Source organism: Anser cygnoides, chromosome 1, assembly GCF_040182565.1.
Source record: "Anser cygnoides isolate HZ-2024a breed goose chromosome 1, Taihu_goose_T2T_genome, whole genome shotgun sequence".
NCBI classification, from domain to species: Eukaryota; Metazoa; Chordata; class Aves; order Anseriformes; family Anatidae; genus Anser; species Anser cygnoides.
The window spans coordinates 193,565,879-193,680,820 of NC_089873.1; the positions used below are offsets into that span (position 1 = coordinate 193,565,879).

At 38.2% G+C, this 114,942-nt stretch overlaps 1 protein-coding gene and 1 long non-coding RNA gene across 14 annotated transcripts; one reads left to right on the forward strand and one right to left on the reverse strand.

Annotated features, from left to right (window-relative positions):
- Nucleotides 1-1,558: 1,558 nt before the first annotated feature.
- ZMYM2 (zinc finger MYM-type containing 2) lies at nt 1,559-93,756 on the reverse strand. 13 transcript variants are annotated; one of them, XM_066989789.1, is made up of 26 exons: nt 93,624-93,756; nt 92,570-92,628; nt 92,139-92,171; nt 73,857-73,948; nt 71,676-72,535; nt 65,648-65,933; nt 61,670-61,835; nt 60,656-60,868; nt 47,418-47,568; nt 46,513-46,628; nt 40,588-40,704; nt 40,080-40,230; nt 28,059-28,231; nt 22,105-22,270; nt 21,103-21,137; nt 19,237-19,366; nt 18,961-19,076; nt 17,954-18,125; nt 15,972-16,079; nt 13,589-13,683; nt 12,292-12,460; nt 11,212-11,363; nt 6,925-7,039; nt 5,563-5,814; nt 5,034-5,154; nt 1,559-2,864 (listed from the first exon to the last, which is right to left on the reverse strand). In XM_066989789.1, exons 5-26 carry the CDS (start codon nt 72,523-72,525, stop codon nt 2,672-2,674), a joined length of 4,047 nt encoding a protein of 1,348 aa, XP_066845890.1. In that variant the 5' UTR covers nt 72,526-72,535; nt 73,857-73,948; nt 92,139-92,171; nt 92,570-92,628; nt 93,624-93,756; the 3' UTR covers nt 1,559-2,671. The 13 variants fall into 13 exon arrangements, with proteins under 13 accessions (XP_066845890.1, XP_047902962.1, XP_066845891.1 ...); XM_048047005.2 differs by having other exon boundaries at nt 71,676-72,532; nt 92,069-92,171; XM_066989790.1 differs by having other exon boundaries at nt 92,069-92,171.
- Nucleotides 93,757-93,955: 199 nt separating this feature from the next.
- Nucleotides 93,956-98,109, forward strand: LOC125179892 (uncharacterized). The gene is made up of 2 exons (XR_010828375.1): nt 93,956-95,368; nt 96,424-98,109. It is a non-coding gene; the product is annotated as an uncharacterized lncRNA (long non-coding RNA).
- Nucleotides 98,110-114,942: the final 16,833 nt, after the last annotated feature.

Below are 114,942 nucleotides of genomic sequence, written 5' to 3' on the forward strand. Positions count from 1 at the left end.
GAGCTCTGTGTAGGACAGAGCATTGCACATTTTGCTGCACAACAATCATTAACACTCGAATTTAGGAAGAGCACATTTACATTGAGCCTTGATGCATTCTTGACCACTGTATCTCAGAAGTTTACAATGTTTGGCCTTGACATGCTAAACCCATGGAAAACATTATGGTTGACGATGGAATAGCTCCATCTTCTGGAATATAACTTACTTTTTTGTCAAACCTTTTTGTTTCCAACATGGATCTGTATGTAAAAGTTATTTCAAATCCTAACTTTAATATTTTTACTGATGAAAGGTGAATCCTGTGTAGTAAATGTGATGAATTCAGGATAATATGATTTCTGATACAATTAAGAGAGCATTCCTTGTTTTCTAATGACATTGAAAATGTACATGCGTTGTTCAGCATACCATGTTTCAAACTAACCTTATTATTTAAGAAATAGACAATCTGATTTTGATAATAACAATTCAGATTCTGTTTGAGACTAAACACTCAACATACACACACTGAACTTTAGTCCTGATTCAGGGTACTTCAGGTTTCATGATAAAAGTCTGTAGTTTTACAAGTGTGTTTGTGGTTAAACACTGTCTGAAACAGGGCGAGATTGAAGCCCATGCTGAAGTAACTGAAGTCTGAAATTACACAGAAGAGGATACAAGTGATTCTTATTACCGTTTCTCAAAACATTTAAATGAATGTTTAAAAGAAATATTCCATGTTAAGCACATGATACATTTTAGGTAGGTAAATAGTAGTGAATGCTCCCATACTTAAAATTTAAGATGGTCAAGTGAGATGTTCAACCAGAGTGGTCAGAACAAAACTATGATTACGATGCTCAACTTCATTTCTTTTACGTATCACGGATACACTGTATTGCTGTTGCTTGAAAAACAAACAAAACAACAAAAAACTTATTAAAGAACTAAGTTCTTGTGCATTCACAAAGGGAAAAGAGCATTGTAGCTATAAGTTATCTACTGAGTGTTGCTGTGTATTATTTCTTGATTTCACAGGAAGGTTAGAGTCAAGAGAAAAAAATGAAAAAATATATAAGTATATACACATCTACTTTTGAAATAGTGATATCTAAAGTTAATATGTATTCATGGACACACAAGAATAGCAGAAGTTTAAATAAACTTGCTTACCAAAACAAAGCAACTGAAGCTTTATTTCTCTACATAGAAAGATAAGTCCTTATGTGCATTCTTTTAATCTAAGGAAAATGAAAAAGCCATGCAGCCCTTGCAAGAAATGAGTCCTAAGGTGGTGTATATATATGCATACACAAAGTTTCCCCTTTAACAGATGATTCCTCTCAACATAATTCAAGTTACTTAAGAAAGCAAAAGTCATGACTACTACTTTATAGTAGAATATTCTACTACAATGTTTTCAGTACAATAGCAAAGTCATTGTATCAGCCACCATATTGCTCACATCAGTTAAACAAGAGCAAGGAACAAAACTTGAGCAGATAAACATGTATCTGGAAATCAGACTCCTTATGCAAAATAAGCACAATGAAAAGATACAGAACACATGAAAGGAGTTTTCTTCAAAAAAATGATCTTTCAGCTTTCTCTGCAACATCACATATCATATGGCTTTTGAATGGAGGCATTAGTTAAAAGAATTTTCCCACCCATAGTCAAGTATTCACTGTATTTAAGTACAGCAATGCAAGGACAAAGAAGTTCAAATTTAGTACACTGTATTACTTTATGTAATACAGCATTAAAATTCCTTTCGCTAAGGCTACAAAGACAGATTTACAGTAATATGAGGTACCAGCATTTATGGCAGGAAAAGTAATGGAAAAGAATTATACAGCACTGTCATCAGACATTTTTTTTAATCTTTCCCTTTTCTTTGTTTTTGCCTTTTTTGCCTTTTTTTTAAACAAAATACATGTCTTGATGATCACATGCTTTAAGCTTATGCTCATTTATTTATATATATACATATATTATTTGTAGGGGCAATTGAGAGAGAGTCACAAATAAGGAAAGGACACTAAGGTTTTAATAAGGGCAACAAAAGAAATGTTTTCACCAGAATAGATTCACATTACAGTACACCAATATTGACAGCATTCTCTTTTGTCTATTTTTGGTACATAAGATGGAATCTCTCTACATAACCTTATAAGGCTTCAGTAACTAAAAAGTAAAAAACCTATTAGTTTACAATTTATTTAAAAATTCTGAAAGACACAGCAAGTTCTAAACTTTAGTAGTGCTACCCATACACAACCATCCGGTTTAAGAACCCATTAAAAGAGTGTCCTTTCAAGGAAGTTTGCAACAGCAGAGTTGTGCAATATGGTTGTCTCTTACTACAAGAAAAAAAAAATTACACATGGCACATTCTCATTCATATTTTGCAATGTAAAAAGTTACAAACATACCTAATCAAATAAATAATAAAATAAAAAAAAAGAATCTGAAATGTGTTTGTTATGTGTCCTAAAATCACTACGCAGAATAATGGAAACTTTCACTCACAGATTATTTACATGGTAATACCCAGGTGAGGGTACACACTGCTACAAAACTCATAAAACAAAGGGTAAACTTGAAATGTTCTCCATAATAAAGGTCTAGCAGCATGACTATATCTAATGCTGTTTGTTTTCTTGAATGTTTTTGGAAGTTTGTTTTAATCTATGTCCTCATCCAGTTCATAATTGTCTTTTTCATAAATATCTTTTACTAAAAGAACCCGTACGAGCATATTTTCCAAAGTGTTGCGGTCCAGTGAGGTGGAAGTGTACCAGATAGGACTATCCGAGGAGACAGAGCATTCTGGTTGCAAATAGAACATGTCCGTCCTCTGATTCAGATTCTGTGGGCTACAAGGTGGAAAACAAGGGGAGTTAGAATAACATTTTCACAGAATGTATTAATACATTAATATTTCTGACACTGTGTTAATGAAATTCTACATGTATTTAGGCAAGTTACGAAATGAAGATTAATGTGGAAAAATACTAAAATTCCTTCTATTTCACTCAGAGGGTTGGTCACTAAGCCTTAAAATACCCTAACACCTGACCTGTTATATTTTAGAATTCATATACATTCTTGATCCAACTCAGACATATCCTCTAAATCACTAGGAAATTCTAGTATTTTGCCCATTTAAGCAAGTCTCAGGAAATAATTTTCAATCCTGCATATACAAGTGCTCATTCACGCTCTATCCTTCATAAAAGGATGCTCCACTTCTGGAGGTGTTCAAGACCAGGCTGGATGGGGACTTGGCCCACCTGATCTAGTGGGTAACATCCCTGTCTATGGCAGGGGGGTTGGAGTTAGATGATCTTTAAGGTCCCTTCCAACCCAAGCTATTCTATGACTATATGATAAATACTACAGACTTCAGGAGCCAACTGTATTTCACAGTTTTTAGCAAAAATATCAAGCCCATCTTCCCAAACTGGCTGATAAAATTTCATGTGTTACTTTCATCTGATAGGGTGAATGTTGATTTTTTCAGTTCTCACATCAATCAGATTGCCAGATTAGACGCCAAAAATACGATGGTTTAAAATATTCTAATAATATAAATATTTTAACCCCCCTTCCCACTTTTTGGAAAAGCCAGTATTTTTACAGGAACAAGCAACGGTATATTGCTCACAACTGTGAATGAGAAGATCCCTCAGATATCAGTTGCAATTGTCAACTGTTTGGCAAGTATATTTCAACCACAGTTTGGCAAGTATATTTCAAAAAGCTAACATTACCTAAAATTTTTACAATATTTCACACACAATAGATTTTAAAGTGTTAAATATGTTAATTACATGATTTCATCAAAGATGCAAAGTACATGTTGTTAGAATTGGAACCAGAAAAAGCAGTCTGCTGCTCTAGACGGCAGTGGTGACCAATATCTCAATATCTGCAAGACAGTGGGACCCTAAACAATGCTCCAAATGGACTTACATGTGTTCTTTTTCACAAACTTGAGATGTTTCTAAAGAAAAGTGATTTGATCTCCTCCCCACTACCGGATGTGAGTATCAGTTAAAAAAAAAAAAAAAAACACCTTCAACAGCGTAATAATATACCCTCGTCAGATCATGACAGTAGATAGTGGAAAGGTGAAAAAACAACAATCCACCCCCCCAACACCCATAAATGAATTAATGAAAAATGAGGTGCTTGCATTAACAGACAACCATAAGTTTCTCTTTATAACATCATATACTTGCACTTCTGTCTACATCTTTCTTCAGTTTTAAGAGTAAAACATTGTTTCCTAACACATACCATGTGTTGTTTCCTTTGATCTACTGTGTAATTTTTCTTCTCCTGTATCACTTGCCTATATTCCACTTACAGTTACGTAAAAACTCCACTAAAATCAGTTGCTGTGGTGGCTGTTCCAATTAATGAAAAATACTTCCCACAAAATCCCCTTTTCAAACACTTCCAAAACATGTAGCTGCTAATTTTTATTTTTTTTTTAATTTTCCCTAAGTTTTTTTTTTTCCTTTTTAATGTATTAATTTCTGAGCAGACTGGAAGGAAACAAACTATTTCTAAATGCTGGGTCACTGTCAGTAATATTTTTTCTACTACAAAAATATTTTAACTTACTTTGAGATACCTCAAAAGTATCTACATTTCAAATTCCTGATGACTTAACGTGAAGTAAATCCATTGTCTTGGCCAGCTTCTTACTGAAGAGACGCTGACCTCACGAACACCCTCAGTAGCAAAACCTACCAGATTCCTTGTTGATATTTCTCTGCAGAGATGTTTGATGTTGCTTGGTTAAGAAAATTGAATCATATTGTCATTCCCAGATGGAGCCCTTGACAACCAATACTGAAGTACTCCACTGCTCCCACACTTTTCAGGTATTGCCCATTTACAGGACTGGAAATTTCCATGCTTTCGTTTCATATTTTTTAGAAGAATTCAATTCATTCTTTTGCTTGAGCATATTTCATCATCAAAACGTACCCCTTTTGTATCAGGTCTACTCTGTATTACCACTTCATACGTACCTTTTAGACAAATAGCATTCAAACATTTTCACAGGGCACCTAGCTGGATCAGATGTGTTTTCAATTTGTTCAAATATTGGTTCATCGTCTTCATGTTTCCTTTTTCCAGTAGTAATTTTATCTTTAAGAAGAAAACCAAGAACATCTAAGCCATAACTTGAAGTTATTGCACATTTTTCAATAAACGCCCCAGAGTGGGCTCACTAAAATTCAACCCACCAGGTACTGCAATTCAGTCACCACAGCTATGTATATCTGCACACTGGAAATGCAACCCATAGCCACAACAAAGTCCCAGATGTATCATGGAGACCAGTGAGCTGAAAGGGATCATTTACTGCAGACTATTACTGTAGTCTCCACAGACAACATACTCCCATTAAAGATCCAGGAGCCAAGGGCTGCTAAACTTTACGCAACAGCAGAACTCTGGCTCCTGGCAAGGTGCCCAGATGTCCCTCAGATGAGTGAAATGTGGATGCAATACTTATATGCTCCTGCAATACTTATTTTGGAACTGTCATACTACCTTCACTATCAGCTCTGCATAGGGAAGACACTTGATATCGAAGACAAGCTTTACTTTCCATCGTTAGAGGATTTTTCTTCCACTGTCTAAAAACAGTGCCAAAAGAAAGTCTTAAGTGCTGCTCCACTGTTTTCAGACCAAAATACTTGGTGTTAAAGTAGAACAGCGTATTCAGAAGAGCAGCTGGTGAATGTGATCCTAGCTGTTTAATCCTCCATAGATAATCTTCTTCAACTCGAGAGAATATCGACCCTTCAGGAAAAAAAAAAAAAGAGAAAATGGATTAGCCCATAAACTGTCGAGATGTAAAAGAATAAAGTTCTTGCTTGATGTAAAATGTAGTAAAATGCTTATGAGAGAAGCCTCTCATATTTTATTATACATCCATGCCCCCAAAAAACACCCAGTAAAGACACCAGCACCCACTGTTTCAGGAAGAGATGGTTGATGAGGAATATATCAGTATATGCAATTTTACACAGAATACATTTCTTTAATTATTGCAACAGTATTTCTTACATGTCACTCCCTCACTTTATTACATAAAAGCAAATGTTCAAGGGGCTAATCTTAGTCCCTTCATAAAAGCATATTTTTGAGTTTTCTTTAATCTGCTCATGAAAGACTTCTGGATAGCCACACCTTCATTCTTATTGCTCATGGATATCTCACTTGGAAATTACTTCCAGGGAATTTGTTTGTATAGGGAGGGCCAGAAACAAAGCCCTCCAAAGCTATACAGAAAAAAAAGACAATATCAAGTAGAGAGAGGAAAGGGGCTGGTGAGAAGGAGCCCTCACTCACAAGAAGATTGTGGCACAGATGGAAGAAGAATGGATTCTGCAATTTAGTACCAAAATTGATCTGCTGGGAAAAATTTCCTAGAATACCACACTTCCGTTTTCTCCATGAACCAACAATATTCCTGAGGAAAAGGCTCAAAACTGAGAGTTCTCCCAGTCCAGTTAAGGCTTAATACATAGCTCATTAGCCCAGTGCCCACCTGCCTGTTTCCCATTTGAGAACTCACTTGGGCAAAAATTAATCCTGCTCAGGTAAAAAGTTGAAAACAAGCTGCTTTTTCTGGTTTCTCTCTCCTGAAAATGGTTATAGTCAATTTAAAACTAACAGGTGGTGGCAAAATCAATTCTTGCAACATGGATTACCAAGAAAAAGATAAGAATTACAGGTACAATCTTAATTGAAGTCTTAGATGAAATCTTTGTGATTTTTGATCAGTTACTATCTATATATTTTGATCAGTTACTATCACAATACATAAAATGTTTCTATATAACTACATGTTTAAGAACACGGAGCTATTAAGAGATGAAAAACATACATGACCAAAAAGAAAATTACCATCTGGAAGTATGCTTGGTTGCCAACTTCTAAGGATTTTACTTAATTCCTGTTCAAACGTCTGGTAGACTGGATCAATAAATATGTTGTCTTTTCGATTACTTCCATATAAATACTACAGAGAAGAGAGTAACAGACAATATTTACAATGTCAGATTAGACCAAATCCTGTGCACTACAGGGTTGTTTGTCAGTACAATACTTGCACTCTCAAAAAAAACAGTATCTGAAAATAAAATGAAAACCTACTAAATACTGGAAAAGTTTTAAAACTCCAATGCAATGTATATTGTAAATTTTTAACTAGATATGAATCATAGATTAATTACAACTCTAACATTTTTCTCTAAAATGTTCTTGTATCCAACATTGTATCAGTGAACGGTGAGTCACTGAAAAAAAATAATACTAATTCATCTTTTCTTCCAGCTATTTCTTCAAAGAAAAAATACATTTAGCAAGAAACTGCCATTTTATTCGTGAAGTCTGGTCAATGACAAAAGCATCTACAACACAGAAGTCAGAGAAAAAAAAAGCAGTACAAGAAAAATGATAGGTTGATGCAAGGCACCTGCCTATTCTGCTGTCTATCTTCTTCACCCTCTTGACCTTACAAACAGAAACTCTTCTGAACCTTTACCAAGAACTCATGGCTGAAGGCTATACTAGTGTTTGATGTTATCCTCTCTGGAGACATTTCTAAGAAACGGAGGATTGGATTCTTAAAATTTCCACTCCAGTGTTATCTTTGTGTGAACAAGCCTGTTAGTGAATACAATAAATGTGACAGACACAAAAAATGTACCCAGTTCTGGAAATGGTATCTATTTCTGTACACCTACTTGAAATAACATTAAACTGCACTCATTTTTACTAAACAGTTCAGCATATCTTGATTTGCTTATCTTTGCAGTTTACTTTTATAATAAGGAAAAATGAATTAACACACTTCCTAGAAGCTTCCAGCACATCTTCCTTCAGGTAGGTATTCTTCAAAGTACAATATTCCCCGAAATGTGATTGTTTCTATAGACATTGGTTTTGATTTTACAAAGCAATTCCAAACCAGACAATACTGCTTACTATAAGCATCATAGGGTTTGCTTCTCTCTCCCTTGAACATTTTTCCTCATTGAGTTTTCCTTTTCTCTGTATTAAACACTCCCATAGGTCTCTATCAAACACTGGCAGCAATACTGAAATCAGAGCGAAAACTCATTTGAAACCAATTCCCACCCAAGCCTGTGACAATTCAACGAAAAACATTACGGTTTTCTGGTTCAGAATATGTTTGGCTAAACCCTGACATCCCCTGTAAAAATCTGTGAGGCTCACAGACCATTAATGCTGCAGGGTCTACATGATAATGCCACATTAGGGTCTTCCCTGCTACACAACTACCAAATGCATGTCAGCAAACCTTCATTTCTATATCATAGTGCTATGCTCTGCTACACTACAAGCTCTGGAGGGGGCAGGATTAGCATTAGCAGCTTCCAAGTGAGATGGTGGTAGGGTGATGGTTGGACCAGATGATCTTGAAGGTCTTTTCCAACCTTAATGGTTCTATGAGCTCTAAGGAAACCAGAGCCACCAGGAAGGCACCATTGGGCACGCTGCTTTCTGCAATGGAAAACAGCCTGAATTACGGCCCAAAGCACATTTAAACACCTGCTTAGCAATAACAGCCTGAATTTTGCCCAAACCACCCCGTTATTAGACTTACTATTAGATTATGCACTCTTGTTTCATTAGCATTTTGCTAAGAGTATGCAGACAGATTTATCAAGGGCTGAAGGAAAAGGTGACCAACTGAACTGGCTTTAATTCCACCTCTCCCAGTGCACCAAGATCACTTTTTCTGCCACTGCTGCGAACACCTCAGTGCCCCTCTTCCCCTCAGTGCCACATGTGCAAAAAGTCATCTTATACTGGGACAAAGTCTGAGAGCCATGATGCAGCAGGAGTGCAAGGCAGGCTAACACCTTTTTCCACAGGACCCCTTTCTGCTAGATGGCCACCCCATCATGCGACAACCTTTACTTTGAAGTGTGGTATTTTCAAGAACTGTACTTCAAAGATGCCAAAATCATTATCGAACCAATTCTGGCCAGAGGTAGAACAATTTCAGTTGCAAGTGAAACTGAACGGAGAAAAGGTACTGCTTTGAATCAAGGACTAGTATTCTGTAACAGATTTTTCAAGTGCTTCCTTTAAGGAAAAAAAACAAATTACAGTCAGAAAGACAGCTGAAGACTTGATGGACTCCTGAGTACTTCCACTGTGCTCTAGCCATGCTACAGCCAGGAAGAAAAGCTCCAGCCTGAGCCAGTGCTTCACCATAGTGAGTTTGGTAACTTTGATGGAGGGGGAGAGTGCTCTATTTCTAACTCACATCTTCCCCACTCTCTTTCTTTGATGTATTACTCCAAGTTAGTAAAATATTGCTGATCTTTGGCATAATTTTATCCTTATCTGGCATCATTTAATGTTCTCTGAGCCCCTTCTGAGTTAAACAGAGCCAATACCCTTTACACAGTAACAGACAATTTATCCTGTCTTTCAGGAGTACCCATATGGGGGTTGTCAGATGGAAAGAAGTAGCAAGAAAATACTGGAAGGCAATGGAGTTTGTTTGCATTTTGTGGTAACTACATTGTGTTTAGAGTACCAATAATGTGTTTAAACCTCTTTCTTCGAAAGGGTAATGCACACAATTTGCCATTAGCACACAGAAGTTTGCCGCAACCCTTGCCAGATTTGTGCTCCTCTTGCCTCTGTGAAACACAAACTCTTCAGAAAAAGGGCAAAAATTCCTATAAATCTGAGTACCAGTGGTGCAACTGGGCCAGACAATGAAGTGGGGCTGTTAACACCACCTGTATTAAATACTGGATGCTAAATATAAGCAATAATTACATAATCGTATAAATAGTAGTTATTCCTTTAATGTTTCGGCATTGTAGATGTGTTAGAGCTCCTGATATTTGTGTTGTACAACACAAACACTGGTTCTGATGAGCTAAAAAAATCTTATTCTCTGTATAATTAGCTTTCACAATAGACAAAATAAACAATGTCAATGGCACAAAGAAAAATTGAAAAAGAGAAAAGTTATTAGTCAAGTTCCATTTTATAAACACATAGCTCCTCTATGTTTATCAGCTCAATATGAATATTTTCTATTCAACAGAAAGATACAGAGAGACAGCAGATCATGCAAGTGCAGTGGCAGAAAGCTAGCTGAATTTGAAACATGCTTTGTAGCAATATTGACTAAAATGCCAATGAAGGCTCACTTCTGAAATTTCAACCATGAGGGAACGATACCAACTAACTCTTTAATTTTGTATACTCTTAATACGGAAAAGTTATTAGAAGCACTATTTCTTTTTAAAATATTTTGGTTAAAATATTTATTTGATTTAAAGATTTGCTGAATATTTGTCATTCAAGTACTTTGCCTTATACATTAAAAAAGTTTAAGCAGGATGACAAAGTTTGTGAACATCTTGCTTTCCACATCATATGCATTTTTATTGCCTTTTAACTTAAATGAAATTTTCTGTGTTCTCAGCTCTGAACATGGTTTATTTTATCTATGATTTGCCTTATGTACCAAAAAATAAGACATTCTCTGCTTAAAAGATAAGCTGTGGAATAGCTTTTTTTCCATATTTAGTGATGTGTTATTGCCTTCACATAAAATACATCTAAACTGCCTCCCTTTTGCTTTGAAATATAATTGCAATTTGGGGTGGAAGGCAAAAAATACAACACAGTTTCTTGCATTCCAGAGAGAGAACTGACTGTCCCCATCTTCAATATTTGATAAATTACGCTCTCCCAAAACAACACTTCAAATAGCTTGTTTCCACTATCTGCTAAGTAACTGAATTAGTAAAATCTTTACAGCTCATTCCTAATTTCATTCTTCTTTTACATTAAGCCATCTCTAGCAATCAAATGAAGCACAGCATTTGGAAAAATTGTGTCATTTTAGATTACAAATTCCTTGCTTTAACCCAGCAAAAAGCTTAAAATTATAATATACCAGCTTACATTTGAGTTTTCTGCATGGGTCTGCAAACTCATTTTCTCTACAGACAGCTTTCTATAATATGATATATACAACAGCCTCTCTGTGTTCCAGATCATAGCCATTATATTAAGAATAGCTCCTAGCCTCTTCTCAGCCAATAAATCCACATTATCTCCATTCTCCCACTGAAATGGATTAGAGTCAAATCAACAGCTCAATTTCCCATCTCTACAGCCTCTACTAACCTCCTGAATCCCAAGACACAGATAATAGATGCTGTCAGGTGCATAGTTCTCTCCATTTGGCCTTCGAATTTCATTGACAAAATGTGCCAACCCATAGTTTAACTCAGCTGAAGTATGTGATAATAGATCTTCCTTTAATTTCACAGACTTTGCTGTAAAATAAAGAAAAAACGCTACATTATACAACAGTATTATTACATGCTGCGGGTGGGATGGGGTATTTTTGGACTAAAGGGGGAAAAACTGGCTTGATGTCCTCTACACTAACCAATGAATGAGTCTAAATGTAACAAGTAGTTCAAATGTTAGGTCTATATTAAAATAGGCGAGGCTACCAGAGCAAAGTCTAATTAATTAACCAAGTGCAGCGTCACCCACTGAAGAATTACTGTCATGTACAGCTGAGGATGACACAGAGGCAGGAAGTAGCCCAAGATGCCGAAGTGAACACAGTGTTGTAGAGGGAGACCTTCAGGGGAAATGACAGTTTCCAAAGATCCAACAGCATAACACAACAATGCTAAGATGCATGTGGGAACTGAAGAACAGCAAGAGTACCAGCAGTCCCTTCTTTTCCCCTCAGTGTAAATACATGTCCATACAGCAGAGCTTTGCAGAAAGAGCAGCAGCGCTCCACAGGAGTGAAGGCCACACCATGTCAGAACTCCAAAGCCTTGTAATGCCAGCCTTTGCTGAAGATCTCTTCATCCTACAAGAAGTAGGATGCCCCTCCCTTGCAATTCAGAAGAAGCCCAAAAAAGGTGCAAACTCTAAGGCAAGTTAGAATACAAGGAAAATCAGGATGCAAACAAAAAACCTAAATGGTCATGAAGAAGAGCTAGAAAGGTTCTGTCCTGACTTCACTAGAAGTGTAAGTCCTGGAATGTTGAGCCAAGTAGGGAAAATTTCTTTAGGAAAAAAAGAGTGTGGCAACTCTGTGGTAAAATAATCACAGTTTTTGTAGGAACACTAGGGACATGTGAAAATTTCTACTAAAAATTCCAGCTGAAAAATCAGACAATATCAGCAATTCTCACTACCGAATTAAAATCTGGATGCCAGACTTTTGGATATACTTACTTGATTTCAGTTCCTCTAATTCTGGCAGCTCTTCGTTTAAGTGCCGAGACTTCACCCAGTGCTTCCACGCGTTTACACCATATGCATATTTAAATGGAAAACTACACTCTGAGTTTTCAGAGCTATCATCATGAGACTGGTACTCTGACACCGCTTTCCTCTTCACTCCCTGCCATTGAAACAAAGTGGTTAATGCTACTAATAGCTTCTAACAGGAATAACAGAAGCTGGGCAGAATAAGCAAGCTGCAGGCCAAATTACAAACTAAAGGTTCAGTATAAAGGAACATACGTTTCCTTCAGCTAGAGCCAGCAGGTAGTTTCTGTGTTGAATATACTTCTAAGAGGAGTGTTTACTTAAGCTGACAGTCATTTCTAATTCACCTTTCAAACTGATTTCTAAAACAGACAAAAGATTTTTGATAATGGAGTTGCTGCATTGGTTATATCATATTAAGCAATGAACATAAGGCACCCAATAATTCAGTGTGTTTTCAGGATTTCATTTTGTCAATGCATAGGATGTTAAAGATGCTAGCAATCTGTCAGGTCAACTTTTAGGCTTAGCTGAACCCATCAATGGGAAAGCCAACACTGGTCCAAAATTAAAGCATGCCTAGCAGTGTAATTAAAGGGATAGTACCAATAGTACAGACTCCAAATTTAAAACCAGACCCATTCATTCTTAGTAAGTTTTATTATCAGCTTTGTGCCAGGCATCAGAAACTCTATTGCCTGTTAGTTTCCTTCTAAATAAAAGAATAGGGCTAATTTGTTTGCAATGTCTAAACTAGGATTTTAACTGAAAATAAAATCTAGGAAAATTACAAGCAAATAAAGTAACTTCTTTTAACCATTTTATACAGTACGTGCTATTGTCTCACTATAAGCCATGGTAATACCAACATTCTTCTATTTTACTATAAAATTAAATCATGAGAGTTTTGTTTAAATTGAAGGCAGAAAAACATTATTGAAAATACAGTAAGTATATAAAACAGGTGAAGCACTGACACACTACATCCACAAATCTATCAACGTGAATCTTTTATAGCAAGAATGGGATCAGAATTTAGAAACTGCTATCATCCTATTAAATCTAACAGTTTACTGTTAACAGTCAGAGGACTAAAATAAAGTCCTTATTTTATGTATCAATTTACATCAAAAAGATAGGGTACTATATACCCTAGGTACATAGGCAATACGAGCCTATGAGCAGTATGAAAATTGAAAAAATCATGGCATATTTTTGCCCACTAAAATGTTGTGCCTTTTTAATAGAATTATGTGATTACCTTCTTTTTGGAGCGAGGCCTTGGCTGTTCCTCATATTCTTCCCCAAAAACGGGAGGCAATAAAAACTCATTTTCTGTATCAAGCTCCTCAGTTGCTGAAAATACATTAACAGAAACTTAATTTTTAACTCCTTTTGGATAATACTGATTTGAAAAGACAATGAACTATATCAGCATGCATATAGGGTCTACAAAAGCACACATGAAACGTTAACGAGGACTGGATTTTACTAAGATGGAATAAGCCTATTCTTACTTTAAAGGTAAGGCAAAACTACCAAAATGCTTTTTTGAAATAAATTGCAAGGTATGCAATGCTGAACATTTTCAAAAACTATCTCACATCACTACGACAGCATTTCTTACTCTGGACCTTCACACAATTTTTCCTGCCTAGACAGTCTTTGGTATCAAGAAGTTTAAGTTATGATGAAAATGAGCAACTATGAATGGAAAAATACAAATTAACTTAATACAAGCACTATGCTCATTGACTGTTCTCTTTTGTAGTCATGTTTTGCATTTTATATAGCTACTGTATGTGATTAAAAATGCGTCAAGAATGTCAGTTCTTTCAGAGAAACTGCTTTTAGTCTATACTTACAAGGTGGAGGCCTAGCTTGTGACGGATGTTATGGTAATACAGGTAAACAGATAAAAATGCATTACGACAAAGTACTATTTATTTAACATTTCTGGGTTAGGATGAAGGTCTATTACATCAGGCAACACAGCAGAATGACAGAATATATGAATAGATTTAATGGTATAAGTTCCAAATTTATTTACTTTACTGAAGATGGTTCATCTCTCATGCAACTATCAAACAATGACTTCATTCAAAACAATGCTCTTCTGAAGATTATTCCAATTTTACCACCTTACTACTCAAGAACTTATTCAAACTATCACCAAGTGTAATCACCACAAGTAGGAAAACTGGTCCAAATAAAATATCCTTTGCATTCAAAGATTTAAGAACTCTACCCCAGACTAAACACCAGCCTTTCTCCTGCTATCACAAAGAATCTAATACCAGAAGCACTCCAACACAATTAACATCTACTATAAACTGCTACTGTTTACTATTCCACTTAGGCTTTTTACATAAGGAAGGAAAAAAAAAGCATGGAAGAAAAAAACATTCTTATTAAGAGGGTTAAAAAAAAAAGAGGGTACATATTGCTAATAATACTTCCTCAGATTAATGTCAATCTGTTTTCCTAATTCCAAGACTTGATCTTCAAATTAGACATGCAGCAAACTGAGAAACTCAGTTTGGGCAAGTAGTGTGGATATCTACAGCACAAGGCAAAAGGAGACTTTCAACAGCAGATATAGAAATTACCCAGGGAAGGTATGAGTTATACGTCCAAAAGAAGCTACATCTAAGGAGTTCTACCTATAGCCAGGAGCTTTCTTGTATTGATTAGGACACAGCGTAAGGAAATAAAGACTTTTTGCCTGCATTTTGTAGAGAACAGTAGAAATTGTAAAATTTAAAACCAAGACCTTCTTTCAAGAAAGGTCTCAAACTAGTGATTTTCCTGTTAATTCAAATATTAACTTTTTCAAATACATGTATGGACATGAATAAGATACTAAAAGGTAACACAAGTGAAGTGCAGTAGTCTAGTCTGCTACTTCCTAATAAACTTCAGTGGGAAATTTGTCCTTTTTTCTTAGAATCATAGAATGGCCTGGATTGGAAGGGACCTCAAGGATCATCTAGTTCCAAACCCCCTGCTGTAGGCATGGACACCACCCACTAGATCAGGTTGCTCAGGGCCTCAGCTAACCTGGCCTTGAACATCTCCAGGGACAGGGCATCCACAACCTCTCTGGGCAATCTGTTTCTGTGCCTCACCACTCTCTGAGTGAAAAACTTTCTCCTAACCTCTAATCTAAATGTCCCCTTTTAATTTAAAACCATTCCCCCTTGTCCTATCGTTATCTGTCCGAGTAAAGTATCTACTTGTCATCTCCACTCTAAACCATCATTTCACTTCACATGTAAATATCTGGTGATTCAGGATGAATTCATTATTGTTTTCCATGATACGTCTGAAACGTCAAGCCTCCAAAATATCCTTCCTAAATCCATGTCCAAAAAACAAAGATACATCCATATAAGCCATAACCTTATGAAAGATTAACTCCTTCCTTATCTTTCCATGCTGTTTAAAATACCGTGTTTAGAAAGATGGAGAAACTCCTTTGGAAGTCCCCAGTACTGCAACAGCATGGCAAAGTTTCACTAAGAGAGTCAGCCAAGTAGATTTTGCAATCATATTAAGCTCCCGTGAAAGGATGATGAAATAAAGTATAATGGCTGTCCATAATGTCTGTTTTACAATATATATTAATATTATAGAAAAAATACCTCTTGGAAAGTCTATTTCAATATCAAGGTCTCGTTCATATGGAACATCTGGCAAGCTTCTCTGTGCTTCTGTTTCTGAGTTCAGTAGATTTGACTCAACTATCACACCTGTAAATAAAATAAACAAAGAAAAATGAAAAAAACTTATATTTTAACTAATGTGGATTAGTCAAATCGGACAGACTTAGACTGTTATAACCTGATTGGTTCTAAAACTGTTTTTTCTGCTCATCACCATGCTAGATTTTGTTGTTTTGGGGATCTCAGATTTACTTCTTCAATCTGATTTCCTTTAAACAGAAAAGATACTTATGATCCCATCTGTCCTTCTTCATTAAGATGAGTCTCTTAGTGTACAGAATACCAGATACTGGGGAATCTGGATCATATCAACCTATCACAGAACACAAATAGGCTTGAAATATATAACTACTTTTCTACATAATTTGGCCAGCAAACAGAACAGACTTTCAAGTCAGTGAAAGATATCCTTCAAAAGCAAACAAGGAAGGCAGGCTGAGAGAAACAAAAGCTTGACACAGAAGTGCTGCCTGGTGCTCAGAGGGAGCCTCCTGGGTGCCCGGCTGTGCCCACGGCCTCCTGTCCTGGCACTGGGCACCGCTGAGCAGAGCCTGGCTCCAGCCTCTACGCACCCTCCCTTCAGGGATTGAGGGACACGGATGAGATCCCCCTGAGCCTCCTCTTCTCCAGGCTGAGCAGCCCCTCCTCACAGCAGAGATGCTCCAGTGCCTTCATCGTCTTGGTGGCCCTGCGCTGGGCTCTCTCCAGTGTGCCCAGGTCCCTCTGGTACTGGGGAGCCCAGAACTGGACACGGTACTCCAGAACCTTGCAGTGCTACCAGAAATGTCCAGCTTTAGTGAGAGAATGGCAACATTTTAAGGAACAATATGCCTCCTGGGACTGGCAACTTCTCTATCACCGTTGGCTTCCTATATACCAGGCCCAAGTCATTAGTTCATGTCCTTTATCAACACCCTTGATACACTTGTTGAAAGAGCTTGAAAAAAAAATCTTCACCTGAGTCATGGAAAAACCTTAAAGTCTAATTTTTTGAAAGAGACAGCAAATTCTCTTGAAAAGTTACAGAAGAGACTTGAGGATTTTGGAAAGCAGAGCTAGGAAAGAGGGACATAGATATGTGCATTGGAAAAAAAACAGCATTACAAGATATGCAGGATTTTTTGATCTTCAGATGTAAAGTGATCCCAGAGAGAATTCTCTCCTTTTAGGTGCCCTGCTGGGATGACAAGCCATCTGAGCATCACAACCGCAATGATGTATCAGCTGATGTGTTACTATCTTCAGAGAGATGATACTTGCATGTGAGAATCAATCAAGAGCCAATGCATCATTAGGTAATCTGGTTTTGTTGACCGCAGTTCCACTTGTGAGATGTATGTTTCTCTAAGTTTTAGCAGACCCCTGCTTCCGCACACACAACGTAAAATGTGCATAGTAAAGTATCACCACAAAGAGAATGGGCCCCTGCTGTCTCCCACCATGTTCAGAGGAAGCTGTTCACACCCATGTGAGGTGTGAACCTCAAGGACACAGCTGTGGAGAACGCTTCCCCTAAAGTTTTGACCTGAGCATGTCTGGAAGGAAGAGTGGTCTGGTTATGACTTGTTTTGAGTTACACTGAGAAGAAAACCTGTGGGTACAAACACAGATGACTGCTTGCTATCAGCCAGGATGCTGGCACAAGTAAAGAAATGTTTATATTTTTAAAGACAAAGATAAGACAAATGACTTTGCCCACCAAAGTCATGCAAGAGACTTCAGAAAGTTTTTTTTACTTCAAATGTGCTAAAATGTTCTAAAATATTTAAATAATTAAGATTTCAACTTAATATAAGTACTCAATAATAGCACTGTTGCACTGACAGAACCATCAAAAAAAACTTCTTTATTTACATACACCCCAGCACTCCAAAGAGTCTAATACATGGTAACTAACTCACTGGCCATGTCAGAAACTTCTGCTTTTCCATCATGTTCAGGCAACATCCCCGACAAAGTCAGTAGCTCAGATTCCAGAGGATTTGAGGGCACTTTTCCCCTCAGCTCTTCTATTGCTGCAAGGATTTTCTCTGTGCTATCCAGAGTAGTGGGCAAGAAAACTGGAACTGGCACCTGTGTAGACAGGGAGGAAGAGACGATTAAAAAAAATGCTGCAACAAAGCAACAACAGCGACCAACACAGGAATGCCAACTCTACACCCTTCTAGAAGACCGAATTAAAACAGATTAGAAAAATATCACTTCAGTGTGGGCTAAAAAAATTGCTGACAGGTTAAAAAAATCAATACAAATGATTCAGAATGGAAGGGAGAAAAGGAAAGGACACAAAAAAAGATGCAACGAACTATAGTGTGTCAAAATCAGAACAGAAGGAATTTTGGAGCTCTACACCTCATTCTGACTATAACTTCAGACTAACAGTTTGGACAAATCAACATCCTCTTTTAGTGACTTGTTTGTGAAAGATGGAATTTCAGGAATTCATTTTTTTCTTTTTTTAACCACTGTTTGGATGAGATTTGGTACGTAAATGATAACAAATTTAACTTACTTTCTTTTCCCAGTACAAGATTCTTTTATTTGCCTTTCTTTGTTCTTGTTTATCCTGCTCTGCCATCCCTCCCTAACACAATCTTTCAGTTTCTCCATCACAAACAAGAACAAATCTAGTTGTTTAATGGTTATTCAGCAAACAAAAAAATCACTCAGAATTGTTTCTAAAATGTTCAGCAGTGCAAGATTTTCACACAAGCAAGCAGATGGGTCCTAAAGAACAATCAGGAAATTATATGCCACTGTCAGATTTCTGATCCCAAGTCAATAAATTGTGCAGCAGTATCCTGCAGTCATTTAGGTGGAGCAGAATGAGAACAGTCAGCAGTACAAAGTGGTCCCTTGCATTCAAGTGAATGGATGCCAATTTAAACATAAAGCTGGTCTGACTTACCGGAACAGGAACTGTTGTAGGAACAGGAACATTTTGACTATACATGTTCATAGGCACCGGAACATAGACAGGTACAGGAATAGGCACTGGGACATACTCTTTTTTCCAATCATCTTCTATTAAAAGAAAAAAGAAAAAGGCAAACACTGCCAGGTACTTAAATATATTTTACACCTGCAGGTTAGGGAAAAAAATCAAAATATTTGCCATATGTTCCAAGAGAATAACGGTTTAAAAAAAAGCCTGTAACAAAGTAAAGAGTGGTTCAAGAGTTACCTGTCTGACAAGATTTTGTCTGCATATGAGGTTTACAGTATGTGGCTTTCGTCATCGTCAAAGGTTTGCAAAGAACTGCCTTGTTCTTCATTTCTCTGTTAGGTGTTGGAGAAGGTGGTGGTGCTGAGCCCTACAGGCAAGCAAATAAAAGAAAACGTATTGAAGTCAACGTAGTGCAACAACACAAGGTTTTTTGATGTAATGTGTCAGTTGATACTTTCCATGCACAAGATACTGAAGAGAAAGCTCAAGCACACAACAGCACTAACTATTATTCTTTAACTGTGTGCTATTCTGCATTTCTAGTAGTGAGCTGCTACTAAAATGAATGTAACATAGTAGTGTTTCGCTCATTCTGGGCTAGCACTTCAATCAACAACTTTTTTTTTTCTTTCTTGTATACATGGAAGTAAAATCTAAGCTATTTTATAACTTTAAAATAATTTTAGCTGTTAAAAAGAATCCAAGATGAATAGCAAAACTATTTTTTGGCTCAAAGTCTGATCTTCTTGAAGTATGCTATAATCCAAAAATCACTTTAAAAAAATGATCATTTCTAGATAAAACACTCTCTAAACAATTTTAATACTTAAAGTATAAACTTTGAGCTCCCCCTGCTGGCTCTACAATAGCGTCAACAAATACTTGGGAATATCACAATGCTCAAACTGCATTCTTACAGTCAACAGGTTAAAAAAAAATCTTGCTCCTAACATGTTTTTTTGTCCCCTGGCAGCTGTTTTAGAACCTGATTTAAGAATCAGAGACTGTCACTTTTACTTGGTCGTATGTTGTAAGACTAGCCCCACGTGTCCTTTTAAATACGGAAAGAACGTAAAATCATAACAGAAGACTAACAGGCAGAACACCTTCTAAAGTGTAAAAAATAATTGTATCACATTTATTTATTATTATCATAGCTTTTATATGATCTTTTAAAAAGTTATAGACCATATTAATATCTTTGGAAGCTATTAAACATAAAATACCAGATGTTTTTAATGTGACGGTTTAGCTTGCTGGTATCTCCAGTTACCCAAGTTCCAGTCAATTATTCCTATTATTATTACCCAGGTATCCAGTTATTTTCTGTGTTTTTCATTAATGTGTTTTATAATGCCATCAAAGTACTTTCACTTAAAACTAAGAATTGCCTTACAGAACCATATTTTCATTAAGAAGTTGAGATACTTCTTTCACAGAAAAGTGAGATCTTGTGACAAAGCAAAACCAAGTTTCAAACCAAATTCACTAAGTTCAATGAAAAAAATATTATTAATAATGGTATTTATGACTAGTTGACTAAAACTGATAAACTCAAAGTGAAGGCTACTGCTCCGCTCATGATGTCCACCCTCACAGACAGCAATCCTGCAGAAGGTGGTGCTTCCATACTCTGCCACTTGCAGCAAAGTCAGTCAGGCCTTGTGTTCCAATTATTCTACTCTTAGCACTTAGAATTTAAGAACTGATGCTTTGTTTTCAGCCCTTCAAAGCTGAAACACAACCTCAATATTCTAACTGATCAAGGAAATTCTCTTCCCCTTCTATACTTAATAATACACCTAATCAGTCTAAACACAAAAAAACAGACAGACTCCATGGAGTAACTACACTTTCGTGCAGCACAGATGTAAAATAAAAGGCTTCAATGTCAGAAGACATTGAAAAGATAAAATATGAACATTTAAAAGTTAATTTCAACTACTGACGTGACAAAGACTAAAAAATACCCACAAATTTAGTTTAGTATCATTCAAAGACATTGGTTTGTGGTATTTTTAACAGTGTCATCTTTAGCCACCAGGATCTCACATTTTAAATGCCTCCAATTAGGTTATATGTATGTTAAAAATATGTACTTACTGTTATTTTTGTTCGAGGAGTTTGACAGCCCTGATCTAAAAAATGCAAGAAAACATTTTTAGATTTTTTCCCCCTTTTTCATGATCGTAATAGATTTCAGTAAGCAACTCTGCCAACACGTATCATCAGGGTAATGTCAAATTAACAGCACTGTTTAGCGCTGTACCACAGGTGAGAACTGTACTCAACACTGCTCATCACAAACACCTCACTACCCTGGCATCAGACCTTACACAAAGCCAAAAGCCAAATCAATGCTGCAGACAGATGTGACTATAACCTCATTCATAAAAGTATATATCGGAAAGTTCAAATATGAAAATAGCCATACAAAGAAGCTGTGTTGATATAATTATATTCATTGAAAAGGTGATTCACTTGCATGCTGACGAGCAATTTAGATCACTGTAAACCATGTGAACATGCATTCTGGCCCCATCAGAAAACATATAAGGTACCTATTGCCAATAGGAAAAAAAAAAAAAGCAATGCATTGCTCACATCTAGATAATTCTCATTTTCTCATTTTCTTTGAGTTTGTTTCATTTGTTTCCTTTTAATTCAATTTCTTCATTTCCTTTTAATTCTGAGTGCATTTATCTGGTCTCTTTGACCAAAACATGTTTTGAAAAGAAATGCTTCCACAGAGCAAGTAACAAAACATTGGAGCACAATGAAAGAGGAAGCCACTTTCTATCCCCATGAAGGTAAAACACTAAAATTACGCTTAACCTAAAAAGATCTAGTTTTTGAAAAAAGTGATTACAAAAGCATTTGATTAGCTGAAAATGTTTCCACTCTCAAAAGAGCATTAAAATACAGAGTTAAGATAAAAAAATATCTAGCAACTCAATAAATAATGCATCTGGTGACAAAACAAAAATGGGCAGTCTCTAACACAAGCAAGTTTATTACAACAAATAAATAATTCAAGCAGCTTTGAATTTTTCACTTAGAAGAAGCATTTTGTTTGCCATTTAGCAAGGGTAAGGCAGCACGTACCGTATTGTAAGTTCTCAGGTCCTTTTTGGGTTGCCAGATTTGGTTCATTTTGTTGACAGTAGAAACGGAGCAAACAGTGCTGATCACAGAAGTGTTTCATTTCTCCACGCCACTGCACCTTCTCTTTGAGATTTCCTTGAGACTTACAACAGTCACATCGTGCAGCCTTAATGCAAAGAAAGATTGTGACATTTTAAATAAGCCTTGGAAAAAAAATACTTTTACATTTTAAAAGGTTACGTTTTTGAAAGTACTGAAGAATCGTTACTGCTACACAGTTAAGTCTCACTCATGTAGGCTCTATATTTATACAACCCTCTAACCCACATTTATACACATTAGTCACTTTACTTTCAAGTGTTTGCTGAGGGTTAATACCCATAATTAATATAATTAACATGCTGTGTTTCAATTAAACACTAAGTCTTAAAATTTGCTCATTTTTGCACATCAATTTTCATTAATTCTACTAAAACCTTCTGCAAACAAGAGACAAAAGTGAGATTCCTTAATGACTTGCTTGAACCCAGGACAAGTAGGATACTCTCCCCCAAGACTGGTTTGTGGTTTTTTTTTGTTTGTTTGTTTTTCCCCCATTTGTGACTTAAAGAAAACAAAATCACTTCTCTAGGTGTCAGATCAGGGCCCTTCGGTGTAAATAACTTTTCTATTTCCATTATTTTGGTAGTTTGACAACAATTTTAGATTCCAATTATTAATTAGTTCCTTCAAATTTATTCTCTCACAATGATTTAAAAGCAACAAAAATAGCTCTCAACCTAAAGAGGATTCCAGTTAGCACACAACTTGAAACTCAAAACTTTGTTATTCACCAGCCTACAGGATAACTTCATGAGGCATCACTAATAAAGACATTTTTCTACTAAATTGGTTCCACAGAATTTAATTAGCCATGCTATAAAATATCATCTGAAGAGTACTAGTCCCAGTTTCAGATCTTCAGTAAGTGAAGAACTGTTTGCAGTGTTGTTCCCCTTGATATTTTCTTGCAATCTCCATCCCAAAGTGGTCTTTAAAAATAAGCCACCCCCCAAAAAAAACACTTTATGGATGCTTAGGAATCCCAAATAACTCAATCTAATAGTATAGCCAGAAAAGGAGGAGGGAAATTATGATAGTATGCAACATAAAACATTAATATGCAAAACCATACACAACACTGCAGTTATGCACAAGGCTCTGATGGCTGAAAAAAATGGTCCAACTGTAGTTCTTACAATTCCAAAAAATGTATCAAAAGGCCAATTAGTTCAAATGTAAAAGGTAATTAAATGTTAAGTCCCTTCACTGTACTTGACCAGTCCAGCACCATTCTCTGGCAATGCAGGAAATTCAGCTTTTAGCTGTAGTTTTCAAATATTATGAATGATATATTGAGAGACTTGATTCTAACAGTATAACCAGCTTCAAGTATATATATGTATGCACGTATTTCCTTTAAATAAACATGTTGCAACCTGCCTGGGAGCAATCAAAGCAAATAAAGCAATTAAGGGTGCCACAGAAAGGGCAGGTATTCTCCCCTTCCCTGGGGCAGGTGCCAGCAGTAGTGCTCATGCACCTGCCTGGCACACAAGGTTAGGAGCCTTGCAGCACCACGTTGCCTCCCCATCCCTTACTTTTGGTTACATTTGTCACTTTGACTTTCTGCCGATGCTGGTCCACAATTCATTTTGCAACATAGATGTTCTCAGAGGGACAAAAGAGCAAGTAAATTGTATTCTTGGAAGTGGGGAAGCAGACGAAGCATGGAGTGTTATCAAAATAGCCTAGGTGTTATCAGTTTAGGGAAACTGAATTCACAACTTCAGTGCAAATGCATCTTTACAAAACCACCAGAAGGCTGAAATACCAGTAGGAAAAAAATAAAATAAAATTGTATAATTCACTCTAATTTTAAATCTCAAGCCCCTCTAACAATGATCATTAAGAGTGACAGCTGACCCCCGTACAGAAAAGCCCACCTATTCTCACCTACTGCACACAGCTTGACTACCAAAGTGCCATTTTCTTCTCAGTTTTCTCTGTCCTTCAAAGCAAGAAGGTGCTAAATCTTGTAAAATGCAGCAACTACAGTCTTCGGGCTACTAATTGCTTTCTCCCTCTATTTTCTGCTCTTTCATTTAAGCCTTTGAATAAGTGAATTAATGTCTCCCCTGGACTGCTACTATGGTATTTAGCTGGAAAAAAAAACAATCAGTTTCCTTAGACATGGTAAACCACCACTCCTTAGCAAACCCAATATTCCCCTGTATGGATGCTACAGTTCTCATCTCCACGTTTACTACATTAATTCTAAATATTTCCATAACCATAACTGCAGTCAATTCTATAAACCTTCCCATGCACTGAAGCTTCCTACTACCTGCTTACTCTCCCACTTCCCTGACCTTGAAATTAGTGAAAGGAAAAACCCGAAATCATGGTTTTCTGCTTTTTCCTTCCTTCCCATTTGTTTTTATTTAAGGTACTGGAACTACTCATGAACTGAATCTCCAAAATTCTTGCCTTTGAGTCTGTTCTAACACTGTATGTCTAAAAGATCCACCTATACCCTCTGTGCTCCATTTTCACCTAACTCCTATTCCACTCACGACTGCTTTTTGGTCCAATTCCTTCCCCACACTTCAACATGCTCAAATCGCTTGTGTCCAACTAAAAATGTAAGAATCGATTCTGTTTGCCCCAAAGTTGGTTTAAAGTATAAGTTTTCACATGTGGGGCTTTTTATTTACATTTTTAATCCTCCATTGACCTGTTTCCAATGTTCTCCAAAGATCTGGGCTGACGTTAATTTCACCTTATCTTGGCTGTCTATTCCAAGCTACTTTGGTTCCATCTGCAAAAGTAGAAAGCAAGAGATGTTTCCCGAGAGTGCCTTATTATACAAGAAAGGGTAACTGCTTGAAATTGAGATGTCTATACAATGGCTAAATTTGGACAAGAGAAATTTCATAAGGGTGTCTTGCTGCCTTTACCTTCTAGATTAATGTTGGCTCCATCATTCAAATTTTACCATGGCTGACAATCATTGTTATTTGCTTATGCCTCAGACTGCAGCTCCTCACCTCCAACTTAGTTTTGGCTGTAGACATCTGACCTCCACTGAATACGCAATTATTACCATACATGTTCAATCCAATCACTATTCCACTGCAGACTGGAATGACCTATATTTGCACTTGAGCTGTGGTATTTTCAGCAATGTTTCACAATGTGTATTTTAAGAAACCAATTTCTGTACTGTTCTCAAAACTGTATAATCTTTGTCAAGATACTTTCAGTTCTCTTGTATGAGAAACATCAAATGATTGAAACTGTCATCAAACAGGCTACTAAAATATTTATATTGAAATCTGAAAAATGACTGTGAAATTATGATCCAAACCACAGCATGCAATTAAAGTTTACAAGGAGGAGCACTAATAACATAGGGAGCTGGCCTCAAGACACCGAATTTTTTGCTTCTCTTCTCAGAAGTGCATTGGACACCATACTACAAAACATCCTCAGAACTTGGTACCAACCAATTTCAGCTGTCATTCACCAGATGATGATGACCTAACTATTCTTTTACATTTCAATCGCTTGCATTAGGTTTGAGGAATACTTCTAGATAAGCCTGATGTGCTTCTACCTCTGCTATCTTTTTCTAGCTTTCTGTGAAGAGAACTTTTGCACTCAGGGAAGCCCTCCCATAAATAATTATTTTGTAAATGTTAAGATGTTTTCCAGATAAAACTACATGAGAAAAATGTGTCCATAAAAGAAAGTAGACAAAGAAAATGGAGACAAACACTTGTTTAATGAGCACAATGCTGACGTTAAAACATTACTAGGTTATTACTACTTATTTCTCTTTATGTATACATTCAATTGAAACTCCAAAATAGCACTGGACACTGCATAAATGAGACAAAGCTCATACATATGTATCTATTCTTTCAAGAAGCTAACAGACAAAACAGGAAATGAAGTACAAATCGAGGGAGGGGCCTATATCTATTCTGTCTTTCTCTATTTTGATCATTACCTACTTATGACTAGGTAAGAATGTTCACTAACAATATGCTACCAAACCTAGGATACCTGGAATGACTTTTATAAAAAGAGGGAGGAGTTACCAGCAAGAATGTAAAGGGAAAAAAAAAAGTCAGTTTTAGCAAAATACACACACCCCAAACCTAACCTAGTACTTGTCTTCTCTATGCAATAAATCCCAAGCTTCTATAACCAGAACTTTAAAAAATGCCAGCTTCTTTAACCTGAACTTTAGGCAAAGGCTTTAAGAAGTATTTGGAAAAAAATGACAATCAACAATTCAACATCATGTAACACTAGTTCCACTAGCAAGGACAAGATTCAGAAAGTAAAAATATCTAACAGTTCAGTGTCATCAAAAGTATCAAAAGTCACTAGTTGCCAGTAAGTCTGCTTGAATTACTTTTTCATGGCATCATATCTTATTTTCCCGTACCACGGTACCAACACCATTTCTTAAGCAGACTTAATGGGCTAATTCAGTTATTGCTTTATCCCACAGATCAGAAGGATAAACTAACGCCAGAGTTTTCAAGTGTTTCCCAAATCTGAATCACAGTACAAACTTCCATAGAAGTTTATGATATGACACTAGTTTGGTACACACATCCCCAGACTGTATTATTCGCTGAATCACCAAGAGGTTTCTAAAGCACACCAAAGCTTTATTGAATTCTCTATTAGGAGGCATTTTTTAATAAGGGATAAACTTCATCCCATACCTCAAGTTTTAAGGCATATTGATATAATATTATTGTATGAAATAACATTTTAAGTCTAAGAACTCTGCAGCCAAGCTTCATCACCCTATTATCACAAGAGACATAAGAAACTGATACTGGTCTTCAGTAGTTTTTTTTCAGAAAATTCTAAAAGGACCCTATGTACATTATTCAAAATAAAGACTTTACAGTGTTGGGCAGTAACACTTCTGGAACCTGCCATTCCAAAATATCAGATATGTCTTCAGATTCAGGTCTTTTACGGTAGGTAGATCATCTTGAATTACAGGACTTTTATCTAGACCTCTAACATTTCAAGCTTTTTATTGCCTTCCAGGCTCTGAACAGAGTTTTGGTAAGGTGACAAATTTTGTATTGTCTTTTTTTTCAATTGTATCCACAAGTATAGCTCTTGTTTTGATATTATCAGTGTAGCTTTCCAGGATGTTCCATGGTACTAATCGCAGGTTAAACCCAGTCCAATTTCACCTTTACTTCTTTCAAAAAAAATGAAAACAAAAAAAAAACCTCTTAACGTGAACTCTTTGCTGGTTGTGCTTCACAAGGTAGTTAAGCTTCCAGAGATTTAGAAACAGATGCCATCACATTTGTTTTAAACTTTTATTAGAAATCCATTTGGTCTTGCTTTTCCCTTTGGCATCCTTTCCACTGGGAAATAATCAACAGTGAAAGCCTCTGCAGTTCAAACTGTGGGAGAAGGGAAAAGGCAAAAAAGGAGGCAAAAGCAGGAACAGGATAAACTCTGCCAACCTAGTTTATCATCAGTAAGCTTAAGGTATCATACAGCTGCTAACTAACAGTGTTTTCAACATTCTGAATACATATGTAAGTAATTTTGACAAGAAAAATATAGTATCAATTGAGGGGGGAAAACTGGAATTGTAAAGTAACAAATACATAGTAGTTTTTTTCTTTTTTCTTCTGTAACTCAAGACTGCTTTGCCAAATGAATTAATAAATCAGATCATAGAAATGCTGCTCTATGTTCTAAGAAAATTCAAATGATGAAATTAATACATTTGCTTTTTGTGCAGCAAATGCTTTGCTGAAGTAAGCCGTATTTGCTGCACAGTCCTTGAGATATCCTCACATGTGCATTTTTGTTTTGTTAAACTCTGGAGCTCTTGTCAAAAATTCTGAGTTACTTGCCTTGTAGTACCAGTCCTGAAATTTTTTACAGCACTCTTCACTGCAGAAATCTCTCACTACACCATCAAGTTCCTTAGTTGCTCCCTTTTTGCACAGCTGCGAGCAGTAATTACAAGTAACACATCTCAGTCCTAACCGTCTTGCAAAGTCTTGTTTATATAGCAGCTTGCAGCCTGGAAACAGATTTTAAATATTAGGAACAAAGTAATTTTTACAGAGAGATATCACAATTAAGAGTTAAATATTGAAAACTAAATGAATACAACAACAGCTAACAATCGGGGCTTCAGACAAATTCAGGTTGCATAATACACTATATTTCAAGACATTTTTACCTGAATACCTTTCCTTCACAACCCTATGGTTTATGTGGTGTCTGCATTCTCTCAAAACACTATGCTTAAATCTGTACTTATCAAATCCCTGAAGAAACAGACAAAAAAATTGCATAATTTGTTTTTCATATAGATCCCTGCAGAAGCATTGACTTGGAATTACATATCCTCAGAATGCTAGATATCCAGATAATGACAAGCAGAAATTGTAAGCCAGGCAGCACTGTTCTCTAAAACGATAGCTATCTTCAAGGATCAACCTACTTCTATTACTACTTCCATTCATTTAAGTACAACAAACCACTTAGACAACTCTTTCATTTTTAAGAACACTAATAGGTACAAGATCTAAGAACTGAAGAGTTTCCTAAAAAAAACCAAAAACAAAAAAAAACTACAAAGTAAGCAATGAAGCGAGCAGTTCTGAGAATGATTATGCAATGATAGGAGCTTACATATGAAATTTGTGTAAGATCTCTATCTTAGATCTGTATCGTATTTTTTTCCCATTCACATTAGGTGGGTTATTTTTTAATTTGTATTCTCTACGCAGTCGTAACACCAAGGTCATCATAATGAGAGCTATATTCTTCAATAATCTGATCTTCCCTCAAGCAAACTACAGAAGATATTCTAAAGCATTAAATGCATTAAAAGATGAATACTCTAGCTATTACATAGGCTATTTTGAGAATATAATGTATTTAAACTATCTCAAATCCAGTGTCTATTCAAGCTGATGCCTAAATCATATTCCGTGCATCTTTATAATTTTGTTAATTTTACAGAAAAGAACAGTATGAGAAGATGAAGCAACTGTCCATATAAAACACTGAAGGGACAAGATAACATCTACGCAGACCACTAATCTAAGATACTGCATGTGTTTTTACGATTTCCCAAATACCATAGTAGCACCATGACCAGAACTCAAGTCTTCCTAGTACTTGCTCTGCTTGGGCATATTGCCTAGTACACGCAGACTTCTGTACTTCTGGTAAGTTAGGAAAATCAGTATGCAATATATACTTCCTCTGGAATACACAATATAGAAATAATGTAATTGTAATAGACCCAGTAATTTCAATTAACTGTCTTGTGCTGTTGTCTATTAGGGAAGAATTTGGTATTCTGAATTTCAGTTAAACAGACTCTAATTTTAAAACCACTAAAAGCACACAAATACAAGTGGAAGCTACAGCAGATGGCGTCTTCCAAAAACAAAAGGTTATTAAGAAATTTTAACTTGCAACATTGCAAGTTCTGCTAAGAAATTAAATTTCCTAACAAAGTCAAAACAATACAATTACAGGATATCATACAAATAAAATACACTGTAGGTAATAACTGCTTTCAACTGTTTTTTTTTTTTTTTAAGTCATATCTCTCTGATTCTTTAACAAGAGAATAAAGAAAATTACTAACACAAAGCACAGAGTGCAAAAGGTAAGGGCCGAATGAAGCAAACGTCCTTAGAGTGCAACTAATTTGGATGCAAAATATATTGCTATGCAGGAAATAATAATCCCGAAGGTACCAGTGCGTGCAAGATTCAAAGTACTGCTTAAAGCACTGAAAATTTCTTGCCAGTATTTTTTCGGACAGCCATATTTCTCATTATTGTATGTGGCATTGGATTCTTTTGACTTCGTCACAGTTCCAGAGACAGGTCAGCACCACAACGTATCCTCCTCTCGAGCTGTGCCTTAGAAGAGCCATTCACAGCTGTGTCCATCTTTTAAGACCAAAGCTAGTAAAAGTAGTCTATCACCAATCAGGTAAGCTAACTGGCTAAATAGCCTACAAAATGAACGGCAAAAATTTACATTTTTCTTGGCTGCTAAAAGACAGAAAGTAAAATTGAAGAAGATACTGCTGTTACATTAAAAAAAAATCAACTAAGAATTTTTCCATTCTACAGTCAAACATCTCCCACATCTCTGTGACTCACAGAAAATAATGAGCAGTGAAAAATAAGCTGGGAGAGAAAAAGTCCAAAATTCAGAATCCAGAATCCAGCCCTTGAGAATAAGTGCCTGAAAAACATATTTGTTTGTATTTTATAAATCACTGACTGCAGAACTTCTTGCTGAAGGATGCCACTACAGAGGATTGAGAATCCCATCTTCATAAAACTTCAGATGTTGATAGAAGACTTATATCCCTGAAGACTTTTGTAATGGAAATACAGGCTATTCTTTCTGCATCATCATGAGAAAGAATCTTCAGAAATAGATGTCTGATGCTTTTTAATGCCTTTTTTTTTTTTTAATGTCTTTGTAATATGTAACATAATCCACTTGACCAGGGAACCTTTGGTTGCTTCAAGATCTTGTTTCAGACAAAGGGAAACAGAATGCCTTTTTATAGGGCTATAAATACTTTTTACAGGATATATTTTAATTAGGTCCTTGGTACTGTGTACATACCTAGGATATAACTTTATGGTAAGAAGTTATGGTTTTGATTGGAATGGTAAGACTTTCTTTAAAGCACAGAGAAAGGTGTTCACTTTTGGCAAAACAGACTGAGTTCATTTAAACAACTTGGTCTTCACAGTACACAATGCAAATCCCAATCAACAAAGCAGTAGCTCCCTTGCTAGCCTTGTGGATGTGACCAAGAAGCGGGCTCTAACTGACAGAACACTGTAGATGAGTTAATACAAAAAGCACTGGTTTTCTGATCATTTCAATATCAACACTAGAAACCTAAAGGCTTGGCCAACATACCTGCCCTACGAACTTGGGCTTCATGAATAAGCATTGCCCGACACCAACAGCTGCCAGCCCCATAATTTTGAATGAAGATACATGAGTAATTCCTAAACTCTTCATAATTTTTGCTATTTACAACATATACACCAGCTAAAGTGTGACCAGATAGAAGCCTCTACTGCTTTAAGTGATTCTAAGAGATTAGCTGCTAGTCATTTTAAATAAAAATGTACGTGTAAGTCATTTGGTTCCAGCTATACAGGTAACTGAATATATTCTTTAGCGAGGTTTTAACACAGGACCACCCTGTGAGTCCATTACCTCAAAGAGATCACTAAGAAGCATTTTAAGATGAGATCTTTCCAATGCAAAATTTGAACCAGGCAAAAAAAGAAGTTGCCAATATCTGCTAAATCAACCTAACACATCCTCAACTAGGCTATTGAAATTCTGGCTTCCAAACAAAATCCATTCCAAAACTCATCCCTTCTTGCAACCCTAGACCTTCCCACATAACTAGAGAGAGAATAAGCCTCTGAACACATGCAACACAGACTTACTGACAGGATGACACAGAAGCAGTTCCTCCAAACCTTCACTTCAAACAAGCTAAAGGTCAAGAGAGTTTCCTCTCTTTCAGCAGTCTCTAGAACTGCCAGATTCAGCCCTGCAGAGCTATCCGTGACAGAAAACATGTTTCACTTGATGTCTGTAAACTAATGCAAGCAAGCTAGCAAGAACCTGGTCCTATTCTACCAGCAGCACCTACCTGAATTACTGGAAGTTCAGTACATTCACACATGCAAAAAGCCATGAAAAAGAAATGCTGAACTACAAACGCTTCCTGAGTCATTACCAGTCTCTTGTTATCACAGGGAATAACATTTGTTATACAACACAATTATTCCACCCTAAAAGCAATTTTTTTTTTTAATTGCTGAAAGGCTGTATTTATTAGATTATCTTTCTCCTTCTTCAAGCTACATACCCAGACTCACTGTTCTCTCATCTTGTAGTAACTTCAACAGTTATCTGTAACAACTTCATCTAGAGAAGAATAGCAACAGGCCTGTAACATCACAAACCTGTAAAATCAATAGGTCTGCAACATCACAAGCTAGGTCTTGATGAATTCTGGAATTATGTTCCAATCCACATCATTCTGTTGTCGTCTTCTATCTCTCTGTATTGATTCAAATATAATATCCACCTCTTCCATACCCTTGCTCCTACAGTTCTCTCTGTCTCTGGCTTCACAATAAACGTCACTATCCTAATGAAAACAGATGCAAAGCATCCTATGTTGGGTCCTGGTTGGATTACCTTTAAAGTAGGTCCCATTTTCTCTGTGTAATAGGGAGGTCGTGTAACCCACTTCCTTCCTTGTCTTCTGCTGAGGAATCTTTTATTACTTTACTATGCCAATTCAACTCACCTTCTTACACATCCTAAGTTTATCCTGATAAAAATTTCAGATCTCTAGGTACTAGCTCTTTCCCTTCTCTTCTCTTACCTACCCCCAATCCAGTTACCCAGTTTCTTCTTGTTCTTATTCTCCAGTTGATTATTCTCTTGGGTTAATAAGAAGCATCTTTATAAGATTTCTTCCTCTTGTGATCATAATTTCAGCACCTTAAGTCGTCATCACCCCTTATCTGCAACAGCCAATGCGGTCTTTGCATAAAGAACTGGTTCAAACCTCTTCAAAGACATAGAAGGAGAATTAACACTGAAGAAAGCAAATTTAATGAAGACTGCTGTAGTCAACCAATGGATAGGGTTTCAGGTTTCACTTCTATTTTCTTTGCCATTTTAGAAATTAACTCTACACGATCTAAAAATTTCAGATTCAGCACAACCTGTACTCAAAATTCAAATGGCTCTAACGGTATCAATGTTCTCTCTCTATAGAGGGACAGAAGATTACAGAATCATAAACGTTGGAAAAGACCTCCAAGATGATCTGGTCCAACCACCCCCTGTAGTGGGTTTACGTGGCACAGTTTTGGTAGCAGAGGGCCATAGGGGTGGCTTCTGTAAGAAGAATATAGAAGCTGCCCCATGTTAGATAAGGGCCCCACTGCTGGCCAGAGCCGAGCCAATAAGTAATGTTGTTTGCAACTCTGGGAGAGCAGATTTAAAAAAGGAAAAAACAAAAACAAAAACCTGCTGCTATACAGCAGCTGGGAGCGTGAGAGGAGACACAGCCTTGCAGGCGCCAAGGTGAGTGCAGCCGGAGGGGGAGAGGTGCTCCAGGTGCTGGAGCAGCAGTTCGCCTGCGGCCCGTGGAGAGGCCCCTGGTGGAGCAGGCTGTCCCCCTGCAGCCCACGGGTCCCACACGGAGCAGATCTCCACGCTGCAGCCCGTGGAGGAGCCCCCGGTGGAGCAGGTGGATGTGGCCTGGAGGAGGCTGCGGCCCATGGAGAGCCCCCGCAGGAGCAGGCCCCGGGCCGGAGCTGCAGCCCGTGGAGAGGAGCCCACGCAGGAGCAGGGGGTCTGGGGGGAGCTGGGCCCGTGGGGGACCCGTGCTGGAGCAGTTTGCTCCTGGGGGATGGACCCCGTGGTACGGAGCCGTGTGGGAGCAGTTCTGGAAGAGCTGCGGCCTGTGGGCAGCCCCCCAGGCTCAGTTCGGGAAGGACGGCATCCCGTGGGAGGGACCCCACGGGGAGCGGGGGCAGAGAGGGACCGTGAAGGAGCAGCGGAGAGGAAGCGTCAGGCACTGACCGCAGCCCCCATTCCCCGTTCCCCTGCGCTGCTTGGGGGGAGTGGGTGGAAGAGGGTGGTTGGGGGGTGTCCTGGTTCCAGTTAGGACAGAGTTAATTTTTCCTCATAGTAGCTGGTAGGGTGCTATGTTTTGGATTAGGATGAGAAGAGCGCTGATAACATGCTGATGTTTTAATTGTTGCAGAGCAGTGTTTACACCAGGCCAAGGACTTTTCGGCTTCTTGCTCTGTCCTGCCAGCGAGCAGGCTGGGGGTGCAGCAGGAGCTGGGAGGGGACAGACCCAGGACAGCTGACCCAAACTGGCCAAAGGGGTATTCCATACCATCTGACGTCATGCTAAACAATATATAGGGGTGGCTGGCCGGGGTGGGGGGCCGGCTGCTCGGGGATAGGCTGGGCATCGGTCAGCGGGTGGTGAGCAATTGCATTGTGCATCACTTGTTTTCTTACACATTATTATCATTAATACTATTATCATTATCACTATTATTATTATTATTGTTATTATTATATTCCTGTCTTAATAAACTGTCTTTATCTCAACTCACCGGCTTCACTTTCCCGTTTCTCTCCCCCATCCCAGAGAGGGAGGGCGGAGGGTGAGCGAACGGCTGTGTGGTGTTTAGCTGCCAGCCGGCATTTTTGGTTTCTTTCCTTTGTTTCTCACTTTTCTAGCTTGTTAGTAATAGGCAACAAATCTTACTATCTTCCTACTCTGTTACAGTAATTGTTGAGCAATCTCCTCATCCTTATCTCAATCCTTGAGCCCTTTGTGTTGTATTTTCTCCCCCTTTCCCTTTGAGGAGGGGGAGTGAGAGAGCGGCTGTGGTGGAACTCGGCTGCCCACCTGAGTAAAACCACCGCACCCCCCTACCACCAACATCACCCTAAACCATGTCCAAGATAACCATAATAATCTCCTCCTCAACATATCTCTAGCATTCAACATTTTTGACTATAAGAATGCTGTCAGAACAATCAAAATCCACAATAATGTGTTAAAATTGTCAAGTCATTCCAGAAGATACGCATACAGCCAAGCACTAATTGGAAACTACATCTACATGACCAGACTCTCCCACTTGTGGCATACCACAAGAAACGAGCCTTCAGCTTTTCTGCATGCATTTGTCTAGAATGTGCAGGTCTGCTTTCCTTCAACACAGCCTAGAGCCTTTACCTGCTGCTTCTGCAGTGAGAGCACCTCTTAAATATTTCATAAGGGACTTCTCTGATTTGAATATGCTCTCTTTCCTATCTTAACTCTTTTTATTATTATTATGTCAATCAGCTGAATAGTATCTTTGAGCTTTTACAGTAATAAAATCTGTTTGTAATAGTTGTCTGCAACTTAAACATATATTACCTACCAGACTACTAAATAAGACAACATGGCCTGAACAACCGCATTGTGCCAATCTTAGCTCTGTAACAAAAACTGCTATGACTCAATTTGATGTTAGGGATGTTCCATTACAACTTATGTCCAGAACTGTCAAAGCACATTGTATTCTCTCAGGATAAATCAGGCACCTCAAAATCTGTCTGAAGTGGCCTCCACTTTTCTATTAACCTGATTTGTAGGAAAGAAACACCTTCCCTCATTAACAACACGATTCGTACAATTGCGAAAGGGGATTTTTGTGCATCATATTTTTTACAGCATTTAAGACGTTAAGCTTTTCATTTGTTCCATTTTGCCACGATATTCCAAATCGTCACTGAAGAAATCCTCAAAAGAAAGCCACAAGGAAACCAATATTTCAGGTTAGAATTTATCTTAGAGGGGTACATTGTACATTGTCAAAGGAAGCAGCCAAAAGCAAAAGCAAACTAACGTGGCTGGCTAAAGATGAAAAGGCACCACACTGAGCACAAGTTATTTCGGTATGGTAGGACACTGTCAGAGCTGCAGAGAGGGAGATAACAGCTCTGTGAAGCACAAACCTGAGAGCTTGCAAAAGAAAATTTTTATTATACAAAGTAGTTATAACTGTGATATAAAATTTTACGTATGCTAAATAAATATCACTTTTTTCTGTCACTACAATGTATACTACTCACCGATGCTTGATAACTTTATGAGGTCCTATTGCAAAATAGCATGCAATTAGGAAGTAACAACTGTCATAAAATTTTGTCATTAAAACGTGTGCTTTACTACCGCTTTAAGAATTTTCTATACATTAGCCCAAATTCTGTACATTGTACCTTGTAAGAGGTGTATCTATATCTCTAAAAATAGATAGCTGATAACATAAGCTATAAAAAAATCCTTTTAAATAGTTTCTGTATGTTTAAGAACGAAAGCAAACATCAGCAATGAAAGGGGCACAAGCAGGCTTGACACACCTAGGGTATGATGCTCTGCTGCACAAGAGCATCATACCAACTGCTACTCAGTGCAGCTCCCCACCTACTGGGGAAGCCCAGCAACTCTAAGCAAGTCTCAGTGATATTTCATATCACTTAACATTTTGGAAATCTGTTAATGTTTCCAGTAATAACAGCAATCTCTGTAATTTCAGGTTGATTTCTAAATTGGTTGTGAAACATTTGTAAGCACTTGGAAGTAGTTTAAAACACTTGTGTTTAGGCTGTTCCCAGTATCTGCAATGTTTTCATATAAATCTAAAAATCAGCTAAGCATTTAACAGTATACTTTATCTAACGATCTACTGTCCAGAAATGATTGAAAAGATGTCAATCTAAAATACGCAATGCTTCAACTAAATACTTATCTTTCCTAGACATACTAAGATTGGAACTCATGTAATTTCCTAAATTCTTTTATTACTTGTCAGCTCTATAATATTTCAAAAGGCGTTAGACTCTACTTAGATGAAATATCAGAACTGTTTAAATTTAATTTCCAGAATCGTGTACTTAGACCCATATTTCTAGAAACATGTAAGCATCCTGTCAAGATTATAATATAGTTGCTGTTTTCATAGTTGAATTTTCTGTATTATCCATTTGAAAGGAACTTCCAAGTTACTTCCAAGTATCAGATAACTGAGTTACTCCGCAGCTTACCGACCTTCTTCCAAGAAGCAGACTACTGCATATGAATCAATGTTACTAAAATTCACATCACAAAATTATTACAATGCCTATATTATTTAAATTATAGCACTTACTTCTATTGGAAAAGATTAATTATATGCCAAATGAAGAAAAAAAGTGATGGAGATACTATTCTAAAACAGTTCCATTGCTGAATTCCCAAAGACTGACTGCTTTTGTACATGAGACTTGAAAAATCCCAAACTCAAGATCTCAGGAATAACAGCTTGCACAGCCTATCCTCAGTTGTCATTCATGTGACTACATATATATAAAATTTCACAAGCAACTCTGATTATCTTTTAGCATACATGACATACATTTCATTTAATTTAGATATTGTTATTTTGGTATGCCTCCCTAGTCATAAAATGCCAGCACAGTTTAATTTCCTAAATCTCAGCACCAGGGGGACAGATTAACTAGTCAGTTCAGGTTGCTCATCCTCCACATAGCATCTGAGTTTTGGACAAAAACAGAAAAAGCATACTGTATCCCATGAAATAATTAATAGCCACCTTTAGCATGAATCATTTCTAATTATACATTATTGCAACAGAAATTTCAGCTGCTCACTGCACATATTTTCAAATATCTCAATAGACATACTAAGAAACTGAGTTGGAATGAAACTGCACAGAAATACTAATCCCAGAGACTTTAATGTGGGTGTCAGGGTTTGTCAATTTTATGTGTGTATAAATTTAGAAGTGTGTGCATGTGTAAAAAACCAAAACTGAAACAACAAAAAAAACTCAGGTCTGAAAAATGTGAGTAGAGGAATGATGGCATCTTCATTACTCCAGCTAGGTCGGCATAAGTAGTCAAGGGGTATTTGTGGTTGATCTTATGTATGTTTCCCGTAAGTTTGCTTGAAGATGAACAAATAAGCATTCTTTCTGAAATTTCAACACCTGTTTAATTTCTATTGATTTTTACTCAGGAGCCTTCCTTTATAAATAGACACCTGAAATTTGCCAGTATTTTCCACGAAGAGTTTTATTTCTTCCAGAAATGACAGTATCTTTTGTAACTGAGTACCTTAGGTATTTCTTCTTAAATCATAATATATTGTCCTCTGGTGAAGAAAAACTACATCCTCACCAAAATGGTCTATGTTGGTAGAATTTATCGAAGAATAGTTTGCAATATCAAAACCAGCATGACCTCCATATCAAATGAGTTTCTTTCCTACATCTACTAGCTTTTCTACTTTATAAACAGTTGGGCATGTATTTCTGGAAAAAGCCTATGAGATCAAAGAAAAATTAGGGTTGTTTGGGTGCCTGGAAAGTGCGGAAGAGGAATTTATCACCTCTGATGACAGAACTTTCATTTGTTTACCTCCACACTCAGTCCACCTATCGATCTTGACCCCTCTCACCCACATCATATCCCCACTTTTAACTCCTGAATTCCAAAATTTCTGCAGCAATCTATATCACTACATCTCCTTTAAAAAACTGACCTAGGTTGTTTCTACAGAGCTTCTGTGCAGATCAGCAAGTCATTTTCATCAGGTAACACAGGTTTTTTTTTCATATGCATCACAAAGCAGACCTAAGCTTCTGCTAGCAGATGTGTGCCATACTTATTCAAGCTACGTCTTATTTAATGGTGCTTTTCACTACCTTCTCTCTGTTATTCAATGGTTCAGATCATCACACCAAGACAATAAAATTCATTTTAACAGTAAAATTTGATGTATTCACCCTCAAAGATCACCTCTGCTCTCAAACTGGAATTCCAACACATGCAAACCTGGGACCCACACTAAAACTTTCAGTAATGGATTTCCCCCATTCAGTAACTGTATTTATGCACGAAAGAATATTTCTTTCCTTCCTCAAATTTTCCAATAGGAAATACAAACCCTCTCACTCCAAGCCTCATAAAGAAATGTCTCTACAGGAGTAATAATATGGTATAGTTTGCATTATGAATCTTATTGATTTCATTGTGACAGCTGCCAGGGTTTGAAATGAGGAAGTCCAAGGTATCCACAATAATACTGGCATACACTGCAATCTCCAGGTTCAAAGAAGTTTGCTCTTGTCTTTGAACACATCCTGTGGAATTGTTTATTCACAGAAACAATATCTAGCTAGATGTTACTGAGTGTTGCAACATACTGTAAAACTCTCCACCTATCACTTTGCAGTCCAGAACACAAGAAAGTAATGATGGTGGAGAAATCTATGCCACCACACTCCATTCATCAGAAACAAGAAATTCCAAAGACCAGAGCTATAAAGGAATATTGTGGAAGAAAAGATGCCTCCAGCCACACACTCCACTCCTCTCCAAGCTAACAGGACCCTGATTCAAGTAAATTGTTACATTTGCTGTTTAATCTGCTTGAAAGGAGAGAGCCTTCAGCAAGGTTTATCAAATGATAGTGAAAGCATTATCATATGAACTACTAAAGAAAAAATATATATATATATTCAGTACATCCTCCAAATATAGGTCATCCAAACTTGTAGTTAAATTTCTAAGACTGGGATTAAATATCAAAGGATAGTTCACCAGAAGTGGAAGACAAGACCGTATTTTTCTGTTTCTATTAAGATGTTCAATATTTTAATGCAACTTAAAAGAATACTGTGCCAATATACCTCTTTGCATAGCTTGTTTTTTTTTTTTGTTTTGAAAATTCTAATCATTGATCAGGAAAATTACGATGACTTTAATCAACATATACCAACAGGCATCACTGGAGCTATTCCTTGAATGACCTTTCTAAGCTAACATAGAAAGATTTTCCATTGTTGTATTAAATTTTGAAAATACGAATCAAACAGAAAGCTTGGTATTCCTCAATGCAGGTAGTGTAGGGATAGGCTTTGCTGCATAAATTTTTTTTGAAAGAAGAAAATATGTAAAAAAAATTTGTGCATATGCATACACATGTGTATGTATTTACACACACACATTGAAGAGAGATGTCCAGTCTTCCTAACCTGAAGTAAGTGGTCAAAAACTCAACAGAAGACCAGAAAAGCAACTCTGATGAATTAACAGGCATATGCATTAATGATGAAGAAACTTGTGTTTCAGCATCAAATACAACAGAATGAATGGGTACCTTAAACTTTAACATGAAATATGAACACAGTATGTCAGCTGCAGTAAAACTACAATGACCAATACCTCAGAAAAAACAAACACATACATACCTTCACTACAAAACGGTCTTTTGATGCCAGAGAAATTCACCGTCTCATGCAGCGTTTTTTCCTCTTGACAGTATTCACAGTACGTAACTATGCAGTGCAGTTTCTTATAATCATCAGAACATGCTCTGCTGCAGAACTGATACACTTTGTTCTAAATGCAAAATTGCAAAGCATCACGAAGAGGGTTAACATTAAATTTTAAGATCTGGGAAGTGCAACTTTAAATAATAGTTTGCCTTTAGGACACAACTGTTACATGCCATGTAAACAGATGAGCAAGCACACAATTAGAGTATGACTTCTGGTGCTAAAAACAAGCAACTCTTTCTCAGGCTCATAGCGAGTCCAACAAATAGTCAACATTTCATATGAAAATGTGAAATAGGAAAATATGCCAATCGAGTTATCCAGAAAACTTATATTGCAGTTACAGGTTTAAACTTTTGTAAACACTTCACCATTCTAAAAATAATGGGGGAAAAACAAAACAGAACCAAAAAAAACTTACCTCCCATTCCAGTACTTCTGGCTTTGAACAAAAAGAACTTTTGCAATAATTGCATTTCAACTGAATATCAGTGGGAGAGATAAACTGACCATTTGTTGAAGACTGCACACTGAGAGTCTGAAAAACAAAAATATATACATATACATCACAAAAAATAGTTACCTTTAAAATGTGGGGTTTTTTTCATTTAACCCACATCGTTTGAAAATCTAGGAGTTTATTTATAAAGTCAGCAGCATTTCTAGGCAAAAGCACAGCAGGTTAGTCTTTTCCCTTGACATCTTAGATTCTCTAGTCTTGAATCTTCACCCTCTCTTTCTCAGTATTTCTTTTATCTTACCTTTCTAATGTCTGCCATTTGCAACTATAATGTATAAACGGAAAAAAAAAGTCTCCTAAAACTGAACACCTGTTAATCACAAAACATGTATTTTCAGAAAACTATAATTCACAGCTTGCCTTACTTTGGTCACAGAATTTCAAACAAAAACCTACAAAAGTATTTTCAAATCCAAACCTGACCAAAGCAGATTATCACCACCTTATCTAATCATATCACTTCAAAATACAAATACTAAAGTAAAAGGCCTTCAGCAATAATCTGAGTAAATGCAGGGTTTAAGATTAAGAAAAAACTAGCTAATAGTCCTAGCTGGCCTCAATCATTGTGGCTGGAAGATGCAACCATTCAAATAGCCAAGTCCTAAACAAAGGTTTTCATATCAAGAAAAATAATATTGATTTCATGCAGGAATGAGAATTTAATTATGTAACTGAATAATTCACTTAATGCATTTCTGGAGTAATCAATAGAGAACTCAATTTTACAGCATTTGTAGTCTCCCAGTAGGTTGTTTATAAGCCTCCAAGACAATCTTTTGCGTATCCTTAGATCAACCAACTACTGGCATGTTACCCATGAACCGTTCAAGACAAGGTATGAATAAGTAGCAATCATGGACACCCAAAGAATCCAGAATATAAATTTCTTACGGCCATCTTCTCTGCAAGCTTTGCAACAAGACATATTTTTAAAGACACTCTCTTTACATGAGATGAAGACGTAGTAACAAATCTACATTAGTGAAAATATAAAACATTTCTGTTACAGGATACTTTGCTTCAGGCTGCCATGTTACTAAATCTTCATCTACACTAAACAAATAAATTGTGTTAAGACTGGTTATTGATGTAAACTTTCACATAAGCAGGCCAATACTGCTGAGTGTTAGCCAGCAGAGCCAACAGTATTAGTTTATGCAGATGCACTACTTCTGCACCAGTTTGCAGACATTAAGTAGTCATACACATTTCCCGATCATGGACAGAACCTTAGAACCAAACAACAGAAAAGACATCACCTTTATCCCAATGGTCCATTGTCCTATAACAGCTTGAAGTCTGATGCCTACATACAGTATTTACTGGTTTTATCCCTCTATATCCTGCAAACCTCTCTTCTGTTGAGATTTACTAGATTTTGGCTGCTCTAAATAGGTTGCCGAAGAGTTGTACTAATATAGGAGCCACAAAGGCATTTTGACATCTGTCCTGGTTTCAACCACAACAACATCAAGGTCCAACCTCTGTATTTCTGCATTTGCAGGTTTCCTCAAAAAGCAAACACCATTCTCAACACGTGCTGCCATATGGATTATGTAATTGCAATGAAAGCCCTAGAAGCTCTGGTTGAAAACAAAGGGAAATCAATAAGCAAGTATACTCATCACATCAGTTTAGAAACGAAGGAAATGTTGAAAAACTAGCAGCTGTGACGACCCGTAGAACACTGAAGATAAAGGGAAGAATGAAGATGAAACACATCAAGTGCTCACAAAAAGAAAAGCAACTGTATATTTTCCATGTCTACAGTTGCCATTAAATGTGGTACTGCAAAACCCTATCTTGAGGGTTACAGCACAAAATACTAGGTTTTGCTGTTTTCTAATGTATGGCACTTTCAACTTCTTTTCCCATTTGCTGTGGTAGAAATGTACGCCCTACCAAGTCTAGGGGACTGGTAATTGAAGAAAAACAAAAGCTGAAGATATGAGAACAATGGAATTTTAGACTGTTAAAAATTCAAACTTGTTTTAAAGAATATTTGCACCTAACTGTAGATAAAAGTTATCTGAGTGATTAAGCATTATTGCTTCTAAAACAAAACCAGTGTTGCTGGTTGTTGCTTTTTTTAATCATAAAGTTCTATGGTCAAGTAAACATTTTCTACAGAAATCAGTAAAGAACTGAATTCACATTACTGATAGCTCTAAAACAAGCAAAAAATAGTTGTTAAACCAAGAGTTAATCACAACATGATTTAGTTGCCTACTTAAAGTTCCCATTATGCTGCAATTAAAGGCTGCTTCTGCATAGTATTTTAATGAGTCAAGATGTCATGCATGTAGCATCATCCTGTCTTGCCTCTAAATTACAATATGCTTAGAATAAGAGAATATCTTTAGGAATTATCTGGAAGCATTCTTACACAAAAGAATCGATAAGATCACAAATTTGTTAAAGTGTTTCTCAGGTCACCTTGAACATCAAGGATTTATTGATGTTATGCTTTACCAAAGATATATTTGAAATCATGTGTGCGTGTATGTGCACATATGTACGTACACCCTTAAATGGAATCTTAAATTCAATCCCCAAATAGTTATCTTTAATTTGGCTTTTCCTGAGCCTGAACAACAAGAGCATGGAAAGTGCCAAGCAAGATTAAATATCATTGTAAAGCCATTTTCAGGCTTCAATGCAACCACCACAAACTGCTCTAAGCTGTCAAATTACAACTGAACGATAGACAGACACAGCCCAGGAGTCTTCTGATAGGACCAGTGTAGAAGCACAGATTCTGGCCTGCCCCTGTCATTACCTGCAGCAATAAGTGATAGAGGTGGTATCCTTGCTCATAGCAATACAAAATCAAGTTGTGGAAACATTTCTGCATGTAAATGTGTATGTGGAAGGTGTAATAGGCAGCCAAACATTTTTCTTTCACTAGTTCAGGAAAAAGAATTTTGAAAGAATTAAATTGTTCTCTGTTAACATGAAGAAGAAGCAAATATATATGAGGCAGGCACCCATATGGACTGTACAGGCACCCATATGGCATCATACGAACTGTGCCACAAGGAAAGTTAGGGGCAATTAATTAAATAAGGAACTAAACACTCCCCTTGCCCTCACACACACAGAACTTCAACCATCGCACAGAACCCTCAAATATTTGTTATTATGATCAGATCTGAAACACTATTTCTCCAAAAAGCATGCCAAGCATCCCCCACATGCTTCCCATTTCAGAGAGAGAGTGAGACAGAGATGTAAGGAATATGAGAAAGAACACTTACAGACATCATAATAATGGTTAAGGGAGAGATCAACACAACCATGGAAAAACAGAGTATCCTGCTTAAAAATGTACTTTTAATTCTTACACAAACTGGTTCTAAAACTCTTCAGATCTATCCATAAATTGAAAAATAAAAGCTTTAGCAATAATATTCTGAAAACTTTGTATAGACTTCTGGTTTGGCAAGATAGCTTGTGTTTTAAGACATTTATACTTGTACTTTTGCTAACTTGGGTAAGACACTTGTACTACAGCCTCCATGTTCACAAGAAATAAATTAGCAGTTTTATTTTTCCTTAAGAGACAAGTTCAGTGCAAGATCTTCAACTGACCCAGTAAAGTTACTGACAGCAAAACTGGATTTAAACAATACAGCTTCGGAGCAGTTCTGTCCTTTAATCTCCAACAACGTCCTCCAACATGAGCATGAAAGAAGACAAGATACAGTCCCACTATTCTAATACCAACTATCCAACATCAATCATATTGGGCAGGCTATTTTCTTTTTTACCCTCTTTATTACAGGGATGAATGCTCTTGCAAGTTGTTTGCACGAAGAGGAATACAGATATAGATGTAAGTTGCACAACAAGTAGCTCAGCTGAATCTCTCAAGCATTTGAATAGATTAAAGCAACAATTATCTAGAAACATAAGGTTATGCATAAGGTAAAACAACAACCAACCCTAAAACACTGCAACCAAAATTAGGAACTTAAACATTCCAATCCATCTGTAAACCAAAAGCAAGCTTTTGCAGAAGGGAGACACAGACCTTGAACAGCAATTATTCCGTTGTGAGAAAGGCAACTTCTAACAAAGAAAAAAGTACAGGAAAAACAGGCACAGTAAGAGAAAGGGATGAATACAATGCCTGAAAAAGTACAAGAAAAATTATCTTCATCCGTAAAAAGTGAAAAATATGGAGAATCATGATAAAGCAGTTTGGTTTTTTTTCAAAAGATCATTGGAGAAAGCATTCCAATGTGACTGAATGCAATAAACTCTGTTCTCAATTTAGGTCCAGTTCCTACGTGTCACTCAGGTATAAGCCCCCCCATGGGAACACAGAGTCCAAAGCACACGTTGCGGTATACTGTCCTCTCCATCTAAATACTAAACAAACAGAAGAAGCAGTTCTTATATTACCAACTTTTATCTAATGGTGAATATAATTTTATTCTTCTAGACAGTGAATACATGAAAACTATCAAAAATCAGAATCGAATAGAGAAGATTATCCAAACTACCTGTAAGCAAACGACCACCTAGCTGTCCTTGGTGCTGCTGAGGACTCACAGATTGTACACTACAACTTTGAGGAGAGACTTCCGTGTCGTACTGAAACTATAAAAGAAGTATTAGCGAGGTCTCAATAAGATCAAGAACCCACGAGGACATCACTGATCTGCAGTTATATTCCACAGTGTTGCTAAATATTGATTTCTCTGCAAATCCAAGAAGGCCCAGGTTGTACTTGTCATTCACTACCTTTATTTTTCTGCCTCAAATAGCAGAAAGTTTTCATTCTGAGCACTCTTGGGGCTGCAATCAATCGTAAGACCACGTAGAACGAAGTAGATGCTGAATGAGTTTGCAAGAAGTCCAACAGATTTGTCATTACATACTAACAATCCACATCTATTTTGTTAATCAGTTCCATTTAGACTGCACTAACAGACATCTACTAAGTTGGTTAGGATGAAAGCACAAAAACAGGGCAACATGTTGGAGGTCCCATCCAGGGAATGTTAAGGAAGCAATTAAGAGACTGATTTGCTTTCCAGTAGACAGAAAACTTAAACGTTTCATGACAAATGGGTTAACCCTATATGGGTGTAACTGCCTCCTCACATGGTGTTGAACAATTATCAATCAAACAGCACACATTTGGGGAAGCTCTTTTTACATACACAAATTGAAACAGTGTCTTTGAAACGTTCTTTGATCATCTAGACATTAATCACCACAACGCATTTTACATATGCTTTAACTGAGTCATATTAAAGAGATGACATTTTCAAAAAGCATATCAGCCTCTTACAGTGTGCCTACCATCAGGCTTGCAACAATCCAATTTCTGGACGTAATTTAAACAGCTAGTTTCATCCGTAAAAGTTGTAATGACTTAGAACCTAACTTTGTGTTTCTATTCCCCATGTCACAAACCTTTTTTTCAGCACAATATCCTACATGAGAATGTTGTTACTGTATTTAGCATAAAAGAGATGAAAATTGTTGGTTATCAATGCACAGCAGCAAAACCCATCTCCATACAGAGGCTGGCATGGGAAAAATAAGATGAGTAGTGGCATTACTTTGTGTTCACTTACAGCATCAAGGAGAAATGGGTTATTATTATCCTGTAAGTTTAAGATAGTAACTAGTGTTATTATTATGAAACAGTACTTTAAAAAGAAATGGTTACGAGCCAGAAGCATCTGCTGTGTTAATTGTAAGTCATAAGCACGTATATAAATGCAAGCTTGCTTAATATGCAAATATTTAACACAAACACGGGTAAACAAATATTTAGGGAGGAAAATATTTAACACAACAGCTAACCTGAAATTTAGCTACACAACTGGAACTGCAAAAGTTGTACAGTTTTCCATCAGGCATTGTGGCTTGATACTGAGGTAAAGAGTTTCGTTTACAAAAGTGGCAAATAATTTCCATACCTAAAAGAAAAACGTAGTTTACAAACAAAGTAAGTACAAAATAGTAACGCAAAAAATACTGGGTTACAGGTCAGCTTTTCAATGTAAAAAGCTAAAATTTGTCTGTTTTCCAGCCAGCTTCAGTAAGTCACATAAAACAAAAGAAATTGCCTTTTTTTTTTTTAATTCTGCCATTAAAGCTAAGCACCACATGTGAAACAGCACCTTCTAACAACATTCAGTAGAGCGTTTTGATCTTAAGTTTGATGAATTGAGATCTATGTCTGCTTTGCATACTGAAGTACATAAGTTTTGATTTGATTTACTCATTCCTTTCACCCAGATTAAACAGTTTACCTAGAGAATGTTTATATACAGTATAACTACCTCTATCCTTCTGCAAAAGAAAAAAATTATCAATTATTGCTTGAGGAGATAAAATGGGGTGGCGCCAAGACAAGAAAATATTAATTCACGTGTGTGGAAGTTGCACTGCCATTCTGTGGCAGAGAGCACTTTATGTTGCAACATTCCCTCCCCCCCCCCCCCGGAGACCTTAAGACAGATGAACTGTTTCAGAAATCAAGCAAAAATACTAGTGGGGAAAATGACCCCTCATGGGTCCATCTACTAGTGTTCAATATAAGATGATCTTTTTAAAATCTACATTTAAAAACCTATTAAGACACTAAAAATCTGCAGAGATTCATTCTAAAACAAGATAACCCACCCCCACTGTTCAAACTTGGGGAAAAAAAAAATCAGGTCTACTCTTATCAGTGACGAAAATCCATCATCCTTGTCACTTACTTTGTGATTTTGGATATTTTGATTTGTGTGTGTTCATGCATGCAGTTGAGCAGTATGGCTCCATATATCCATTAGGTCCTATGCACTGAGTCATGTCAAAAAACCTGCACTGAGCTCTGCAGCCAGTACAAGATGTTAATTTGCCATATTTCTAAAACATAAAACAAAGCAAAACAATGCATTAGTTAAAACCATGTTCAGCTTTTGTTTTTAAATTATAATATAATAAATAGAGGAAAGCTTATTTATTTCTGCAGTTCTCTCCCCCATCAGAACCTTCCTATACTGACTGACTCTCATAATCATTTTCTCAAGTGCAGTCAGCACTTTTTGTTTCTCTCTCCTGGGATCTGGCTAAAACTAAATTTCTATGTAAAACAAAAAATAAATATAAAAATTACACACCCTGAAAATAAGGATATTAAAAAACCACCCACTACCTACAAACTGTGATTAGAGTATACAACAAGTTCTGCTGAGTTGGAGCGTTTGAAACGACGTTGTTTCTCTCTCCTTGATGGTTATATGGACAATGGTTTTATGACAAGAAATGGGAGTTTGGCATGATGAAGGATAAATAACGGTGCTAAACTTGGAAGAAAAAAAGTTATACTCTTCCCCCAAATAATATCCTTAATGTTATCAAGTATGAGTTAGTTGTAGCAGTTTCTTGGTAACAGCACCATTTGGAGAACTTCTCTAGCTTTTAAAGTCTCCTAGTTCCAGTCCACCAGGCAGGAGAAATACCCTGCAGAGTTCCTAAACTCCTCATTTGACCCAGCGAGGAACTGTGACTCCCATTAACCTGAAAACAGACTCAGTTCTGACATCTCAACACAGCAGTCTGCCAGTCAACAGTGTCCCACAAAACAGAATAAATGTTATATAAAAAGCATGGAAAAGTTGCACTGAGCAGAAATACCAGTGACAAAGTAAGTAGACAAAAATCAGTAGTTTTGACCTGCCACACCTATTATTTACCTAACAGTGAAGTATGTAGCCTATGCAACATAAAGCGAGTTTCAGTAAAAAACGTCTAAACACCTTCCCTGGCCACAGAAATTTATAAAGGCTTGGATAGCAATCACAATAATTCTTGAATTTGAACAATCACGAGTCTCAGATCAGACAATCTCTGCTTACTGGGTATTAGAAAATACCCTTCTGACACTTCGGCATGTAAGATTTCTTCCCGCCTTCTGTTCAGGAATGATTTTGGCATTGCCTCTCCTCTTTTTCAAGGCTTAAGGGGAAAAGAAATACAACGAATCTTTCATGTCTGCTCCACCTTGATCAAAGTAACAGAAGCTTAAGTGGATATCTTTGGTCTTCCCATCTCTAGTTAGTTACATTTGAGAACTAGCTAAATCCAGTCTCACAAACACAGAAGAAACTTAGGGCAGCATAAGATGATATCTTCCCTATATTAAAAATGAGTACGTGTAAACATACAAACATACAAGCTTCTACCACAGATTGGGTGTAGCATCTTGCACAGACTAGCAAACTTTAAAGATACTTCAACAACTTCAAAATTTGCACAACACTTTGATGGAATCTTTGCTGTGGATTTCCTCCAAAAAGGAATCTGTGCCAAGATAGCAAGCTTCTACCTAAAGTAAAATATTTTATATAGGTCCAGGATCCTTCTTTCCCATCTGACTTTTTTTTTTTTCCCTTTAAAAATGTTCCCCAGTACCTGCTAATCAGTCCTTCTAATGAGCCACAATACTGAAAAAATTCACACTAAGTACCACGAGCTAAATGCAAGCATTGTACTGTTCTATGAGCTGCAGCTATTCTGCCAATATTCACTCATCTCCTCCGGCACGCTGAGAAGAGGAAAGTAGAAAACTGAGAATCCTTCAAGTTATACCATCGAGAACATAGGAGGTCACTCTTTAAATAAGACTTTACTTCTTGAAAAAATTTCAGTGAACAACGACCATCAAAAAATCTGCACACACATATAGCCTTGGTAACTCTAGAACAAAATGAAATATAAATCTAGAAGCACTGGTGCAAATATGCTGACATAGCTTAACAAAGTGCATTAAGGAATATAATCAGAAAACAACGTACAGGCAGGTGGAGCTCTCACAAGTTCTTGGTCTGAAATAAAAATCAAACAAAACCATAACAACTTTATATCAAGATGAAAATATAATATATTATAAAAGAATTTATAGTAAGCTGATGAAGGCATAACTGGACATGATTCACTGTATCAAAGGACTTCATGTTTGGACAAAACCCCTTGGACATAGAAAAAGCATTTGCTAACCAGTATCTCAATATGTCAAAATTTAACTGGTGTCAAGGAAGGCTCATGCACATCAAGTACAGTGCACCACCATGTCCGTTATTTCTGAATTTCATATATCCTTATAATACTGGAGTTGTTTACTGATTTGACACTAGATCTTTCAGACTTAAAAGCAACAAGAAGCATCTTTTTTTACTATCTGTTAAAGCTACCAAATCCAGAACCGAAGTATCAATTTGCTTATAAATATTCCAAAATTAGAAAGGACAGGTTTTTTACCTTTTTTTTTTTTTTTTTTTTATATCTGCCGAGTTTCCCTAGAACCTTAAACTACACTAGCAGTACAAAGACCATGAATTCCCCCAAAAGAAATCAAGGATGCAGAAGATTCTCTCACAATTATTGTCACAGCACTTAAGAGAATTTAAGCATTTCTGTATTACTGGCAATTTCAACATATGTTGTTACAGGAGTGAAGGGGGGACAGCGGTGAAGGAAAAAATTAAACTTAAAAAGCTCCAAACCTCTTCAAATTTATCACTCCCAAGGACTCATCATTGTGTCCTTCAAGCTGAACTTCTGGTGTATTTTTATTATTCTTTTCAGCATTCCCCGAACTTCTAAGTTTGAATATTAAAACCATTCAAAAACTAAAAAGTACAACACTGCTATAAAAGAAATTAAAGTGCTGATAAAATACCTGAAAGTACTAATCAATCACCATTATACAGCTGCATTGCACCTTTTTTTTTTTTTAATAGTCCCACAGAAAGGCTTTCCCCATTGACAATATCAACAGGCATCCTTGTATTGTCCCATGTTTTTAGACAGCCATAATGCAAAACACGAATTTTCTCTTGTTCTCAAGTGCGAAAAGTCAAGATGAGACTCTCACAGTTTTGTACTCTCACATTCATCTCAATAGAATCACAGAATGGCTTGGGTTAGAAGGGACCTCAAAGATCACCTAGCTCCAACCCCCCTGCCACGGGCAGGGACACCTCCCACCAGACCAGGTTGCCCAAAGCCCCATCCAGCCTGGCCTTGAACACCTCCAGGGATGGGGCATCCACAGCTTCTCTGGGCAACCTGTGCCATGGCCTCAGCACCCTCTGAGTGCCTCCTAACCTCTAATCTAAATCTCCCCTCTTTTGGTTTAAAACCATTACTCCTCATCCTGTCATCATCTGACAGACGTAAGTTGTCTTCCATCTCTAAGAATTTGCAGTATTAGTTTCAACCCATAGAAAAAGTAAAATTTGAGAATCCTTTCTCTAGAAGTATTCTTGAAGCTGGACTAAAGCAAACAGAAGACTGATAGAAACTAAGTAGAACTACATTAACACATTGGGCATAAGACCAATCACGAGGCATGGATTTATGGCCTGGATGCAAGACAAATTATGGTAACAGCAGATCCACAGAACCAAGAATGGTATGAGGGTCACTATGGTTCAACTGTTGTCTTGTCCAAGATGAGAACTACAGGAAGTCATATGACGCTCAACAGAAAAATGGTAAAAACAAACAGCAGGAGGTGGTTCTTCACCTAACAAGGTCAGCAGAACTTCTTACTGAAGAGCGTCATGGATGTTAACATTGTATGTGTGTTAACTGCAGAAGTACTTGAAGAGACTAATTTTAAAATGTGAATGGAAAGTTATACGAGTTTTAACGGATCCCTCGATCTAGAATCAGAAGTAAAAAAAAAAAAATACTTAGGACAAAATATCATAAATATACCCATCCTGTTCTTACTGTTCCCTGTATGTCCACCTACATACACTGCAGGCATTGCAATTCCTGCTCTGAACCAGTAGTTGTTCTCATTCTCTTACTACGTAAGATTTTTCTTTTTAGTTCAACTTGAATATTTTAACTATCCACAAGGAAAAATGTGTTCAGAAAAAAAAAAGGAAATGAAGAAAAATGTAAAGCTGTGTCAGTGCTGTTAATGTATCGTGGTCATGAGACCAAAAAACTTTACTGGTAGAAAGAAAAATTAAACAAGGAATGCCAAAATCTTCATTATTGACTAAGAGGGAAGGAAACAGAAAATACAAGACTTTATGACTTTATTTTAAACATAACTGCTTCATTCCTCATTCCAGAAACACAGAATCATGCAGGGGCCTCCAAAGGTCAAAGTCCAACCTCCATCTCAATGCAGGTCCAGAGCTAGCTGCTCAGTTCTTGTCAAATTTGAGTATGTCCAAGGACGGGCATTCCAAAACCTCTCTGGACAACCTCTCAGTATTTCACCACTGCCATAAATTAAAGAAAAAAAAATCCTTACATGTAATCAAATCCTTTGTGTTTTCAAATTGTGTCTGTTGCCTTTCAACCTCCCACTGCGCACTTCCATAAATGTTCCAACTCCGACCTCCATATAATCCCCTAGATCTCCCTTTAGCCTTCCCAAGGCTAAACAAACTAATCTTACCCAAGCCTGTCCTCCCATGTCATGTGCTCCAGCCTTTCTAAACATCTTGGTAGCTCTCCACCAGACTTACTTTACTCTGTCAATCTTTTTCATCCAGGTTGATCCAAAACCGCATACCTTGCTCCACCATCAGTCTCTGGAGTACAGAACAGAGGGGAAAAAACACCTCCCTTGACCTGCTGACTACCCTCTTGCTAATACAGCAACAGGTTGTCTAGAGAGGCTTGTGGAGTCTTCATCCTTCAAGATACTGAAATCCCAAATGGATATGGTCTTTGACAAGCTGGCTCCAAGTGGCCCTGCTTGAGCAGGGGAGTGGACACAACAAGAGGTGCCCTCGAACTTAGACATCTTTGCTGCAAGGGCACACTGCTAACTCCTGTTCATCTTGTCATCCATCAGGACACCCAAGTCTTTTTTTCCATAGCTGCTTGTTTGGCAGTCATCCTTCCATTCCAGATGAAAGACTGACTTGCACTCTCCATGATACTTGTACTCTCCATGATACTTCAGGAGTAGACAAGAATGATTATAGACAAAAGCTTGCACATTTTAAACTAGTCTCTGCTTCAGTTCCAAAGCTTCAAAGATGGAATGAGCTCAGAATCAACTAGCAAGAGAAAATATCCGACATTTTCCTTCCATGCACCTCTTCTTGAAAATTCAAAAACCTCCATCTCCAAGCTATCCCTAAGAGATTTTGCAGAGTCCTATGACACTATGAGTATATTTATGGCCTGCAATTTTAAGAAAATTTCAAGAAGAATACTGCTATAGAATTAGCAAATAGCATCAATTAGGTTACTAATAAAAAGAGTTAATCTACGGGCAAAAATTATAGAAAACAACAGCATAATACCCTCTGATGAGGGGAAGCTTAATGTCTGACTACATCTCTCCCTCATTCCTCCACCTAGATTCTGCATTGAGATGACCTAATTTTAGTTAGAACACATTCATATTTGATTTCTTCCAAGGCATAAACTCCAAAGCAAAAGTGGAAGCCTGAACATTCTTGTCTTCTTCCATTTGATTGTAAAATCACTCACTCTTTCATGACATTTGTAAACTCTATAATAGGCTTAATCCTAGAAACCAGGTCTACTTCTCATGGTAAACAACTAACAAAAGAAATACGGTAAAACACTTCACGCAAATTCTTAGGAGTCATTAATTCTGTATACATTTCAAGTCTTCATTCTGTCAGCTAGGATAGTGTTAAACTCCAACTGCTAACTACAGAAATGGCTATCAAGACACAAGATAGAACAGAAGAATTGGATATATTCCAGGAATAACGGTACTGTGGCAACAGAAATCCAAATTCCGAGAAATAAGAGGAAATTCATTTGGAGGCTTTCTGAGGAATTTTTGCTCGTGTCATTATCAGCAAAGGTGTCTACCTTTGCATCTTACTAAAGGGATGATGAAAGCTGAAGTCTGGAGCTGTTCTTGTACATACCGTAACTAAGAATAAAGATCAAGCCCAAAAATAAGTATCAGACCAATACTATAACTTCATGGTACTTTAGAAATAATGTTCACTTCTGCTTGCAAACTAGAACTAATTACAGTCTCCCTTCTTGAACCTTTCAGTTGCAGGAGTATTGCAGGAGTATCTTAATAAAGCTATTAGTGCCTAAGATCTTGGCACCTGCATTACAAGCTTTTATTCTCCATTGAGAAGAGCAGTATGGTCTCTCTCATGTTCCTTCAGAAGAATGAAGGACACATCTGCAGCCTAAGAGCATTCTTGCTACAATCTCTCCCACGCAAAGACCAGTTGACTAAGAACATTAGACCAGCTGATTGCTACAATGCCATACAGCAGCCCAAAGATGTGTTTAGAACTGGAGGAAGTGCCTTGCAATTCTGTTTATACAGTCCACATAAGAGACCTGTACATACTTCTCAATCCAGGCAAAAGCTTCTCTCCACTATCTTTACAGAGTAACAGTTTAGAATTAGAAATAAGATAAAAATAGGAAAAACTTCAGGAAAATATTCAGTGACAGACACACAGACAACCTGTGTTCAAATAGAAAAGTAAATGAGAAAGAAAATGGAAAATTTCTGGAAGTAGAAAAGCAGAGATATTCACTACATGGAATTCTACAATAACAGAGATGCACTAGAAAGGCAATCAAGAAAGAAGCAGCTAAACTGCTTCAGATTCATTTGAAAGAAGGATGGTCCAGATGGATCCAGAAGCAATACACGTCTAAGAAAAGAAGCAGATGTCAGCAGAATCTGTAACAGCAAAGAAAAAAGAAACCATATTATTTATTGAGCCTTTTGAAATACCACACCCATACCATCTCTACCCCAAAGAATAAACTCTTCCCTGCTCCAACTTAAGGTTAAGATTAGTAACACGTCAAAAGCATTTGCCCATGTCTTAAGAGCAAAGGCTCTTACACAGTTGCTTTTGTGGTTCTTGAACACCAAGTAATTGGTGTTTCAGCTGAACTACACAAACAACCAAATCATTAACATGTCCAGTAACTTTCCTCTGGCATCTCCCACTTCCAGTGCTCCCTCTTCTTGCCAGTTTCATTCCCACTCCCCAGACATTTATCTTCATTAATTTAAGGAAATAAGAGCTGAAAAATCCCTTCTTCCCTTACCTCAAAAATTTTACTTTTACATTAACTATATGAAAGCTTTTCCTTCTGTTTCATGTTTATTTTGCCTCTTCTCTTTTCCCCTCTACCTCCAATCATTCGAGGTGTAACCACATCAGTGCACTGCTGCATCTACCCTAACTCCAATACCTAGTCATATCCCCTCCTTGCTTCCTCTTCATAACAACTTCCTGTGCTCCCATACAGATTACACCTCACAATTATGCCTTGAGTACTTTTCTTCAGAAGTACGTGGCTGTTTTAACATTTCCGATTAACCTATCTCATTCTATCTACTAAAATAGGGGTGAGACAGAATGGGAATATCCTGAACAGTTACTAACAACTCTGGTGCTTCAGTAGCCTGGTTATATAGTTGTGAGGATTTGTTTATTTTTTAATTAGAGAGCAACAGGTTCTACATGTGGGAAAAAAACATTTAAAGCAGAAATGGTCAAATAAGTGGTTCCACAAACTCAAGTACATAAGACATAAGAGGTACAAATATATATATATATATATAAAATTTCTAGAGGGATTTCGTTTACATCTGAGACACAAGAAACTGGAGGTATAAAAATTAAGAGGCCTCAAAAACAAAGAAACCTCACCCCATACAGATCAAGAAGGAAAGGAAGTGGACTGTCTTGATCGGTAAAGATTTATTTCATCTTGACCATGAGAGATAAATGGAAATAGCTAGATGCTTTTTACTTTGCGGAAGTGTACACAGTATTAATATCAGTATTGTAAGACACGACTTAGTACCAGACTAGGTATTACCTGAAGTAAGACAGAAGTAGTTTACTACATGAGGAAGAGGTTCCATTATCAAATCACAGTTCAGTTGAACTGGCTGAAACCCCAACACTGTCTCTTTGGAGAGACCAGAAATATTTTTATTTTTTTAAAAAGTCAGTATTTCTAATATTTCAATTTAAAGAGGCTGCTCAGACCTCACAGTTACTGCTTTTATCAGCTGTATTTATTGAAACACAGACACTTGCCAAGAGTTTAAAAAGCAGTAACTACTGCAGGAAGCAGGAGACTTCATAGCTAATTGCACTACCAAGAAAAAAAAATAGGACAGATTCATCTTAATAACAAGAGCACAGAGAAAGAACAGACACTGCATGGGACAAGTTAAAAACCCTGAACACTTCCACCGAAGCACCATGCAATAAGACGTTCTAGCATAGCATTCCATAGAAATTTATACTAGTAGATTTGATACTTTCTGTGAGAGTAAATACAAGCTCTGTGTAAATAGTAATCCTAAACTGCAGAACTGACATGCATGTCATTGTATACAACAAAGGTTCCTAAACCTCTGCACACAGGTAAAAACACAATTTCACAAAAGAAATTGCTAGGCAAGGAGTAGAATGCAAAACGTCACATTTGAGTTGCAGCTGCCTAGGTTAGGCTTTTTCTATTGCCTGTCTGTGAGCGAAGAGCTGGTAGGGATGGCATAGCCTTGTTAGTCTTGAAGCACATTTAAGAAGTCTTCATCTAATCAAAGACGACAACCAAATGGCCTTTTTCGTAGAATCATTAGAATCACAGAATCATTAAGGTTTGAAGAAACCTCCAAGATCACCTGGTCAAACCATCCCCCTACCACCAATGTCACCCACTAAACCATGTCCCTAAGCACCACGTCCAACCTTTCCTTGAACACCCCCAGGGACGGTGACGCCACCACCTTTTTGAAGTGCTGAAGGAAAATTTTCACAAGATGAAAAGACACTGCAGCATCCTCTCCAGCCAGGAAAATACCCATTTGGTTTGCATTCACCTGGTATTCAACTTCATCCCAAAACTATTAAGAAATCATGAAGGGCAAGGAGCTCTAGCCGTTTCTTTTTTGACAGCACATGAAGACCATTGCTTTTAAGAAGAACCCGAAGCAATCAAGGTCAAGGACATTCTAGCAAGAATTTAGTTGAGGAATCAAGAAAGACAAAAAAGGTGAAGCATAAAAAAAAAGTAACATTGTTAAACTAGTAAAGCGTTAAACACGTTTCATGCCAGAATTGAGAACACTGTGGATTGATCAGGCCAGTAAGCAAAACAGTTCAAAGACTTATCTATAGAAGAAGACACAATCAGACTCAGCCTTATCTTAGTTGAAGAGCAGAAAATTAGAATGTATGGCTGGTAGCACAAGTCAAGTCACAGACTTCACTTGATCCTTCAAACAAGGTTGTCAGGCCTGTACCCAGCTCGGGCCAACCAGGGTACAACAAACATCATAACTGCCTTGAAAAGGAAATCGGCTAATTTTGTGGATACGGAGAATATCCAATAGTATCTGGAGGAAAAACATTGTAATGATGTATGTGGCTGCTTTGGATAATATCTTCATGGCAGGCATACCTGGGGTTTCTTTCAATTTGTTGCATACTGATTTTTTTTGTGTGTAAATTCTCATTTTAATTATGAGATGCCTACACAAAGGAATCAAAATATTTTACGATTTCCAAAATTACATAGGCAATATAGTATCTGACAAAGACATGACTACCTCATTCACCTCTAGAGTTGTGTTTTCTTTACTTCTTTTGTTCAGCATCATTCTTCAAGTCCTTCTTGCCCCCCTAGATGTGAAGAGTTTGAAAATTCTTTATCTATTGCACTGCAGTTCAATCTAGAAGTAGTAGTCACCTTCAGGTTTAAAAACACCTGCTTCTGGTACGAATTTTCTTCTGACATCATTTTATCTAAACTGTCACAATGATTTTGGTTTTGGAGCAAGGTTTTAATATTATTTTCTCTCTATTATTTTTTAAGAGCTTAGCTGTCTTGATGAATGGCTGTTGTACTATCAGGGTAACTAATATTTTCTTCATAGGCTTCATAGGCTATGCATATGTAGATTATTTTCTTAAGTCCTAACAAATTATTAGTCTATTTATCTTTCATAAATTTGTCATTGTAAAAGAAACTTAAGCTCTGTAATTGTATCAGTTGTAGATAAAGAACAACCAGTAGGAAAGCAGAACACAGGACGTAATATTCAAGATCATTTGTCTCAGTTTTAAAGCAGGTTCTGAAAATAGTCCATAGAAAGCTATGTGCATCCATCACTTTCAAGTGTGACTTAGGCACTTCAGAAGACGACCTACTCCCCACGAATAACAGTTCCTTATTTCCCTGCCTCCCACCAACGCAGTCTAAAGCAGAGGAAAGAAACCCTTCATCAACAGTGGATTATTTGCGCTCGGTGGCCATTCCAAGAGCCACAGTAATTTTTATTATGCACAATTTTCATTTCTCATTCCAGGAAGAATAAATGTCCATGATAAGTTAATGAAAATTAATTGTTCAAATCAGTGTAATATTTATTTAAAAAAATATGAAGTATATAGATAGGTACAAGTAATGAAAATCAGTTTTCATTTATTACTTACTACTACAAATGTATAGTGATAAGCTTATGACATTTACAAAATAAACTGCTTAATACAAAGCTCGTACCAATAAGACCTATTTATTTTACAATTTTTTGTAAGAAAACATTTGCTAAAACTGTTATGTCACACATGGTAATCAGTTGCACAACACAATGTTGTAATCAAATGACACATCAACTTTTCCTGTATTATTGGCTCCAATGTGTTTATTTCAACATGTAAAGTCTCCCGTATTGTCTCCTTCACTAGTTCTCCTTTAACAGCCAGATCTGAATCAAAGATTTCCAAGAAAACATTGTTACTACTGAATTAAGCAACCTGTAATTTACCAATTGTGGCCCAATGATTTACCAGTGACATTTTCCAAAGTCTAAACTTGTTTTCAAAAATAGAACTCCTTGAATACATTCAGTTCAAAAACCTTAATGAAAATGCAAGTTCAAATCTAAATAAATCTTGCTAGACAACTAGTTACTCTGAAATAACTGTACCCTGAGCAACTTTGACACCTACAACAACATACACTAAGAAAAGCTCCTAATTTTATAGTTCTAGTTTCTCTTAATATCAAAAATACCCCCAAAACCCACACAACTCCAGGAACATTTGAAATCTGCCAGCTATGAATTACATTTAATCACCAGTCCAAACTAGATGTCCATGAGCACTAGAGTTAAGCTTCTCATAGCCTATTACAGTTCCCCAGTACCAAATATTTCCACCAAAAAAAAACTAAGAACTTGTTTGAATAAAACCTGCTGTCAGAACTGAGTACACCAAAACAACACATTTCTCAATTTGAAAGGTTCTCTTAAGGATCCGCACAATAACGCACAATACCCACTTACTATTAGCGAAGATTTCCTGGTACTGCAAACTGCTCCTCTTCCCCAAATCAAACTAGCATATACAACTTGCTACCCATATCTTTCTCAAGTACATATCTAAACACAAAATACAGAAATATCTAAACAAAGAGTACAGTCTGTAATGAGAGTTAAGTACAGATTTATCATTCAACCTCTCAAAATTCCACGTTCATTTCTTAATTCCATATGCAGTGCATGTTATACTGGTTGTGTGGGAATGTCTCAAGTTCAAAGTTAATCTCATGCCTTTTTGTTTCTTCGAGAGACAGTATTCAACGTTTCTTCAAGTCTTTCCATGGCTTCTGGGCATGCCTATGTTTTTAGTATCTTGGAAACCTATCCTGTCCCTTTTGGTTTCGCTGTGACAAAAGAACAACGCTTAAGTTACGTTTTCAGTTACGCTATTTACATATGCACGTTTCCAGAATTGCTGTATGCACATTGCATATACACAAGAACAGCCAACCCCAAAAGTAGTAAAACTGAATGTCCAAAGAGAAAATACAAACAAAAATAATGTTAACATTAAGAAACTTATCATATATACATTCAGTGCAGGGCTCCCTTTTCTCTTAGGTCATTGGTTTCTCAAAAATGGAAAGAGATGAAGAAAGAACCCAAAGCAATATTCAGCACTGGGGCCACTCACATATTCAAGAGTTAACTTCAAAAAAAAAAAAAGCACAGAAATTCCTTGCTAGTAAAATAGCGATTTTGCATTTCATAACACTATCCCTAAAAACTCAAAGCAGTATGGATCAAACAATAAAATTAACAAAATCCCCAAATTATTTAACATTTCACAACTATGAAATAGTTATCATAGCATAAATAGTGTGATTAATGTTTAAACCTTCCAACCAGCATTAGCAATGAACAGTTCAGAGTGAAGTTGGCTCTGTAACATATAAAGTGCATCGCTACTTAGCTCTGTAATATGTGAAGTGCATCACTACTCGCCATCCGATTTCTTGATTTGGTACCATTTTGAACCACAAGTATTGCTATCTTAACAGTTTTAAGAATAAATAAAACCCAAACCAAGTAAAGAAAATAAAAACACAAAATTTAAGACATGGAAGAATGAAAGTAACTATCATTTTCAAAATCGTATGCTGTACAGTGAAGAAGAGACATAGTACAGGTACATAGCCAACGTGTAAGCATATTCTCACAGCAATGTCCAACCTACACATCCTGTGTATTTTTGAATGTTTTAATAGCTTAAAAGCTATTAATAGCTTAAAAGCTAAATCCAAAAAAGAGTTATCACTTATGAACCAGTAAGCTTGTGTCAGCCTTGCTTTTAACATACTCCTAAATGATGTACCCATTACAAATGATACACCCATTAGAAAAAAAGAAATTATTAACAGAAAGGTTAATTGCAATGATATTTGGTTCATAACAAATAAGTATTGTTATTACAGTAACATCAAAAAAACAATAGTAGAAGGCCCATTTAGGTTAGTTTGCCCACACTTGCATTAACGTCATATTTTTAGTCTTTGTTACTTAAGACTCCTAATAAAGAATAAAACCACATTATGAGTAAGAGGATAAATTTAAGGGGTATTAATGCTTATTTTAATTTTAATTTATAGATTAAGAAATAATTACCTGCTTGTATTCACCAACGCAGTTCTGACAGCAGAATCTTTTCTGCTGACCATCAATAGTAAGAATATTGTTTCCAGCTCCTTTACTGGGTAAATACTCCCCACAATGCTCACAGCAATTCATTATTAAACCATTTGCCATCCTGTATCTATTGAAGCAGTGGTCACTGCACAGCTTATGAGTCATATTTTTAAAGCTAACTTCATGACGAATCTGAAAAATAAGAATTAAAAGTATTCCGTCACCACAAAAGTACCAAGTTGCCTAAGACTACAAGAGAAGTCAAAAATCTTGCATTCAAGCACAAAACTATATTAAAAAACCCACAGATTTTACTAGCTGAGTAATTCAAGGACTGATCACATAGTATAGAAATTTCTTTTGTTTCCAAAGTTATAAGCAAAATCTTGGACCCATTTGCTCTTGTAGCCTAAAAGCCAAGATCACAGGGAGGGATGTAATAATTGGATATTGATTATCAATTTATGTAATTTTACAAAATAAACATGCAAAGATTGGCCAGACACATATGCACTGAAAACTGTATACATTAGCCTGAACTACAGTGCCCCCAGTAATGGCATCAAGAGAAAATACATTAATGAGAATTTAGAATGAAGTATACGGTATGTATCTCAAAACGTTTGTGTAGTATCTCAATACATACAGTAAAAACTAATTCTGTAAATCGTGACTTTTTAATGACAATTCTGCTAGGGAGATCCATGTTATAATTACAAGAGGCAATGCTCAATAAAATTGTTGACAGTAGGTACAAAAATATCAGCAAAGGCACTTTCTTAAAAGTCCAATAAAGTCAACAAGAGTAATTTTTCTCTCAAATTATTTCTTTATTTGCTCTTCATGTATATTAAGCCTATCTCAGTGTATATAAAATGCTGAATCGTTTCAAGTTTCCTTTTTTTCCAGTTCTCTTAGAATATTTGTAAACCAAGATTATTCTGGCTATTTTCATTACTGAGAACAAGACGGGAACAACAAAATCAACCAGACCTCAGTTAGTTTACCACAGATAGTGCATCTTGATTTATTCAAAGCTCCTTTCGAGGGATTTTGTTTATCTTCATAGAATGATAGACAGGATGTACTGCAAAACTCCTGGAAAGACTCACTTGAATCAACTTGAGCAACAATGGTACCTTTCATTGTTGTTATATCTCTGAAATAGAAAAAAACGTCTAGAATGTATGTGTATAATTATATGTATTTAAACAAGAACACTTTACAGCTTGTAACATGCATTCTTCCTTCAAATGCTTGTATTTCATATTTCAAAACAGCTTTGTGGGTGTATAATTGTTAGTCACATGTCAAACACTAAGTTTAATAAATTTTTCTATGACTAATGTCAGCACTCCAAATACAATGTTTCCTATGTAAAAACATATTCCCCTCCACCCCCCACCGGGTGTTATTTTTTTCCTTATTACGTTATTCTAGAACTAGGTAACTAATGCATCACTGAGCTTGCCACAACTGGTACCTAATCTTAAACCAAAAATGAATATGGTGAATTTAAACTAGCTCTTTGGCAACTTCACGCAAAAGCTATTCTTAAATTTCATACAAGAAATTCAGAGCTACAGTAAAAGATGAGAAATGGTCTTTATTTGCATATGAGAACTTCACCATTGCCTGTATTAATCTCAGCATAGAATGAAGGGAATAGAGAAGGTTGTTTTCTCATACTTACATTTATAAATGTAATCAAAATTATTAAAACTATACCACTATAAAACCTAGTTTTATCATTATTTTTAAATGTTAACACCATTAAAGTTCCAAAGCACCTTAACAGTTAACACAGCTGCCCACGAAGCTGCACCAACCTAATGCATAAAACCAGAGAAGTAACAACCAATAAAATTAATCTGAAGTAGAACAAATCCTCTTCTAGCTGCACTTTTTCCACTAAAGTTAATTCTAAACTTCTTTGATCTTCAACTGTGTGCTGCGCACAGAGCAAACTGAAGGTAGCTAACACCACATTCAGTCAGCCCTTGATTCAGGTCTCCCAAATCTGAAGACAATCTCACTGGTAGCTTTGCTCAATCCCAAACTATCGTAGGCCATAAATTAAAAGCAGGAAGGAGAAGAAACAGAAGAAGTCTACCCATCTGCCTATTAAGTAAATAAATAAATAGTCAACATCCAGGAAGTGCTATTAGACAGAATAAATGTAAAACTGTTTGGTCAAGTCTAGCTCTTCACTGATATTATGATTGATCATCAACTGGAAAAGACATCTCCCAGACACTCATACATAGGAACTCTGAAACTAGGATGAGTGGAAATATGCTGTATGGTCCCTAGACAGATCCCCTTGAAAGCGGGCCTACAGGAAAGCTGGGGAGGGACTCTTTGTCAGGGAGTGTGGTGATAGGAAATGGAGAATGGTTTTAAACTAAAAGAGGGGAGTTAGATTAGAGGTTAGGAGGAAATTCTTCACTCAGAGGGTGCTGAGGCCCTGGCACAGGCTGCCCAGAGAAGCTGTGGATGCCCCATGCCTGGAGGTGTTCAAGGCCAGGCTGGATGGGGCTTTGGGCAACCTGGGCTGCTGGGAGGTGTCCCTGCCCATGGCAGGGGGTTGGAACTGGGTGGTCTTTAAGGTTCCTTCCAAACCAAATCATTTGATGGCTCTACAAAAATAAACTTGTACCACCCCTGTATATTATTAACATTTGCAAGCCTGCCTCCCATCAAAGGAAAGTCAGCAGATTTTGGCTTGCCTTTTGGCAAGATAGAAGGGATTTAGGTTTGGGACTGCTATCACTTCTGATCTGCAAACCAAAGCCAGAGCTCCTGCCCCGAGCAGCTTTCAGTTTCTGGCTGGATTCCATAAGGACTTACAAACACTTGTAACTTTCAAAGCGTAGGAGTCTGAGGTCAAAAAGAAGTAACAAAGTCAATAAAATTTGAGTTTTATAAACACTAAGGAGAATGCATTTCTTACACTTTTCTTCTTACTAACATTCCTACGCTATTTATCTAGTTTCAAAGGTTTTATTTCTGTAGTGTTATTTAAAAAGATTTACAATAAAAGATGTAGAAGTTTTATTTCTGATGAGGGTGCGTATCTATATATCTATTTTTTCTTCAAGTTATCTTAAGCTTCACCTTCTCCACTTAATCTATGTATTTGAAGATAAAATTGAGCATTACCTCTGAAAGTCACCTGTGACATATCAACTACTATCATTGCTCCAGTCTACATTCAACATCTCCTACATTTTGCTAGAGTTCCATATTCTTTCACTAAACTGCAACCTGACAATACCATTTCTGCATTAGTAGGAAAAGAACATAAATGCAAATTCAGAACAGAGTACCTGGTTTGCTACAATGAGGTAGCAAAAACTCAGCAATAAAGCAAAAAAGCTGGATAAGATTGGCCTTCATAATAAAGCCATACTACTGAGGAACCATTTAGTTCATGTTCCATCTTCCATCTAAGTGTGATTGAATGAGCAGCTGAATGCTAATGGAAGAGTGAAGATCAACATCACCTCTAAAATTGTCTGAAGATGACTTCACAGATGTTGTCTAGAAATCAAACACTATACAAACTAATTTAAATGCAAAGAAGCTAGAAATAAGATACTTTCTCATCATTTTCATTTGTACGTATCCACTAACAAGTACATCCGAAGAATCAGTTGCAAGAGAGCATTAATTTAGCCATGAGCTTTCAAGATTTCAGTCAGGAAAAAAAATATTAATCTTCATCTTTATATATGATACAGCTAGTGGAATATTTACCATGCCAGATCACTTCTAAAAAAAGAAATAGGTGTACAAACATGTACAAACCAACAGAAAGAGTACAGAGTGCTCTTAACTAGCACTGTAGAGGTAAGGGTTGAGAGAATTTGAGCTTTTGTGTGTGTTTTAAAAGAGCTAAAATGTTAAATCTGAGGTATTTACAGTGTACCAAGATAAGAAGATGCAGGATATAAATACTTTCTATAGTTTAATTTTACTGATCTCAAGAGAAAGAAAAAAAGAGGGAGATCTGGATACAAGCCATTCAACCAATTCATTGCATATTAATGTAAAACTTTTACTAGTTTAAATCTGTGATTAAGCAGAAATAATCCTCTCTAAAACATATATTAATAAAGGCATAAAGGCATTCTTTAGTGCAAGCCTTTTTTAAGTTCAGTAAGAATTCACCATTTAATCAGTGTCAGTGCAGGGTATACTAGACTGAGGGACTTTTCTGAAAGAAAAAAATACACAAGAAAGTACAAATACCTCAGTTATCAGTACACTGAAAGAACAAGATAGCACGGCTAGTTTGTACACCTAACATTACAAGAGTAAAATTATGGAGATATTTCTTTGGCAATTTTAAGTTTTGGAAATAATGAAAAATTGCAAGTCAAACCTATCCAATAATTTAGAGTAACCCTCCTAAAAGTATGCTTGTCACTCTTCTACTACCTGCTCAAGTTATTTTCAACTTCAAATGTTGCCATAGTTGCACCTATTCTATGGGACAAGCCCAAAGCACCTCTTCCCTACACACTACAAACAGTGGAAGAACTCCCATAAGCTCCAGCTGCTTTTAGTTCCTACCCCATTTTATATCTCCTGATTTTCTATCTTTTGCTATCAAAATGAAAGCTTTTTATGTAACACAAGGTCCACTCTTTTAATGATAAATATTGTATCTAAGGAATGTATCTTGGCATGGGATATAACTAGACACCTTGTCTTATAAAAAATCTGCAATTTTTAGTGTTTACCTTTCATAGAATATCTGCCCTAGTCTGAACTTGAACACTGATAGACTTATTTTGTTACAGTGTACACAGTGAATTCATTTCCAAACATTAAACTGACACTATATAAAGCACTTCAATAGACAGATTTTATATCATTAATAGAGCAATTCTCATAAATGCATGAGAATCTCAAGTATTACTGGATTTAGCTGCTAATATGAAACAAAATAAAAAAATCCCTTACTTTCTGCACATAACACAAAGTTTCTTTGGAGTGGGTTTGTGTGAGAATGATGAGAGGCAGGTAGTAGAACAAAAAAGGTGAGCTGATCCTTTCCGCTGATACGCAGTCTGTCCCTTTTGTAAAGGCTTTTTGCAGTTTGCACATGTGACTTTAACCTGTTTAGAAGGCTGCTGCTGAGCAGAAGGCTGGAAAATCTGTTTAGGAAGTGATGCTACTGGTGACAAAGAATCCACACCTGGTTGCTTCTGATTCCTAGGGAATGAAGCTGACTGGGATATCCAAGAATCTTCAGGTAAAAAAAAAAAAAAGGTTAAGTGAACAAACATGTACATATATAGAGAATAATATCCATAGATTATTTTTTTTATTGGAACTGACAACAGAAAATAGATGGTATTTTAGAATCTGAGGTTTACAATAAAATGCAGTTTCATTGTACCACTCTCCACTGTTGCAGAAAGCTTCACAACATCAATTAAGTCTCAGGATGGTCCCATTCTACACCTTGAGACAAGTTTTGCAGACCTCAATTCACTTGCACTGTGTTTGCAAACTGATAATTGTATCTCCAGACAAACAAAACTGCAATTACCAACTGCAATTAAAAAGAGAGACCAACAGAGAACACAGAATTTCAAAACCAATGTTTGAGATACAAACTTCTCAAATGTATCTATAAAACCATGAAACGTTAGGAATTTCATTAGTTATTTTGTTCTAAAGCAAGCTTTTAGCAATTGATGTGTTTAGCCTCAGTAATAAATCCCTGATTTGGGGTTCCCCCCATTAGTCTTTTAGTCTAGTCTCCAGACAAGAGAACTGTACTGCAGTCAAAGCCAAGCAGGGTGGGTCCACATCTGGGATCTGCATCTATGTCACTGGTTATTGCAGGAGTTTGTTTTTAACCTTCTCAATGCAGTGAGTACCATTTAATCTACAAGATGGCAAAGTCATGACTGTTTCAAGTCTTCCTCAAAAGAAATCAACACACCTAAAAATGAGTCTCCATAACATTCACAATTCCATGTCCTTGTGTTCCAGACTTGACTAGCCCTCTACTTGCATTTTTGTACAATAGACTACTATGTAACTATGTCACTTTTAGCCAACCTTTTATAGCACAACATTTTGCAGAACAATTTGCATAACAAGAACTTAAGTAAAATTTGCTATTGAAAAAAAAAAAAATGCACCTAGAAACATCACATGCTTCTGTTAAATTACATGTTCAATAACCTGGTTTGGACCAGAAAATACAGTTCTAACAAAAAAGAAAACAAACAATACTGCCCTTCAATAAAATTGAATTTCTAGGCTTTTTCTTGGAATGTAAACTTTCATTTTAAACAATTATCACCACAATTCAGGAACTTTGAGCTTCTGAAGGATGCCAATAATGATATATTATGTAAGTATGAAAGAAAACCTGAATAGGAACTTCTTTCCACTACAACAAACCATTTACACACGTTTCCAAAAGCATGTATCAGTTACCCCAAGTACCATCAAAGCACTTGGGACTTACCTTTCAAGCCTGTTATTCCAAACACTTACAATAGTATCTCACTTCTGCTTACCATTTCACCTGCACAGCTACAACTGTATTTGGTAGTACTTGTGCTACTATTTTTAAGTTTATACTGAATTTACTGTAAATAAATGTAGCTAAATAAAAAGTCTGAAGCCTTTAATGTCCTACTGCAGTAGCTACTTTAATATCCTACTTCAGTATGTTCCCGCAATGTTATTAAACTAGCATTAACAATCAAATAAAAATTATTTCAAATCCTAAAACTTCACACAACAAAACCTTAACCTACAGACTCTAGTAACTGCCCATAACTTGTAATTAAGGGACATTATCTCAGTTTATAATCATTCATTAAATTGTATGAGGAGAAGGTATTTTTTTAAATATTTTTTTTCATAAAGGGTTTTATTATTTTACTGCAAAGCTTTAAAAAAAATTTGTGACAAATTTTCAAGAACTCTTGTTACAGCAACAAACAAACATTCTTCAGCAAGTGAAAATCATTTCCCATTGTGACTTGGCAGCTGTCAAGGATGTCCTATTTCTCAGACACGTAATACAAGTTGGAAATCAACTTGTTGCAATGCTTGAGGGTAAAGAGAAGGGCTGGAAACAAATAGGTGGGGAGAAGAGAGAAAGGAAACAGAACAAAACACATTCTTCTTTAAACCATTAAACATGTTTACTTTTTAAAGCACAAGTCTCTACACTGACTATCTAAGTTATGTTAGCACAGTGCTCAAGTTAAAATCCACCCGAGTGCCCTCTTCAAATTTTTCTATACTGTTATGTGAACTACCTCAGACAGCTGTTTATATCCTGACAGCACCTTAATACCACAAAATATTTTCAGATCCTCCTCGTAGAAAGAGGTTTCAAGTGGGAGCACAGTTTGTATCTCCTCTATAAGAAACATGCAGCATGTGCTGTAAAATTACATGTGCTTGTAGTTCTAGTTAAGCACTCAACTTCCACTCACCAAAATATATACTCGCTAGGCTCATTTGGGTTTGAAACTTTTATCATGATTTCCTAGTACCTCTTTAAGATGATTTTAGTATTTGCTTATTATCTTACGCTTCAAAAGGCCTCCCCTAGTTGACATCTTGTTGCATTCCTCCTTCCACAAACATGTCACAAGAACATGTATCTTATTGCTTTTCCTTTTTTTTATTTTTTTTTTTTTTTTTTACTTTTTCCATATCACACCTTCATTCATAACATTTTTATCTTGTGACTTTTCCTCACATTTCATTTTAACCATGTTTCCTCCTCCACTTTGCATGCTCTACAAAAGACCTCTAAAATCTGTCTTTCATGTCCTTGAACTGAGAAGTGTCACACTTCCTTAGCTGATTCCTGATCAGTTTCCATGCCCCACTGCCCTTATGTCTTCATCCTTCAGGTTTCTATCTGCAACTCTCTCCTCTAATGGTCACATTTATGAGACCATACAGTTTCATGTTCAATTTCTTAACTATAATGGCTGTTCGGGGTGTTCCCATTCTTTTTCATTTGTTCCTGCTTTAAACTGCTATGAAATTATTCCTTACCCTCACTCACACCCAATACATTCATCTGTAGAGCCATCTTGAAAGAAAAAAAAGGCTCAGTGAAACGATGCCTTTAAATTTTTATTTATTTATTTAACGAAGCTGAAGAAACTATCAGCACAACTTGGGGCAGGGGTGAAGGGGAAGGTGGTTATAAAGCTTTGTAGAGGTATGCAGCTCTTGAAACATACTCAACTACCTCTGCATTAATCACCTGGTTCAGATAAGGACAATTCTAAATTGCAGCCGTCAATTTACTGTGTTGGTTCTGCTCTTAGAGCAGTTTTGATGCACAAGAACTGGATTCCATTCAGAGAAACTAAATTTCATCCTAAAAGCACATGAAATAGATACTATAGTGCTTACTGGGGACATTGGGTTTTGAATTAACGTGTGGGACACAAAGTTCGCTGTTATTTACCTACCTCTTCCCACATAGGTGAGGCACTTCGCTCAGGGAAACAGACTAACACTAATCCAGAAGAAATCTTCCAAACAACCTATAATGCATTTGTCACCACACACAGCAGATTTTTGAGGAGCCTCACTAGCAACAGATTTGATCTACTATTTTTCTAACATGTAGATAACACATGTCCTTGTTCCTTTGTTAATAAGGATCAGGAAAAATAATGCTCTTGGTTTTCATCTTCAAGACTTCAAATCCTCCATACAGGAAGCAAAAAAAATTAAAAAAAAAAATCACAGGATCACAGAATGGCTGAGGTTGGAAGAGACCTCAGGAATCCATCTAGTCCAAACCTCCTGCTCAAGCAGGGACACCCAGAGCAGGCTGCCCAGGACCACGTCCAGGCGGCTTTTGGAGATCCCCAAGGAGGAGACCCCACAGCCTCTCTGGGCAGCCTGTGCCAGGGCTCCGTCACCCGCCCAGCACAGAAGTGCTGCCTGGTGCTCAGAGGGAGCCTCCTGGGTGCCCGGCTGTGCCCATGGCCTCCTGTCCTGGCACTGGGCACCGCTGAGCAGAGCCTGGCTCTGTCCTCTCCCCACCCTCCCTTCAAGGATTTGCAGACATTGATACTTCTGCTGACAAGCACACGCACAGTCCCTAGAAGAAAAGAAGGCAACTTCTGGGGAAAAAAAAAGAAAATTGAAATACGTATCTTGAAAATCTTTCCTGTACATGTCTATAAGTACATAAAAACTGTAAATGACCCAAACCTACCATTTTCCAGGCTTTTTCTTGAATAAAAGCCACTCCCACTATAGCTGTCTTCCCTCTTCTCTCCTCCTTTTTTTCCATGTTCCTGGTCATTTTTCTCATTTCTCTCTCGCGTTGCATTTTTCTCCTTCCTTTTTACTTGTGCCAGCCCTTCCTGTCTCCTTTTGAGCCTACTGCTCTTTATAAACATTCACATACAGAGACCAGAGACCACAGGCATAGGAAATAAAATCCTGCATTTGTACACCTTGAAATAAATTGCTCATACCCTTTCTCAGGAAAGGTACATGCTAATTTTCTTCATAAGCACTTCCCCGACAACACTATTTTAAGGTAACAAAAACTACAAAAACTTTTAAGTTCTCATCCACAACTACTTGACCATCTGTGGTGGCACAATAATCGTACTCCATGTCTGAGGAATCAACTATCAATAGTGAGAGTATTAGTTTTAAAAGATGAATTTCTAAGTTATTCAGTGAGACATCCAGACCACAAATGTTTCCCAAATTTCAACTTCAAAAGTCAAATCTTGAAGTTAAGTTTAAGATGAATACAACAAAAAAGAACACAATATAACATCTGATTTAAAGATTTAGTTTCAATACTGGCATTTCCATAGTACAACACAGAAGATATTAACGCTTTTGCAAAAGTGTATTTGGTGATGTATCACCAAACTGAAGAACTATACTACTTAAATATTTCCTGAAAAGTAGGCAGAAAGTCCATATGTTTTAATCAGCATATTAGCAAGTTAAGAAATTGTGAGTTAATAAGTGCCTATTGCATCTGGATTTTAATTGTTTTAAATTTTCCTTTTAAAATGACCCTAACTAGTCTGAAGCCAAATCTTTTGCAAAAGTGGTAATTCTCCCTCCTCACTCCCACTTCTATCCCAATGGGGCAGCGGAGTATCAGTATACAAACTTGTAAGATTTTAAGTTAAAAGCTCAAACTTGAAAGCTTAAATTCTATAGAATAGCAATTCAAGAAAACAATTCACAACTGCCCTATGCTATTTTTAGCAAGACCTGTTTACTCGCTAAAACACGAGACAATATACTGTAATTTACAGAGATACAGAACAAAACCAGCCAACTCATAAATGTGTTTAAGACAAATGCATATTATCACAGCTGACAAAATAGCATTTATGATGTGCGTATAACTTACTGCAGGAATATGCAAGTCTACAAGTTGTATCCCATTTTGTTAAGCACTGTAAATACTGAGAACTGCTCAGTATGGAATGCATTATGACAGTTAACTACTTTTGACTTAAGATCAGACTTTCAAATTAATTTTTTTGCATGTCAAATTATATTCAGATGGCACAACAACAGATCTGTAAAATAAACCTTATTTAAATAATTTTGATGCATTATACTAGTTATAGAACCACACAAAAAGGTATAAAAGTTACATAGATACACTTACCTTTTTTGTGCGAATTAAAGGGATACACTGAAGTCATAAAGAAAGCTTTGCTCTTTAGATAAAAATATTTACGTCTCAAGACATCTAAAAGCATCACTACCTGCTAAACTGGGATATTGTACTTATGCAACATATCATGTTATCAAGCGTGTTTTATTCTAGAGTCACAGATAAGGCTGTCATAGGAATGAAGAGAACCAAGATCTTCCATGAGAATTATGAGAATTAAATTAATAAACTAAAGCAGTTCAATTGCCAAAAAAAATCAAAACATTCTATTATGTATTTTCACATTTTAAGAAAATAATCAGAATTGTAACTTACCAGGATTATGATGAGTCACAGATTCTCCATTTTGAAATACATCTCCAGCCACACTCATTCTACCAGGATTGAAAGGTCCTACACCAGTCTTGGTCTGTGAAGTTAAAGATGGGGTGTATGTTTGCATATTAACACCAAAATTACTTGACTGCAGTCCGTTAGAAACATCTCCCAAGTTGGCATTCTGCAGTGATGTTACATGTGTAATCATTAAGTTCATGTCACGCCCTTCAGTATTTTCTAAATGACCATCACTCACAGAGCTCACAGCACGTGTTTCTAATGTGGTAACATTAGCAATCTGAATTTCAGAGTCTGGTTCTGTGGTTATACCACTACCACCTATTCCTGAATTTACCTTACTTCTTGAAAAACTGGAAGCTGAGAAATCCATATCGTTGGTTCTATTTTTACACTCTGGAAGTCTTCGCTCATTAAAACTGGAAGCATTCTTCTCTTGTCCTTGATTTGTTTCAATATCTTCTTCATCATCAATAATAATAGTTTCACTTATGCTCCCCTTTTGTGAATTTAAGTCTTTTGGAGGAGGAAGCATTTTGCAATCTTCCCCTTGAAGTTCATCATTTTTGGATGATGTAAATGCAGCGTTCCTTTGTTCTGTTATCAGTGATGTAGAATTTTGAGGCGGTTGGATAGGTTCAATAAAAACTACATCATCATCATCTTCTATAGGCGAGTTTTGGAATTTACTAGGTCTAGAAACTAAAGAACTAGGTGGACCTCCAAATGTATTTCCTACATTTGCAAGACCAGCTGCCATGGCGGTATTCCCTAGTAGACCAGGAGTATGTTCAGACAGTTCTAATCCTCCCAGAGAACTTGCATCCATTCCAGATCTGCTGTTTGAGGAAAAACAAAACAAGACAAAACATACCCAGCTTCAGAGGAAGATATAACTTTCCAGTAACAGTTCCAAAAAAAACTACAGAATTAATAGTTTCAGCTTTTACTCTGTTTTCTTCCTATATGGGATCACACACACACACAAAAAGTTTATCTATACTCTTCTGAGTACCTTAACATTCATTAACTTTCTAATCCTGTACTAGCAAGAGATACTGCCATTCCTAGTATTTCCCACTAACAGCTACACGTTATGTTTAACACAAAATACACACACACCAGAAACTGAATTTCTGTTGGTATCTATTATAAAATCTTCATTTCTCAGTCCCTCTCCTAAGGGACTCCTTCCACCCACATATATACACAGTGATCCCGTAACACTATTTTTGCTAGATTGCAAAACAAGATCAAGATCTAGACAAGCAGAAAGAAAATTTGAATTCCTATTATATTTTGCTGCTATTAGAAATGTTACAAAGTTACAACAGATTTATACAATAAAAGACGGAAGCCAGATGAACACACAAACAAGCACCTAGCCAATAAAAAGAAAAAAAAGCAGAAGCAAAATCATTTTGCATATTAATAACTTTGAAATTCAACTGATGTTTCCCCACCGCCATACAGCCAGAGCTCCTTACATGGCCTCAGTGTAACGGGCAGAAAAGGAAAACAGATATGGAACTGGTGCACGCAATGAGAATAGATACATTACTGAGGGTGCACAGCAACTACTCATTTCTAGCCACTATCAGATGTGGCTCATCTGAGGTCCTGACTTACTACCTCAAGTCCCACTGCAGCTTTCAACAGCTTTTATCTCCTTTCTCTCTAACAGCAAGCAATGTTTCTTCAGGCTCCCTCCCAACAGCTACCTTGCTCATGGGTTTCTGTTTGCATTTAGTGATCGTTCAGTCTGGGGAATCTCCTGTTTATAATTGTCTATTTTACCATCAATTCAAAACTGATAAAAGGCAACCTGGATATTTAATTTCTGTACCTGTAATTCCAAATAAGTAAGTAGTGTTAAAGGAATTAATATCTCTGTAAAAAAAACTTTGTACTAAAAAAAGTTAGTAATATGTGTATACCAAGGTGATCTTAATATATACAAGAAACACACGAAAATAACATGATGGGGTATGTCTGAGAGTATACACTAACGCATGCTATCACTGTGCTTTTGTGAAAAGCTAGAAGAAGCTTTCCACGCATTTTTTATAAATCCTTTATAAAAGGAAGGTGTATAGAGGAAGTTGAAATATCCCACTCATCAATACTTACCCATCCAGAAATCCACTGCAATCTCTTTACCTTAATAAATTGCTCCAAGACCTTTTATTTCCTTTCCTGTGGGGAACCTGCTCTTCTTGTATCAACTTGCTGCCTTCTGTAAAATCAGTTTTCTGAAACAGGGTTGAAACAAACATTAGATACCTCAAACAGTTTCTGCATCTCAGACCTCCTGTACCAACTCTGTTCATTAAGCTGAATTTGCGGTTTAACTTCAAACCTGACTTTTAGCACTGTTATTCCACGCCAATAGAGAATGTTAGTCTAGACATATATTGCCATGAGTAAAGCAGCAACAGAACTATTTATTCTACATTTTCCAGTCTATGACGCCACGTTTCCAGAATCTTTTGTTCAATGCTTTATAGGTATATGAAAAAAGTACAATGTCTGTTAAGAGACAGACAGACATAGCTGCAATTACATAATCAAACACTAGAATTAAAAAGTCTATCTGTAATAGAACATAAAAGAAATAAATGGTTCAAGTAAACCAAGCTATTGACAAAAGAACTGATAAGTTTCTTTGCTTTTTATGGTATCAGCTTTCCCAATGCCTGTAGCAGAATATACAACATTAAAATTCAGACATGGCAAAAGGAAAATTACAGAATGCATACTGCAAATCAATCTTACAGTGCAACACAAACCCTACATTGCTAATCATTTTCAAATTGTATATACACACTGCGGTAATACTGAGCACAAGTTCAGGCATCCATAGCTTATATTAACACATATGACCATTCACAAGGGACTGAAAATGTTCATAGCTCGAGACTGTATTTATTCCCCAGGTTTTGCAACAGTCATTAGGTTTACCAAGCTTGGCAGCATTTTTACAATACAGTATCAACTTGTATACTGTTTGAGGACAGCCCTTAAAATCCCCAGAAAGCAAAGAGGCCTAAGGGAATAAAGCACAAAAATTCTTCTAAGCATGTACAACATTATTCAAGCCCCCATGTCCATTAACTGAAGCTGGCAAAGCAGAATCCAAACAGCAAAGCTGTGAACCAGATTAATCCTAGAAGAGAGGCAACCACCTTTTAATTCCTTCATATGTTCGCCTTACAGCCAAATGCCATTGTGTAAGAGCATTTGAACTGTAATAAAGGTAACATCCAATTGGAATGAAGAGTTTTCTTACAAAAAAAAATATCAACGCAGTTGGCTTGTACCTCCCTGGAAATCAGTCAGTTACACTGAAGATTAATTTAATCCAATATTCTCTTTTACCTATCATTTTCTCCCTCTAGGGCTGAATAATTCAAAAGTTAGATTTCCCTACATTTCAGCTTTTGCTGAAAAGCATGTATTCAGTTCATTGATTCTTAAAGTTTCCCAGTTTTATTTCATATATTTTCTTTCTCAACAAGGAGAAAAGCATATCAAGCATATAAAGCTTTCAATAAAGTTGTACATATACCTGAACAGATGGGAGCAAGGAGGAAATGAGAATATGCCAAGACTATACCTCAGGTCTGACTCAAACCTTTGCTATTCCTATTTTTACAGATGCTCAGTAAAAAGGTAGATTTGCACATAATACACTGCAAAGCTAAGTCCATGTATTATAACATAGCCTGAAAGATATCTTTTTTGCCTAAACATACTCGTTTTTTCCACACAGGATCTTTAAAGGGTTTTGTGACCTGTACAATAGTATGGTATGACATAGGTATGACATAAAAGTAAGAAAAACTTGTGTGCTTAGTTGTTAGTGGACAGTAATACCTGCACGTATTTCCTCACAAATATCAGCTTCTAACTCTGCAAGACTCAGAAAGAAAAAAAAAAAAGTTTTAAAAAACTTGCAAAGTGAGATAGCTAGTGCTCTATAAATGCCAATATTGAGGAGAAACTCAGTGACTACACAGGCAATGTTGTGGTCAATTATTTCTAAATGAAAAATACCAAAAAAGTAATAATCTACCAGGTGAAAAGTATAGACTTAGAATGGGAAAATAGGAAAAACTCCACACTTCGTAACTTGTTAAGCATCTCCCGCTGCTACTGTAGAAGCACAATAGCTAAAACCTCTAAGATTCATTAGACTGATCACTGGATGAATTTTTTAGACCCTAGAGAGAAGAATAAAAAATAAAAATAAAAAAAAATAACGGAGACTGGTGAGGCCTAGTCTGCAGGCAACGTACGTTCAGTTCTGCTGTGCAGCGAGCTCAAGGCTTTGTGGCAGCACACAGGCCCCACAATTACAGCTGGATGGAAACATGGCCACTACCGATACACACCAGCCCTTCCTGAGCCAGGCTTTGCATGCCCTCCTTTTACATTAGATTACATCACTCACGTATAAAAAGTGTTCATGCTGAAATAAATTACAATCCCATGGCTACATTCAAGACTTAATTGCTGAAGAAATAAAAAGGCAAAATTTGGGCATTTCTCTAGAAAGAAGTGACAGATATGACAGCTTTTAAGACAGCCAGCCAGGCAATGCTTCATAAGCCAAGTCTTAATTCCACAGCTGAATAATAAAATAGTTTTAAATTTATTAGAAATTGAAGAAATTTTGGAATGGCGGGAGGGTATACCTAAAAGTGATTAACTAAACAAAATCTGGAGTTTAAAGGCCTTTCCTGGGTGCCATTAATAACACCTGGGATGCAGGTGACAGGTATGGAAGAACACAGTCATGGTTATGCAGCCCTGGATCAAAGTCATGGCAATCAAAAGGAATCGCTGAAACCCCACCAAAACAAAATCAAAGCAGGGCACTTGAAACAGACACCCAAACCAAGACCAGCATGTGCAAGTGCTTCCATATAAAAGGTTTGAAGCCTAGAAAGGTAAAATAAATTTTTTCCTTTCTAGGCTTCTAAACTTTGTAAGGAAAAGAGAGCATGTAACTAAGAGATCTTCAATGCTGAATGAATGAATAAAATCCTAGGGGTAGCACTATACCAGGGTACAAACGCCACAGGAACAACAGAATGATTGATTTGCCCCTGTGAAAGAGTACTACTTTCTGTCAAGAAAGCACAGTACCTTAACTAAATTATTTACCTCAACAGGTACTGTGCTAACATTTACATTCTATACCCAAAATAGAAGAAACAGCATATTAATGCTATAATATCAATCACTTCCACTTGACAGCACGCATGAGATAACAGGCGCAAGAGAGACTGCAAAAGCCAGACATGCAGCAAACAGAAGAATTCAAGTGCTGTTGCATAGACTATGGGAAGAGGGCAGACAAAAACCAGAAATGGAGATGCAATGCAGCCAACTGCAACCAACTAGGAGACCAACAAAAACAAAAACACCACTTGGTAATTCTGCGCCATGCAACATGGTCAAGATGCAATTATCTGAGCAGCACATTTAAGCTCCCAAAGGAATGAAAAAATAATTTGTCACTTCACCGCTTATCTTCAAAAAGAAAGAACAGCCTAAGTATGAGGAACCCGGTAGAAGGAAATGAAATGGTGCAGCTAGAAGAACAAAAAGCTTTTTGACAGCATGAAGGCTATTTAAAAACTCACCATATTAAGTACACAACCAACCTAAAATGACACCCAAAACCATAAGGACTACTATCAAAAAGTCTCTGAGATAAAAAGATGCTGTAATTGTACTAGGAGGGAAGTCTCACACATGCTTATCCTATTCTTTACCTTTTGCTACGCATGGCTTAAGACAGGCCACTGAGCTACGTCAGAGCAAAGGTTTGACTAACATATCTATTCTTATACAACAGTACAATTTTCCAAAATAAGAAGAGTACCTGAGAAACCTGAACCACAGCAGAAAACACAGAATAAGGTGTTAGCACTGATGTTCAGGAAGGAAAAGATCAGGGAAGACTACATCAAAGCTCTCTTTCTAGGGGTCAAGTCAGAGGAAAGACATCCTATCAAAGTGGTAACAGAAGAGAATTTTAGAACAAATCACTAGGGCCGCATGACATACACTTACGACTTCTAAAGACAGTCAGCAATTTTGTATTTACATATCTGCAACCAATTACTTAAACAGAAGGTGATAATTACCCAGATAATTACAGATTACAGTCCTATATCCATCACTAGACAGACTGATGGAAACTACGGCTGAATAAATACACTAAGGAAAAAAACAATGTAAGGGGAAAGAATTAACAGGGATTTTGCAAGAGGAATTTAACATCTCACAGGACTACTGTAGAGGTCTTCTGCAGGGTTCACATGCTCATTGACCAAGCCTAATTAAACCAGTATACAGCACTCAAGATTTCCAAAGACATTCAAACACATTTCTCACTAAAGACTGCAGTAGAAATTATCCATAATTAGATTCAAGATAGGGTCCTCACGAGGATTTGCAATTATTTGAAGAGAAAGAAGTATTATGTATTGCTTGCTGTTATCTCAATAAAGAGGAGTTATTAATGGGGTCCCAAAATAAAATAATACAGGTCAACATTCATAAATCAACCATAAGAGATGGAGACTACCACAGGGACATTTTCCTAATCATGCAAAATTATTCACAGTATCTGAAAGCAGAAGAGTATCACAGTGCTGAACGATCAGACAGTGCGATAGGCAAAATTCACTTGTGACAAAAACATGACAGTGAACAGGGAGAAAAGGATAACATACACAGTGATTCCTCTGAACTGGAAGTCAAAGATCCACTCTTTCAATCAAATCTACTCAACCATCAATGACCAAAGAGGAAAAACCAAGTATGTTAAGACTTTCTAAACAAAGAATCAACAATACAGAAGATATCTGTCGCTATAAGGAAGATGCTGGTGAACTATGGTTGGGGGTGGGAGGTGTTTTTTGTTTGTTTTTTAAATTATGAGATTTTCAGGTCACCCCCTTATCAGAGAAACAGAAAAACAGGTGAGATGCTGAAGAATTTATACTAAAGAAAGGTTTTCTTTTTGGAAGACACAAACAAAGGAAGATAACTCAGGGGGAAAAAAAAAATGCAGAAGATAAATAGAGAGCTATGCCCAGTGTCTCATTATACACAAAGACACCCTGTGAAATAATTATGTAGATTTAATAATCTATTGTGCCGGAAAGTTGTGTTGTTTTTTTTAACCCTCAACTGTGAGAACCGCCATGACAGAATGCTAGAGGCCAGAAACGCAACCAGTTAAAATAAGGATTGGGCAAACCTGGAAATAAATACACTGATGACCATTAAACACAGTAGTTGAAAGGCAACTACAGAAGTACTTAGCCAGCCAGATGCTGAAAATCAAGAGAACACACCTGCAGAAAAATTGTGCTTTAACTGCCAAGTTTCTATCCTTGCTGCTGCAACCAGATTACCGAACTGTCTACTAACCTAATATAGTAATTACTTTAACCTAGTAGAGGAATAACATCATTATTAGATGTACAGGAGATGTCACTAGCCTCATGGAAGTCTTAACCACTTATCCACATCTGAATTTTGGCCTATGGCTGTTAGGTTGACTTTAGGGGAGGGGAAGAAAAAAAAAAAAATCAATATTTAAGCAAAATAAGGAGCTACAAGACTAATCTGAACACATCTCAATGTTCTGTGATGCTGTATGGTTCTACTGATTAATTCCTTACCTTGATGTTTCTTTGACCATAACTTCATTTGAATTCCTCAACTCAGCTACTTCCTGGAGTTCATACCCTTCCTTCCAACCACAACACCACAGAAATTCACTTTTCATTACCTTGACTTTTTATAAGTCTAATTATCAAAACCTCAGTCTATTGTGAGGACTGTATACAGCTACGAAGAAGCTGTTTCACTAGCTTAGCAGCATGCTGTAACTTCTTGCTATAACTCAGGACCATTATATCCCCTACACAAATAGATGCAACCTACACACCATGGTATGAACCATCAACTGAACCTCCCCGGCTGACCAAATGTGTGCCACCAGTCACCCCAAAATAAAGTAAACCATTCCAATTAAAAGTCACTTTTAAGTGGCTGTTTTACACTGCAATCAAGAGAGTGTAATAGCCCAACCATACCCACAGAGAAAGACTGAAAGCACTAGAAGAGCAGAAGTAATCCAATATACTTTAAAAGGTTGCAATTTAAACCAGCTGTAAGCTAAATCTGAATGCTGCTACTGCAGACCAGTCTCAATTTATGTAGTGAATAAAATATAGTGTGTATGGACAGCCAGCTACCTATGTGAGCAGAAACCCATGTTGGGGAGGGTTGAAAGGCCCTTCTGAGTCATGGGATATAGAGCTCCGTTACCGCAGACAACCACACAATAAGATCATTTCTGTGGAACAGCCTTACTATAAACATTCAGCACTTTTATGTTTTCTCCTTATATCCTTCCTGAGGGGTATCTAGCCAACAATCCTAGCATATTAGGCAAAGATATGCCTCATACATGGTGGCCCTGAGTTACTGTCAACTTTTACAGGTTTGACCTTACCAAAAGCTGTAACATTACTGAAGGTCCACCTGGTGATTAGGTTCACAGGCTCATTTCATGATGCTACCACATTCTTAACCAGACAAAAGCTGATACAGCTAACAAAGACTTTCTTCCAAAAGTCCTTTCCAGCCACATCAGTTCCCCAAAACAAATTCTCTGCACAACACTAGCAGCTGTGCCAGACTGTAACAAGGTTGGTCAAGACCACTTCAGTGGATAGGATAGTGAGAGGAAATTGAAAGCCACAACTGCATGACTCTGACAGCAAACACGTCCCATACTGAGTAAAACACGCTTGCTCCAAAATGCACGTGCCATTTGACAATGAAATGAGTGAATACTAAATTAAAACATGTGTATCTACTGATCACAATCAGTAGGGGATTGGAAATTTGTAGGCAAACCTAACACACTACTTTGAGGCCACGATGACTATTTAATTAGTCAACCAGCTTAACACACAAATCATGCTACGGAGTTCAACATACTTGCGTACTTTGAGCTAAACTCAAGTGCAAATATACACAACATCAAAGTAAAACAAGAGTCTGTCTTAAAATATTATTCAAGTTAGTTATAAAGATTAACCAAGAGTCCGAACAACATTTTACAGTAACCCATCAATGTGTTCATGTTGCTGTTTCTCAACCACAGGTAAGAATTTTCAAGGACAGGATACTCAGTTTTGACAGATTAGATTTACAAGCCTACAGTCCAAGTATCATCATTATAAAAGCCTAAGATCTCATTACTTCAGCCTAAGGATAATATTCCAGAAGAATTTATTTTCCAGTAGGTTTGGAGCTGCCTAAAATTCCATTTTTTTCCCCAGATTTTCAAATCTGTAAGAAACTCACGTACTAAAATTCATTATATAGCATCCAAAACATGTTTGTCACACGTTTCAAGAAATTGAGGAGAAAAGCATATGCATGCAAAGACCTGCATTCCAGCAGAGACAGCAACTAAAAACAGTAAGATGGCAAGAGCTATGCAGTGAAAGAATCATTTTGAAGCAGCTGAATCAGTAAGTTGTTTTTATTCAGAGGAGAAAGTATTTAAACACAAACTAAAGCTTACTGAGAAGTGACAGGTAGGAACACGCAAGCTTCAGTACCTCCTGAATATCTTAACTGTACTGCAGCCATCAACTTCACATGTGAATGCTGACATCTGGTTTCCATCTGACACTTCCAGGAACATCTGAATACCTTTATTTAACACAGCCTCTTCTTTTGGTCTCACTTATCAACCAGTGCTGAGAATTGCTCCCTCGTATGCATGAACAGCATCAAAATTCAGGATCAATCTCAAACTTGATTCTATTCAACATCAATCTTGAATGGAAGAGTATCCACACCAAGCACCTCGCATTTTCAAGATTACTCACAGGGGAATAAGCAGCACTTGGCACAGCTATTCATGGCAAATCAAAATCATAATGTTGACAGTGTAGAAGCTTTAGGACAGCCATACTGACATGTACCCCACACACACTCAATGTATTTCATACCTGTTTAATCTTGAAAAGGTGCTGAACAGCAAGAACCCAGTACTGCTTCTAGCCTTAAAAGCCATTATCTGTAATGTGGCAGACAATAAATTCTCTCTCTACTACTCAAGCAGCAACATGCTACTTGAGGATATACATTGTTATAAATGGAATAGAAAGGTGAAACAAGACAAAGAAACCAAGGACCCACAAAAGAAGGTTTATCTAAATGCTTATCTACTACTTACATTCAAATACATATCTATTTCCAAGAAAGTCGGTAACACTAGACCACAGCAACAGACTTGAAAGATGACCTAAGTCAAAGGGAACGTTACAGTAAGAGAAGAGAAACACTAAAGATACAGAAATAGCAAAGGACAAGCACAATACACACAAAAGAAAAGTAGAAGTGTACCATGTCAATTGACATAAATTAATTTTAAAAGTACACATAATCTAGTTGGGAAAAAATACATACTCAATGGCTAGATCAGAAACAGACCAAAATTAGTAAAATTATTTAGATGTCCAGACTAGGACGTGGAATATAGGCTACTGATTACTAAGCATCCGTGGGTTACAGCACTCATTTCAAAAACAAGCCTCACACTTGCTCCACAGGTACCAAATAAAGATTATTAATCCAGAATTTAAATCTGTTAAGTCCCCAGCTTTTCCTAGCATTTTAAAATTTAAATTGAGATGGTAATACACAAAGTGTATAATCCCTTTAACACACCATTTAATTATTACAGGTTTGAGGAAGCAGAGTTGGAAGTACTCAGGTAACATTATATAATACTCGGGTAACAGAGTCATTACAGCAAATGCTAGAGATTTAAATTAATATAGATACTAATGAGAAAAGGTTCAAAGTAATAATCTATTTCTATGTATTATATATGAGGTACAGTCTCCCTACAGCCTCCTCTTTTCTAGGCTAAACAAACCAAGTGATTTCAGCCACTCCTCATATGTATTGTCCTCCAGACCCTTCACCATCTTTGTAGCCCTCCTTTGGGCACTCTGATAGTTTTATGTCCTTCTTATACTGTGGTGCCCAGAACTGCACATAGTACTTGAGGTGAGGCCACGCCAGCGCAGAGCAGAACGGGACAATCCCTTCCCTTGACCGACTAGCAGTGCTGTGCCTGATGCACCCCAGGGTACAGTTGGCCCTCCTGGCCATCAAGGCTGGCCCTCGTTCAACTTATCAACGAGAACCCCCAAATCCCTTGCCAGAAGGCTGCTCTCCAGCCTCTCGTCCCCCAGTCTGTATATATAGCTAGGGTTGCTCCTTCCTAGGCGCAGAGTCTGGCTCTTGCTCTTGTTTAAACTCCATATTGCTGGTGATTGCCCAGCCCTCTAATTTGTTGAGATCTCTCTGCAAGGCTTCTCTCCCCTTGAGGGAGTCAACAGCTCCTCCCAGTTTAGTGTTGTCCACAAACTTGCTTAGTAAGCATTCGAGTCCTGCATCCAAGTCATTTATAAAAACATTGAAGTTGGCCAAGTTCGTAACATTAAAAGGAATTGGGGGTACAATCAGTCACGTATAAACCACTGAAACCTGAAAAAACAACCAGGGACAGGAAACAGGAAAAGAAATCTCAGCTGTAAAAGGGTGAGATCTAGTAGATTACTGTATCCTGTAAAACCATGCATTCAGAAACAGACCAATTTAATAGACAGAGCAATGTTAATTCTCATAAGAAGTTAACCTTCCCTGTATTTTTTTTTAATTTAGTACATTTAAGGTGATTTTAAGCAGTTTTTAAACCATGCTTCACACATTTACATTATCGATTTTACCTTAACAGCATCATTTTTTTTGTTATGAAAAAAATAAATGTCCAATATAACTTCCAATAAAGCACTGCTTATCAGTTGAGAGCATTTTTTGTCACTAAATGATATCAGACTTCGCTTAAATGCTTCAAGTTTAATAGAATTACAGAACAGCAGATTTCGAAAGGGGCTGATGGATGTCACCTTAGCGAATTCACTCCAGCTCAGAAGGGTGTCAAATTAGAAACAAGACCCATATCTGAAGTTAAGTCAGGTTTTTAGGGTTATATCCAACATAGTCTGGAGTATCTACAGAAATTTTCCAACCTGTCTGGACACCCTCTTCCAGTGCTGTTATCTTAGCTATTCACAATTTCCCGGTTGCAACCTGTGCCCATTACCTGCCATCAAACCAGTGGGTATCTGCCTTCATCTTTATACCTTCCCACTAACTAGCTGAAGACAGTTACATGTCCCTCTAGCCTTCTCTTCTTATGGCTAAATACACCCCATCCCTCTTGGCCCCCATTTGTTACATGCTCCAACTCGAAGCATCCTGGTGGCCCTCCATTGGACTCATCCCAATCTATCGCTACCTTTATTATACTATGGTCAACCCCAAACTGGACCGAACACTCTAGATGTGGCCTCAAGTATCAAACCATGTGGAACAACCTCTATCTTCAAACTGCTGGCTATAGTCTTGCTTCATTCAGCCCAGTATGCTGTTTGCGTTCATCCCTGCAAGGGCACATTACTCATGTTCAACTTAGTGTCCATCACGACTCCCAGCTCCTTCTCTGCAAGCTGCTTCCTCTTCGCTTTTCTTTTTTTTTTTCCCCTGTTTATAATTATTTTAAAACCAGCATACAATCTACACTTGTGTATGTATTGCCCACGATACAAATAACTGTACGGATAACTGATAAACATCGCATCTAATGGTATGCCCAGTTTCTCAGAGCCTGGGCCCACAAACATTTTTTACTAAAGCTTTTTAAATCCATTTTTATTTTTGTATGTGCTCAGGAGGAAAAAGTACCATTCAATATAGCTTGTAAAGGAAGAAGTTTACAGATAACCAATTTTCCTCTTCTCTTTAGCAAAAACATCAACTAGTAGTCTTGAACAGATTTTTTTCACCTGAGAAATACCCAAGTTCAGCTCACAACCTACTATTTGTTGGCTGAGTATGGACAAGCTTCTTCAACAGAATTTACCTTCAGTGATTAGCATTCATCACACCTAGTAATTCAGAAAAAGGAAAAACTGAATTTGAGAACTTATATGAATACTATGCTAGATATAGCGAGGAAACCCATGCAGACTATGGACAAACAGCCAATGAAGCCACAGTATTACAAAGGAAAGAAGATCTTAACATTAAGCAATGTGAAAAAGCAGGGTTGAGGAAAAAAAAATAGTTCAAGTTTGATGCAGAGGTAAAGTTGATAGGAACTGGGATCCAAGGCGAGAATGGATATGGTCAGCATTGCTAGTATGGTAAGTTTTCAGAGCTGTGCTCCCTGACTGGCTCTAAGTTACATTATGCAGTCAAGACTCCAGTATATTGAGTGGAAAAAAAAATTCAACTAGTTTTAAGAAGTTAAATGTAGCCTTATTTTTAACAACAACAAAATGCATACTATATTTGCCATGGTTGCTGTTCCACAACAAAGAAACATATCCAGAACAGGGCAAGAAACACATCCAGATTAGGACAGGACTGCCGTGATCTTGGCTTCCAACTCCTCTCTCCCACTTTCTCCCCTTCTCACGCTTGTCCTAGGTAATCACAGGTCCCAACAGTCAGTCACTCATGAGGACTAAAGCGATAGAGAGCTGAAACACTAAAAACAGAATAAAACGCAACAACTACACAGCTCCCCTGAAGAAGAAACTTCATTGCGAGGTTTCGTGGAGCTGAACTGATTCCCCAGAAGAGACAGAAAAGGCCACTGTTGGTAAAACAGAAGAGGACAACAGCACTAAATTAGGGTGGCTTAAACAGTCATGCAAAGAAGCATACATGCTTATTTGAATGAACCCTATTAAAAATGCATTGTATAGCATTTGTTCTAAACCAGTATTTTGAGTCCAAACCTGTAACTTGAATGAAGACCTGTACAAAGTATATTCCAAGTCTCATTAAAAATAATAAAAAAAAAATCCATCAAACTTTAACGGAGAGCTTTTCAAGTCCTCTCTAAACTTTTGCCTAAGAAGGATAGAGTGGTGCCTCAATCAGTTATTCCAACTCTTCGTTATCGTAGATGCTGAAAGGCTACCCACTGTTCCCTGAGTTTGTGTTGCTTAGCCAATAACCAGCCCTCAGAAATGAAGATTTTAACGCAGAGGGCAGGAAAAGCACCCAATTATCTAATACACTCTTGGGTGCATAGTCTGTCTCAGACCAGGATTAAGTCACACCCTAACCTATCCTCTCCTAACTGAGAAAAAGACCGAATTTCTAAAATCTGTTAATACAAAGCGTATTTTCCACTCCTCCCTAAGTCATTCTTGTAGGTCTTCTCTGAACTCTCCAGTTCTTTTTAATTATTAAAAAATGCTGGCCTTCGTTCAGATCATAATTGCGGTCCTACACACAATATTAGGCAGACCATCTCAGTGTTTCTGTTCTTTGGATAGAAGTGTACACAATGCTAGCCAAACACAGTGACAATAATTTCAAAATATATCCAACACTTGCATCTGACAAATTAAAAAATAATAATAATAAAAAAAACTCTTAGTTGTGTTCTCCATTTTCTGTCACCTCCACATAGTTGTGTTTTTTTGGTATGTATTGCAGAGGACATCTTACAGGAACTTCTCGATAATATTTGGCTTCCTTAATGAGGAACCATCTACCAGAATAAAACTTTACCTTCCGAATTAATATTAAATAACCACCATGAACACAGATATATTGGCTAGTAACTCAGGAGATGTCTGGTAAACTCCTCCAGCTTAGTAGCAGTTCATAAACATATACAGGTTGACATACTAGTCATTAATTCTTGGTGAAATAAAATTGTGCCGTGATTTCAGGTGTAACAGAACACTAGGTCTTCCTTCCCTATCTACAAAAAAAAGGAAGAAAAAAAGCACTGATACCACACCCATATATTACAGCTCGTAACATAGGTTCCTAGGAGCCAAAGTGACAGACCACGTTATGCTAGCCACTGTACAAACACAGAATAGGAATGTCTGTTCAAAGAACAAACAACCTAAACATAAGGGACAACAGATGGAGAGAGACAAAAAAGAGAACACAAGGAAAGAGCACCACCATAAACAATGGCTTGAATTAGCTCTTGTCCCGAGGATGGAGTGTTTGGGTCCCAGGGTAATGGGAAAGGTGCTGGTTTGTTTTTTTTAGTAGGCTTTGTTTGTTGAAGTTTGCTTCCTCTGCATTACAAGATTGCACCTGCTTTAAATGATGCACACAGGGAACCTCCCTGAGCACGAGGAGCCTCACAGGAGAATGGACAAAGGTGTTTAACTGGCCATGATGTCACTTTCTGGAGAGCCCTTAAAAATCTCTTTAACAAAATATATATCTATATTACTGGTAATACCTTTCACAGGTAACCCCCAACTTTAATTTAAAGGCTGGTAACCTGTTACTTTTACAACCATAAACTATAAAATGCAAAAAAATCAGACAGTCAAAGCCAAGGAATACGGAATCACTCTTGAGGATTCTGAATCCACATCAACAGATCAGGATCATTTTTACTCAAACCGTAAGAAAAAGTGTTACTATAAAATACAGAGATCAAAAACGAGGTATGAGATGTATGTGTTAATGGATCACATAACTAAATACCAACCATTTACATGTTTATTATCGATTAAGATGGAGCATATTATCTGTAAGAAGAACAGTGTGCTCTGTGTCTAAAACAACAGCTAGATTACAGGCTTAAACCAGAGGTCCCATGACAACACAGCCCCCAAGTGACAGACAGCATGGAGAGCTTTCCTTCTGGGGAGGAAGGATTGCCTCTGAGATAGCAGCCTGAGCTAAAGGTCAAACGTCCACAAAGAGATGTCAGAGGCACACACCACGATACAGCTGGTAGAAAAAGCAGAAAGTCTGGAAGAGAGAGATTTGAAAACCCTCCATACAGAGATGACAGCTGACTTTACGAATGAGATGAGCAAGATAACTTTCAGAGAAATTTGGTGTAGTACTAGGGGCAAACATCAAACTGGAGAGGTCTAACAGAGATAGATGCAAAGAAAAGGAACTCAGAAAGAAGAAAGATCTTCACTAAGTCTAAATTTTATTTTATTTTTTGGGGGTGGGCATACTTGCTTCATGAGTGCACTTTTGTCTGGAGCTCAGTATAGCTGTATCTCACAGAAAAGCCTAAAGGAGCACAAGACGACAAAACATAGCCAGAAGTCTGCAGTTTGCAAAACAGGTCCATGTTTCTAGTGACTGAGACCCCATGGGGCTAAATCAGAAACCCTGTGTATATTGCTATTCTATGGGTTATACCCAATTTGCCTTTCTTCTTCCAATGCTCTCTTTAACAACAAAAGAACTGAGGAAACTATATAGAAAGCTATAAGAGCTCTTCCATAACACCTCTGTCCTCTCTCCAGTGGAGGACCATGACCTACTTTATTGCCGCCCCCAAGAGTTAAATTGGTGAGCTATGGTGCAAATATCTGATCAGTTTTTCTCCAATCAATTAAAAATAGTGTGTGCAAACAAGTGAATACCAGTATTTTACACACTTTTCCAAAAAGGTGGAATTAAGATGACTTCCTGCTCAGCATTTGTCAGTAAGCATTAAAGCTAATGAGTAAGGACTATGCTTCAGTAACTTTGTACACTATAAGGTACACAAATTTAGGCATTATGGATTTCAGAAGCTACAGTAACACAAACAAAAGGATTCTGATAACTCTTGTAAGAGTTAAAGATAGAGTTTATGAACCTTAACACGGTTAACTACAGAATGCCTAATTCATTTATTTATTTTAGGTAAAGCATTAACATTTTAAGTGTTAAGTATTCCAGAGATCCAAAACTATCCTTCCTGCCCAACAACAACACATGCTTATGTAATTTCATCCCAAAAAAGCTTAAAATCCACAATCCTCTTGTATTACTGATGCTCAGTGTGGTTGGGGAGAGTACCAGTAACGTCCAAGTGCATTTCAAGACACTACTGCATCTACTCTGTTCAAAGAGTTGAACACTTGCTTCTGAGCCCCCTGCCCCAGCGCTGATCCCAACACCCCCATCAGATTATTCTCCCGTGGCCAACAGTAGCAGTAGAGAAGGAAGTTATGGTGAAAGGTTGCTCCAAAAAGCTTGGAGGAAGATGGAGTGCTTATGCATTAGCAGACACACAGTAAGCATTAATGCCCTTCAGACAGAGTAATTGCAAAAACACGCTGGTGGCAACCATGTCACCAGAGACTCCCATTTGACCACAAAACTGAATAATCGCTGTTCATTTTGAATTCATTGTCTGTATTGTAACCACTGACTAAAACAACAACTGTTTTCTTACTCTAGTATGCTATCAGAACAAAACTTGAGTCACTGACATGCCCAATTCATGAAATATTTGAGGTGAACATGTGAGACTTCCTGAATGGACAGTTATGATCTAACCCATCTATAAAGGGCAGGCATCTACCCCTATACAACTGCTGATGTTCCCACACATACAGATTTACAATCTTTTTTTTGTGTGCATATGAATCTTACTGAACTCCAGTGGCATAGAATTACACAGAACAATTATGGCTTTTGTCTTAAAATTGATGATTTGTGGAAACTTAGGAAAGACAGAAGTCTTAAACTGCCAAAGCAATGTAAGCACAAATACGTGGAGTTTCAAGCCAAGTAGTCCACATGTTAACTAAGGGGATACACCAGGGAACTGCATTTCAGAAGTCTCACACTTCTCTCTTCTATCCAAAACCTCTCTCACAAGTACCAAACACTGACAAACTCACTAATCCTGCTCCAAAATGAAGAATTTTAATACTAGCAACTAAATCGAGCAGATCGTTTCACCAGGGTCTGCAGTGAATACGACAAAGGCTAACTGTTTTAACCTAAAACAGGTTAGATGAGACACAAGGAAGAAATTCTTCACTACGAGGGTGGGTCCCGTCCAACCCAAACCATTCTGAGTCACATACCAAGTTAACACCTACTGCCAGACATATCTTCCAGCACTACGTAGGGTAAGCTGCAAGTATGGAAGAAAAGCTAAGTTTCTTCTGAACTCTGCTCTCAGAAACCCAGTTACTTTCCTGAAGCACTCACCTAGTAAGATTAAATCACAGAAATAAAGTTTAAAGAAGTTGCAAAAAAGCACTTCTAACTATTGCAATAAACCCAAACAGTTTCAGCAGACAACAAAATTCCTATAGCATACAGGGCTTTAACAACCTCACAAGGCAATCATTCATTATCTTCAACTTCTCAGAAGGGATAGCTTACTTCTCAAGTTCCCAAGCTTTCTATCTCAATCTCTTTCTACAGATAGGTAGAGTTCATTATTATTTGTGATGTACATGCCCCCTAGAGTAAAAAAGCAGTTCTCCATGAACACTGGATTTTCCATCAGTAATAATAATTCATATAAATTATTCGCAGAACTCCTGATTCTGCTTTTGTTGCTGAGTATATTGATTAGTTTTGAACTCCAATACACACAGATAGAACTTCGGTAATACCCTATTTACCCCCTGAAACCACAATGAAACCTCCTGTAACAGTTCAAGGCTGTTCACAATGCTGCTGGACAAAAACACAAAGAAAGCCAGCAGAAGTCTCAGACTTTGTATCCATTTTGGTCCCACATCCCTCTGCATACTTGAACAAGCTCCATAGAAGACAGTAAACCTGCTTTCATTTTTTCACTGGCGTTTGAACATTCTTGCCAATGCAAATCCCTCTTAGCATATTATTTCAGTGTAAGCATGAGTAGAATGGAATCATACTTAGGGTCAAAGAGTAACAATACACAGCAAATTTCGTAGATACTCTAATTAAGACAGTCTTTTATTTAAAAAAAAACAAAACTATTTGGTCTAACTACCTAATTATGTCCCATCACCACCTTCATTTCACAAATTATGGCTGAGGAGCCTGGAGTGCCCACGCAGCAGCAGGCACTGAATAGACTCCCATCACACAACAGGCTGGCCTATCACATGCCATAGGACACCCTGCTTTCCTCCAGCCACATAACAGAGAAAAGGCTGTACCACCACCACCACAGTTGGTGGAGAACAATATGCCATCTAGTAGGATGCTTTCGTGCAAGACGTTAGTGTAATTCACAAACCAGATGGCAACTACTCATTGAGGTTTGCTGAATCTTAGCTATACAGCTGTTCTTGGCAGTATTCTCATCTTTTCATAGGCAGCTACACAAAGCTGCAATATTTTTTTCATACCAGCTCCAGTACGCATCCTTTTCCACTCCCTTCCAACACAACAGTCTCCCTCCTTCCAAAGCATTACTTGCCTGGATCACTGTTAGAAGTTACTTTTTTAACATGAAGAAACATCAGAAAAAGCAGAACAGCTGTCAGACTGGAATGTATAATGAATCAGAAGTAAAATTAGATGGTAGCCTTCCTCCCAAGGCATGGTGAAAATAAAAGAACTACAATTAAAATTATACAGTAGTTAGTCAAGGTTTAGAACAGACCGCTTTATTAATGATAACAAACCATACAAACTCTTACAGTCTTACACAAAGTTGTTAATTTTAGAAGCTCAGAATAAATTCAGATCTCATGTCTTCCTCTTTAGCAGTGGCATTTTTGCAGAGAACCACTTATTCCTTCTACATGTAAGCCACCAAAAAGTGCCAAAGTGACAACCTATGTAAATCTGGGCAATCTACTACTTAGAATGGTAAGGGGACAATAACAAAAAGACTTCAAGATACAAGCGGTGGAGAAGACTACAAGACCTGAATTCCTCCTGTGCCCAACTCAAGAACCTAGAGCACAAAATACACACTCCCTTTTTGTTTTGTTCTCTGTGCTGCACGTTATCAACCAGACCTCCCAAGGCTAGGCTACGCTTTTTGCAGTGGCCTCTAGCGGCGAGAGCCTGCAGACAACAGTCGCATCCAAACTCATGAGCTCCTAAAACGTGCATCTATACACGCCAGGTTACTTTCTCCTTCACTGTGCTACTTTGCAATTTCAGAATCACCGTTTTTCACAGTATACAGCAAAAAATGATATTAAAAGCATTTAAACTAGAGTCAAATTACCCTGATCTTACATACAAGATTTGGTAACGAGCCTCCCCTTAGGTGGCCTACCACCCAATAGAGAACACAGTCTGCTTTGAAAATCCCACAGAGATACAGCACAGAAACCGATCGTTATTAAGAAGCTGTGGGTTTTTCCCTAGTGACCTTCAGCTTTTTGGGGAAGGGGCAAAGCAGATGGCTCAGAAGCACTGCCAAGGCGCACAAAACACCAAAAGCACACAACGAAATCACCCGAGCAAATCCAGAGGCATAAAGACCCAACCTGAACATACAAAGACCAGACGCCAGAGCACGCTCTGCAAACTGCTGGCTTATTTTAAAACCTCCCGTACCTTTCCTTATCTTCGAGACACGCAGCACAGGGGCTTGGAGAAAGAGGAAGAAAATAAAGATGGCAAAAGGCGCCTCGTTATGGATTTCCATTCTCGCTTTGAGACTCTAGAGGGCACCCGAAATATGCCCTCCCCCTCCCTCCGGAGCCGGGTAAGGCGAGCGGCGGCAGCAGCCCGTCGTCTGCTTGCCGGAGTTGGTACTGCAGGAGCGATGTCTGCAGCAGCAGCAGCGCCCACCCCGAGGAGGAGCCGCCTCACAGCCATTACCGGGGCTTCGCCCCAGGGCAGCAGCTGCTGGACCCAGGAATTTCCCCACCCGAGCCCCTCCTTCTCCTCCGGGGGCAGGGGGTAAAAAGGAAGGAAGGAAGGAAGGGGGGTCAAGCCCTCGGTGAGCAGGCCGAAGCGGTGATAGATACATAAATAGCACTCACAATGGAGCTCCCTCTCCTCGTCGCTCTCTTGCCAAGGCTGCACCAAACCGGGCTGGAGCCTAAGGGAAAGACACGGGGTTAACACGGGGCACCGAGCAGCGCCCCCAGGCAGCATTTCCCGACCAGGGCAGCAGGTATCTCCCGCATCCCCTTCAACCCAAACCCTTCCAAACACACCGATTAACAGAGGTTACCCTCGGGGGGGGGGGGACCCTTCCTGCACCCCCCCCCGCGAGCCGGGCCCCACCCGGGGCTCAGCCGCGGCGGGGGCTCCCCGGGGCGAGTGCGGGGACGAAGCAGTAGCCCCCAGGAGCCGGTAACTTGGCCGAGCCGGCCCCCAAGCGGCACCCCGAGGTGTGTGTGGGGTGGTCCGGGGGGGGTCACGCAGGCATACAGCCACCCCCCCCCCCCCCGGCAGTTGCCCCCGGTGCGGGCTTTGCCCCCCTGCAGTCGGCCGGCAGCACCGCCGCCTCCTGTCCGCCATTAGAGGGACCCAGCCGAACAATACGGGAGGAGCCGCGCCGGGCACGGGGGAGGGAGGCACCCGGGGCTGGGGGGGGGGGGGGGGGGGGGATTTGGGGAGGGGGCCGCGGTGGTGGTGGTGAGGGAGGGAGGGAGGGAGGGAGGGGGGCACGGCAAGGCAGCGGGGCACAACAGCCGGCGGGCACCGGGGGGAGGGAGTTAAAATAGGAGGCGCTAACCCAGACCCGGCCCTTCCCCCAAATACCCCGACCCCCCCCCCCCCAGCACTGCCCCCGGGCTCCCCCCGCCGCCCACCCCCGGGCCGTACCGGCGGGGCTGCCCTCGGCGGTGCTCCCCCCCTCTCCTCCCACCGCCACCACCACCGCCGCCGCCACCACCCCCCGGGAGGCGGCGTCGCGGCGGCACCGACGACGCCACAGCGGGGCACTTGGCCCGGGGAAGCTGCGAGGCGCGGCGGCGGCGGAGCCCCCCCGGCCCTCACCCGGCTCCCCGGGGCTCAGCGGGCGCCCAGTGCCGACCCCCCCCGAACCCGCCGCCCTCCCCCCCCCCCTCCCCGCGGGGACGCACGCACTCTGCGCTACTCCTCCGCCGTCTCAACTCTAACTCGGTCCAGTCCCGGGCTAAGCGCAGCTGCTAACGGAGGGGAGGAGGAACCGGGCCAACCGAGCTTGGGCAAAGCCCGCCCCCTCCACCCCGTTATTGGCTCGCCCCGAGGGCGGGCGCTGGCGCTAGGAGAGCGGAGTGGGCGGGAGGCCCGCCCGTCAGGGCTGCCCGCAGCCGGTTGACCCTACGGACTGCCAATCTTCCCGCTGGCCGTGCCTCGAGTTCTTCCCACTTTGATCCATCAGGTTTGAGGAGCCCGAGTCGGTGCCCACCGGCGCGCCGCCCGCCGCCGGGCTCGCCGCCCCCCTCGCCCTTCCCCGCCGCCGTCTGACAGCGGCAACTCGCACAAGTTGGCGGCCGGGCGGGCCGCGCTCCTCCGGGCCGCCCGCTGCGAGACCCGTCCCCGCCTTGCGCCCGGTCCCTGCGGGCGCGACAGCCCCCGGGCACGGGCTCAGCTTCCCCGTGAAAAGGAGAATTTTGGGGGGCTGGCGGGGCTCGCCTCCAGCCTCCCCCCAACCTAGAAGGCGCCGCCCCCCGGCGGGGCTGTGAGCCCGGGGCCACTTCCATGAGGGGCGGAGGGTGGATAATGGAAGCTGCTCCCATAGGGGAGAGCGAGGTTGCGCCCGTAGCCCCGGGGAAGGAGCCTGCCCCCGGGCACCCGCAGCCTTGCCCCGCCGAGCAGCGCCGCCCCGGCTGCGGGCACCCTCCTGCCCCCACCCCCCGTGGGGGAGGGAGCCATGTCAGCCGCCGCCATGGCTCCTGGAGGAGCTGCTGCTGGTGGTGGTGGTGGTGGTGGTGGTAGCAGTGGTGGCGTCCTCCATTTTGTCGGAAGCCGCTGCGGGGAGCTTGGGACCAATTCAAACCAACGGGAGGCGCAGCAGGGCGTCCATTTGAGGCGCCCCTGCACGGCTCCCGGAGGGAAGAGGAGCCCGGGGCCCCCCTGGCAGCGCCGCGGGGTGGGGAGGAGAGCTCCGGGGCTAGCGACGGCAGCCGGGCGCCGGGAGCCAAGCTGTCCGCCCGCCCTCTGCCAAAATGGAGGATGCGCACTTCCCTTGCGCGGCGCCGTGCCCCCTCTCCGGCCATGGCACCTACACCCGCTTGGTCGAGGACCTGGCGAGCCGGCCCCGCTCTGCCCCATCTCTTCGTCCTTCCCTGCCCAGAAGAGGGAGGAAGAAGGAGCGAGCACCCGCCCTTGTCCTCTCCAGCCCGGATCAATTCGCGTCAAGCACGCGGCGCGGTGTCCCCCGGAGAGAGCCTCCTGCGGGGCTGAGGAGACGGGTTCAAGCTGCCGGCGCCATTTCCATGGCGGAGCCGGGGCCTCCCGCGGGACCGGCCCGGGCAACCGGCGGAGGAGCGAGCCCTCCGACGGCGCTCCAGTCGCCGAAGGGCGGGCTTCTCCCTCGCTACCCTTGGTGTGCTCGGTTAATAATTTTCATGTGTGGGAGAGACGAGGAGTGGTCTATCTTCTATTGTCACAACAATACATCTAATTCCTTCCCAACCGTCCCACCCAGAGACACATACTTAAGTCAACAGCTCAAGCCAAACGCTTGCCCAATGCTGTTACTGTAAGTTGTTGACAGGAATTTATGAATTTTCACACCATCCTACCTCTCTGATGAAATTTGGAGGGCTGCTTGGTGTTGGAGTGACAGAGTTACCTGAGGGCTGATGGCAGCTTGCACCGCCATTGCTCTTTCCTGGATGAAGGAGGTGAGTTGATGGTGGGACATGCCAAGGAGAGTTATTGCCAAGCATTTTGAAGGTCTCTTCAAATAATTCATAAGCATTGTTCCACATTACAACACTGTCCAACTAACTATGTTCATGGTAGCCAGACAACCATTGAAATCTCAACACTAAATCTCATATGGCGCTTAGGGACATGGTTTAGTGGGTGACATTGGTAGTAGGGTGATGGTTGGACCAGATGATCTTGAAGGTCTTTTCCAACCCTTATGATTCTATGAATCTATATGTTCAATCAGGTCAGCTAGTTCCTAAGCATTTCCTTTATTAGCCTTGAAAACCTTCTAGGTTTGTAAAAGTCAAAAACATGTTAAGTCATCTTCCGCATTATACATTTTCCTACCTTTCCAGTTGCATGCCTCAGTAAGACATCTTTGTTCTGCTATAATGAAGTTCAGAAAGAAATTCAAGAAGACTTAAGTCCCAGGTTTTGAGAGCTTTGATGCACAAAGATAGGTGGTAGAAAACAAGGGTTTTTCTCATTTAGAACACATTAAGTGAAACTCACTCACTCAGTTATTCAAAAAAGTAACCAAAGAACACCTTCCTTTTATTACTGTCCTTGCAATAAACATTACCTACCAAAGTTATCTAGGACTTTTATCTAGGAATGTAGACCCTTTCCATTAATGCTTAAGCTTATACAGGTCCAACAGAAATTGTAATGGTTTTGCTTGCAACTTTGGAACTGGACTGAAATGTATTTGTATATAAAAGTCTATAACTCTAGAGAGCCATAGTCTGCATGTAGACATATAACCCCATTTTTGAATTTGTATATTCAAAAGTAGGCAAAAATAATGAGATACAGCACATATTTTTGTATTATTTTTACATGTGACATCAGGAGAAAGGAGAAATACGTTCAGACACCTAGTAAGCTCTTCCTCATCTTTAAAAACATGTATAATTCAGATTATTCTTAACAACAATGTAGATCAAGTAATTCTTTTTTATGCTGAGAAAGCTAGCATTAGCTCAAACACTAAGCAGTAAAAATCTCTTCATAAACTCCACAGATCCAAAATGGTTGTACTTACAGGCTCCACACCACTGCTTTCATGGACAGGCCTGATGTCAGCAACTTCACTAAAAAATATTTAACGTATTGACTGGTAGTAGACAAATTCAATAAAGCTGAACCAACAATATGCTCAATGACTTACAAGAGTGACATCCTTCTATCTGTCACGGAGTAAAATTGTCCTAAAAAGCAGTCAACAGTATTTGATCTGAGAAGGAGTAATGTGATATATTTTGAAGAGTTTATGTCTGAGCAGGAACCTTAGGAACACTACCACGCCAGCCTTCAAGTGATGCATAGTAAATTGCAAGATCAGAATGTACATAATTTGAAGCTACCTCCTGCCATCAGCAGTGTTTATCTATGATTATAAATAGTGGGATTTGTTCCAGAAGTAGAAGTAAACATATTCCGTTTCCTGAAGGACTTCTTCTTCAGCCTGAACATTGTTTAGGTTTGCATCAATATAATTGTCCCAGTGTCTAGAACAGAGTTCTGAGAACGGATGAGAACGGAAGAGGAAGTACTTGAACAAGATGTCTTTCACCACTTCATATATGTAACACTTCAAAAGCAATGGTTCATGGAACCCTTCAAAACACAGACTATTACAGCTGATTTGAAGATCGGCTTGGAAAAAACTTGTGGTTGAACAGCAAATAAATCTTGGGTTTGTAAAAATGTCTGTGTGTTTCCACCACATGTGAAGCGAAAGTGGAGACTAATCTTTTGTAAAACGTGACCCCAAATTTTCTCTTATATCATTTGCTTCCATACTGTACTGTCCCACAAACCACATTTTCACTGCTTTTTACAGTTTTATTTACCCTCTGTCTTGTTTCTTTCTCTGTTTTCTTCCCCTACCATTTCTGGCAATATTTATTTTTCTTTGGTCCTTAGTCTCACTTACTTGCCTCTATATAGCCTTAATTCCCCTTGGCATTTTCCTTCACCATCAGAAAGAAAGATGTGGAAAAACTGTAGCTGTTGATGGAACATGTCCTGTTTTCATGGTCATGGTATAATCTACTAGTTGGTTCATCAGCACAACTTCAAGAAATAGTATTGGAAGGAAAAAGATTAAAAAACAAGAACAAAACCAGACAACAAAAAAAAAGAATTTTTAAAACACCTGTGATCAGCAACATCTTGATCATTCTGTTTTTATTCTATAATATTCCCCCTAATTGTCTTCCAATTTTTGAGTTTCATTAGGTATTTTAGCTATTCTTTATAGACTAAAACTCTTAAAAGAAAGAGACCATATGTGTGTATATGTTTGGACAGTACATAACAGACCCCACACCATATAAAATTGAAAAAAAAATTGCTTTCTACAAAGTATTGCCTATGGTTTTCATTATGGTTTTTGAGGTATGTATACTTCTCATAATATTTATAAACAAATCAATATGTATCTGTAAATAGATTGCATTCAGATGTTTAATTTACAGCTTTTCTGACCAAAAGTGATCTTTCAAAAGGTCAAATAGTGAGAGAATATACACTATCCTATAAGATTACTCTTCATTGCATGATACAATATGTCTTGAAATGACCCTTATGCTACATCCCATATTTCAGTTTTGAAGAAGTAAAGGACAACAAACTGGGCAACCTCCACACAGAATTCATTCCAATTGACCATGAATGTATTACCCAATAAAGTGTTATTCTGAAATTGTTTTTTTTTTAGTTTTTTTTACAATAATCAACATTATTTTTACTTGCAAAATATTTTTATTCTTTTTTTAAACATCTGAAGGGTTTAGTTGGATAAATGTCTTGTCTTTATGGATAAGAAATGACAGTGTAAAACAGAATACAGGACCTTAAGACTGGAAGAGACCTCCTAGGTCACTGAATCCAGTTCTTTGCTATTACAGGAAACTGTGTCATATAATCCCTTCCAGAAATTTTTCAAGCTCCATCTTAATGGTAGTTTGATATGTTTACCCCCTACTCCTGTTGCAAATCTGTTCCAGAATTTCATTGTTCTGGTGGTTAGAAACCTTCTTCTAATTTCCAGACAAATTTTATTCAAGAACCCATTTGTTTTTGTGCCAGCATTTGTCCTCTGGCTTAAATAGCTCTTCTCCCTCCCCAGCGTTTACCCCCTGATATATTTATAGACAGTAATCATATTCCTGCTCAGCCTTCCTTTTGCAAGACTAAACAAAGATCTTTTCGTCTCTTCTTGCTCAACAGATCTTCATTCCCCTAATCATTCCACTAGCCTGAGTAGAACCCACCTCCCCCAGTCTGAACTCATCCATCTTAAATATGGGTTCAAATTCCAATTATGTTGCATTTTAAATTGAACTAGTACACTGTACAATACATTAATATTTCCATATCTCCAGAAAATATCTCAGACTTGGGTGCACACTTGCTTTTTTGCACGAATGTGTTAGGTAACCACCATCTATTCTAGCAATACCCGTGTTATTTTCTACCCCACTCGTTTATTAGAAAAGTTCTCAGTTAACAGCAACATTTTTATTATTCTCCAGGTGCATGACCTTGCATTTTGTACTATGGCAGTTTGTTTTGTTTCCCTTAGTTCAGTCATCAGGGTCATTCATTGTTTTTCCATATGACATCCCACTGCAGCTCATCCCACTGCAGTTGGTGCTGCTGCCTGACTCTGTGAAACCAGCCAATGCAATAAGCTTATTTTCTCTTAACTGACAAACAGTAAGATCAATCCCGAGAATAAATCCTGAAGAAATCTACTAGCAGACACTGTCCTGTCTGACACTCCCCTGTTTGGTACTTCCGGCTGCCGTTTCCTTTATTCTGCTCTGGCAAATAATGTCTTATCTCTGTGCTTCTTGATGCTATCTTAGAACATCCTGGTTTGGAAGGGACCCACAAGGAAAGCAAAGCAGTCCTCCTTTCCATGAAAGCTCTCTACATATTCTCAATTATCATTTAATGTGTTGTGTTTGTACCTTCCTCTTGAAGTAACAGCAAACCATTTCCATTTCAAACTCCTGATCTCCTCGGTCCAGTTGACTTGATTATCTGGGTCCCTTAGTTTACCAAGAGTTGCCTTATGAAATCAGGGGGCTTAGATACAGACCTGCTTTTGTTTACTTTCCATTCATTTTACACTAAATCAATTTCAGGATAATCTTCTACAACTAGGTTTTTTGTACTGTCCTCAAACTGTAAATCCAGCCCTAAAATAGCATCCTTACGTGTTGGTTTAGTGACCTTTTGCTGAGAAAAGCTGCTAGTCTGACATTCAGCTGTATTTGGGGTCCTGCCACCATTAATAATATTTATTCTCCAGCCTACTAAACCAATCAGGGGATAGAAATGTGAATAGCTTTTTGCCACCTTAGTGAGTTGAAGTGACTTAGGTGTCGGTCAGGTACCAAAGCCCCCACAGACAGCACAGTAGACCGTGCAGCCTAAAGAAGGGTGGAATTACTCCGTTTCAGCAAGAGGGAGTTGTTACATGAGCCTAGCCTCTCATCTTACCACAACCTAACTTTGGAGCGGTGTCTATATATGTATACGTATCTAGAAAGAAAAATCTATTTTCTTTCTAAATCCAATTTCTCTCTAGGTTTTCAGTAGTGGATCTCAAATCCTATTTGATCACAAATATTAATCAAGTACTGGATTTGGTAATTCAAACCTTTTTAAGTCTCCTCCTATACTAGATCTTTCTACCTACATCTCCTGTGGTGTATGTAAGAACAATATTGGAAGAGGAGGCTTCAGTACACAAGAACCTTCAACTCTGTTTCTTCCCATTAAATATAGCAGATACTTTTCCTTTATTTTCCTGGTATTTGTGAAACCGAGGAGCTTGAATGAGATCAGTCTCCATGAGGTTAGCTTGTGGTTTTACCACAGGCACGTTGCTGTGTGAGAAAGCCGCTGCCTAAAGTAGCTCTCTTGTTCCCTCCTCTACGGCTGGCTGTATGTTTCTGTCACCTTTCTGTGCTGACACGTGTATTCATGTGGCTAAAAACTGGCCAATTTTCAGTTGGATGAACATGTTGATCTCGCTGCATGTGCAACCAGACAAGTGATACTGCCAGATAAGGGGGTGCAGTGGGAAGCACAGGGGAACAACGCATATCCCATCTGTGAAACCACACTGCTAGCCTGCATAAATCAAAGTGATGCTATATATGTGAAAAGGAAGGAGTATGTTTTGACTGGTGATCTGGCTGCTGTTTTATCTCAGTAGGATCTACAATGTAGTTCTTCATTAGTTATTAACATTGTTTAGAACCAGCTGAGTGGAAAAAATGCACCATATAAAATTGTGAAGTTAATTCTATTTCATAAGGCTAAAATTTGTCAGCTTTTGAAATATAAAAAATTATTGTAGGAAATTCAATTTTAAAATAAAATTATTAAAAATTTAAAAAAAAATACAAATCATTGTGATGATGGTTTTGACAATATTTTGACACATTTCATGGAAAAAGACTGGAGAAAAAAAAAAAGGTAATTTTTTGCAAACCTTTTCATTTTCACAGCAAAACCATTGTTCTTCAGTTTCACTCAAAGTGTCTCAGCCCATTCTAGCAGTGAACAACGATGCTTTTTTTGGCAACTTGTCCTTTCCTTTTGGATGAGGACTGTGCCATGGTCATCAGTACCTTCAGATTAAATTAATGCATTGCTGTTTTGTAGGCTAAAAGGTCATTTGGAAAAATCAGTTCAGGCAGGATACAGCCAGGAAATTTATCACAGGATCTTTCCACCAGGATTTCATTGAACTCAAAGGTGGATGGGAGTGTATGCTAAACAGCACCGTTGCTCACTTGCCACGAGACTCAAATCATGTGCCACACAGAGCCTTGTAAGTGGGATGGACCCGAGCCTATTTTCCACAAAGACAATACTGTGTGATGAGACTCTTGCAAGACTCCTTACGGACCTTACCATTTCTTCCTTTAGAATGACTATAAAATAAGACTTTCACTTGTGGCCAGAAAATTAAAATTCTTGCTCTTTAAACATCCGTCATCATATTGCAGCCTCTTTTTCCACATTTATAAAATTTTTCTTCCTTCGGTGTTTTTGTTTTGTTTTGTTTTGTTGTTTTGTTTTGCGTTAACTGACGCTTGATCCTCATGTTCAGTCCCCTCACTGATGACATCCCCTCCCTCCTGTGTCCCAAATTCTGAATCTGTTGAGTCTGTTCTTTACTTTTGTCATCCTCCAAAGGTCCATCATTCCCTTTTATTTTTCAAGTATCTTTTAGGGTATCCCTTCAATGCATTGCTCTTACTCTACTCACCTTTCACAAACCTTTTTTCATGTTGTTCTAAACCATTTGTGCTCTTTATTATAAATAAATAAATACATAGTATATATGAAGAAATAAGTGAAGAAATAGTAAGTTTGCAAAGTCAAATACTTACAGGTTAGGAAATGCAACATTCCCTACTTGCCCATGCAACTTGGTTTAGTTCAGTTGTATAAAGCCAGCTGTAGAAATCACAGCCAATTCCCAAAATGGCTCTTGAGAACTGCCTCCTATACCCTCCACTCGCTGGAGCTGCTGCCTCCTATCCTTGAGTCACACTGCTTATGCTCAGCTCAACCAGCAGCTCCTCCTCACACTCTGCCAGCCCATGCTGAGTCAGACTCAAAAATCCCACCCTGTGCTCCCACCTTCAGACCTGCTTTCCACCCCTTGAGTTAATTATTAATTGGCAGTGAACATTTGAGCATATGCATTGCATCATACTTCCTAATTACACTAATACTCTTTTTTTCATATCACATCTGTCTCATTCAGTATATAAAGTGAATGGCATTGATGAATGCTGTTCAACATTTTGTTTTATTCTCATGTTTGGGTATTCAATTTGTGCTTTATTTAGGCAGCTCCATGCTCTAAATAATTTTCTTTTGACACCTGTCACTGGCAGATGAGAGCTTCACAAACATTAGTTCATTTATCCCCACAGAGAACTAAGGTACAATTAGATTAGCGTCAAAAATATGTGTTAATTTCGTGTGCCTGTTTTGGGTGCCTGCTTTTGTCAAGGATATAGCATTTATTTTTATACTTTATTTGGCAATCACATCTGACATCAATTTCACTTTCAGTTGAGAAGTCTCCAGAGCATAAGCCTGGGTAACTAGAAGCTGAAAAATACACATCTCTCATCACCGATCCCAAATGTGAATTAAATGAGTTTCAGCCTCATGCGGGATTCATTGAAACGGGATAAGGTTAGAGTCCAGTTATTCAGAAGATATTCATTCTGCTGTCCAAAGCACACAGACAACTTTTTCTTCTTGAACTCTTCTGCCTCAGTCACTGCACTGCCTGGCTTTTGTACTAGATGAGCAAAGGGTCATACAAACAACAAACGACTTCATACTTTGAACACTAGGTATCCTCTGTACTGAAGGAGGGAATGGCATGTGGTAAAAATAGTATGTGATCTCACAAATAAAAGACTGTATCACAGTACATATATTCCAGGAGTTTGAATTGAGTTTTTGCAAGGAGCTTGAGATCCAGTGTTTTCTACTTTTTGAATGTTCTCGTTTCTTGTAATCTTAATACTCTCCAAATTAGTTTTAGGAGGCAATCTAGAAAAAAACAACCATCAGAAATTCTGTCTTGATGAAGCAAATTGACATCCTTGGGGCTCATCCAAAAAGTTCAAAACTCACGAGTTTATAGAGCAAAGTCTGGTGACATGATCTAATAGCAAATAAAAGCAGCAGAAAACTATCATCTGTGAATTCTGTGCAAACCAATCATTAGGGAGAGATAAACTAATATTTTATGTTGTCTCTTTGCCAGCTAACTCATGAATCCTGGATCCCAATCTGCATTCAAAAGGATGATGCCTTCCCTTTTCTTCTCTGTCACTGCCTGTCATGCAGCCTGTATCTCGTCTCCTGTTTTCTCACATCTTAACTTCCAGTGTAAGGACATACATCTTGGCACATCTGAGGCTTACATCCCAGTCCTGTATCTCTTTGAAACCTTCTTCCAGCTCCCATCCTTTCCTTGTCTCAATAATCATTTAATCCCTTCAAGTTTATCTTCTCTTATTTCCATACTCCTGCACAGCTTCCCTGCTCTCAGTTCTTGGCATTATAGCAAGCTGTTGAGGAACAATTGCAAAGTTTGCACTTCAGCCTGGAACGTTAATCATGGAATCTAAGGATTTAATCACAAGCTAACTTGGGCAAATAGAGTTTTTAGGCTTGCAGGAATATAGAAACATAAAAGCAGTCAAATCAAAGGTCTGTTAGCCCAGGATCCCATCTCTGACAGTGGCCAGTAGCAGATATCTAGAGAATAGCAGAAGACAGCTACAGGGTGATACCTCTCCAAATATTCTGTAAGCCTCCAGCTTGTATCTTTTGCAAATACAGGTTAGTAGATACAAGTTAGGAAGGAGGTAGGTGGGAAATAACAGGTGTTGCATATATTACCATGGATCACGGTTGTTAAATAAATAAGTTTCAAGGTTTGTTTGGAACAAACAGGAGACATTAATGGATTTATTTGTGCTCCTAGGCTTTTGGATACTGTAATTAATTACCCATGGGTCATAGGATTTCAACATACCTAACATTTAGTGTATTGTCAAAACAACCCTAACCTGTCCAAAGTCACTGTTCTGCTAGATTAAGGATGACCCACTGAGGTAGGTGGCTTTTTTTTTTCCTCTCAGATAGAGGAGAGATGCCAGTTAGTTGTGAGACCAGGGAGCAGTAGACCTTTGATATAACATGTGAAAGAAGATTGCAACAAGATAAACTACAGGAAAAAGCTTAATCTGAACTTTAAATATACTTTATCATAAATACCTTTACAACAAAGCCAAAGGCCATACATTTTACCTCTCTACACTTTGTAGACCTTTAATTTAACAGGAAAGTATCAAGAGACACTTTACAGATCAAAGAAATGGAGTACTTGATTCTATTTCTATTTGTGTTGGTAAAGCAAAGCTAAAAGTATGGATCAGAAGTAAAACTATGAAAACATCTGTGAGGAAAAATCCTGGACTGGAAATTTTGCTCTACAAAGTCACTTTCCAACACACAAAATTCAAAAAGGCTAGAAATAATCAGTGCAAAATGCCCCTTATGAAGACATTATCAGCAGATGACTAGGGAGGCAGACAGGGAATTAATGTAAGGAACAATTTGTGAATGGTAAAGGAATGAGAGTTGTCCTGCACTGTATCTGTTGGGTCACTGATAGTAGCAGCAAAACTCACACTGATGGCATAATTTAGGGGAACTCTAGCACAATGTGATCCAGTAGTATATTTTGAATCAGTAATACAGCTTTGTGGGTCCCTTCCAACTGAATTATTCTATTTATAAAATGTAATCGGGAGTCTTCCTTGTTTTCTGACTATAAGGTAGTTGATATATACAGTTAATCTGTAAGGACATGTCACATATAGAATGATATGATCATTTAGTAAGGGGGTCTGAGGAAGAAATATACATTTTATTACTTCTACATGCAAGCTTATTAGGCTGGAAGAAATTTGACAATCCTAAGCAGCCAGGTGGCTCTGTCCTGGCCAGAGCTAACTGGGTCACAGTGAAATATGATCTTTCAGCACTGTCTTGTAGGCAAGAGGACCGCTATAATACTTAAATATATAAAGAAAATAATACTTAAATATTTAAAGAAAATAATACTAAGAGGTTGTAGTGAAGTTATATTACGACTGTACTGGACAAAGTACTGTTCATACTGTAGTACATTGTCCAAAATATGCTGCAAAATTAGAGCAAATAACTGAGAAAATTATGGAGAACAAATAAAAGAGTGAAAAACTGGACTTACTCTGTGGTTTTCATCTCAGAAAATTGCACTATCCTGTAGATAGTACAATATTTCTGCATGTACTTTTCTCTCACCATTGACTGCTTGCCCTTCTTGAAAACTGGATTACATTTGCTGCTTTCCAGTCCACTGGGACCCCTCCAGATTACCAAGACTGTTAACAGATAACTGAGAGAGGTCTCACAATAACATTGGCCACCTTGTTCAGTACCCTGGGATGGACACCATCAGGCCCCATAGATTTACGTGCATTTGGTTGCACCCAACTTTTGGATGTCTGAAATAGCAAAGCCAATCTGCAGTGGGAGACTGAGACATTGCACTGAGAAGCTCAGCTGGCTTTAGCTTCAAACAAATCCTAACTTTAAGATTTGTCCCAGGAAAGACTTTTATTTGGTAGTACTAGAGCTCCTTGTTTATTGCCTAGATGTTGCAGTCAGACATATTCGAACAAAATAAAGCCTTGGGTTGCACTGGAACTACTTATCAATGTTTGTTACAGATTCTTCATCACCACAAATGTTAAATCATGTTTATATTTTTTTTCCTAAAAGCTATAATATAGCTCACATAGAAATTCATTCTGAAAAAGTCTTTTGGTCTGTGCTGATCAGGCAGCCAAGGGTCTATTCTAGAATCAATCAGGAGAGAGGACACAATGGTCCTTTCTGGCTTTCTGATCAAGGAAGCTATCATGAATTATCCTTTCGTCATTAGCAGGGCCCAGGTGGTTTAACTAGATTCAAGAATTAGGAAGAAAAATGGAAAAACATCCTGTGACAAAATGTCCCATGACACTTAAACTACATGTGGTCTAATCGGTTTGTCAAAGGAAGGTGATGAGTTTTATGTTGCTATTCATTTAGATGTGATTATACATAAGTAGATGGCACATCAAAGAACTGCAGAGGAAAGAATTTAGAATGTAGAACTGCTAAAGAAGAGTTACCATCACTTTTTTTTTTCTTCTCCTATGAAAGATAAAATTGTTTTTATATTAATCAGAATGTATTCTCTTTTATTTCTTTGGAAATAAGTGGGATTGCATCAAGAAGTAACTGACTCTAGTATCAGTTTTCTTCTGGAGGAAACAAATCAAGGCCCAAACTTGGGATAACTGCTGAAACTAAATAGTGGCATTGTGTTTTCCACTCAACAGTTGTTTGTTTTTTTTTTTTGACTTGTTTGTAGGAATTACTCATTTTAGTGAGAGATCTTGTTTCAAGGATGATTAATTCCAAAATAAGCACAGCAGGAAAAATATGTGTGTTTATTTACAAAGAATGTTTAATAATAATTAGCAAGATTTTTGTTTGCTTCTTTGTTGTGTTTTGTGGTTTTGTTTGTTTGTTTGTTTCTTCCCATAAGTGGGTTGCATTCACTTCATTCAGGAGAGATTGGCAGGGCAGGTGAGGAAGAGGAGGAGCGCTGTATGCAGATAAGGATTAAGGAAAAAGTGAATAAAGTGGATGTTGTTGTGGGAGTCTACTATAGGCTGGGTGATCACCCAGCCAGGATGATGACACTTATGTATTATTCTATAAGGAATTAAGGGAAATCTCTAGGTCAATTGCCCTTTTTCGTAAGACAACTTCATAGGCAACTTTAGCTTCCCAGATGTTAGCTGGGACTATCATACAGGTCCAGGAGATTCCTGAAGCACTTCGGAGGTAACTTTTTGATATAGGTACTAAAAGGGACAACTAGGAAAGCTGCCCTCCTTGATCTGTTGGTCTCCTGGGTGAAGAGATGATTGATGACTGCCTTGGCCGTACCAATCATGAAGTGGTTGAGTTTAAAATCTTTGGTGATATGAGAAAAATTGTCAGCAGAGCTACTACTCTGGATTTTGGGAGAGCAGACTAAACTGCTCAAGGAACTAGTTATTAAAACTCCTTGAGAATCTGCTTTCAAGGCTGCCGAGATCCATACATGCTGGTCACTTTTTAAGGGCACAGGAGCAGGCAATTCCAATGTGTCAGCAGTCAATCAAGCAGGGCAAAAGATTGGCTTGACTGAACAGGGATCTCCTACTGAAACTTAAGCAGAAAAATAAAGTGTATAGACTTTGGAAGGAAGGCCAGGCTGCACAGGAGGTCTACAGAAATGCTGTTCACTCTTGAAGGGAGAAAATTAATATGGCCAAAGCTCAGTTAGCGTTGAAGATGCCCAGTACCGTGGTGGATTAAAAAAAAAAAAAGGCTTTCTAAAATACATTAATAGCAAAAGAACAAACAAAAAACATTGGACTGTTACTTGTTGAGTTTGGTCACCTCACAAATAAGGATAAAGCAGAAACATTTAATGCCTTCTTCACTTCTGTCTTTAACATCAGTGAGGGGCCTGGGGACCCCTGGAACCCTGGGCTGGAGGACCATAACTTGTGGAGTGATAAGCTCCCAGTTGACTTTGAACTTGTATGGGGTTTGCTGCTGCAACCAAATGCACATAAATCTATGGGGCCTGATGGCATCCATCCCAGGGTACTGAACAAGGTGGCCAGTGTCATTGTGAGACCTCTCTCAGTCATCTGTTAACAGTTTTGTGAATGTGGAGAGGTCCCAGTGGACTGGACAGTAGCAAATGTAATTCCAGTTTTCAAGAAGGGCAAGAAAGAAGACGCTGTTAATTATAGGCCTGTCAATCTCAGTTCAGTGCAAGGGAATCAGGGACAAGACCTGCAGAGGGGCAGGGGCTGAGCTCTGCTCTCTGGGCACAGCAACAGGACCCGAGGGAACAGCATGGAGCTGGGACAGGGGAGGGTCAGGCTGGGGGTTAGGGAAAGGTTCTGCACCCAGAGGGTGGTCGGGCACGGGGACAGGCTCCCCAGGGCAGTGGTTACAGCCCCAAGCCTGCTGGAGTTCAAGAAGCATTTGGACAGTGCTCTCAGACATCTGGTCAGATTTTTGGGTGGTCCTGTGTGGAGCCAGGAGTTGGACTTGGTGGTCCTTGTAGGTCCCTTCCAACTGGGGATATTCTATGATCCTGTTTTTCCTCCAGCAACAACAACAACAAAAAAAAGGAGCCTAATTTTCTTTATGTTTACCCAGATGCAAATTCAGATAGGTATTTTAAATTAATAATTATGTCGTTGTCAAATTCTGTATTTGCTAGAGAAAAATAATCTGATTCAGACATTTGGTGTGGATTAATGGGTGCATTCAAGATTTGTTGCAGTTCTATATCAAATCTGCCACTGCTGGGAATATCATTATCACAATAAATATATAAATCCAATACGATCCAATGCTTTCAGAATTAAAATGAAACTATTTTACTAGAAGAAGGAGTAGTGAGGTAAACAGAAATTTGGCCTGTACAAATTAACTTAAAAACAAAACCTTCATTTCTATATTGTAAAATGTGCATTTTTGTAGTAAGAACTTCTCCATATACAGAGTAAAAGTCTGAAATATTATAATTTTCTTTCTTTCACTGGATCAGTGGAGGGTTCAGAAGCTTCACAGAATACCGAATACCTACTTCTCCCAATTCCTGCTGTTCTATAAACTAAAGCGGGTGTTTTTTGGGCATCGATCAGCTTTAAATTTCAGACTAAATATGAATCGTGTAAATAAAAATAAAAATATTAATTAAAAAAAAAAAGATGTAGAGATATTGCAGCATTTTCCTGGTTTAATTTTCTCATTTTCTTGTTGTCACTTGCAAGTTGATGTATTGAATATTCCCAGGTATATACCAGCTGAGGTAGTGGTCATTGTGTACATTTGGCATTGGCCCATGAAACTATGATTACACTCACATCGTAGGAAATGAAGGAATTATCTACTACTTGATAGTAAATGACTGAGGAATATTCAACTATGTTTGCCATATAAAAAGGAAGGAAGGAAGGAAGGAAGGAAGGAAGGAAGGAAGGAAGGAAGGAAGGAAGGAAGGAAGGAAGGAAGGAAGGAAGGAAGGAAGGAAGGAAGGAAGGAAGAGAGGCTCCAGAGCAATACAGAAGTAGCTAACCTTTTAGAAAAGATCACTATGATTTTTTTTTATGCATAGCATAAGACTTTTAAACACGGGAATGCAATACTACTTGAATATGGAGCAGTTATACCAGTATATTTTGCACTATGGAGAAAGAAACATAAAACATAAGCTCTCACAGAGTTCTTAATTTATATCTCAGGTTAACTAACACTGTCTTGAGAACAACCCTATTTGTCTAAAATGCTGCATATATTCGACTTACTAGCTGTTGACAAGCATTATTCCAAGATCAGTCTAGCCCAAGGAGATAAAAGCAGCATTTTGCAATTAAAACACTTAAAACAATATATATATTAATTACTGGGCATATTATTTCTCAACAAGCAATAGACCATGTAAAACAGACCACAGCAGAAAACACAGGGTTTCATTGTAAATGAAGAAGCAGATGCTGAACTCAGGAAGCCAGAACTGTTGAAGGATTTGCCAAAATGAGTAGTCAGTTAAGAGCATGTCTGTTGACAAAGCTAAAAAGAACCAAAGAAAGCCCTTGTGTATGCAGGGAGCTGGGGTGATCTGGTCAAAAGCAAGTGCCAGTTCTGGAGTGGGAGGAGAAAAAATACACGACAGAAAGCAGATCTCAATAATATCATCAGTAAGGACTCAAGTCAGGAGCATGATTACAACTGAAATACAATTTAAGCAGCAAAGAACAACTAGTAGAACTACAGTGCACATGAAGTGTATGGGATAGATCTTTAAATACAGGGGACAAAGCTTTGGGGTTGGCTTCTACCTCGTCAGCTTGTCAAGACTTGTGATCAGCTATGGAGTTATTAGCCCAGAAAGTAACTACCAGAGCAATCTGACTGCAGGACACAACAGTATACAATCCTCAAAGTGATGATGCTGTTTGGGCCATTTACTCCTCGGTAACACAAATGAGAAACAGTACCTCTCAACTCCAAAATGCATTTTGCAGCTGAGTGTGGTCTTCCAGCAAACAAAGCAAAGGGTTTCAAACAAAACAACAGTTCCACTGTGGACTGTGACAATAGCACTGATAAAGATGAATTCCACCAATGACAAGCTGTCTTTAGTCATTTTGACTCTGTAATATGATTTGTTTAGGTTCATGTCCGGGTATTTTAGTCATTTCAGCAATTCCATCGCCTAACACTGGGACAGAGTAGCTAAAATCAAATGAAACATTGCACAGTAGAGAAAAATTTAGTCAGTCTCAGCAGACCAAAGCTTTCAATTATCATTACATTTTTGTAATCTATAATGATTCTTTCATGTCATATTACGTATTTGCATATAACTTGTCATTCTCCTCTACAGACAAGCAGTATTTTTGAATATCTTAGGTTGATACTTCAAGTTTTTATAGTTTTATTTCTAAACTTCCTACCTTCTTACCATGTGTAGAAAACACATGGAAAACACATGTTTGCATTGATAAGAAGTTCTGAGAACTGGAAAAATATCACCCATACTGATATGGGAAGCAGCTTACTTCAGCTGTAGGTAATATCAGCAAGCTTTAGTTTTTAGGATTGGAGACAGCTCCTATGTTGAATGGGAGCTGGATCCAGGTGCCCCCTTTTATCTACCATGTGATAAAGAGTGCACCTTAGCTAATGAGGGACTGGGAGGAAAGCTAGGAAGGATGTGGCTTGGACCTTCTACCCTGATGTGTAATCCAGAAAATGAGTGCCTACAACAGCAGATGTACAGTTAGAGGAAAAAAAGTGATGGTTCTGGACACATACCGATTACAATACAGAGATCAAAACTAACAACCAACAATGTGGACTTCTTGCATTTGCCATCAGTGATGGCAGGTGAGGCTATCAAGACACATAACTAGAAGCAACTTGTCATCTGTTGTGTATGGCACAAACTGAATCCCATGGAAACAGTAAGATGCAACATGAAACCAAAAGTGTGCTAGTTCTGGCTGACATGCATGGTATTACAATGAGAAAAAGGACTTAGCATAAGTCAACAGAACTGATTCCATCTGTATTTGCATAAAAGTAATAGTTTAGTGTATAACAATGAAGCACCAGAACAGTTATCCTATGAAAACTACTTTACTTCTGGGAATTTTACCATTGGGAGTGGTAAAAATGACAATCATTGTCACAAGCATAGGTAGCATGTTCCACAAATAAGAAGAAATGACAGAGTCAAGGAGAACGATGACCACAACGCATGCAGAAGAAGCTGCGTTGCACCTTTGGGAATGGCTAATCACCCTATAGCAGCCTGCGCACGGTGAGCGATCAGATGGGTCAGCATGTGACAGCATGCCATACCAGCTCTTCTTAGAACATCAAACAAATATCCTGGCACTTTCCAGATACTCACTGGAGAATGAATAATTAATTCAATTTCAGGTACTGTGCTGAATCTTTATGTGCGTAAGGTGTCTAAAATAGTCCTAAGTATTTAATGCAAATTCAGACAGTTAGCTGGAAATAGAGAAAGTAATAAGGCCCTAGAACAAGAATTCCCTGAACAGACCGTAAGTGGCAATGGCTCAGTTCACATATGAAGAGTTCCAGCTGCTTTTCAAGAAAGTGGTATCAAAGTGACACATCAGCCTCTTACCCTCCTGCCATGAATGGATTAGTGAAATGATTCATTCAGCCATTTGACAAAGCAATCTGTGCTCCATTCCTGTGTAGTATTAAGCTAGCCAGCTCAAGCTAGTTAACAACACAATCATCTTCTGTCTGTAGAAACACACTCCAGTACTACTGCTTATAGGACTTAATTTAAGGCCTCACTAGGATGTCCTAATCCTTGATCTACAGAAGGATACTGAAAAGAAATATTATGACTGACTGGTCACAGCTAAAATCATCTGAGCAAGCAGTTTTCTTGTTTTTTTTTTTTTTTTTAAAAAAAAAAAGGCAATTCTGAAGGAGTTTCAAAAACTGGAGTAATTAGGACAGAGACTGCTCTTTTGCCTCACTAGGCTGAAATCTCATAGCACTAATTAGATTGTAGAGAAGACTTGGAAAACTAAAGCTGAGAGAGCTCTCAGTGTCACATAGTCTATCACTCTAGCCCAATGCAAAATTATTTACAACTTTATCATTCCTGACCTGCTCTTTAAAACTTGTCAGCTTGTTTTTAAACAACCTCTACCACCATATGAATTTTATTCCAACCCTTCAACATCTTCAACATTCAGAAGTTTTACCTAACATCCATTTTGAATCTTTCTTGCTGAAGATCAAGACCATGTATTTCTTACCTTGTAAAAATGGACACAAAGCACAGAGTATTGCCTTCCTCCAAATATTGTCCATTAATCTATTTGAAATCTTAGGACAGATCTTCATATCTCTTTCTCAGAACAAATATCTTGAGACTATATTCCTAATTTCTTTCAGACCATATTTTCTACCCCTTTAGTTGTCCTTTTGGTATCCTCTGGACACTTGCTGTTTGATGCATGACTTTGCTGAGTGCCCAAAACCGGACACAGTATCCAGCTGGCATCTCTAGAGCCACATAAAGTGGGGTTATTTCCTGTGTCTTGTAGACTGTACTCCTGCTTATCCATCTCAGTGTCCTGTTTGGTTTGGTTTGGTTTTAGCTTGTTGTTGTTGTTGTTTTTTTTTTCCTAACACCACTATATGCTGATATACATCAGAAGTCCAACATCCTTCTTCACAGAACAGTAACCTGGCACGTTGTTGTTCTCTATCCTATATTTGATTATTTTTGCCCATAGGTTGCATCTTGCACTTTTCCCTATTTAATTATATATTTTTTATTCTCCAGGTTGTTTCTGTGATTTACCAGCACTCTTTTGAATCCTAATCCTTACTAAACATAGTTAAATTCTCTCCTATTTTTGTATAGCCTGCAAAGTTGGATTTTCTATTTAACTACTCAGGTGGTTTTTGAAATAGTGAACAATACCAGCCCCAGCCCCTGCAGAACTCAAGTCAATACACTCTCCACTCTCCCACTTGGACAGAGAACAATCAATAACAACTCTATTAGTACAGTTTTGCATTACAGTAGTTTGATCTAGGCCATGCTTCTGTAGGTTATTTATTAGAATTTCACTTACAGGAGTATCAAAAACGTTAAAGTCAGCATACAAAAGCATACACTGACTGCTTCTTCATCTATAAAACCAATTAACCTGACATAGTAATTAAATTATCTTGGTATGATTTGCTTTGTGCTGGCTGTTACTTTTGTTCTTTTTGGTTCTTATATGTAGTTTGTTCCAGTATTTTTACACAGAAAGACATTAGGCTGATTGGTTTAGAATTCCCTATTTTCTTTTTTCTCTTCTTTTCTCTTTTTTCTCTTCTTTTCTTTCTTTTCTCTTCTTTTCTCTTTTTCTTTTTTCCCTTCTTTTCCCTTCTTTTCTTTTCTTCTTTTCTTCTTTTCTTTTTTCTTCTTTTCTTTTCTTTTTTCTTTTTTCTTTTTTCTTTTCTTTTCTTTTCTTTTCTTTTCTTTTCTTTTCTTTTCTTTTCTTTTCTTTTCTTTTCTTTTTTCTTTTCTTTTCTTTTCTTTTCTTTTCTTTTCTTTTCTTTTCTTTTCTTTTTTTCTTTTCTTTTCTTTTCTTTTCTTTTCTTTTCTTTTCTTTTCTTTTCTTTTCTTTTCCTTTCTTTTCCTTTCTTTTCCTTTCTTTTCCTTTCCTTTCTTTTCTTTTCCTTTCTTTTCTTTTCCTTTCTTTTCTTTTCCTTTCTTTTCTTTTCCTTTCTTTTCTCTTCTCTTCTCTTCTCCTCTCTTCTCCTCTCCTCTCTTCTCCTCTCCTCTCCTCTCCTCTCCTCTCCTCTCCTCTCCTCTCCTCTCCTCTCCTCTCCTCTCCTCTCCTCTCCTCTCCTCTCCTCTCCTCTCCTCTCCTCTCCTCTCCTCTCCTCTCCTCTCCTCTCCTCTCCTCTCCTCTCCTCTCCTCTCCTCTCCTCTCCTCTCCTCTCCTCTCCTCTCCTCTCCTCTCCTCTCCTCTCCTCTCCTCTCCTCTCCTCTCCTCTCCTCTCCTCTCCTCTCCTCTCCTCTCCTCTCCTCTCCTCTCCTCTCCTCTCCTCTCCTCTCCTCTCCTCTCCTCTCCTCTCCTCTCCTCTCCTCTCCTCTCCTCTCCTCTCCTCTCCTCTCCTCTCCTCTCCTCTCCTCTCCTCTCCTCTCCTCTCCTCTCCTCTCCTCTCCTCTCCTCTCCTTTCTCTCTCACTACTTTTCACAAATTTTCAGATATAGCTGCTCACTACTTCCCCCTGTGCTTTAAGTATCCTAGATTGAAGTTACAATTTGAGAACCCACAGTTTGAAGTATTTTCTAATCTGTTCTTTCTTATTTTAGGCTGAGTACTTACTCCTTTATCTATGGCATTGTGCCACCATCTGACACAATTGACCTTGGTGGTGGAAACTGATCCAAAAAAGCATTAAATTGTTAGTTCAGTTGACCATTTTCTTCTGTATTGATTAGTGAGATAATGCTTTTCTTGATAATTGTGTTATCACTAATATAGTTAAATATACAAATACTATTCCTTGAAGTTCTTACTTCACTACCTCCTTTTTGTGTGTTCGTGAGTGTGTCTTGGCCTCTCTCATTTTTGTACCTATATACTTATGCTATATATTTTTATTTCATCCTTGGCAATTCCATCTTTTTTGCACTTTCTCTGTGGTTCCTCCTTGTTTGAAAAGAATGAAAAAATCATGATTTAACTAACTTGGTCTCTGTGTACACTTAGTATCTTTCCTACCTGAT

Coding starts and splice junctions, on each gene's coding strand:
- ZMYM2 (XM_066989789.1), bottom strand. CDS start 72,525: ATGGATGCAAGTTCTCTGGGAGGATTAGAACTGTCTGAACATACTCCT. Junction 13,684..15,971: donor TGAAATAGACTTTCCAAGAG/GTATTTTTTCTA, acceptor ATGTATTTTCAG/CAACTGAGGAGCTTGATACA. Junction 11,364..12,291: donor ATTAGAGGAACTGAAATCAA/GTAAGTATATCC, acceptor TTTATTTTACAG/CAAAGTCTGTGAAATTAAAG.